The sequence below is a fragment of the Clinocottus analis genome, unplaced genomic scaffold, assembly GCF_023055335.1.
Source record: "Clinocottus analis isolate CAN_PGR_092001 unplaced genomic scaffold, fCliAna1.0.p SCAF_3, whole genome shotgun sequence".
In the NCBI taxonomy this organism is placed as follows: Eukaryota; Metazoa; Chordata; class Actinopteri; order Perciformes; family Cottidae; genus Clinocottus; species Clinocottus analis.
Genome location: NW_027176042.1, coordinates 6936858 through 7048987, shown reverse-complemented (window position 1 = coordinate 7048987; position 112130 = coordinate 6936858). Strand labels below are relative to the sequence as shown.

Genomic DNA, 112130 nt, shown 5'->3' with positions numbered 1-112130 from the left:
GCGCCACCTGCAGGTGGAATTGGTAACATGCGCATTGGAAAATTATAAATCATAAAGACTTACTAACACTTTCCTTTTGAACAATGTTCATACAAGTCAGTACAAAACTACAACTGTCAAAAACTACACATCTCTTTCATTTCAATTCACATACATTGTCAATTTTTACAACTTTTTAAAAATATATTTTTGTTTTTCCTAATGATTCATTCAGATACACTGTATTATTTTTATTATTTTGTAATATTATATGGATGTATATTTGATATATATATATAGTATTTATTATATTCATTATTCCTTGTTTCTTGATTATTGTGCTCATTTTTATTTTTTATTATGTTTATGTCATGCACCAATAGATTGGATCCTTGTACGTGAACTACTTGGCAATCAACCGGATTCTGATTTGAGTCAGTAATTACTCGAGAAAAGGGGCTCTCTGGCATTAGTATTGCAGGTTTATAATGAGGCACTCACAAGACACAGGTTTACAAAGTGGAACAATCAGTATAAAACTACTATTACTTGTTCTCTAAATAATTTAAGTGGACAAAATAAACACATGCGCACACCCGCAAGTTATTGTATTGATGTGTGGATAATGAAGGGCCGTAGCCAGGAGATTAGTACTAGGGTCATGAGTCCATAAAAATTATGACCGACCACAATTGTTTTTTGTTATAATGTAAATGTCTTTAAATTGTATTTCATATTAGTGTTTAACTTTTCAGTATTATTTTCTGTAAATTGTATCTCCCTACATTGTATCTCCTCCCCAGGCCTTCCCAGAAACAATATGGAGGACGACGGTAAATGCTATTGAAACCAAAAGAGAAAGGCCTTTATAGACATGATGGATCGATTATGATACAATGAGACAATGAGCCCCTGGGCATCCTTGGTAGAAAGTAAAAGACCCAAGCGGGATGTAATGTTTTGTATTCATATTATCTCTCTTTGTGGTTTGTTTTGTGTCTTTTGTGGTTGCTTTGTCTCTTTGTTGTGTTATGTCTGTGTTGTTGTTTTATGTGTTTTTTGAAGTATGTTGTGTCTCTTTGTGGTTGTTTTGTGTCTTTTTGTGGTCACGTAGTGTCTATTTTAAGTTGTTTTGTGTCATTTAGTAGTCATGTTGTGTATTTTTGTAGTCTTGTTTTTTTGTTTTGTCTTCATATAGAAATCTGATATATACATTTGATCGTGTAAATGTTTTTACATTGTATTTCAAAATAATGGATTTGTTCATTTCACTTTTCCGTTGTATTTTCTGCAAATGGTATTTACTCCCCAGGACTTCCCAGAAACTGTATGGAGGACGATGGTAAACGCCATCGAAACCAAACCACTTTCTTAAATTTATTCCTGCTCTGCTATTATATTGTAATTTACATATTGAGTATTTCCCATACTTAATACGCATGTTTACTATGTAACATGCTTGCTGCTGCCACAAACAAAGTCTCTCTCTCTCTCTCTCTCTCTCTCTCTCTCTCTCTCTCTCTCTCTCTCTCTCTCTCTCTCTCTCTCTCTCTCTCTCTGTCTCCTCCTCCTACAAGGTCAAACGAGGTCTTTAAGGTTCTTGACTATGAACAAGATGTAACTTTTTGAAGTAATTTCGTGTCTCTTTTTGGTTGTTTTGTTTCTTTTTGGAGTGTTATTGTGTCTGCTTGTGATTGTTTTAGTCTTTGTCATGTTGTGTTTCTTTATAGTTGTTTTGTGTCCTTTTATAGTCATGTTGTGTCTCTTTTAGTGACATTTCACAAGTGCAGCCCGGGGGGGATTTTGTTTTCTTTGGTTCTTATAGCCTGTGGCTGGTCGACCCGTTCAGTAATCTATACCCTGCCTATCTTGTTAATTGCTTTTGTATATATAATAACTGTAGTTTTAAGATGTATTCTTTCTTCATTTTTTATTTTGACATAAGTCCTTTTTTAATTACTTTTTTTTTTTTTTTACCAAAAGCACAAGTGTGTTTGCCATGCACATTTCTTTTGTCAACAAATTACAATAATTGTATCAAGAGGATGTGGAGCTACGGATTAATAATGGCACAGGTGACTTCTATGTTAAGGCGTGGGAGGAAAGAAATTACTGAAATAATAATGCTTCTTAGTCACTGTTAATTAAGTCTGCATCATTGTGTTGGGACATGCACGTTAGTCATATCACTACTGCGAGAAGCGGAAGTGTCAACAATGGCCAACTCTGCAAACAACGAGCTGATGGGGGGTTTGGCATCAGTAGCAGAGACGTGTAAAACCGACCAACAAGCGACACATAAATAATACATAAATCAATATCGGCCGGGCTGCTGTAACAGCGCGTGCGTCATACATGCCATTTTAAAACATTGACAAGTGGTTTTTCGTACAAAGCCTTGTCCAATACTTCATTTATTTTATAGCATACACCCCCCCTCCCCCATACACAACAAAAAAAACACGTCGCTGACTCAGCTACGCGTCACTGCAGGTAACGCAATCTACTCGCATGCCTTTCAGGTGTGTAGTTGGATGACTTCCACTGGCGGCAGTTTGGCAACCGCGTGACGCGATGTGTGTTGGGACAGGTCCGGACGCACAGAGACAGTCAGCTAATCCCTCAGCAAGCGCGAACACGACACGGACTCCGATGTGAAGAACTTCACTGCTGGTTTTCGTGCGCGTCTGTCTGCGCGTGCGTCCCCGCGCCTTGACACTTGTGCTGTTGCTCCACCTCCGCAGCTTCGAGTTAAAGTCGCTCGCAAAAAAAGCTGCTGCGAGGCAGTTTCTCGAGAGGAAGCAGAAGAGTGGGAGGAGGACCGCTTTTGAGTGAGGAGGAAGACCGAGAAAGAAGTCCACGATGGCAGAGAACAAGATGGGCCCGAACCTCCAGGCCGGGGCTGGATTCCTCGCCAAACGGGTCCAGAAGTCTTTGAACCGAGCCCAGGAGAAGGTGAGGCCGAGCTATGGAGTTTCGTGAAGTTACAGTGTGACGTTAGAGCTGTCCACGAGAAGAAGAAGAAGAAGAGAAGCACTAATGTGTTGTCAGCCAGCCTCATCCTGCCGCGGTTTCAACGCCCCAGATGGAGCATAGTTAACAGAATCCTCGAGATCAGGCCCCTCAGGGGAAGAGTCCTCAAGTTAACGGAGTGTGAGGCATGTGTGAGGGTTTAGTCCCCATCATAATGGATCTGCAACAAACGGAGACCCGCTGCTCATTCAGAGAGGATTAGGTCAATGCGCGCGGTCGTTATGTACGTGTACAAATAATAGTAATAATAATAATAATAACGTGTGGAACACGTTTCCCTGTCGCTTGTGTCTCTTTCCCGAAGTGTACAGTCCCGTTATCTAGCTCCGCACCGAGCTGTAATTCAAAAGGCAACGCACCCAAACGAGCGGATCAAACTGTGACAAAAAAAAAAAAAGTGGAAGAGAAGAAGAACCCGTCTACTCAGAGGAAGGAGGGGACTTTTTTTTTGTATGATTTTGTTTTGTTTTGGGTGATGCAGTAATACAAAGCAGCAGTGGACGTCTGTGCGTCGCGCAGTGTTGTGTAGCACAAACTGCTGTCACTTCCTGACTGTGCACTTCCTCTCTCTCTCTCTCTCTCTCTCTCTCTCTCTCTCTGTCCCTCGCTTGCTGAGACTTTTTCTCATACATTTTGTGGTCGACTCGTTTGAATTTCCCCCAAAACAGCAGCGATGGTTTGCGTGCACTGCGGAGTCTGCAGGACCGGAGCCCAGCTGTTCAGTGATTTTTACTTTTTGTTGCTTTTGTAATCCTGAAAAATAAATAAGGGAGCAGAAAGATGATGATGTTAGCCTTTTATGTTGTTGCAGAGTTCGAGTTGAAGGTCACGCCATGCCTGGCATGCTGACTTTTAAAACAGCTGCATGCACAGTGGCAGCATGGCTCATCTGTCAAGGGTCACAGTGCTGGACCCCTTAACACTGTGCACCCAGATGGTGACCGTTTCAATATGACTTTTTCATATTTTATATTTGTTCTCTTTATTTATTATAGAGTGTTTTTATTTCCAAAACTGTTGTTGACTCAGAGAGCTCTGCACAACAAATTATAATGTGTCAGGGCTGTTAGTCGAGGCACAAATGGCAAAATAAAAACGTTGAAACTTGAGCCTTGACTCAAAATCCACTTTAACATTTCTGTCCCGTGTCGTCCTTTTTGGCTGACATTTAGACCGACACCAATGTATCTGCAATGGGCCGATACGGATATGGGGATTAAAGGGCACTTATTTTAACCCTGTCATGGAAGAATACAAATAAAGGTAGAAGTATCAAAAACAATGCAGCAAATCCTGAGATGTCATCTTTTAACAGTTCTTTTCTTTAAAGAAGTCCAAGCGTTCATTCTCCCTTGTCAATATCCCTGGTGCCTACATTACCCACAATGATGTTGGAGTGCCAGTATATTGACCAGAGATTCGGGCACGTTATGCTCGTTGCATGCAGAATTTGTTGAACTTAATCATTGCAGCTCCAGTAGTCGTCATTTAGGGTTTGAACTCGCGCCGAATGTTGACACTAACTCTGTCGTCCTCCCTCAGGTCCTTCAAAAACTGGGCAAAACCATGGAGACCAAGGACGAGCAGTTCGAGCTGTGTTTCCAGAGCCTCAACAAACAACAGGTAACCTATTTAGCGCCAGCTCTGCCTGCGTTGTCCCCGCCGCTGTTCACCGCGGGACTCAAATAAAGGTCAATATTTCTAGTTGAACAGCTTCATTTACATTTTTTCTCTTGTCTCAACTAGACATTTGAAGGGTTACCCCGCATCCTCATAAGCTTTTGGTCATTTGAAAAGTGAGACCGTAACATTGGAAAGAGCAATTGACACAAGTGAAAAGTTAAATTTTATAGCAATAAAGTGCAGTATTGTGTGCGAATGTGATAAAACAAAAGACAGATATTACTTTGTAGCGGTACTGCCTCAACTAGTGCACCGACTTTAAGTCTCATTGCTACTGCCGTGGTTCATAACTCACTGTATACAAAGTCACGTAGGTTTACCTTTCTAAGTTGCTCAAAGCTCGTTCAGTGCAACAGCTGTAGTACACGGTGGAGCTAAACTAACAGGAAGGAAGTCTACACCCTGACGAGACGCGCCGCTTTCACGTCACCGCCAACACCACATCAAATAAAGGGGTTGCAATTTGATTTAAACTGGATTATGTGACCAACGGCAGTGTCGCGGCATACGCGCAGCTCTGAATTCGGCGCAGAAGGAGAAGCCAGGCTCGGCGGAAGAGACGATCCACAAATGGGGCGGCTCGTCCACAGAGGACTTGACCTCTTTTGGCTTTCTGCTTTGTGTCCCACACAGATCGATGGAAGCAGACTGTTTAAAGATGTCAAAGCCTACCACGCAGCAGTGAAAGGTAGGACACACACAGAGACGGCGCGTTGTACCGGACGCCATCCTTTTTCCTCTGGAGAGTCTGTGAATAATAGGGAAGTGGATTTCTTCTCAGATCCTGTGTCGACTTTTGCAATCCTTCTTGTACGAGACAGATGGAAATTCCGCGGTGGAAAGCACAAACGCAGCCCCGCATATGTGATTCATGCGCAAAAAAAAGGAGAAAGAAAGTGCTGTGTTTCTGGTGTCAGCTGCATTGTGAGCTCCAGTCCAGGAAACCAGTGTTGTTCTGACCTTCTCTGCGTGGGTGCCACAACCCCTTTTTAAATATAAAAAAACAATACCACCCACAATGCACAGTGCCGCTGATGCTGGAAGATACGTTTGTTATGAAGTCAGGATTATTCCCCTTTTTCTATTTTGTCCTATGATTTCCTGTTCCTTTCCACAGCCGTGCATGAGACGTCCAAGCGTTTGTCGCAGACGTTGCGAGACGTCTACGAACCAGACTGGAACGGCGTGGAGGACCTCTCACTCATTACAGAAGTATGTCCACAATGGGTTTTATTTTTTTTATTTTTGAGAAGGTTTGAATCTGAGAGCTGATGAAATCCCATTTATTTCAGCAGGTCGTGTTCATTTCCAGGATAATTTTGTGTGTGGCATAGATTAAACAAGATGTCAAAAAACGTTCCTCATAAATGTCGGCCCATATTGACGCGACGGCGTCATGCAGTTGCTGCGGATTTGTCCGCTGCACATCAAAAACTCCCATTGATGTACAAATGGAAAAAAACATCATCAAATATTAAAGTTCTTTGTTGCTTTTTTTTCTTTTTTTTTTGCATTATTACTGATACATTGCATAACATATTCGTGTTCTCCTTTGCTGTGATATCCGTCCAGTATTTGGAGACAATTGTTACAGTTGCATTGACGTGATAACTGTCTCTCAGAGTGAAGACTTGCTGTGGAACGATTATGAAGAGAAACTCAGTGACCAGATTGTGCGCACCATGGAGAACTACACAAGCCAGTTCCCCGAAGTCAAGGTAACCTGATGCTTTTATTTATCCCGCCGCAGTTCCCACTAAACTGCATGCGTGTGCTAGAATTTGGACCCTTTCTCACGAGTTGACTACAGGTTCACTTCGAAAGCTCTTCTGCGGGTTATTATTTCAGGAACGCGTAGCCAAACGCGGTCGCAAGCTGGTGGACTACGATTCAGCGCGTCACCACCTCGAAGCGCTCCAGAGTGCCAAGAAAAGGGACGAGGCCAAAACGGCAAAGGTAGCATCAGCATTGCACAAAGAGCAGATAAGAGTGTCGGCTGATGAGTGTTCTCTCTGTTAAGTCCTCTCCTTTCGGCTCCTTATCAACAGGCGGAGGAGGAGTTCAACAAAACCCAGAGTGTCTTTGAGGAATTGAATAATGAGCTGAGGGAGGAGCTACCAGTTCTCTATCAGAGGTATGGCGGAAATGGATGCATCCCCGTAATGTGGATGACACTCGGGGGAACCTCAGACGGGAAGCTTTGGGTCAAGAAGGAAAGTGTAAAAATAAGAAAAAGTGAAGGTAGATTAACAGTATGTGAATAAACAAGTTAGAAGCAGGCGTCTCAGAGTCCTGTTGGGTATTATAGACAGTTCTCGGATATTTGGAAAATGCAATATGTGAAAAGTGTGTGCGTCTGTACGAAGCCATTCATGTTTATTTTAATGAATTTAGATTTGTACTATTTGAGGCGTTCAGACATGAGTCGCTCTGAATGCTCATTCTTTACTATAAAATGTTTTAATTTATGTAAGATTTTATGCTATTGTTAAATGGCTGAGGGCGAAGAGATTACAGGAAATGAGTGGAATGTGAGACGGTAATTAAATGCATAAGTCTGTCAACACTCCACATTGCACAAGACATACTGCATTTTAGGGGATAGTAACTTTTGCAATACGGATATAGCTATTAGTTGCTACTGGGGAAAACAAAAGCGCTGTCATCTGTCTGTTTTGGTTGTGCAACGCTCACCACACTTCCGCTGTGCCGTAAGAGACGCTTTCATTTTTCCAGGATATCAACAGTTGTGTATCGTAAAAGCGAGGCCTATAGGGAACCATTCAACATTTTGTTATTCAACGCTTGTGAAATAAACATTTACTTCATAATGGAAAATTAGAGCAAAAATACTTCTTAATCTAATTACTGTAATCTGAACAAAATGTCCCAAAAACAATATTATTCTAGTATTCTTGACTAGAAGTTTTAAAATATAAATAAACCCTGTGTAAATCTGCCTTTTAGGCCTTTTAAAAATGTAGAGATGGAATTTGTCTAAATGGACGTTTTCCTGGATGTGCTTGCGACAACATAGCCAAGCTGAATTAGTAATCCACTCAAGAATGATATATCAACCAAAAGATAAACTAAGAGCTGCGTTTGTGTTTGTAGTCGGATAGGTTGCTATGTGACGGTGTTCCAAAACATATCAAACCTGAGAGATGTCTTCTACAAGGAAATGAGCGTGGTAAGATATGACACTTCCTCTTATTTCATAACTCTCATACTAATCATTTGAAGTACTGAAGTGTGCATAAAAAAACACCCTGAAAACTCCATTCCAGCTGCCACTTTACATTATATTTAAGGTGGGGACTTTGTGTTGCATACTGGTTTGTGTGCTTATGTTGCAATTGTGTTGCAGCTGAACCGCGAGCTCTACAATGTGATGAAGAAACTGGAGACTCAGCACTCTGGAAAAGCCTTCATAATCAAGGGTCTGAACAGGTACAGCATTGCGTTGCATTTGGTTCTTCATCTGTGGTCTCATCCACTGAGTAAATCACACAAGGCTGTCTGTCCGCCATGTTTCTGTTCAATATCCTGGAGCACTAATACAAACTAGCTGGTCTCTGGCTGTTCAGTTAGCTTATTAAAATGCTGCATGCACCTCTTTGTCTTCCTCAAATAGCAAGACAAAGAAGAGAAAGTCCCTGCTGATCTCGAATCCCATCCCATGCAATACGGCTTTCCCAACCGACCACGTCTCCATCCACTCTTCCACCGAAAATGGAAAAGACGCCGAGCCCTCTTCGCCCGTCCAGCGAACTCAAAGCACCTCGGAAGAAACCGGCTTGCCAGAAGAAAGCGGCGCCTCATCCAAAGACGTCAACTCGTCGGACTCTGATCTCAGCTCCAGCGGCACCCACACACCCCACAGGCAGTCGGTGTCCGACAATGAGACCAGCGACCGGAGCCGAAGTCCGGAGGTGGAAGCCGACCTGGCTACGAACCAGTCCGATGACTCCGGGGTGGGTGTGCCGAAGTTGGAGGCAGCGTGTCAGGGATTGTCCAATGCCTCTGATTCTGCAGATAGCGCCCTGACGAGTCCAGAGGAGGAGACTGCGAGTGATCCTGCGTCAAAGAGTCCAGAGCAGGAGAATGCAAGTGACCCAGATTCAGAGAGTCTGGAGAAGGAGAATGTGAATGACCCAGATTCAGAGAGTCTGGAGAAAGAGCATGTGAATGACCCAGATTCAGAGAGTCTGGAGAAAGAGCATGTGAATGACCCAGCTTCAGAGAGTCTGGAGAAAGAGCATGTGAGTGACACAGCTTCAGAGGAGGCTGAGCCAAAACCTGCACCGGTGCCTGCCCCTCGCCTCTCCTTCCGCTGCACAAATAGACCCGCGCTCTTACCCGCCAGGGTTGAAGAATTGGTCCACCAGGAGACGAATGACTCCAGTTCCCTCAATCCACCGGGCTTCCTTTACAAGGTACATAACTATCATTTACAAGAGTACTTAGACTAATTTAGCATTGCACTTGTATAATGTCTGACTGAGGACCAAATTTAGAGACTTTTTCTTTTTTTATTAAATACATTCTTATTCCTTCTCCAAAGCTGCCTACATTACCCACAACACAACCTGCTCACTTCTTTCTCCAACATCCACAGATTTGTTTTTCCATTTTCAAAGTTGTTGTTTGTCCAAGCTTTTTTCACACATGCAGTACTAGGCTAGTCCCCAAGACCTGTAGACTCAGAGGTAACCAACACAGTGTCCGCGGGCATTTTGTCGTCCGCGAGACATGTTCTAAAAATCGAGAAAAAAAATTGAACTTCGTCAACAAAACAAATCTACGATTTTTTTTTTTCCTTTTTTTTATTTTTATTAACTGACCATGAACATAGTTGTGTTAAAACTCTTCTCTGTATCACGCGTGGCATAGTTCCGCTGCAATGCGCACACACACACACACACACACACACACACACACACACACACACACACACACACACACACACACACACACACACACACACACACACAGACAGTGAACAAAGCGGTGAAAATGGGTTTCGCTGCTTTAAGCCATCAGCTATCAGTTTTAAAGCCTGACAGTTCATGTATATGCGGGTCAAGACAAACGACAGGCTGCAGCCTGGAGCTCCATAAACAGATGTTTCTAACTTTGCATATTGAGAGGCTCCTAAAATATTCTTCTAAAAGCCTGAAAAATGCACTGCAGTAACAAAGCCTGCACACTTTGTGGTTGTCATTCCAATAAATGAACACCATGTTTCCTTGAAGTCAGTATTTATTAAACTAGGGCGATATTATTTACAGATAAGAGGAAATGCTGATTTTAAATGTTCACCATACGTCGTTGCACTGCACATGCTCGACTATTTTTGGCATTTTCCCAAAAGCCGATCTTTATCAGAATTAGATCTCCGTGAGGTCTTTTCTGCTGTTCAGAAAACAGATCTCAGCTCAACGTTGAGCATGCATTGAGTGTCCGTATCAAATCTACAATTCCGTTTTAAAAAGATGTGTGGAGGAAAGCAGCTCACTGAGCCACTAATAGTGGTACAACCTGATGCTCGCATATCTGCACTAATTATGTATGTTTTGCAAAAAAAAATTGCTTATTGTTTTCCACAATAAGCTATTTTAACTAAATATTACGTTGTTTTTTTTGCACGGCTATAACTTTATTTAGTGATAAGTGATAACATTTTTTCTCCTACCATCATTGTTGTGGAACTTGTTCATAATTATTGTGAGGAATAATCAACATTGATACGTGATCAGACAGTCACTTCACATATATTATTATTAAAAGGTGATCTGTGCAACTTTGTTGTCCAGGAAGTTTGTATCAAACAAGTAGCCCTTTGTATTATTTTGTACCCTTAAAGTAGCTTGGTGACTCCTGCTCTAATGTATGAAACTTGTGGAGTTCCCCTTTAAGTGCAGAACTGGAGTTGCTATGTTAGCTTTGTGGGAGGACGGGGTAAACAGCTAGCCTGGCTAAAGTTTAAAATTAAACCCACCAGCGCCTTTTTATAAAGGTCACTAATGAACATATTGTATCTAATTTCTTTGATCCATACACAAACGGAAATGTAAAAAACAAAAAGGAAAGAAAATATGATGGCGCCACCTTTCGGACATAGCCAGGTTTGGCTTGTTCATCTCCAAAGTGACAACTATTATTTACTATTTTAGTTGAACTGACCTTCTTAAAAGTTGACTACCTGTTTGACACCAGGGGGTGGCGGTGGAGAGCCACGCAGCATCCGAAGACGGCCTGCTCCAGTTCGAACAGGGAGACGTCATCCTGGTGTTCGCTGACACTCAAGAGGTTTGTGTGCGTTTTTTGTGTGTTTTGTTCTGTTGCAACTCCAGACATTTCCAGATCACACTTTTGACCGTCAAAGTCTGCTTTGTCCGTTCTTTTTCTTTTCGTGAGATGACTTTAAAAGTTTCCTGCGGGTGGCAGGCAGTGGTGGTGTCACACTGAGGTATACAAATAGTGTTTCAAATGTTTGAAATGAAAACATCAGGAGTCATCTTCACAAAACAATCCAAAATGGAAACTATCCAATAACACGTAAGATGATGGTTTTCACAACTCTGTGTCAACTTAGTTGATGTTGTAAAAATGTCGTTAGCAGACAGATGAGATATTCCAAGCTCACCATCACTGCCGAGTTGTGTTCTGTTAGTTTCACATTAAATTAATACCAAATTAAGTAAATGAATGGAGCTGATTTTATGGCCATCGACCGATTACGTGTAGATGTGCTAAAGAATTTTCCCATCAAAAGAAAATTTGTCAAATAACGCTTAACTTTTAAAACATTTTTTAATTTAAGTAATTATATTACATTTCCTTTCACGTGTTAAGAAAATAAAGTGAATAAAATCTATAATTTCATTGTCAAGCCCCCTAGAAAGCAGGAAATCATAGCAAAAGTGAGCCCTCTCTCTCAATCAGAAGGGTGGTTTTTGTTTCCTCAAGATCTAACATGCGTTTTACCGTCTGTCTCTCAGCAGGAAGGGCTGGTGAAGGGGATCAGGGAGGAGAGCTGGAACCAGCACAGGGATCTAGAAAATCACTCTGGGATCTTCTCGGAAAAACTCCTTCAGCCGGTTCAGGCAGAGTGAGGCAATAGTCACTCCTCAGTCTGTAATACTTTCTTCTTCCCTTCGAGCAGTCGATGACTCAAACATACGCACGCACACACACGCACGCACGCACGCACACACACACACACACACAGAGGGAGTGAACCCATATGTTGTGGGTGCAGAAGCTGCACAAACAGATGAGCGCAAGTCCCATGTGGGGCCTCATGCACTCGGATGTTGCAACGTTTGGAAGGAAAAGATTTTTAACCTTTTGCAAGAGATGTTTAGCATTGGTAAATGTTTCTGTAATTTTGCTCTTATTTGATTTTTTAAAAGGTCTTTCTGTGAAATACTGTGAAACAAAATGCATGTTTTTTTTATAATCCTGATACTGTGATCTTGTGTAACATTTCCTAATAAAGTTCTTTATATAAACGAGAGACGGATGTGGTTCTGGTTTGAAATTCTGCAAATTTGATCTTGACCATTGCTGTTTAATGTGTAAATGACTATCTCAAAAAAACTGGTAAAGGACAGCAAATAGGATTTGCATTTCTGTAAATACAGGAAGTTGTTGCTACAATACTGCAGGTAAACAGCTTAAGAAAAGCCCGCCGTGACTCACCACAATGGAAAGTGTAAAATATTGTCAAGACTCTGGAAACTGAGACACCCTGACTGATTGACTGTGGAGTTTATGGAGGAAAGGTCTGTCTTTTTATTTAAAAAAAAAAAAAGAATAAAAAAAACACTTCTAGTTTGGCAACTCCACGATGTGAAAATGAGAAGAAGTGTGTTCAAGAATCTACACAGCACCAGACTATACAGACGCAACCAGCTGGTTGATGAGAGCGGCTACAGAGGCGGCCCTGAATGATGGGTTTTTTAGACTGCTTGCTGTGATTGACTGGTTGGGTGTAGGCTCGGGTTTAGGTGCGGTTACAGTTACCGGCAAACAGCTGGCACTGTCAACATGGCATCACACGCTTAGTCCAAAAACAAGTCTTAAAAAAAAGATTGCACTTCTATTCCTGTGGTGTTTACAACACCGGCCGTTGGAGTGAACAGCACGCAGGATAGTGGATGGTTGTTGTGGAGAGTTAAAGTGACCGAGCGTTCTGTTATCATCCAAAGAGAAATTACATGAATTCTGCGATTGCAGGTTATTGTAATTCAAAGGAATCTGTTTCAAGCTTTATCAATCAAAACCAAACTTCTGGCCACTAAAAGTTGTTTGTTGCTTTGCTGGTAAAAAAAGGTATTCTCTTAAATACCCATCGTCTACACTACAGCTATGCTAGCAGCTCTGTGAGGCTGTATCGGTACAGCGGAGCTTTGCGCTATATGCTAGTGCCAGCATGTTAATATGCTCACGTAATGGGGGTCTGTCATTATATCCCATTAGGCCAAAACCTGGTAACTGACGTCACACGTTTAAGCTCACGAGTGTCCCTGGCATGTCCCAATTCGGTTTATACGGAAACATTCTCTTACATGGTAGGCTACGCATAAAAATGGTCGCCGCTCTGACCATCCTCTTACGTTGTTTTGAATGGGAATGACTGGTCTAGTCATTCTAACCAGCTGACATCAAGCTGGTATAAAATGCACCATGTTTTAGTATTTTAGAACGCTAACATTTGCCAATTAAGAATGTCATCATCCAAAGTACTGGACAAATACATTTTTTAGTTTGAGGATGATTTTACTCAAAACCACAAATGTGAAAGTCATGGTGGCACTCGAGGAAAATTCAGGGGATCACCAAAGTTGAGAGGGTTCATCCTCTGGGTGTCGTCCCTCGATCTCCTGGTCCATGTTGATGTGTCCTTGGACAAGACGCCTAACCCCAAATTGGTGTGAATGGCATGTAGTGTAAAGTGCTTTGAGTGGTCAGAAGACTAAAATGGAGCGAGACAAGTGTCAATTTAACCAATAACAATCCATGTACTGGTGACAAAAGTCATTGCCATGTGGCTTGCATTTTAAGCATTCTTCTCTGGACCATTCAACAGAGGGATTAGATTGTCCCTTTACATACCTTCAGTATCTATTGTGACAGGAGCATTTAGATTAAGTTTTCACATTGTGTGGCGGATTGGGAGATGTCTATGGGTATTGTACGACCCACAGACAGCTATTTGCTGATTTATACAAACCAGTTTCAACGCAGACAACAGCTCCCTATCATGCGACACGATCTCAGCCAGCAGATTATATTATCATGGAACTGTGTTCCAACTCTGTCAACAGACTTTAAGGACTTTGCATCCTTGTCGACTTCTACGTCCAACGACAAAGTTCATCCAGCTACAAAAAAAACATCCAAAACCCCCCCTAAGATTTCGTAATATGAGTGAAAGCCTCCACACTCTACCAAAAAACCTTGATGCCAGATTGTTTGAACCAACAATCTAAGGCCAAGAATTCACTTTAAACCTCAAGTTGTCATCGTGTTCTCATTCTCAGATGGATATTTCTGCATGGGAAATGTTGAGGAAGCAAGGTTCAGGCAACTGTACCAATGATTTTCTTTGTGACCGATCAAACTTGGAAACAGGTCCTAAAACGTGAGGTAATCACTCATTTTAATGCATTAGCTGGGGTCCACGGCTTAGAGGCAGGAATAATGGTTGGTACAAAAGTGTGCCTGGGGTCTCTTTAATTACAGATGAGAATATACTGCAGCAAGTCTCTCTTATAGGAGTAAACCTTCGTCCTGCACCAATCCTGCTTCATGAAGTCACCACAGTGACACAGGGTCTTGGTGTAATTCTAGCTTTTCTCTTTTTTGGGGGGGAATTCTCTTATGAAATAACATCTGGATAGGAAGTGGTTTACAACTTACAGGACCTCTGATTCACAGCTGTTGTTGTTGCCAATGAAGCAGAGAAAACATTTTTCCTTCCCTGCAACATTTTTTCTGAGCACGAGCTGAACATATTTACATCAACCGATGGCTCTTTTAACTCACAGGAAGCCTTTACAAGTGGACATCTGCATAGTTATCGTTTTATAGCAGCAGCTAAGGCTTTTATATTATTAAAGCAAAAAAAAAAATGAAGCAAATGAAGTATTTACGTTGCATTTCCTTTCTGAGCATATACTCCAACACAAACTTCCTTCTAGTTTCATTCTTTCTGTCGCAGTGAAAATGTGCCAGTAGCTGTGAGGGATTGACGGAGAAACCAGACATCGGTGGAGACGGAATCTCAGTGAAATATTTATATATATTTTTTCTGCAACCAGTGGAAATACTGCGCTGAAAGACCAGGACAGGGACAACCACACACAAGGCTTCCCTTTTTTGTTCGAAGTCCAACAGTAACTAAGTTTGTGTTATTTTTAGAGTTGCTCCATCACCGAGTGGTTCATATTGAAGGATGATAGTCACAGTGGAAGGCTCTGGGCTGTGCTCCAATGTGAATATAGCGCATTGTTACCTTCTCAATGAGGGGCTCAATCTGGGCAAGAACGTCTCAGAGGCCCGTTTCGTCTCGTGCTGCTCTGCTTGTTTGCTGTGTGAGTTTTTCCTCACGGCTTCCTCTGGGGAGCTGGCGCGTAGGTTACACGGGGCTAACTGCTGTATTAGCTCGCGGCGGCGTTAAGAAGTAGTGTTTGAATTGATGTGGTGGACGATAGATAAACTCTGAAGAGCCCTGAAGGGAGTTTCACATTCCTCCCCAGCAGAACGCACGCTGTACGCAAATGCATGTGTTACCAATTCTACTGTGCACACTCACACTGCTATGTATTTGTAAGGATGTTTTTTAGCAAAATGAAAAGTTCACCCAAACCGTCCGCCTTGAGAAAGCTAAAGGATTACAGAAGCTCGGGTATGAATCAAGTGGGGAAACCATGAATGACTGAGAAAGTTACTCCCTACGGAAATCTTTAAACTTAATGTCTTCCTGTAATGATACTATTTTTTTTCTTCCTCTATCCCAAAGGAAGAAAAGAGGTCAGGGAAAGGTCAGAGGTCATGCTTCAGCAACACAAAAAAACTCCACCGTGGAGGTCCAGCCGGGTGACAGGAATTTAATCAAAGGTCCTTCAGTCTAGTAACAGTAATCCAACCTACTGCAAGCAAGGAAATATGTGAGTAAACTACCTGGACTTAAAATACTTTTACAAAAATAGGAACGCCCTTGCATTTGGGTGAGGAACACAAGTTTTATAATCCATTGACACTGATCTCTTACTGGCTTTAGCAAACATAATAAAGTCATGATTCTAGATCTGAACCTTTGGAGGCACACATTAGCGGCCGTGTTGTTTTTATTGTGTGTGTGTGTGTGTGTCTGTGTGTGTCGGTGGTATGCGCGTATGTGCGTGGAGGGAAGAGCGCCCTTTCCTCCATCATTCAGTGCTTGAGACAACACACAGACACTCAGAGGAGGTGTGTGTTATGTCTTTTATCACCTATACTCTGACATAGCGCAGACAGTCCTGTGTGTGTGTGTGTGTGTGTGTGTGTGTGTGTGTGTGTGTGTGTGTGTGTGTGCGTGTGTGTCTGGGGGGGTTGGGGTTGGGAGGTAATCTTGGCTGCAAAAAGACATAAATAAAATCCATGCACATGGTCGGCGAGTTGAAAACGAAAACCTTTTATACTTAACAAGACTCCGCGCAGCTAAACTAATGGCAGAAACCTTGAAATAGGTGTTCCGGCGTGCTTCTTTTCTCAGGCTTTTCCAATTAGCCTGCAGATGTAACCACCTCAGCAGCTCTTTGAGCTTTTGCAGCTTCAGCGTGCTTCTTTTTCCACAGTCTTGAGCCAAATCAGTGAAGGTCACCCGCATTCACTTTTTTCCCTCTCTTTTCATTCCGGTCTTGGAAAGTAAAGTATAACAACAACAGTCCAGACTGAGGTAAAGAATCCATTCGTCAGACAATAATCGATTCCTCTCAAAATCTGGTTGATCTTTCTTTATTGTGACAACTGCCTCTGGTTTGCGGGTCAGCGCTCACTGCACAGGCTTCTTGTTTGGCTCCAGCGTTTGACTCTCTGTGAGATTACAGGTGTCGTTCGTACCAGTCAAAGATAAAACTTCCTCTGAGCTCGGTCCCATCAAGCTACAAGGAGAGGGGGAGAGTGGGGGGTGGGGTGGTGGGGGGGGGGGGTCATATTTAATATAACTAAGTGTTTCATTTAGTTATATTTTTGCATGTTGTAGTACATTCACTTTGTACTTTACTTTGTTTTTGTCCACTGGAGACACTAGAACAAAACACTGATATATTAACGCCTTAAAAAGGAGGTGTTAGAGTGCAGTAGGTCCAATGTTCACTCTGTTTTTTAATCTCCGTTTTGTTCTCGATCTACTGCCGATAAAGGATATCTGGACGTTTAGCAGCTAAATGATCTCAGAGTTAGCTAGTGGCCAACTCTGTCTGGCTCAGACTGCCATTTGGTACTGGGCATGTAGCACACAGAGGGTTCGAAGTTTTTTTTCTGCCTGCTGATTTTGGAAACAGAGAGGATGAGAGTGGTGGGAGTGAACCAGTGATCCATTTGTTAATCAGGAGGTCCCGGAACACAAAGGGGGTGCTGTTCAGGTCATGCTGTCATGTGGTTAACGTTGTGATTTGAAGAAACAAACAAAACAGAAATGCAACAGTACTTGTCCATTCTTGGGCAACAAAAGTACTCGGTTAGCTCTGGTCAAGGATCCTGGTTTGGCATAAAACAAGAAGGTTAAAGTAAATGTGCATGTAAATACAAATAACTTAAAGCCGATCTTTGTTTTGTTTCAAACGGGACGCAAACAGCAGTCTCCAGTGTTTGACCCACCTCAGACATTTCCCTGCATGGTGTTCGGCAGACTATGATGAGAAAGTTATTTGTGATACATCAAAAACAAACGTAATCCAGGAGAAAATAATATAAAATGCAATTTACTTGTATGGGAATTTCATTGTGAGACATTTTTCTCTGCTCCAGTATTATTGACACCCCAAATGGCAACTTGCTGTTAGTGTTTTTTAAATTTTTCTCACGAGACGGAGACGGGATTTGTACAAATATTACCAGAACACAGGTCTTACAGGATCCAGGATAATTGAAGCCCCAAAGCGAATAAAAAGGGCAAAGATGTGGTCCGTAAAACCAAAAGAATGAGAAAAGAATATGTTAAAACACTCTGGGAAACTGGGTGATGGGTTTGTAACTATGAGTATCACCGTTTACATTACATATAGTCATTTGAACTATTAATATACAAAATGATTAAAGGAGTTTTAAATGTGTACATGGTTGGTAGGAAGAGGGATTGCTGTGGAGGGACATCTTACTTCACCAGGTGACAAGTTTATTTCCAATTAATAAAGCAGTGTTAGTTCTGAATCTTTAAAAAAATGGCAGCATTGAGAACTTGTACAGAACGGTTTAGTGTTGCAGTTCATACTTCATGCCAATAGAGGTCAATGAAGGTCACAGATTGCTTGATTGCTTTGTAATCCAGGGCAACTATATTGCGTATGGTTAATTAATAGTTGTTGTGTCACAACTATGGTGCACAAAGCTTTTCGATCAGTTGACGCTGATGGAGGTAGAACACAGCCAACTCAACTGAGCTGAATTCGTTCATTCAATGAATGCAAGTTGAACGAGTTGAACGCTTAGCGTGCAGCACATTACTACATCAAATGGAATTTGTTAATTTACGAGGGAAACCAATCGGTGCATTATCAGTCATTACGAAGTTTGCTGCCGTGTGGAAATCAGCTTTTTTTTTTTCACAGAAAGAAAACTCTTTGTTCAAGTTCTTGTTGTCTTTGGCAGGTAACACATCGTGACTCACCGCTCTTCTAATCTGGGGCCCCCCCTTTTTTTTTTTACAAACTACACACACACACGAGGAGACCTACATCACGTACTGTATGCTCAGCCTGCCTGTCAGTCTGCCATGTCTGCAAGTTCAGCACCAGCAAAGTGACGAGAGACACAGCTGGGGATGGATGTCTGTGGGCTCTCCAGGTTTAGTCACACTGAATTCTGTCCTGACATATAGAGTATGTTAGCACATCACAGCAACTTTCTGACAGCAAGCAGCCTACTGAAATGATCCAAATGAATCGTTCCCAATTCTCACTGCACTGCTTCCACAGTTAAGTCCTTCTTATTCTTTTCAAGCTGGAGGGACTGAGCATGTTAACGATGCCCTTAAAGGGCCAGTATGTATGCGGAGTGGTTGACGATTGCAAACCAACTGAACACTCTACTGTGACCTGTGGAGAACTAGGGTGCCCTTTGGGTAACATAGAGCAACATATCCTCATACAACAATTTGTACGATGTCTACTGCTTCTCGTTCCACATGGGGAATGAACTGCTGTCCCTCGGATGAAGGTTCGGTGTTTGTTGGACGCATCCACCTTCCCCTCCTGCACACTCCCGCTGGCCCTTTGCGGTCTGGTTCATAATTACGCGGATAACATACAAAATTACTTTGTGGGATACCTACGAGTTATGGCATGTCATTTTTTGTAGGTGTGGTTACAATTGTGGATGCGACCAGCCTGCATAAAAGCATGAAAGACTTGCTAGAACCATTGATTGGTTTGTCCCTTCTGAGCCACTGTCGAAGTTTCAGGTGAATACACATAAATAAAAACATAGTTATGAATATTATATTCCCTTTTTGTCTGTCGGTCACCTATAAATCCGACTCTTTTAATGTCAATTTCTAGTTTAATCACAGTTGTATAATCTGAATCTACCTTGAAAGCTATGCACAATGTTTGTCAGAGACAAAGTTAGAGTCAAGACCAAATCAAGTCCTAAAAGCTGTGTTTTGAGTCTGACCAAAGTCATCAATAATGTTCACCCCCATAGCCATTGGAGAGAATGTAAGTTTAAAGGCACGTCCGCATTGGCTCCACTTTTCAGAACTGGAGGTTCGACACCTGGATTTGATCCAATGAACAAGCAATCAAAATGTACACGGACTGCATAGCCCTCCGGGTAACGTAGTAAACATAACATAGGCCGACGCCACATGTGAAGGTTATACGTGTTATTTTGAACGACTCTCAGAGTTTCCCCAGTATGGCATTGGCACGGTGCTGTTAGTTAGTTGGCTTTTTTCTAATATATGACGGCTGTAAATGTAGACTGTATGGACCCAGTACAGGTGCGCCCTATTTGTTTGGAACAATGTATTTTTTTATAATGCAGCTAATGCCAATTTGAAAACTAGACCTAATGGGGGAGGAGAATCCCAGGGAGTGAGCAGCACTGTTTGGTTTTCAAAGTTTGTTGCTTTTTTGTGGCCTTTTTTGGCTTTGAGACACCACTTTGATTCACTGCGTCCCACTAAATAACAAAGCACCTGAACGGACCACCATCTTTTACCTTTGGCTGTGAATGAAAAATGAAATCAAAGTGGTGAGCCCATAATAATTTACAATGTGTTTGTTATTTTTTTCAATTTGTGTCTAATAAAAGACTGAAGTTGTGTCTTGTTTTGTGTGTGTCTTTTTGCAGTTTCTTCGGTGACCAGACTGCCTTGTAATATTTAAAGCTCCACCCCAAATGAGGTTGCAATCACTTCCCTCCTCTCCCTCCTCCTCCCTTTCTCCCTCGCCCTCCTTTACGTTTCACTTATGCGCTCTGGATCAACACACTGGACCTGTCCTTTGGAGCTGAAGGAGTGTGTGTGGCGGGGGGGGGGAGAGATCTAATATTCAGGGCACCGGTTCATGATCACTACATTGAAGGAGCAGCACGGATGACGCGTTTTGCGCTTCGGCCGTTCGATGAAAGAGGAGACGCGCAAAAGAAGAGATGGGCACCGCTGCTGCGCTTTCACCTTCCCGCTGTGGTCGCGCCGCGTCGGTCGGACCCGTAGTGGCGGCGGCGGTGCTGCTTCTTGCGCAGCTGTGCGCCGCTTTTAACCTGGACACGGAGGGACGCGTCGTTTTCAGCGGACCGCGCGGCAGTTACTTCGGCTACTCGGTGGAGTTCTTCGGCAACTCATCCAGGTGAAAGTCGTCGACGCAGACCGCGGGAGAAAGTATACAGCGCTGCCTTCCAGTTGAAAATCACTGGTTTATTATAGCCTGTATATTATGACTGATTACCTGGACTCTTTGTGGTCTCTCATATCGCCATATTACGTAAATTAGTTGTGCGTCTGTGCTATAAAGAGTCAGCTCTGCAGACATGAGTATTCTTAGAATAGCCCATGTCTATAAAAGTTTTTTTTTATGTTGTATATAAACTTATCCTAACATGTATTCAGCAGCCTAAATTGTTTTATAAATGTAACCTACAACACGTTAACGAGTTACTACATTTTAAAGTTAAACATTAGTCTGTTGAATTTTTTTTTTAATGGTGGAATGGAAAGGAAAATGCATCTCATATAGCAGCTATACATCTCTCTCTCTCTCTCTCTCTCTCTCTCTCTCTCTCTCTCTCTCTCTCTCTCTCTCTCTCTCTCTCTCTCTCACACACACACACACACACGCACACGCACACGCACACTCTGGATTCCAGGCCACTTATGTGATTGGAAACAGACGTACAAGTCTGTGTTTGAATCAGAGTGGAGAGGGTTAACCCACAGCAAAGTAAGACATATGCTAATCGTCCTCTGAATATGTACTAAAGGGACACTAGCTGTTTTTTTTTAAATTATTTGTATTTCTGTTGACAGATGAGGAGCAGCCTAGTGAGCTGAAGTCAAAGAGCAGACATGCTCTTCTTCCTTTACGCACAGCATGCAGGCTGTACATCAGCTGTTTTGGCTCATTGAGAAAACTCTCCTGTGCGCTCTGGTGTGGAACACGCACACACGCGCGCGCGCGCGCACACACACACACACACACACACACACACACACACACACTCACACACACACACACACACACACACACACACACACACACACACACACACACACACACACATACACACACACAGGTCTTAATCCAAAAGTGACTTGGGTATGGATGAAGTGGGAAGTCGCTCATCACCCCTTTATGGTTTATGGTTCTTTGTCAGCTGCTATGGCTGCACATTTGAGTCAGAGCATGCATCTGAATTTACAACAAAGGTTTGGAAAATGTTGTGTTTTACATTTTAACACAAAGTAACACCTTTATATTTTGCTTTTGTTTCAAGAAATGACGTTAAAACGTCGCAATCTGGATAGTCATGCCCGCGACATTGGCTAAAATAAGCTGACGAAGGCTTTTACGGCCTTCGTCAGATAAGCTTATTTTAGCCAATGTTAGCCAACTTTAAATAGATATTTCTCCGAGACTGTTACTTTGCTCCAGTTAAGAGAGAAGATTATAGCATATTTTATTCTGCTGTAGCAGAAGGTAACGTCAGCCATTAATGCTCGTGTAATGAAGTGGTTATGCGCAGATTCACCTGGAATTAAAACAATAATTTTACTTCTTAATTTTTAATAATTGTTAATATCAACTCTTTTCTTTCTGGTCTTGAAGACATAGCTGACCACATAGCCTTACAGTAGCCCTCAGACTGATCACTTTCAGTGTATTTACGCCTGTTAAGACATTTGTTAAGACATGTTATTACATTTTTGTCTCGTCCACCCAGAACACAATCTCAACCAGTTGTTCACATCTGCTGTTGCTAAAGAGCTAAAAGCCCTTCATAGATGATGACATGAGTCTATAGCGTATCAGCTATTAATCTGCTTATGATAACATGCAGGGGAGCAGCTCCTGTAAAAGATGTCAGATCTTTTCCATATAACCTCTGGTTATATTTGATCAGCTTTATCACAAACCAAATGTTATACTTTGTACTCCACTAATCTCACTTGATAACTTTAGTTAATAACTTTACAGAATGGTAAAATAAAAAGCTGAGCAGCATAGAAAGTAAAGTAAAATTAGCCTCACACAGAACTGTGTCAACCAAGTGTAATTCACTAACATACTTTTCCTGCATATTTAGTACTTTAATTTAATAACTGAAATATATTTTGATGCCCATGTTTTTGTACTATAAGTACATTTTTATTTTTCACTTTTATTTCTTCATTGCGCTATTGCTACTTTTACGTCGGTACCTCTTCCACCACTCTCCCTCACTATCATCCTCGAGGGCGCACACAGTGACATCAGTGTTGGTTTTTAGTGCATGTAGATATTTTCCTGCGAGGAAATTGGTTAAGATTCTCTCAATTTGCTTAACTAAGCTTCTGGCAGTTAAAGGGCATGTTGTTGAGTCATTACTGAGAAGTTAAGACCAATTTGTTTCGACAAAGCCCCATGTTGCCTCCCAACAGTTGTCCTCAAACTGAACAATACAACATTTTGTTTCTGACCGAAGTCATGTATTTTGACAGTTTACAACTGTGGTTGAAGATCCACATGCGTATCTTGTGGTTCTTGTATTGTGGTGGGTCGAAAAAGGATTCCTTCCTGAATTAGTTAAATGTTGTTTTTTTTTTTCTGCTGATGGGATGGTTTCTGCTGGTTGTCATGCACTAGGGACAATTACTACACTGTTTGGCTGGAGGGAGCCTTGTTAAGAGTTGCTCCTGTTGCTCACCACGCCATCTCGGTTTTTGCTGTCTCAGCACATAGGTCCAATCCATGTGTCTGGTTTATGAGGCAGGCATCGAGTGAGTTGGAAGAGATGGTTCATGTTGTAACAGTGAACTCGCTTGATGGCTCTTTGGCAATGTCTTTTTGTCTGAATCCACCGCTTTGGTCCAGGTGGAAGTATTTATGTCTTAACTCAGGTTAAATCCTACTCACTTTGGTGACTTTTCCTCCTGCACCACCATGAGGTAAGAAGTTGCTGTCTGTCCAATACTTTGGTTTATGAACAAAAACCCAAAGTAATGACACTTCTACCTGTGCTTAGTGCCAATGGAGAACATATACCTGCTAAACACGTGTATGTATAAAGAGCACTGGATATGGCAAAAAAAGACAAACCTTATGGGTATAAAATTACCTACTGGACTTCTGCATCTAAGAGCCCAATCGTTTCCTTGTATCCCAATAACTCTGATGTGGCTATTTGTCTCTTCACCAACTTTGAGGACCTGATGATTTTAATAACGGCTATGCAAGTGTTTGTTCTGGAAAGTTGACTAACTTACAAAAAAATGTGTACGCTGAGTAGCAGACGTCTCTTTCCAAAGTATTTTTGGGCCCAATGGTATCACATAAAGTTGTAATTGAACAGTTTGGCCACTATGGACCCACGTTGTCATAGTGGGCATGTTAGCATACTGATGTGACCACTTAGCTGAGCTTATGCACAGCCTCTCTGCTAGCTAGTAGCATGTCTGTAAACTCGTAGTCTTCTTTGAGTGTACTTCATTTTGTCACTTCATTCCTTTCAAACACACCAATGACCCACAACATACATCCATAGAATTAGTCTCCAGCATGAAAATTGGACGCAGATGTTGAAATCCTGCGACCTGATGTGAGTGAACCTCTTTATGTTTACCAACCTGTCTGTGAGCTCTACATTAAAGGCCACCAAAGAGGTAATGTTACCTGCGTGACTGTCAATGCAGGTGTCAGGTTTTACTCTTGAATTTCGTGTTAGTAACGGAACCAGATTTCCATTGGTCAATTAAGCAAATGTATGCGTCTAAAACAGTGGATATTTGTCTGTGGCCTATATTGTAGCGCGGCTTTTATGGAGGTGAAGCCAACATTGCACACTTGACTAAAATACTATCACAAAATCCCATTCATTGAGTGTTGGGTCAGATCATTCTGGGCCACCCACATACATATGAGTGTAATGAATGTATTTACATGCAAACCAAACCAAACAGATATTTGGGTTGGGATTTCTGGCTCATACAAGCATTATATCCTGTTTATTATAACGAGGCAGATAACATCTTGAGAAACATGAACTGGGTTAGGTTGGATACAGAGGCTCCGATTCATTACTGAACGTAATGGAAAGTCATATCAGTATCATGTGCCTCTCAGACTGAAGCAATATGCATCATATAAGTTGTGAGAAAGTCCACTTTTACCATTATCCTTCCTTATTGTACTTGAGAGAAAGTTTCATCCCAAAAATATTTTTTGTGTAGATGAAATGTAATTCATAGTCAGTTGAAGGACAGTACGATCTGCCATTTGGATACAACTTGTTTCAGAATAACAAGGCTATGGAAATGCATGCACTGGAGGTCATAAATCCGTTCGTAAAAAAACGACATGTTGCATCTTAGACCTGGCTATGCCTCTAAGCCATTCCTCTATTTGCAGATGTTCCCCTCGAACGTGAGATAGAAGAAAGGAATCCTTATTTCAGGTCTCGACAGAAGCATCCATCGTCCCGATCCATTTCAGGAAGAGGCTATTGTTGTTCTTGTTCCAACTGCTTTTAATTGATTCTGACAACTCAACACATGCAGAGAGAGGGTAGAGCAGGCCACTGAACGCCGGCGCCCTGGTCGGCTAAGTGGCTGTGGAGTGAGCGGTTTATAAGGAAAGCTTATCCAGCCATGTAAATATTCCTCTTGTGCTCTCCAGAAAAGAAAAAAAAATGAGGGGAGGCGGGGAGTACAGTCTGTCTGATCTCTGCTCATGTCATCAGTCACCAAAGTCTTAAGTTGTGCCAGTCGCTCTGGGAAAGGACTTTTATTTTAGCAGGGCTGTCTGAAAGCCAATTTTTGTACACATATACACACGCACACACCGTAAATTGTATAAAATTATTATATATATATATATATATATATATATATATATACATATATATATATATATATATATATATATATATATATATATATATATATATATATATATATATTATAAAATCATCACATCTTTGTTCGGACAACGGTGTCAACTAAACAAAAACTAGCCAAAGAAGAACTTCCAATGAATGGTTGTAATTCAGTACGCATTAAAAAGAGCTGTAATAACTTATCAAGTTAACTTATCAAGTTGTCCCACTATGACTCGTAATCATTAAGCCAACTGTTGTTACTGTTCCAATACAGCAAAGTCGTAGCAAGCTAACTTTAATGGGATAATTTGGATGTTTTGAAGCAGAGTTGTATGAGTTACTTATCAATAGTCAGTGAGTTACTTGTACAGTGGATGATGCCCCCAGTTTGGAGAAACTAGACTCCTGTATCTATCAACCTCACAGTGAACGGATGTTGCTGCTTCACAATGGGCGTGATTGGTTATTTGTGTTATTTTTTTTACCTTAGTTTATCAAAACTGTAACCGCTTTTAAACTCCAACCAATGGAGGCAGCGGTAGACCAGCAACTCCTCTTGTTGTACACCGTGAAAATACAGTTTTCAGCCTGGTGGCTGTGAAGAGAACATAGACAGCGGCTTCAGTTCTGATGAGTTAAAGTGGTGAAAATATTTAAATTACAGCGTGCACTTGAACTGACATTGATTCCTTTAAGCCTTTCCATTGGTGTCTAGGTTGTACTGCTTTACTCGATATTAAACAATTAATTAGATAATGACCCATGATATAAAAGGAGTTGAAAGTGAAAAATCCTCATTAGCTGGACCTGCAGTTCCCGTTTCTTTTGCGTCTTTTAGCTCATTTATTTGGTTTTATGGCCCACAAATCCCCTCTTTTGGGTTACACTTACAGCTCTTGTCAATATTGTTTCCAAGCAGCAGCAGACAGCTGGTTGTAAACAAGCCCCGATAAACCCACTGTACACTACCTGCTCGCCACCAAAAAGCAGACAGTCGAAGACTCGCTAGTGAACATCTGCTCCATAAACTTAATGAGGTGAAACTAAGTCAGTTTTGTATTTACAACTCGTTGCTCTAATGAACGCAGGATTCAAATCTGCGGCGGCTCCAAATGTCATCTCATGGTGCAAGTCGATTCCAGACCTTCTTTTCTGCATAGATTTTGATCTATATTGAAAAATGGCTTGGCGACTGATGAACTCTTTCTTCGGCTTCACGCAAAAAAAAAGGAATGCATGCAGTGCAGATTTTGACCTCATTTTGAGGTTGCAGAGGTTTGGCTTAACTTGATGTGACACTATGGGAACTCTAAGCATTGTTGATCATCGACAGATGTTCAAACTCCCCGGCAGCAATGCTGGATATTGTGTTTATCTTATATCTAACATAAAAAGGCAGTCATAACTACAGGGATCTTTAGAAATGCAGCCACTGAGTAATACTGTAGCTGTAAACTGACATTTGGACGTATATGAAACAGTAGCGCTCTAGCGATATTGTACAGTTGACCATTTGTATTTTTACAAAACGTGACACAATAAGATTTTAGATCAACAAAGATTATTCATTTGGATAAGCTAACAAAGTGGGCAAATAATAGAATAGCTAAAGTTGTATCACTTTACTGTAACACAGCCATGAAAAGCAGGAAGAGACCCATGATGGAAAATAGAAAAGTGGATGGAAAAATAGTTAGACATTTTGGGAAATATTGATATTGTCTGCGCTCTAAACATCAAGCAATTTCTTGTACAAAAAAATGAATGTGCAGATTCATATTATTTCCATCAGCTGTGTGTATGACAACTTCATTTCACAAGAACAGTTATATGCCTATGACTGTATATCAAAACAGATGTTTCTTGGCGTAACCCACAGACTTTTCCTGGACACAATCCGTCACCACAATGTAAGATTCTGTTTTTCCCTCCGCTCTCTAGTATCAGTGTTTTGATCGGCGCCCCGAAAGCCAACACCAGCCAACCTGACGTCACTGAAGGAGGAGCTGTGTTCTTGTGCCCCTGGAGCCAGGCTAACTGCAGCATGATCGACTTTGACAAGCAAGGTAGGGGGTCTTGTTAAATCGAAATTGACGGCCAGCCTCTTTGCAGATAAAAATGTGACCTGTGAAAAATTACGCTCAATATATCAACTCCAAAGGAGAGAAATTTTCTCCACATCGTCAACAGTAGTTGGTAACTCGCATTGTTTCCAGGATATAAAAATGTCACTTTCCCCAATGGCACTGTTGAACAGACAGACAGGACTCAGTAGTGAACTCTCAGCTGTCTCTAACCAGCCATAAAAGTGGCTGAGAGAAGGCATAGGTTGCATCCCGTTGTGCGTGACCTTGAGGTCAAAGGTTTGGCTCCCTGCCATCTTCCGGCTTTTCTGTTTTCGTTGAAAACAGGCTTCAATGTCTCTCCTGTGTTTTAATGGTGACTAAGGCTGTCCTTCATGCCGACCCTCTCTATAAGGTCTCCATTCTGGGACTTGAACTGTGTTTTGCAGTGTTTTCACAGAGCTTTGATTTCCTGCTGGACTGGGGCCCAGTGTTGTGAGCGCTCTTTAATTATAGCAGAGTCGTCACGGGGACAAGGACCCCAGAGGACCGAGGCTGCCCCCAGCTCTGCCAGAAAAATAATCACCTCCATCAGAAATGCAGGAAGCGATAAGGACCACCGTTTGAGGATCACAGGGTCTGACTTATCGTACGCTCTCGAATGCTGATATCGAAGGGCGGTTTACATAGGCTCAGCCTACATAAATACACACCTATAACTGTTAAGCAACGGGCTCCACGTGCAGCTTCTGAAACATGATAAAGCGTAGAAAAAACATACAAAACCACACTTATGTTCACACACACACACAAATATATCTGTACACACGTGTTCTTGCATGTACATTCAGTAGTCATGGGTGGATTAAGAGACAATGGGCTCTTGGGCAGAGATGTGCTAGGACCTACAACCTCTCCTACTGTAAAACACTTGAGAAACAGACTTAATAGCTGTTAAGCCTCTTTTTGTTGTGTGTCTCTCAGTGGTGGGCCGTCAGGGCTAGCTCGACCTTCTTTGCTGGCCTAGACAGAATCACAAAGTTAGAAATATTGTCTAATATAATTTCAATTTTAAAAAAAAAGGACTTACTGGTGACCCCTTTCCCACAGAGGTTTATGTGCGTCTTGTGAGTGAAATGCTGATTATGTTCTTATTATTATTTTTTTTACATTTGCAGTGGTATTTTATCATAAACAAGCCACAGCGCTGTTGTTACTGCTGCACCTGGGGGCGCTGGTGCTTCTACCCGCGGCCTCTCCTCGGCACGAGAAGAGGTTGCTGCCGGTGCAGCTGTGCTGCAACGTCATGTATGTGCAGTGTCAGTGTGACGGTTTTGTTGATAGATTTCGACAACAGGCATTTTTGTTGACCTGACGGGTTGCGCTCTCCCCCTTGTCGGTGCATTTCCTCCACTGTAATGCGCCGTGCTTTAGAGCGCCCGTGCCCGGACCTCACCGCTTTCCGGGGCCAAGGATTATGTGCTTGCTGTGACTTCTCTCCACGCCGGGTAGGGACGTGGTCCCCTGCTCCCAGCACTGTTGACTGTCCTTAGTGCTATGTCGCGTCGCCAGGGCGTGGATCGGCCTACGTAAAGGGTGTCAGGGGCCTGCGGCGATGTCGGCAACCCACCCGACCCGTCTTGAAACACGGACCAAGGAGTCTAATGCATACGCGAGTCAGAGGGTCTCTGAAACCCCGTTGCGCAATAAAAGTGAGGGGCGGCGCGCGTGGCACGCACCTCGCAGGTCCGCAGGTCCGCAGGTCAGTCCCTTCGCCCCGTATGCTCGTGATGGAGCCGTGTGGCGGAGCGGACTCTATGAGTGTGTCGGTCTGTGACACTCCCCCCCCCCCTCCCCTCCGGTCCGCCCGTGACGTGGACTATACGGCACTCATTGAAGGACTTCCTGGAAAATCACGGTCCGCCACTGGTGTCTCTGTTGTTGTTTTGTGTCTCTTTGAAGTTGTTTTATGTTTCTTTGTGTTCATTTTCTGTCTCTGTAGTTGTTTGTGTCTCTTTGAAGGATTTCAATGTTTCTTAATGTTAATTTTGTGTCTCTGCTGTTTTATGTTTATTTGAGTTCATTTTGTGATTCTTTGAAGTAGTTTTATTTTTGTTTGTGTTCATTTTATGTCTCTTTCTAGATGTTTTAAATCTATTTGTGGTCTTTTTGTGCTCATTTTGTGTCTGTTTACACTTGTTTTGTATCTATTTGTTGTTTTTTTGACTCTGTGGTTTTGTCATTTTGTGCATGCTGACAGTTGTTTTAGCTCTTTGTAGTTGTTTGGTGGTCATTTTGTGTCTCTATTTTGTTGTTTTGCTCATTTTTTGCTTTCTGTCTTTTTGTTTGAAGTTGTTTTACATTTCCTTGTGGTCATTTTGAGTCTCTGCAGGTGAAAGCCAAGAGGGCATTGGCACTTTGGGCCCCGGGCCTGTGCTTGGTAGGCCCGTTACAGTAATCCATCTATGTTAGTAGTCTTGCATTTCCCATTACAGGCCTCAGGATTCATGGTGTGTTTGAGGACACATCACAGACTCTGTGAATAAATAGGCACTGAGTTGCAGCCAGGAGAGTTTAATGTCACCACTCTGCTACAGACAGCAGGCACATACATCAAAATATATACCACAGTGAAGCTTACACAGTTACAGGCATATTTAAGAAGAAGTTAAGGTGTCAGGTTTTTATATATTACTTTTCAAGCATGCTGAATGGCAAGTTTTTCCTTTGAAGGTGTGACAAAATCCTGCATGTAGAAGAAATGACCATCTGACAGCAAACCCCAATATCACAGACTTTTATTTTTTACTTGAACAAGGAACTTCTTTTTACATTGCTCCATGGGCCATAGAAGCAAACCTGGCTCTCCTCAAGTTTTGTGAACCAGTCCAAGAAGAAATATTAGTGTAATGTTTCCAAATAAAATATTTAATTAATGTTGAAAGCAACAAAAAAAAAATTATGGAGATATAATGCTGCTAAAGATTCAAAGTCAAACTTTTGGCAGGTAACCAAACTCACACACACACACACACACACACACACACACACACACACACACACACACCAAACACACACACCTCTAACAGTCCACGCCGTCCCTCATCACTGCTCCTTGCCTTCTGGCTGCCCGGGCCTCTTCTTAAAACACATCCTGACAATGAAGTACAGCCGTTTGGGTTACAGTAACAACAAGGTCCAAGTCCCTTTGAGCTGTTTGATGTCTGCCATAGCATGGAGGATGGATTAAGACTGCAGACCCCGGGAGGAAGGCCATAAAATATCCATGTGAAAAGCCAAAAACATGTGAGGCAGCGCTCTCAAACGAACCGCCGACGGCACAGAAATCAAACACTGATGACAGGGGGATCTTTGACTTAGTTCAAACACTAACTCCTGACATCTCTGAAGTGTAGCAGCAATACGTTATTCACTCTGCATGCAACTCTGTGTAAATACACTCTAAAATATGTCTTTCTTCTCTTATGTTCTTCTAGGTGATCGATATTTTTACATAAATGGTGTGAACACTCAGGTTGAGTTCAAGTCCCATCAGTGGCTTGGAGCTACCGTGCGTTCCCATGGCAACAGCATCCTGGTAAGAGTGGGTCGGGGTTGGTTGTTCTGTTTGGATACTGTGTGATGAAGTTGTTTGTTTAATGAATCATCTTTTATTGTTAGTCCAGTAGCAGGGATTCTTTTAGCAGCTTTAGGACTTTTTGTGCGAGGTTGCTTGATGTCCAGGTTCCCGAACCTTTCTAACATTGACTCCCTCTGCGCTTCGAAAACACAGAACAAAAGTAAACTCACACAACAATCTTGACAACTACTTCACCATAAGCTTCGGTATTCAAAAATCTATCTGCATACGAATGCAGAATCTGTAGGCATCGGATCGAGAAGTACGTATCTGAAGCGTTCTGGTTTCCATCTGTCGTCCAAGTAGAGTTGAGCAATCACATTTGAGTAAGCTTTCATTGCATGCTGAGTAAAAGTTTGTGTGAAGAGCAAAAGAGGTGGTACGCATTGGCAAAAATACAATCTCAGAACCCACTAGCTATCGTTTGACAATCTTACCGTGGGGAATTGGCCAATTGTGAAACAATCTGGTGGTTGCCTTCATCTCTCACCTCAGGCGTTGTGTGTTCGCATTTTTGATTAACAGAATGACCTTAAAGAAAAAAATAAAGTAATAATAAACTCTGTATTGAACATATTTTTGAAAAATATTAAAGTGTCATAATCAAACAGATGTGCTAGTCCCCTTTTCTGCATGATATCTGTCATATTTGCTTTAGCAAGCCTCCCAGTTGGAAATCATTAAAGGAAAGCCAACTAGTAATAACTGCTGTAACTAAATGGCCCATGCTAGCGCCATGCTTGATTCTCGCGGGTCAATTCGCTAATCCGATTGTAAACAATTACCGGCACAAGAGGAAATCTTAGCCGGGATAGCCGTTATCTGGATATTTGCTGGTTTTGCCAAAACCACAGAAATATTGGCCATTGCCGCCAAGGGCGAGCTAACTCGCCGTCAAACGGATAGCCAATGGGTTTCGATATTGGAGGACGCTGAATGCTAACAGTAACGCTAACATAGCTAGATGCTAGCGAGGCAGAAACCTTAAAGGGGCCAAGGCACAATGTAGAAGACATTGAGATAAAGGAGCAGTATTGTTATTGTACGGTAGACTACTTGGTGCTAGTACCATAATCTTGTCTTGGATGCTGACATAGTTTGAGGGGTTATTGCAAGTATTTTCAAACAATATGCTTCACTTTTACAAAAAGGGTTTTGTCATTGAGCCGTGTCGTTGTGCTCGCCAGGCTTGTGCTCCCAGGTATTACTGGAGGACCGAACATGACATACCCTTCTCCGACGTCACAGGAACCTGCTACCTCTCTGTAGATGGTCTCAAAACGTTTGTGGAGTACGCGCCCTGCCGGACAGGTGAGCAGCTGCCGCTGGTGTTTAAGTGATGGATGCTCGATTCATTTCACCAGCTAGCTGATAACTTTGTGGGATTCTCAGACCTTTGTTTCCTGAAAATAGCTCCCTAGAACGGTAGCACAAAATAGAAACATGCTTGGCTTGTGTTCAGAAAACAATGAGAAGTTAGTTACTGTAGGTCAATCCTTTGATTTAACATAAAAGTTATAGTTCAGAATTAGTCTTGCTTAGTTAAAAACAATATTGTTTTCTTCTATTTTTACAGTTGGTAAATACAAATCTCTCTGCATTGAATATTTAGAATAAAAGCTTCCTGCTTATCTTCTGAAGGGTGCTGTGAACTCATTAAATGTTACCAGATGAACTTTAAGCCACAAATGTACTGGAAATGGAACTTTATCTTGTTTGGTGCTTTCATCTGTTATTATTTTAATAAGTGTCTGGAATTCAGTTTTGGGTCAATCTTCAATTAAAATGTTGCAAACAATTGCACAGGATAATTATGCCCTCAACAGAACAGAATGTTATTTTAGTTTTCATGAAACAGAAATCCCATGGTTGGTGCTGTTCATTGCAGAAAGACATGGACCTGTTGGACAGGGCTATTGCCAGGGGGGATTTAGTGCAGACTTCACCAAGGTAAGAGAAATATTTGATGGTTTCAACATAATCACATACTTGTCGTTTCTCTGTTTTGGTTGATGTAAGCAGTGCGGATTTCACTCAGTACAGTCCATCAGATTTGCAGAGTTTGTTTGTTGAAACTCACGGTGACACGCAGACTCCTCAGCTTTGGCAACTATTGTGTGTTACAGGACGGCAGGGTTGTGCTTGGAGGACCGGGCAGCTTTTTCTGGCAAGGTGAGCTCGCAAGAATGTGGACCGGCATGGATCTTTAAATAGACAGCTTCCAATAGATTCTACCTCTGAACGCCTGATAGAATCAATCCGTCATCTTTGTACGTGGACAAACTTCAACGGACCAACTCAGGAGCCGGAGTTAAAAAAGTCACATGTCTTATTTCAACCTCTGACCTTTGACCTTTTTTTATTGCGTCCATCCCGTAGGCCAGCTGATCTCAGCCACCACAGAGGAGATTGTGAAGGCCTACTACCCCTCCTACTTTCTGCTGTCCGTCGCCGGGCAGATTCAGACACGACAGGTGCAGGGGAGCTATGATGACAGTTACCTGGGTGAGGAACTACCCTTGAGTCAATTAGGTTAATTAAAAGTAGATGTAGTATTAATGCTATGTACCAAACTTAAACTTAGATTCTTTCTACTGACCAGCATGGGGCGACTCCTTTGGTTTAAAAAAGAAGTCTGGTTGTATAGAAGTCTATGAGAAAATAACTCTACTCCTCACTTGATCTATTACCTCAGTAAACATTGTAAACATAAGTGTATGCTCTCAACCTCTAGTTTGAAGTCTTCTTCAAGACAGCATAATGTTCAAAATCTAAAATCAATAAATAAGTGCGCGCCATAATTGCATACGCGGTTACACAGCCTCACCGACAGGCAGACTTTTCTGCCTCCAAACTAAAAATAAATCGTGCGTGCACAAAGCCGCCGTTGATCTCACCTCAACCCTGGCTTACAGTGCGGGATGTAAATGTTTTTTCGTCACACTAAAATATATCACGTCATTTACTTATTTACCTCGTCCACTGTGTGTGTGCTTCTGAAAGGAAATCAAAATGCTAAGCTATGCTAAGCTATTCTAAACTATGCAAAGCTATGCTAAGCTATGCTACATCAGGTAAACGTTGCCACTTTGCCTGTTACGTTACGTTAATTACGCTACGTTAAGTTAAGTCACGTCATGCTCTTAGTTCTCTTTGGATCTACACATGTGAACACACACTAATCACACACAAATCTAAATACAGATCACCGCTCACTGATGATCACCTGTCAGCTGTTCTTTGCATCTCAGACTTCAGTGCACTTGTTCAAGCCCAACACAGGCTGGACTTTTCTCACTGAGTAAGAAAAACTGAACTGAACTAGAAAACATTATAAGGACTTATTGCTTTTGTATAAAGTTAATAGATTGCTAGTCTTAAACATTTTGTGAAGGTTTAAGGTATGTTAAAAAATTTGACATTTTTGACATATTTTCATAGCCTTATTGTAACATGTATTCTTACCATTAGAAGCTCAAAACAATATAATTTACAGTGTTTTATGTAATAAAAGGAGTATTGATTAGAATTAAGTTCAGCCTATTGGTTCAGCCATCCACAACGGTGTCAATTCCTCATGTGGCCCTTTGGGAAACAGAATTGCCCACCCCTGCTATCGAGCTTGTGAATGACAAGTTGCTTCCACTAACAGAGTCGTATGCAACTTCACTACGCCACTCTTTCACAGTCCAAATAGGGTCTCTTCCATTCCCTGGTTGCAAAAAAACAAAAAAAAACAAAAGAACAAGATAAGCGATGGCCAACATGCCAAACTCAAGGCTTCAAAACAACAAACCTCATGATTCAAGGATTTCTTTTCATGACCTTCTGTCTGAACAAATTGGTCGAGAGCAACATATCTTACTAGCCTTAACATTTTATATAGATATTGATAGTTCCCAGAAGTTAATATCTGAGGTGCAAGTGACCCCCTAACCGTTGTTCTCGCCCTATCATGAACATTTTGACCATTTTCTCCAAGGGAACAATACAAGTAGTCATTGGTATTTAATTCAAGTTGGCACAATTTAGAACATCCTGAATATACTGGCATGAAGTGACATCATCAGGTCCACATCAAAAATAAAAGGCCAATCTTCCTCAAATTCTCTCATCATATTCATGAAACCCAGAGAAAGAATTCTTTCCAGTTTGGAAACTTTATGACTTCCACTAAACACCACCCTCACATTGAATTGTCAACTGTGTACACAGACTACTGAAAAAAAAAACAATTAGGCAATGAAATGTCTGGCGACCTTTCCTCTTTTTTTTCCACTATCAGGCCAAAATAGTCAACACGAACACGAGACTGAAGACATGACTCAAGACTCTGTGTGTCACAATCTAATTGGCAGATTGCCATCATATAGACAGCACATTCATGCACAAGCAGGACATATAAATATGTATTATTATGGCAACTTGATGACCCTTTCTGGATGACCCCTAAGGACATATGTTTCTCTTTTTGTAACAAAATCAACTTGAAGTTCTTTCAAATGCTCATACTGCGGGGCCTGAGGTTTAAGGGCCACACTAAAGGAAAGTGTCTGAGAAATATCTGTACATGCTGGTATTATTACTTCTAATAATTATTATTATCAGGTAAATTCTCAGCTGTTTTCTCTTACTCACTCTCTTCATCGCCCCTGCAGGTTACTCCGTGGCTGGCGGCGAGTTCAGTGGGGATGACGATGAAGGTGAGGGTCATATTTACAGTACAGAGAGCCAAAATGCATGGCTGAGTACAGGGTTTGCTGACCATCAACACAGGCTCCGTCTAATGTTTAACCGCTCAGGTTTTCAGGAAGTGGGAACATTTAGAAGCCCAAAGATAAAAATGAAATAAGATATTGTTTTTGTTGGTTGGTTTCTAGTCATCGGTGTTGAAATGAGTCCTCCCAACCTTTTCCCTCTTGCTTTCCCTGATGCAGATTTCGTCACAGGAGTTCCAAAAGGACTCATGCTGTATGGAGTAGTAAGGAAACAATTTCACAGTGCAAATAGTTGATTAAACATAAAAGCATTGACGTGCAGGATGCTCAGATAACGACTTTTTCCCATCTCCATATAGGTGTCAATACTAAATGGAAGGGATCTGAAGTTTCTGCTGAACTTAACAGGGGAGCAGGTATGTGCACATCTTGATGGTTTATTTTTGGTAATAGCCTAGCTATCCTTATTTCCCTTCATGTGGGTACATATTTATAGTGGCATGTGTAAAGGAGGGCTGGAGGTGAAGGAATTTGCCCCATGGAAAGGAGGTCTATATCAGGGTCAGAGGTCTAGCTTACAGTATGCACAGCTCATGGTTTCTAAAAGCTGCAAATCAAACCCAGAAAACAGCAGACCGGCACAGCGTTCATGTTGTCACTGTTTTGATTCAGCATGTGCTTTTCAAATGAGAACTACTGAGGAGTGGCAGCTTTTGTCAAAACACCAGCTGAGTATTTAGTCATATTTAGACAAGACTCAATTGGTCTGAGTTTCTTAAATTAAGTGGCTATCTTTCAAAGTTGGACGTCTTCGCAGCTGGTGTGATCCAATCGCAAGATGGTCTCTGTAGTTTAAGTATGAAGTTCCGTCTTTGTTCCTTCATAGACAGTAGTCATTGTTTCCATCTGAAACAGAATTTCTCAAAAGTTTGCAAAACCAATGGCAAACTAGAGACCATCTTGTGATCACACCAAATTGGGCCAGGGCATTAAGTGGGGTGGCCAATGGCCCGTTACCCACTTCCTCCTCCTATACTTTCGGCCCACGGCCAGACAAAAATATTAACACTTGGCAAAGCACTCAAAACTTCTGCTACAGTGGTTGTCTCCCATTTTGCTATGATGACCCTCCTCCCTCTACCAAACGTCCCTGGTCCCGATGTGCCGTCGCGGCTATATAGTCTCATGTTAATGTGCGGTTAGCATTTAAACCTGTGGGAAGCTTTGGAAAACCACGTAGAAGACATGATGGAAATATGTACTTCTTGGTTTCATGTATTCATTTGAGGAAGTGAATTGTCGCCTCCTTTTCAAGTCTGATACAACCTGATGGCTCGCATATCTGCGCTCAGTGTGTTTTGTTTAGCAATTTGCTTAAAATTTCCAAAATGAGCAATTTAGTAGTAACTATATATTATTATTTTTTTGCACAGATAGAACTTTATTTTCATTGTTCTAAGTGATAGCATTTTTTTTTTTTTTGGGCTGATGGGGCAATCTGGTTTAATTGAAAGTTATTGCATTTTTTTATTCTGTTATTCATAAAAGCACAGATAGAGTCACAAAATTATGCTATTTACAGAAAAAGCAATGCTTTTGGTGTTTGTGTCATTGTCGGTGTCGTCGAGGCCCCCCCCCCCCCACTTCTTCAATGTACATATGAGCATTTGAAAAGATGGTTTTGAGACAAACTTTACAAAATGTGAACCTAACCTTTAAGTTGGGACATGCCAACTACAATATGGGGAAACTGATTTATTAGTTAGTTTCTTGTGTAATCTACCAAGGCTTCATTGTGTAGGAGGTATTGCAAGATGTAAGAGCATGTGACCATGCACACACAGGAAAGCGTATGTGTGTGTGTGTGTCTTCAGTATAGGAGGTCATCAGCGACTGCTCAGAGGTGTCAGTCTCAGGGCGCAGGGCGCTGAGTAAACTGATAAGTCACAGTGAGAGTGATCTGAGGTAAACTCCTGGCTGATGGACTCTCTGCTCTCTGTGGGAGAATGCTGGTTCCCTCTTGGACCGTGTAGTCTGAGTCAGCTGCGAAAACACACCAGAGGGGATTTGTGCAAGAGGCCTGTTTGTTTATTGAACGAAACCTCAAATTTTGTCATTTGTCAAGACCAGTCACTATTTCTCCCTGGCCATGTTTCATTTGCAACCCATGTTGTGTCCGATGTGCAGACTTTATACTTCGGTTGCTCGACATGACGATTTATATGAGAGAATAGAAATGTGTCAGGGCTCAAGGATTTTGCCATACTGGGGCTATCAGAACATTATGGGAGAAGTAGCAAGTCAATGAGCCGGACTCCTCTGGTTCTGTTGGATCTCTGGCTCTTTAGCTGATCATGTTAATGTTAGATATGTGACTGGTTAGCTTTCAGATGCTAACTTTGGCAGCCTTTTCTGCTTAACACTCTTAGTTCGGTCTGCTGTTCAGCAGGAAAGGTATTATTTTAGTTTATTTTTGTCTGCCTTTGTCTGCTAAACTCTATTCCAAAACGGACAAGTTGGCTTACTTGTGGATATGTCGCAGGCCATTGTTAGTATGACAAATAAAGGTCTGTACAGGTTGTCTGCGCAAACAGCTCTCCTACAATCCACATGAACGTTTTTTTATTAGGCTGCCTTAGTAATTGTGACAGGAACATTATATTAAGGTACGTACATAACAAAATTAGTACGCCATGTACGTAACTTCTAACTTCTAAACACAATCTTTTCCTAAACTTAACCAAATTGTCAGGGCGAACGGAGGAAAGGCCCAGATGCCAAAAACAGTTCAAATAATATTTAATGCACAAAGAAAAAGGGTTCTCAACCCAAAAACAAACTAGATTCAAACCGAAGACAAAACCAGGAACAGAGACGGGACACAGGACCACACAGGTTACACAGATACGAAGTTACACAGGACGAACCGACAAAGAGACAGGAGACAAATGGGGTTTAAATACAAGACGGAGGTAACGAACAACAGATGGACACAATGAGGGCAGCATAGATGCAGGGAATCCACAATCAGGAACCAGGTAGACAGAGAATCACCAGATCAGGAAGTGCAGAGACGCAGGGGACACAAGACTACAAAATAAAACAGGGAACAAAACTCCACATATGACACAAATAGTTCCATTTCACAACATTAAATAGAGCGGTGATTTTGGAAGTTATTGGCAAATGTAGGTTTGAGGACGTGTCATATCTAATCCTGAAGTCCTCCACATTAAGCGACTATCTTTCTTTTTTCTTGACTTGTTGTCACTGCACCCAAGTGGGTGTTTCCGGATCATAACTGTGAAATCTGACCCGCGGGAAACTTTCCTAATCTTGCTGTTTTCATCTCACCTCAGATTAACATTAGTGGTGGTTTAGCTCCACAGGAAGTTGTGATCAAATTTCTAAGTGTGAATGGATCTGGCAAAGCAATGCTCCTACAGGGTATCACAGTGAATTTGAACTTTGTCCTGAGCCTCGGTTTGACTTGTATCGATATGAGCGGTTTTGCATGTGTGATGCAGGAAGACAACAGTCTTGCTTTTCACAAGGGTCTCCAAACTCATACCTGCGTATCGCTAACAATCACTTTGAAGAGAGGGTCACACCAAGAAGTGTTACTTGACCCTAATTTATCATACGTGGTACGAAATTAAACCGGAAAAACTCAAGGCCCGCGAGTGAGTTTTAAAGGAGTTTGAGGCCCCAATCCTCCGGACCCCCTACCCCATAAGCTCGAACACTGAGCTCCATGAAAAGGGTGAAGAGGAGACCCCAGGGGACCGTGGGATTGAGAGATCGAGGAGGGAAGCCTGTGGAGGGGTGGCTGTGGTGGAGGGTACAAAGGAGGAAAAAAAAGGACGCGGAGAGAGAAAATGAAAGAAAAAAGAGGGATCTGTACACCGTGGTGTGATTACAGGCTAACTGGGTCTTGTTTGTAATGCGTTCCAGATGGGGTCCTACTTTGGCTACGCGGTGGCAGCCACCGACGTCAACAACGATGGGTGAGTGGACGGAGTGACGGTGGGACATGTGATGGCAAGAAAACAAGTTGGTGGAGACAGAATAGGTGAAATGACAGAGGAGGTAGAGAAATGTAAAATAAAACATGAGACTAAAAGAGAAGGATGAGGTCACTGAAACAGCGAGTTTGACCTTTTGGAAGTTCCCAACGCTTTAGTTCTGTCATACTCTCACTTTAAGAATGTGTCATGAAAAGATCTAAAAAAGGTTTTTATTCTGTTGGTTGTTCCTCTCCGTCCAAAGTTAATTTTCACTTCCCTAAACATGGCCAAAGCACACAATTGAAACTGATATTTTTAAGGTTTCAGTGTATTTTTTTTTTATAAAGGACTTCTTACTGATTCTAAATGTGGCATATACAGTTCAGCCATTTAAAGTATATTTGATTCAAACATGTTTTGATAGCTGGACTGTATCTGCTTTAAATATAATGCTGTAAAAGATGAAGAATATTAAAACGGAAAACCAAATGTTAATCACTGCTAAATACTTTGACCCTAAAATGAGATACAAATATCCCTCTTTATCTTTTTTTTTCGATACACAACTAGTTCCTCTTCTCCTTGGACTTCATCCCTGTTATGTGTCTCCTTCCTTTGCTTCCTTCTCCAGTTTGGATGACCTGGTCGTGGGAGCTCCGATGTTTATGCGTCGAGGGCTCAATGGGCGTCTGGAGGAGCTGGGTAAGGTGTACGTGTACCTCCAGAGGGGCCCTCTGCTGCTGGAGCCAAGCCAGTCCCACCTCCTGGGTCAACAGGCCTTCAGCCGGTTCGGCACGTCGCTGGCTCCGCTGGGCGACCTCAACCAGGATGGCTTCAACGGTAGGTTTTTATTGTAGTTCATCATATATTTCACATTATATTTATCAAGCTAAAATTCATGTGAACGTCTATGGATTTGGCTTATATATACGGTCGTTCAAGAGGAAGAATTTTCCCAATTGTTTGACATTGTATTGACAAAATGGATAACTGGTTTATCAAGAAGATAGTCAGCGGATTAATTGATCATTCCATAACAAAGTCATGGTTACGCAATGGGAAAATAAGAGTGAAAAACAAAAAGATATTCAATTTATATTCATCAATTTATCAAATATTACCAGGAAAAATCCATTTCTGACTCTTCCAACATCTATGTCAGATGTCCATCTTTTTCTAAAATTTGGAGGCTCTTCGTTTTATTCAATAGGGATTCAGTGAAAGTCTTGGTAAGTGAATCACCATAAAGCAAAGCGAAACACAACAAAATAATCAGTGACTTTGTTTTACTGGACCACAAAACCATTTAAATGTTAGCTGGTCTGCATGCAAGCTTCAGATATAATATATATATATATATATATATATATATATATATATATATAGACACACACACACACACACACACACACACACACACACACACAAAACATGAGATTATTCACACCATGTGTTGTGGCTGTTTACAATCAGACATGGCCGTCGGCTGTCCCTACGGAGGAGAAGAGCAGCATGGACTGGTCCTCATTTATAATGGTTACGCTGGGGGACTGATGGACACGCCCACTCAGACTCTCTCTGGCCAATGGGCTTCCAGCTCTTTCCCAGCCAGCTTTGGCTTCGCCCTGCGAGGCGACAGAGATCTGGACCAAAACGGCTATCCAGGTAGCGTACACCGGGGCGTCTTCCAACACACTACCCTCTTCTTCGATGTCCCCGCTGAACTCTCTTTCCATTCCTGCAGATCTGGTTGTTGGTGCCTTTGGGATTGATAAAGCGGTGCTGTACAGGTGCGTTGAGGCATGCAGGAGCGTGGTGACAGATATAGACACCTTTGCTTTTATTCTTACCCTTTTTGTCGTCCGTTTCTCCAATCAGGGCCCGGCCGATAGTGAGCGCCAGTGCTTCTCTGACGGTGCAGCCAACCATGTTCAACCAGGAAGAGAAGACTTGTGAGCTGGTCACGGAGAATGAAACAGTTACTGTGTCTTGGTACGGATGTAGTCTATTCTCCTTAAAAAACAACAACATTCCCTTCACTTATATGTTATTAGGAAGATCATACACTGTTTGACCCATCATAGAGTCGCTGTCACCATCGCGGAGATGTCTTTTGAGTTGTTTCACAAAAAGCTGAAGAGTTTTGGGAGTGGTTAAAAAGCTTTCTGAAAATAACAGAACATGGAAAGTCTTGCAGATCCGCTTCCAGTCCGCTTTCAGCTTTCTAAACTTTACCTCACGAGAATGTCAAGTGACCTCATGTTTGCCAGTTTCCTTTCCAAGCTGCTTTTAACTGCAGTATTCTTAGACCCAGAAGAGAGAAAAAAAAGAAGGGAAAATTCACCCTTTCAATCGCAATGAAGCTCTTTCCACAAGATCACTTAACCGTCGTTTTAAACCTGGAACATTTTTACATTTTTAGATCGTCGTAAGAGGCGGACGCCAAACCCGGCTGGCCTTTTAGTTTTTTTAATAATCTGATACAAGTAAGCCTTGTTTTCATGTTCATGGGTGGAAGAAGATGAGCGGGGTGGAGGAGAGGAAGTGGAAGAAAGGTGGAGCGGCCCTCTGGGTTACCTTGGTGAACCAACAGCTCACTGTGCCAAAAATGACTTTTTCATGTTTAAAACATGGGGAAGTGACGTCTGCTTGTGTCTGAGAAGTAAAGAATGCTTATTTCTAGTAGTCTTCTTCTTGCCGTCATGGGGTCGCCATCTTGTTTTCTAGTGTGTGTGTGGCGTTCGCAGATGTCCCCCGTGTGCACAGAAATATGACCGCAACTTTAGAGAGCTTAGAGACAGTAGACACCGAGGCTGACCACAGGGAGATAAAGATGACTCAACATTAACGCTGGATTACATGCCCCATTGCTTTCCTGTAAATCCCTCGTGCTTACACGGGCAATCTGAATCCAGCATGGCGATGGTGACCCCGACACCACCAATAAAAAACACGACATAGAGAGGTAATTAATGAGTTTTTTTAACTGGTTGTTGCTGAAGAAAAAGTCGACCTCACAGGGTATCAAATTTAATCTTGTGAACATATAAAAGAGTATAACTTTAAAAAAAAAAAAAAGAAGTCTGTACAGAAGTACCTCAAATCAGTGTAAACACATCTGTAAAAGCTCAGCGCTCAAGTTTTCCCCCCATATTTTTTGTTTGTGTTCAACCTCCAGTGTCAGCATCGGATTCTGCCTGCTGGCTAATGGGAAGCACCTCCCCTCTCCTCTAGGTGAGGCACGCACGCACACACACAGACACACAGACACACAGACACACACATGGTCCCTATTACCTTGCTTTCTTTGTGTTGCCACAAGTATGCCGGACCTCACTGTGGTCAATTTGGCAGTAAAGATCAAGATAAAAGAACAATCGTGTAAACGCAGGGTAACTCGGTGGGCTCTAGTAGTTGAGAAGAAGTGTGTGATGTGTGCTAACTTTGACGGTGTGTGTTGTCTGTGTTCTCTGCATAGTTGTCGTCACGTGGGCCACAGCAAATTCCTCTGTAAACTGCACAGAGGGCAGAAAATCGAACACGGACGAGCTTTACCATAATTCTTTTTTTTCTACGTGTGCGCATTTGCACGTTGCGTTTGTTGGTTTCATCCAGCCATGTATGGAGACGTAAGTTTTCCTCCTTTGCGTGTGTATCTTTCCAAGGCTTTGTGGTGGAGGTTCAGCTGGACAGTGTGAAACAGCACCAGAAGGACTCCATCAGGAGGATCCTGTTCCTGGACAGCCAGCGGCCCAGTCTGCGCAAGACCCTCCACCCCAATAACGGCGAGCGCCTGTGCCACGATGCCAGGATCTACCTGCGGGTCAGTCGCACCGACCGTGTTTCAAACCAAAATGTGTTTCTTTCATAATTTCCCTCCTACGTTTTTTCCGTCGCCGCACAAAAGAGCTTAAGAGTTGAACTCTCGGAACAAACGTTGTTGGCCATAGAGCGCCCGCTTTGTTTTCCTCCAAACCATCTAATCAGAGGCGGTGTTGCACCTGCAGCACCAGGTGAATGTTATTAACTCGCTGGTAGGGCGGAGGGTAAAAGTCATTCCCTAATAGACGGGGCTTGAAAGTCGCTGTTTGAAGTGCTATTCGAGGCGAAACCAGTACAGTGCCCAATCTTCTCGTCACTCAGCGGTGACCTGATCAAAGTGAACGGCTGCCAAAAGCACTTGAGTCATATGCGTTGATGCTCATTGTCAGGGCATCATTTCAGAGCACTTTGCACTTTGACCGCATTAAGACATGGATTGAGCAGAAACTGACAGTCAACACTTGTCTGTTTCTTTCTTTTTCTGTCTCCTTGAAGGGGCCACATCGCTGTGGCTGGTGAAACAGAGCTTATGTCACATTTTAGAGAAACCAAAAACAAACCTAATCCTACATTTAGTCTAATAGTTTCTGTTTAAACATCTGCTTCTGATTTTCAACTGTGACAACTTTGTTTCTTGCACATTTACTTGGAAGAGGGTTTCCCAAAAATCAGCAGTAAAAGGAATGGAATATTTTTTGCTCATCATCATTAGTGTCCGCTTCTTTCAGATCACAGAGAGCAGGCTTTAATACACCAGACAGTGTATTCAACTCTTGGAGACAGTGGACGACAAATGTCATTCACATTAGTCCCTTACGTGGTTGGGTCTCTCTCTGTTGCAGAGCGAAGAGGAGTTTCGGGACAAACTCTCCCCCATTTTCATCAGCCTTAACTTCAGTCTGGATCCTCATGCCTCAGTGGACCGGCATGGCCTCAGACCAATCCTGAATTACGAGACAGAACAGCGTATAGAGCAGAAGGTATGTGTATTTACCCATCATGCTTCTTGCATTCAAATGTGTTTTGGGTGATTTAGATAGTGCTTAACCATGTGAAAGTACAGGTGTCAACCCCGATAAGTCAAACCATCTGCAGAGTGGTCAGGGACTCATTGGGATCAGACCAGACACAATTGTGTTTTTAATCCACACACAACAACTACGTGGGCAGAAAATACGTAATCAGGCGCAACTGTTCCAAACCGGCTGTTAGCAAGCTAAGCTACTCGTAAGGAAGCTTGTTAAAATGGAAATTCAAGATACTCGTCAAGCGCAACTTGGCAGTTCATATCGCAACGAATCCATTCATGAAACAGCAGAGAAGCAAATGATGGAGAACGGCTACAACTGATCTTGTCTGCGACGCTAAAGAGAGGAGGATGTGACGTTCGAGAAAATAGAAGTTTATGAGGAAATGACTCTACTTCTCACTTGATTTATTCCCTCAGTAAACATTGTGAACATGAGTCTCTAGTTTAAAGTCTCCTGCAATACAACGTGATGTTTGTTTAATACATTTTTGTATCATTTAGAGTCAAATAAAGTTGTCTCGCTGCTTAATGTCTTAAAATCTGGAAATCTATGGAGCGCTGTTCTGTTTTTCGATACTTCATGGGAGTTTCAAAACTGTGTATCTCGGCGTTGGGTTGTCAACTGCATCTATACACAACATTCACCGCACTGAACATCTCCACCACACCACTTATATGGCCACACGCCTCGAACTAAGCTGATAGTCACCGCGGTGCTTCCCAGTGTAGAGAGCGGGCATGACAGACGGCATGATGAATACTTTTACTAAACGCAACCAAGCAATCTAAAATCTGGGGCGAATGGCGTTTACATGCACAGTGGGTTTCTGCAGGCCTGCTATGCAGGTTCAACTCCACTCTACAAACCACTCCACAAATCTCCCAACGTTTACTTTGTGCACACTGGGAATTTATTTGAATGACGCAGATGGAGGTTACAGGCCCGCAATTTTGACATTGACATCAAAAGTAAGGGTCCTCTGCCAAAACCCCCGTAATGGTTCGAGGTCCAGGGTCAGCCCTGGCAGAGCGTGAGCATATTAATGGCACTTTAGTCTCCATTGGTAATGTTTCCTATATGACGAGTACCTAGGACTGGCGAGTCATGGCTCTGCAAAAAACAGAGGAGAGGGGGGGGGCTGACAGCTTCGTTTTTGGGCTGGGGCGGCGCTCCGCTTGCAGACATCTGGATACAGTTTGTTTGTGTATGTTGTCCCGTCCACCATGCAAGAGCCAGAGCCTAAAAAACGCGTGCATGTTTATGCGAATGATATAAGGTGATGTGAGTGCAATGTGGGCTGCGTGAGCGTGTTCATTTTGTACTTGTGTTTTTTTTGACAGCATACATCAGCTTTGTTTCCCTTCTAGAAGCCTTAAAGGCAACTCTGTCTCCCTATGTGAAAATAATTAGTTAGCTTGAGCGGGGGTTCTTTGTAGACTGTTCGCCCCAGTGCTTCATACTAACACATTAGTTTGCATTGTTTGGAGTGACACTAAGCTCCAAAGTGACAATATTATTAGCTCTCTCTCCTTGCGCATTTAAATAGAGTGAATCTGACTATTTCGAGCCCATCCAGAGGTCATCAGTTCAGTAAAAAAAAAAGGATTGTAGGAAATGAATCATTGCTGAAAATCACGGTTTACAAGCTAATATTTCTGGATCGAACAATTCAATTCAGTTTATTTTGTATCGCCCAGAATCACAGCCACAACCTGTACACAAACGTCATCCCTGTCATGGGACCTCACATCGCATCACTGTAGTTCTGTGGAGAAAAGGCTACCTTTGCAAAGACTAAAGTCCCTCTGTGTGTTTAGTAAGCCAAGCTCTTCTGTGCTTTGTTTACACACCAGCCACCCGTCCGTTTTGTGCGAGCGATTCTCTCTGCTGTGCCCTCCTGACTAGCTAATTGCTGCTAGTAGCTGTAGCTCTGTTGCCATCGTTAGCACCGTTAGCTGCCGTCCGCACCGTTAGCTGCCGTCAGCACTGCTGCCATAGTTAGCACGGTCAGCGGCTAGCCTTATGGAGCCAATATATATGCTCTGAATTGTGTATCAGAATCAGAAACCGTTTATTTGCCAGGAATGTTTTCACAAAGAAGGAATTTCCCTTGGCACAAGGTAGGTGCAACATTAGACATGAGACGCTAGATGGGACAAACAACAATCAACAGTCCACGACAACAGTGCAATGTGTATTAAATTAATTAATATTAGTATTGAGCACTTAAAAATCATTGCTGGGTTTGTCCACTACACTATACTGACCGCACCTACGGTTTAGATTTTTGTGATATCAAACTCCCAATATTCAGACTATAAATGTTTTTTTTTTCACTCATAGCGATTGTATGTTTCTACATCCCATAATCACCTCTCTCTGTACGGTTGGTCTTATTGATGCTGGCAGAGTCCATCTTTCGGCACAGAATTCAAATTGTACACCCACTTTTTTGAAGGTTTTTCCAGTGATTTGAAATTACGATGTCTCAGGAATAGATCCCTCTTTTCCCAGAAGTCCTTGGATTTCGCTGCATGAATGTAGTCAAACATAGTCTAATGTTATTCTGTCACATTTTTCTTACAACAACAATTCTCATAGACTATTCATTATTAGACACGTTATTTCACTAGTGGTGGGCCGTCAGGGCCTTTTAAGCCGCCACAAAGTTATAGCTATTTTATAATATACCTTGCACCTTGCACTCACCTCGTCTCTTTTTTTTTTTTTCTCGTCATGTGGAGCGGCTCCGCAGGTCCTGGCCCCATACGCTCGCGGTGGAGCCGTGTGGCGGAGCGGGTGGACTGTATGAACGCGCCGTGTATTGAGTGTGTTGGTCTGTGACAGTAACTCCAGGGACACTTTTTCCTCCCGTTCTGTCCCGTCATTGAAGGCCTAGGTCTGAAACGCACGGCCCGCCACAAAGAACAGTATACAGGCTTTATTGAGTTAATGATACTTTTTGTTACAAATGTTTAAGCAGATACTGTTTGATGAAAACAATTCCAACCTGTTGTAAAAAATCAAACTGTTACGATTCTTAATTCAAGTTCTTAATTTGGCTGTGGTTGAACATTTATTACGGTTTAGGATGCACCCCATAGCCAGTGGTCTGCCAGGTCTGATTTTGAGGCCCGTGTTTTCATCAATTCACATCTTGAAGTTGACCAACAGGCCAACTAGAGGTGGTATTGCTTTAAAGCTGCAGGGAAAACATGGATCGCATGGATCAAACATATGGGAAGATGAAAAGATGAAAGTGAAAAAGAGATGAGAAGTGGTCGGAGGGGAGGGAAGATAAGTCGGGAGTCATCACTTGATCTTAAGTCTATTACAGCGCGCGTGTGATCCTGTCTGTTTGGTGTTAAATGAGTGATAGATAGCCGCTTGAGACCTGAGTGGATGTAAAACCAGGGACTTGAATGAGGAATCTCCACTGAGACATTGTTAACCATTGCCAGGCTGATTCTTTGCTCTCTGTAGCATTCTTTGGGAATCATAATGTTTCCCATATGGTAAAGAGATGAGGGTATGGCAACAATGACACTGTGAAGCTACTTGGGAGGAATAGTGGAGAGACAGAAAAGAAGCAAAGATCTGAAGGGCGGCACTGCAGAAAAAAAAACAATGCCTCCAAATCAAATTGCATTAATCTTTTACTGTGGCTTTTACCAAGTCATTTGTCACGAAAGACTCAGATTAAGCCCAACTCTCTTTTAAATGTGAGGTTTTCAATTCCTTGTGATCGAGGCTGTTCCGCAAAAATGCAACCCTTGCTTTGGAATACATCGTCCTTTCATTCTCCTAAAAACCTTCACCACGTTTTATCTATTCGTCCTTTTCTTTGTTTCCCCACATGGAAAGCACACATTACTTTCGTCCCACAAACATGAAGGGATGCTGCGCTCACACACGTCCTCTGCATTTGGTTGTCGCGAATATTGTTACAGTTTTGTGCATGTATGGAGGAGATGTATACTGTATTGCCTCTCTTATCCTTTCATTAAATCATGAGCAGTGTGCGAGCTTCTGTAAACATCCACTTCCTCGAGAGCTTTTCTCTCTCTCTATACCGTTGGACCCCGCTCCCTGGATACCCCTCTTTCTTTTTCACTCATCATAACCATCCCTTGATCCCCCTCCCCTCTTCCCTCCATTTATCTCTATCCTTCTTCCTTCCGTAGGCGCAGATTCAACTCGATTGCGGAGAGGACAACATCTGCGTCCCTGACCTTGAGCTGGCTGTTTATGGGTGAGAGGAAGTTACCCCTCTATTACTTTACCTGATTCAACAAACACAACTAAAACCCTCCAGTCGGGCTTTGCAAAACAGTTTATTTCCCCCCCCCCTGTACGTGACTGAATTCAAGCTATTCCGAGGCAAGTTGTCTCTCTCATTTGTCATGAGAAACACACACTGCCGGGTTTCTCCTCTGCTGCTCTTTAAGTGATGCATTTTATGTTTCTGGTTAGCGGGGAATGAACTTCAAGAAGAAGTGCATAGTTAGCGAGAAGAAGTTCCAGACTGGTCGGAATAGACAACACTTGTGTAACTGGGAGAGTTTGTGGAAGTCCTTTAACTGTGTGTCACAATAACATTGTCTACGGGGAAAAATTCATGGGGCTTTAACTTCTTTAATGAGGGACGCCTGAATGGGGGCCCTTGTATTTATGACATGATTGATGCGTTGGACTTTTTTTTTTGTTATTACATTTTTTTATAGCCTTTATTTGACAGTCACTGTGTAGAGAGACATGGGGAGAAACAGGGGTATGACAAGATCCAAGGGTGTAGGTTTCATTTCAACGTCGTGTTTGAGGGTGGGGGTTCAACATACACAAATATTTGAGTGTCCAACACTGACTCATTATACTCCAGTTTATGGTGGAAATATCTTTATGTATTTTCAGAAATGTATGAAGATCAGGCAGCAGTTGACATTTTGCTGACATTTGGAATATAAAATATGAACTCCTATGTGTTTCAGCAAGACTTCTGCTCATGTTCAAAACTGCACCTTCCAAACATATCCCACATATTCATGTTCTTATAACATTTCAAGAAAGAAACCAACTTACCCTAAAGTCTGCTTTGCATTTCATTATTGCTCTGCTGATATGGAAGTATCCCCTTCAGACTCTGGTCTTTGAAATGCTTTGGAAGGTTTTGGGAAGCTGCTGTGCGCCGCCGCTCATCTGAGGTGGCAAAGCGAAACTAACTGGAAACACTTTTGATCAGGTGTAGATCTCAGTATCGTGGGGCTCATTGTCCGAATGTTAACAACACCACCTCCAATAAAGTTCAGCTCACAGCTGTTCCCGCAAACTTTTTTTAGGAAGAACACATCTGTATTCTGGAGACTTGGAAGAGACAGCAACACAGAGCTGCCGTTCTCATCACATGTTAACTTTATGAATTCATTCTCTAAATCTCTGATTATTTTTAGTGGCTTATTCGTAGTTTTGCTAATTTGTATCCGCATTAGATCAGCTCTTTTAAACAAAATGGGACAACTCTGTAGTTGCTGGATGTTGCTAGGAACACATCACTACTGTCTCTACTAAATTCGAAGCACTTGCAAAGATCCCCCAGCCAGAGTCCAACCATGGATCTTGCAGTTTTATGTCGTGCGCTTCGCCCAAAAGGCGACTAGGTCCTTCCAGTTGTCCATCGATTCAAAAGGTATCAGAAGTAAATAACTGTGCACTGTGCACGATAAAAAAACATCGCAACCCAATTCAGCTTCACATGGTGGTGTTTCCTCCTCAAGAGTTTGTTATTTTTCAGTGTTAGGAGACTGAGGTTGAGTGCATTATCACACTTACAACATGGCCCTTACCAGAGGATGACAGGCTGAATCTTTAAATCGTTGAAAAGAAAATGTTTGTTGGTAGTCAGTTAAAGGCACGCTGTGGAGTTTTTGACCTGTAGACAACTGTCTCTGCTGATGCTTCCATGTTATCCCGATGATAAATATATATGCAGGCTTAAGAATATTGAAAAGTCAACTTTTTACAAGTTTTATGAGAAAGTGAATTCCTTTAAACCAGTTTTTTTTTTTAAAACCTCAAGAAAACATATCATATTATTTGATGGGGGAAAAGGCAAGCAATGGAGCTGTGGTTGTGTTCCTTATGCAGTTTGGTGAAAGACGATCAAATACAAAGAGCGTGGTAATGATGTGCAGACGAACAAACAGGACTCTCGCAGTAGTTTAAGACACAAATGATAGAAGGGTGTTTACAGATCATAACATGCCAACACTGGAGCAAAGATGTAGGAAAGATTTAATATGTCATGATTAATCATTTATCCTCGTTTGTTAGTGGACGCCAGCCAAATATTTGGCTGGCGTCCCCGTCCATTCACAAAGCGAACAAACACACACACACACACACACACACCAGGCAGCTCTGCTACGAGGAGTGTTTTGCATTACGTGGCCATGTGATTTCTCTCAGCTGCAGAAATACAATCGGTGCAAAAAGTCTCTCACGAAAACTCAAAAGATTGGCATTTGGTCGTCACAGGACCGAACCTCCAATGGTTCAGCATTTTTCACGAATCAGAACAGCGCTTTTTTTTGTCTTGCTAGCCGTAGTATTCACTTTGAGATGGGACCTCTTGCCTTCAATAATGCTTTTATGAGCTTCATGATCCACTGTTCTATTTTTCCTCAGAGATAAAAAAAAAAGTCTGCGTTGTTAACATCCTCAACCGTGCGCGTGTCTGTCCTCGGCATCGGCCGAGTGTTGTTGTTCGGGCCGCTTCCTCTGCATTTTCTAAACTTGTCCGGGCATAATTAAAATCATCTGGTTGTTGTCTTACCTAGCGAGGGGGTCACTGCGTCCAGACGGGTGGGGTTGGGGGTGGGGAAACAGGGGAATGAAAGAGGAACCCTGATTCTGACCCTCATGCAGACTCCCTTCTGCTCAACAGAAACATTTCGCCACCACAAAGCGCTTGGCGGGCCGGGGAGGGAGGGGCTGGACTCGGGAGAGTGTCGAGAGGATTTATCACTCTCACTGGAAGTGTGTTTGCACACAGGGGCGTCACTGTGAATGCGCTGTGGGGTGGGGGTTCGGTTTCCTGAGACAAATCACAGTGATCAGATTTGGGTCATTTCCCCGGGTCAGTCACGGACAGATACGCCAGGAGAAAATGGCCTTCGGGGACCGTCTGAAACAGAGGTGCATTGTCTGGACGGACTTCATGTCCCTGCTTTTCATTAAGTTTTACAATTGCTTCTCTGGCATTTTGGTCATGCCCTGCACAGAGTCACTTCAAATGAGCACAGCAGCAGAGGTAGCGCTAACGAAACTCCGTCTGCAGACGGAGGCTGTAAATAGGGGCCGCTATTTTCAGTCATTTTGATTGCAGTAGATAAAAATGGCCTTTGTGTAATAGATACTCTTGGGAAATACTACTTAAAAAAAAAAAAAAGAGTTTACAGCCATGCAGCAGAGGCTCCATGCGACTTTAGTAAACCGTGTTGCTTTGAGCTAAACCCTAATGTCAGCATGCTATCACACAGCATGTTGATATAACACATCATTCTGATGTTTAGCAGGTATTTAGCTCATGTCAACTTTTCAAAAAACCTTGGAGTGAGATTTTGTCGATGGGGGCGGGGGAGAATTGGTTGTGTGGCGTGTAAAACGTGCAAAAGCGTGTGTCACACGGCGAAACCGTGAGAGTTGGTTGCTCTGTGTTCACCTCCTTAGTTTATCATGCTGTCAAACTTACAATACAGTTTTACCTGAAGTTCAGGGATTACTTTATTACAATTCAAGCTACGGGGGATGCGGATGTGTGTATCCAATTTCATGACAGTGCATCTCAAAGTTGTTAGGAAATCAGCTTCCTAGTGGCTCTCGAGGAAAAGTTGAGGATCACAGGAGGTTCATAACCCCCCGAATATCTGTACAAACCCTGTGGTAGATGTTGTGATGTTTCACGGAATAATAGAAAAGTTGGACATGCTGATGGCAGATGGTCCTCTGAGGACCGCGAATTTCTCCTCAGAACTTCAGGATGAGCTGTCTAATAGATGTTGAGATGTTTCTTTGTGGACCAAAGCGGTGGAGCAACAGACCAACGTTGCCTCTCTGAGAGCCGTGGCTGAAACCTTCATTTATCCTCATACTGTATAGTTGTATTTTATTTTAGGGATTTTTCTTCAGGGAGTTTGTTAGGAAATATGTAATTGGAACCCAAAAGTGGGCAGACGTCCTTTGTGCCCTGCAATAAACCAAACCTCACCATCAGAATTATTTGTAAGATGCATAAAATGGTGCTCATTAAGGCTTTACATGTTTACATGAATGGAAACAACAGAATTGTGGAAGCTAAAATGTGTGACTCCCCAATTGTTGCTGCAACGAAGGAGTTTTTTTTAATCTTCGCGTTGAAACATTTTTATTTTCTCAAGTAACTTATCAAATAATGGAGGCAGTTCAAGAGGAATACTGAAAAGCCGAATATACGTTGATGTACGTTGATGAAGTGCTGAACTGTGATTTCTGGTTTCGAAATTCACTTTCTCTCTTGTGTCTGGAACAAAACATCCACACCAGCGTTTCAAGACACGTTTAAACCTCACTTGTTCATTTTTGGAGCATCTAGCATCATTAAGCTCATTGTATGTTTTTATGTCGCGTCCCTCTGGGGTCTGAGGTAATTTTCTCGATTTTACATAATTTCTTAAATTCACCTTTGTAGGGCACTTTTATATGATACATACTTATGTGTTGTATATCAAAATTTGGAGAACAATCTCAGCTCTCTATATATGGCACCACTGTTTTAAAGCAAAAGTGTAAATAGATAATATAGCCGTAAAGCTGAAAAATGGAAGCTTGATATTTTTAATTCTTCATATCTCTTGTGAATACATACCTTTACTCATGTGGACAAACTGTTTTGGTGCGTAACATTTGTTTACTAAGGTCTTAGGTTCACAAAAGCATTTCAATTGTTGATTGTTTTTCAGTGAAAAAAAAAAAAGAAGTTATTTCTTGAAAAAAAAGTGCAATGTTGAATAAAATGCTAGATACATGTAAATAGATGTCTCATACCAAAGTTTGTGTGCTCTCTCACTACAAAAAAAGCGTTTTTTGCAGTGTAAGGTGGGTTGGTCCTTTGGGATTTCCTGAGTGTTCATTGGTTAGTTTCGCACAAAATGTTGACATAAAAAGACGGAGCTCGACTCAAACTCCACAGTCTGAAAGTTACTGTGAGAGTCACCCAGGAGCTCGCGAAGCAAGGGGCGGGAACTCCAGAGCTGGCGCATCCAGGAACAACTCATTCATATTTCTGTGCCGTTTTTTTCGCAGCGCTATTAATAATAACATCCCGTAAACATAATATTCCGAGATCCCAGAGGGTTAAAGAAGTAGAAACTACGCCTGTAGAACATGGTCATAGATGTACATTTTGGAGTCATTGACAAATTACCTGTTCTGTCGTTCAGGTATGAGGACATACTGTCTGACACACTTCCATACATCTACTTTGTTTGCGTAACTTATGACTTAATTAATAATTACATTCATTCTGCAGATGTTACTGCAATTTGCATACTTGTATGCATGGATGTGAGTAAAAGAAGTACTTGGGAATACTTTTATACATTTTTTTTGTGTCATCAACCTTTTTGTGGTTCTCCTCGCCCAGTGACAGAGCAGAAGTTTATCTGGGTGATGAAAACTCCTTGAGCCTGACATTCAATGCCAGGAATGAGGGAGAGGGAGGGGCGTACGAGGCCGAGCTCTACGTGGCGCTTCCCCCGGAGGCCGACTACAGCGGGATAGCGCGCAACAACGTGGTGAGTTTACCGGTAATAAGTGTTAGTTATTTGTTACTTAATGAAGTATTATATTAGCCAAGGTAAGCACAAATAACACGTCACAGCATGTTTTGTTTATCATTTGGTAGAAGAACCGGCAACGATTAAAACAGCACAAAGTTTTAAATTGCGCAATGTCGAAAACAGCGCAATGTTGAAAAAAAAGTGCAATGTTGAAAAAAAAGTGCAATGTTGAAAACAGGACAATGTTTAAAACAGAGCAATGTTGATAACAGAGCAATCTTGAAAAATTAACAATGAAAACTAAACAATGTTGAAAACTGTGTATAAAGAAAAAAACCCTCCTGGCACGCTATTTTAGTTCTCCAGTAATCTCGGTATCAGAGTTGACAGTATTTGATGTTTTGGTGTCCTCTCCAGAGCTTGACTCAGCTGACGTGCAGCTATGAGGCAGAAAACCAGACCCGCTATCTCCTGTGTGATCTGGGAAACCCCATGAAGTCTGGTACCAGTGTAAGAGCCAACAGCCATGCATGTTGTCTTTGGCATTTTTCACTTTTTCTGTCTCCGTACAATTAAGTCGAGTCAAATTGCTCCAGCATGCAGTAATTCATCCACAAACTCAACATGTTTTCGTATTGGCATGATAAAACATGCAGAGATAGAATCTCCGCTGTTTCCAAAAGCAGACGGATATCTGAGACCAGCTTCAGTTTGATTATTTAAACGGCTTGTCAACTTTTTATCACCACCAATAGCATCAGCTGGACAGTGTGTTAATACAGGGGAGGAGGTCTTTTCAAAGCTTTGAAGTGTGTGTAGAAAAGTATTGAGTATGTGGAGACAAAAAAACACAAAAATAATCCACTAAATCAATTGTAAGACATCTCTCTTATGGTTTTTTTTATATTATTCATTTCTCATGTTCGTTGAAATGAATTGTGAACGTTTCCTGTGGGTCATTAGGTATGGGCCGGCCTCCGGTTCACGGTGCCCAGACTGAAGGACACTCACAATACTGTACAGTTTGAGCTTCAAATACGAAGGTAGGTCACTTTCTTCCAGACAGTGAGATGCGTTCATGTGCGGTCTCTGCAAGTCCTCTGATCTCCAAACATAACGGGACAAATTGCGCTGTCTAATATTTTAATAAGGTTTGTTTTTTTTTCTGTGGTTAACCAAATTGAAAGTACTATTCTCAACGGAAATGTGTGGTCACTTTCGCAAATTAAATGCTACGTAGAATACGAGATGAAGATTCTTACGGATGATCCTCACAAAACGAGCAGTCAGCACAGTCAGCTGGGCGGGTTCATTTCACCTTTTTAGTTTGAGTTTCATGATTCTATACCTGAGAATCAACGGCTTCGCTACCTGATACCTCACATTTCTGATCATGTTAAATTAATTTGTGGTTACACTTTCAGGAATTTATTACAGCAGTGCAACAAGCAGCTCCAGCATTTTGAAATCCTGTTTCCTTTTATTCAGTTGTTACATTGTGTACATATTAGATGTATATCTGTGATGCCATAGGAATCAATATTTGTACATTTTAGTTTTAAGAATTGTTCCTGACTTCATGATATCTTCACAGATTTGTGTTTAGGAAACCGTTTCGCCAGGTGATTGAAAAATGTGGCTTCTGAAAGAACTTTTTTCTCTTTCTGTCGTAGTAAAAATGCAAACAACTCAGAGAGTGAGGTGGTGCTATTTGAGCTGGCGGTGGCTGCCATGGCTGACGTGATTTTGCAAGGGTGAGGCTTCCATGTCAACTCCTCCACTACATCACTGCATTAACATTCTTTAATCGTTCTTATCACGGTGGACCCTGCCAAGTGAACGGCCCCAAATGAAACAAAAACGCTCTGTGTTTTTCTGTTGCAGTGTTTCTCGCCCAGACAAAGTCATCTTTCCCCCTCCAAACTGGAGCATCACTCAGAGTCTGAGGGCAGAGCGGGACATCGGCCCTGAGCTTCAGCAGGTCTACGAGGTGCGCCGACACAGCTCTTACTCGCATTTCTGTTTTAGGTTTAAAATGTAAACATCTACGTCAAATGTTTATTTAGGGTCGGCATGGAAATTATAATCATTATTAATGTTATTTTCATTTTTGCTGAAGGGAGGGAACAGTAACAGGTCTTTTGTTTATTTTTTTCTAAACCCATGTTTACATTTTTTTGGGGCTTTCCCTTGAGGAATTTATGTTGGAGAAAAAGAGATCAGGTAGTTACATAAGCAGAAAGGATTACATGTATTTTGTCATGTGCAGAGGTCAACACACCTGTCCCTGTAGAAGGGATTTATAATTCCTCACTACAATCAAACAAGTATTTCCCAGGACTAAAATGTCCACACCGAGAAACACGATGCACGTGGAGCTGATTAGTGACGATTGATTGAACATTATCTCGGACAAAAGTGTGAATCATGAATCATGAAATGTGACATTATGAATTCCTAGTATTTAAATAAAATACTAATGTGTATTAGTGTGTGTGTGTGTATATATATATATATATATATATATATATATATATATATATATATATATATATATATATATATATATATATATAAAATGTATTTACTTTATTATTCAAGAAAATAAAACAAAAAACATATTTCATAATGGTATGAGTTTGTTTAAATTCAATATTTTATTAATTCGTGGTTATTTTGATATTTTAGGAACTTTTGCCAATAACCATGTGTTTCTTAATCACTTATTTATTCATGTAATATTTAACACAGAAGGGCTCCATCATAAATATATTGCTTTGGGATATTGGTACGATGTTGCCAAGTCAAGTGTATGGTCTTAATAATTATAATAATGATAATTAAATAGTCTTGCTTTTTTTTATAAACCAATCCTCACCCCCAATAATGTCATTAAGGCAAAATCAAATCAATTATATTGCAAGAAAATGGGTCTATCTTTATATACCCTGCATCAGGACGTGCTCTCAAAGCTCTTTGTCTTTGTCTCAACCCGACCTCTCTCTTTCAGTTGGTGAATAACGGCCCCAGCGTGGTCAGCCAGTCCACTTTAGAGGTGCGCTGTCCTCTGAAGGCTCACGGACACGAGCTGCTCTACCCCGTGGAGGTGGTCACCGAGGGCCCGCTCAGCTGCTCCTCCAAACACACCTTCAATGCACTGAAACTCAAGGTGAGGACACACCGGCGAAAAAACAACAACAACAACAACACACATCTCGGGTGGTATGATGAAGCCATTGCTTTTGACCTACTCTTAGCCTTGAATGTTTGATCGTTGGCTAATGACTGCGTCGATGTGCTCATGCGTGCAGCTCCAGCCTCCGGCGGCAGAGCTGAAATCCAGCGCTGAGCACCACATCCAAAGGAGGGAGGTGCACCGAGATCTTCTGGCTGAACAAGGAAACCTGGTGAGACATAATGGAAAAGAAACTGAACTCCTTTGTAAATCTGAACGGGAATAAGTGTTCTGCCGAGCTGCTGTGTGTGTGTGTGTCCATGGACACGGTTCATTTACAGACGCACACACATGTACATTGTATATTCCTATAGACTACACTAAAGGAGTGTAAAGGACTTTACCTGATTTGGCGTTGCACATTTCTGATGGACAACTTTAAAAAAAAGGATAAAAAGTTATGCTGCAGAACCAAAGCTATCGTCTTTTTTTCTCTCTCCATGCAATCGACAGTCCAGACGGAGATACGGTTGTTATGCTAAAACTTTGTTTTGCCAAATTGAGAAACTTTTTATTGAATTCCCCGAATGATTTTCTTATGCGATGCTTCAAAATTGGCATAACAAAAGGAAGTGTTGATGGAAACACAGCCGATGTGTTTTTCAGTAAAGTAAAAACTGCATCTATATATATATATTTTTATTCATTTAATTATTTTTCTTTTGTCACTTCCTGGCAGACCAAGCTAATTTAGAATGGTCAAGTGACAAAACCCATTTTGGAAACTCCCTGAGAACAGGTGTTCCTCATCAGGATAGACAAGTTGACTCCACGTGTCCCGTGAAGAAACCCAGGAGGTGTTTGTTTTCCTCCTCCGCTCAGCATGTGGAGGGAATCATGGTGACGCTGTCCTCTCCAAACAGAACCACAACAGAGGCTCTTTAAATCGAGTCAATGGCTGGTTGGGTGTTCAGTCCCACATGGGAGTGTGAGCGTCTTTACCGAGGCGTTATGCAACTTTCTTCTTAAAATGTATTATTGTTCCTGTGCGGGCTCCGCACATTCGCGTAGTTTATTTAGACCAAAATAGTCCAGTCAGATTGTAGGAGGAGGTAGCACCGGCCTCTAAACTGGAATTATAATGATATTATTTCTTTCAACAGAGGAAATGGGGATAGCTATAATGAGCTCTGGTCAACATCTGCTGCTTGCTGGGATCGTTTGCGAGATGAAGTTAATTGGGTTCCCTTTCATACGGCTTGCGTCACTGACTGTTATGTTGGACAGCTCATATCTTATGGCATTCAAATCCATCTTTAAGATGCTTCCAAGCAGCCATGATCCATTGAAATTACTTTTGAAACTGTTAAAAATAGATAGAGACACATGTCACTTGGCATTGCTTGCACGAAAAACAACTGTGAAGAGCGCAAACGAACAAAAGCCCCTCTAGACACTGCCAGCGGTGATGAAAAACAACACAAAAAAAACCGGCGATGACACTAATCGAGGAAAAAAAAAGCATCTCCGGAAGGAGACGATGAGAGGGACATAAGCTGAGATAACTACGTTACAGGGCCGTGGCATGGTGGGGGAAGTGTTGATCACTTTCTTGGAAGTATTCAGATCCTCAAAGCAACAACACTGCAATGTAAAAACTACAGAATAAAGCTGTGCATTGAAAATGTCAAAAAAATGTCTTAATTTACTGTTCAAGTAGACCCCTTTTGATTAGGTTGTAGCCACAGTTTATCCCTACCACCTATCTACTTTCTCCCCTTGAACTCTTTAATAAATGAGCACCCACCCAGCTCTGTTTTTAGGATGTACATTGCTCATTATTTTTTAAAGTATCAGTATGCAAAGTATATGTATATATAAAAATATATACTTGTGTTTGATGGTGGCTCTGTCCCTCTATACAGACATGCTCGGCGGTGGAGTGCTGGCTGCTGCAGTGTCAGGTTGGGCTGCTGGAGAGAGGCGCTGACGTCATCCTGACTATACGCTCCAGACTGTGGGCCGAGACCTTCATTGAGGTGAGGCGACGGGACACATTTGGTCACATGTAATCTGTTAGTGCAGGAAACTCTGGTCAAGAGGGAAACAGAGGCCAGGCCGTGGTCTTGTACTGCCCTCTGTCGGCTAGATCATCAAACTACAATTACAGACGTGCATCCTAATTCTATACATACAGTATTTACCACACTATTCACAGCAGCCTGTGGATAAGATAAGATAATCCTTTATTTGTCCCACAGTGAGGAATTGTACAAGATACAAGCAGTTATAATAGCAGCAAACAGCACATTACTGATATCAAAAATGTATTTTTTCATCTTGGAGTGAACTGTGCTTTAAGATACTGCCAGTGTTCAAGCCTTTTAAGTCTCATAAAGCCTCATAAAATGTGTGTTTGCTCGTCCACAGAGGGCCTATAAGCAGTATGTTCTCGAGTGCTCTGTCGAGTACAAGGTGGACAAGATGCCTTACTCTATTCCCCCCAAATTCAAGCCATCAGGATCCAAAAAGGTAACTTCCTTTGAATTCAAACATAGTGAAAGAGGGTTACAAATCTGCAGAGGCTCATCTGATCGCTGTGGTTTCTTGTCGTTCAGGTGGTGACGACTGTGCTGTGGAACAAGTCGGACAGTATGTTCCCCGTTCCAGTGTGGATCATCATCCTGGCTATTCTAGCTGGGTTGTTATTACTCGCCCTGCTCATATATTTGCTATACAAGGTAACACGGCGATAATGATACGTTTCTGACTGGGTGGCATTTGTGAAAAAACAAATCACGACACTTTAGGTACAGTTAAAAAAAAGATTGGTTGGTGTTTCTACAGGGACAAAAAAAAGACCATCACATAGTGGTGCACAAAGGAGACATGCAAAATTACTATAAAAAGACACAAAACCACTACAGACACATGCAAACCCCAACTAAAATGAAACGGACGACTGCAGATGACAAATAGAATGACCACAGAGACACAAAATCACAATTGAGTCACCTAAGTGACCACAAATAGATACGATAACAAAGACATGTATAACTACACAAAGAGATGCAAAATGATTGCAGAGAGACAAAACACTCAGATGCAAAACCACTAAAAAGAGACAAATACTGTCCACAAAGAGACGTATAATCACTACACAGAGATGTATTCCCACTACAAAGAAACAAATACTCTCCTCAAAGAGATATATACCCACTACAAAGACACAAATACTCTCCTCAAAGAGATATATACGCACTACAAAGGAAACAAATACACTCCTCAAAGAGACGTGTAACCACTACAAAGAGAAACATACTCTCCACAAAGAGATGTATAACCACTACAAAGACATAAATACTCCCCACAAAGAGATGTATAACCACTACAAAGACACACATACTCTCCACAAAGAGATGTATAACCACTACAAAGACACAAATACTCTCCACAAAGAGATGTATAACCACTACAAAGACATAAATACTCTCCACAAAGAGATGTATAACCACTACAAAGACATAAATACTCTCCACAAAGAGATGTATAACCACTACAAAGACATAAATACTCTCCACAAAGAGATGTATAACCACTACAAAGACATAAATACTCTCCACAAAGAGATGTATAACCACTACAAAGACATAAATACTCTCCACAAAGAGATGTATAACCACTACAAAGACATAAATACTCTCCACAAAGAGATGTATAACCACTACAAAGACATAAATACTCTCCACAAAGAGATGTATAGCCTCCGTAAAAAAGTTGTTGCTAGTAAATCCACCACCAAGTCTACTCCTTCAGTCATAGCGTATACACAAAGCAAAACTAAAAAAAGGTAATTGCTTCTCTAAAAATGTTTCAACAACTTACTCCTTCCTTCCAACTGAGTTCAGACAGCTAGTTTTCTGGTAGACAGAAGTCAAGGTGCCCCACTGACCAATCACAGCGCATGTTAATGGTCACGCGGGCCCTGTGACCAATCACACGTCTCGGGTCTCCAGAAGGCTCTTCTTTGTATTTTAACCAGGCAACTCTTACATATAGGAAGACAGGTGAAATGTGATTGGATAAAAACTGCTGTTGAACAGATCTCAAGATCTGTCAAGAGGCCTGAAGGAGCAGAGGAACAGATGAAGGCAGCTGTGCAATGAGAGAATAAGCTAATAGGGACAAAATATTATAGTTCTGTAGTGTATTTGTGAAAAACAATGACATTATTAAAAAAAAGCTATAACTTTGAATTATAAAAATAAAAATATATTTTGTATATATATATATATATATATATATATATATATATATATATATATATATATATATATATATAGGTGTAGGCTCGAAAAGAGTTGAGTTTGATAGAAACAAACTCAGCCACGGTGGACCACCATCACAAATGCTTTTTTTCTATGAAGTACAGTTTTTTGCAAAACAGTACCTTGCACAATGTGTTCTGTAAATTAAAGTGTAAAAGCCGTGTAAGAGATTGGGGATTGTTAATTTCTACACATATCTCCTCACAATGGATCCGATTGAGGCGTATCTGATCTTCCTCTCTCCATGTTTTCCCCCAGATGGGCTTCTTTAAAAGGTCGGATCCGTATGGCACCACCATGGAGAAGGCCCAGCTCAAACCTCAGGCGTCCTCTGAAGCCTAGAGCCAACCCCTGCAGCGGCTCCAGAGACCTGGAATCATTGTCTCTCTTTTCAACAAATAAGGAATAAGGCTAATGGGGGAAAAAAGCTACGGGCGCCGCATCACTGGACCGGCGCTAGAACGCCGAAGCAGGAAAAGACCACGAGAGTCGTGCGGTCGAATATGCACTGCTGTTTCGGACACAACGGCAACGAGGGTTCGCCCCGCAAGAAGCTCATCTCTGCGGGGAAAACAAATTCTTTGTTTGGAATTTACTCCTCAAATTTTGTTGACCCGGAAAGGATTAGGACGGGCCCATATCAGTAAAGTAAAGAAATGCACTTCCAACAAAAGGCACTAGCGCTCCAGTATTTCTCCATTCCTAAAAGATGCATTCAAGCCGTGTTTGCAATCCCGGCGTTCAATATGTCGTCGTATGATTTACCCACGGTTCTCTTTATTTATGGCTCTGTGTTTTTCCTATTGGTTGTTGAATGTTGTACTGTGCCGTCTGCAGGACAATCCTGATGAAACTGCAACGCTTAACTTGAACTAACCCTCTCCCATATTGGGAGTTTTTTTTTTTTGTGTATGTCGTGTTGTATGTAGTGTGTTCATTGTGTTGTGACCCATTGGTGTTGTGGCTCAGAATAAAAGCTGAATTTTCTATACTCACCAACAAAGTTATCTATGTGCTACTTGTGAAAAATGTAAACTAAGATGTTTCTTTTCTTTCTATAAAACTTGATATTTAATCACATAAACAGCAGTATCATAGTCTTTGTAGTCTGGGATGCACAACCCAGATTTTTTTTTAATCTCAGGTTTTCTGGTGAAAGATATATATATTTTTTGCATTTATATAGAACTGTGTTCATAAAAAAAAGAGTGTTATACTTTACTGAGTACTCTACTACATTTCCTTTCTCTGCAGTTGATATATGTTACTACAAGTATACCTCTGATGCCTTTAAGTGCTATCAAAAAATGTGTATATTTCATTCATTTCACAATTTATAACATCACATATTTTCTGAATCTTTGGCTGAACATACAACACATAAGCTGGCAAATCTTAGTATCCATGACTTAATACTAGAGTATATAAAGGTGCCTAATTTAAAGATATGTAGTAATAAAATGAGCCTTTTAATAAATCAGATTAGATTATCTTCTTTGGTCGTGGAAGGAGCCCTCAGATCCTTAAAAAAGAAAAAAAAAAACTGGAAATATTCCAGTAAAAGTCCTCAGATCCTTACTTTAGTAAAAGCGGGCCCGCTAAGCCTTCTGAGCCTTCAGAATCACAAAATTATAACTATTTTATAATTTTTTTATTTTTAATATTTAAAAGTTGTAACTATTTTAAAATGTATTTTTTCCACTTATATACTACATGTATTATAATCGCTGTGATGCGCCGCAATCAGCTGTTATACTAAACAACAGCACACACACACACACACACACACACACACACAAGATTCCTTAAAACTTACAGTTATTACAACTTTAACTAACCTTTCCGCGAAGTACTAAAAATAAAATCATCTCATCTTACAAGAAACCAGTTAGCTTAACGCAGGTAGAACACCAACACGGTGCTTTTTTAATGCTGTCTGTGAACCTCTGGACAAGTCCTTCAATGAAGACAGGTTGATGTTCCTCTTCTGCAGCCTGTTGAATTGTATGTCCTTTACGTTGTGACATGTTGATACATATTAGTAAAAAAGATAGATACTCTCTCTCTCTCTCTCTAAAGAGAGAGAGAGAGAGAGTATCCACGGGAGAGAGACAGCGGTGTCACTGTGCTTGGCCTGGCCGGGTCTCCTCCATCTCTCTCTCTCTCTCTCTCTCTCTCTCTCTCTCTCTCTCTCTCTCTCTCTCTCTCTCAGTTTGAAGCAGGAGTTTGGTCCAACTGTGGTGTGGCCTGATAGACCTGTGCTGGTCTGCAATAAGCATGTCCAGCTGAAACCCTGTATCGTCGCAGATGTAGACCTGACGGGTCGTCCTCCTCAACCTGTGCTCCTCGAGGGTGGTGGCATGGAGGCTGTAATCCCTCAACTGGCCCCATTGGCTGTAATCCCTCAACTGGCCCCATTCTTGGCACAGAATGGCCTCCTACGGTCAACGATGTCCGGGGTCCCGGCAGTAAAGCGATGGCTGCCGGAGATTCATCCACCACGTCGGGCCAAGCACGGTTTTCAGAGTTAGAAATGATCAAGTGTGTAGAAGTCATTAAGTCACTGGTTCTCAAACTGTGGGGAGATGCAGATTCTTAAGAATCCTTTATTAATCCCACAGTGGGGGGATTATTCTATGCATTTTACTCATCATTAGTAATTAGGAGCGTTGTGCTGCTGTGAAGCACTGGGGCTTCAGTGTCTTGCTCAAGGACACTTCAACATGAAACTATGGGGAGAAAACGAGGATCCAACCGGCTTCCTTTGAAATCTTCTTGCCAAATATTAGTTATTTTTTTGCACATGTATCACTTTATTTGCATTGATTTAACAAAGGTGATTTCACATGTTGTTAGTTTTTGTCTGATGGAGCAATCTGGTTTACTTGGGATTTCAATTTTTCTTTAATTCATTAATTAAAAAAGCACGGATGGAGGAGTTTCAAAAAGTTGGACCATTTTGTTCCAATGTTGTTGTGGCCCGAACATTTTGCTTGCTCCAAAGTGAAGCGTGACAGAACAAGTTTGAGAACCACTGCATTACGTGACAACAAGGATGATGTGAGTGATATAAACTATTGTTTTATAAAAGCATATAGCTAAATGAACATGGCACAGACCTGGGGGCCCAGAGTGGCTTCGACCTACATGGAGTCACTCAAAGAGACGCCTGACATCCAGGAAGAGAATCAAAAGGACCACAGGAAACATACTAAAACAAAGAGACACAACATGACCACAGAGACAGAAAACTACCAAGACACCCCAAATGGACTCTGACATTTCAATATATATTTTTTAAATATTGTAAAGTACATTTTTGGGGCTTTTTAAAAAAATATACTATGACTTTTTCATGACAAAGTATACTTAAGTTTTTCGTTAACTTTTTTGAACCATTATGTTATTTGTTTTCATTACATACTATACTTTTTTTTTTAGATTAGATATCATCACGTTTTAAAATATATTTTTCACATTTTTGGACGTACTACACAAGTATTTTTGATGAGTTTTCCCTTCGACATACTATGACATTTCGAAGACTTTTCATGACATACTGTACACGTTTTTTTTTTTTTTTTAACTTACTACTAACCTACTACATTTTATTGTATAGTAACAGCTCTGTTAACATGTGCAACATAAACATTACAAAAGTGGCAGTAATGCACCAAATGTATGGTTGCCAACCGCCGTTAAACCTGAAGAAGAAGAAGAAGAAGAAGAAGAAGAAGAAGAAGATTAAAGAAGAGCATGTCTTCTTCCACTGTTGGTGCTGATGAGTTTGCTCTCACTGACATTTGTGCTGAGTGTGTGCATGTGTGGTTCTGCTGAGTTCCGCTGGATGGATGCTTTCGGGTGTTTTGTGTCTCTCCTCGTCCTCTGCCTCCCACCCTCCCTCCCACTCTCTCTCTCTCTCACGCCCTCCCTCTCCCTCTCTCTCTCTCCCTCGCTGCATGTGTGTGTGTGTGTGCTCTCCCCCGGCTATAAAAGCTACACCGTCACAAGGCCGCTATCCTGCAGAGGAGCTCAAGTGTAACACAGAACAGGAGACGGACGAAACAGAAGACTGCACTCGGCTTCCCCTCGGCTGTGAGTAATTCGTTTGCCCCGTTTTGTATGTAGATGTAGCCGAGTGTGTCATTTAAAGCAGGGCAGGACATTAACGTGCATACACTGCCCCTTTGATGCCTCGGACTTTGAGTCTGCAGGGGCAGATGACTCAGCTTTATATGTGCAGAGCCTTGAAACGCAGGACAAATATGCAACTAAGTCGTTTTTGAAACGGTCCAGAATCCTGATCCATGGGACTCAGATAAACATCTTCATGGGCCCGTTGTTTGTGTTCGACTTCTTTAAACATACTTAAACTATTCTGTACACAAAAGTTGGGCACAAAGTGAAATGGAAAAAAAAAGAAAATTAAGAAGAAATTGGGAACATTTTAGGGCTTTGGATTTGCTATGTACAAGTTCAAAGATGTATTATCGTCATATCTTTTTTTAGTTCTGATGTTAAATACTTTTTAAGGCAATTGCAGCGCAGTGTCACTGAGGACACCCTCAAAATGGGCCCTCGACCCACTGGTTTCCACGGCAACGTGCTATCCCGAGTTGTTTTCCTGCTGATTGATGACAAGTTGATCCGCTGTGATGGCTCCTATTCAGCATGTTCCTCTGTTGTGCTGTGAGTCAGCAGGCGGGGTATTAGTGTTGTGGTGTGGGGCTCAGGGTCCGCCTTCCCATGGACCGCTTTTTCTGACCTTTTTTCATCTCAGAATTTTATTGAAGGCCTTAAATATTTCAAACTCGGCCTTCATTTTGAAGTTTCGTCACTGCATCTTACACGATTGTGACGCAGCTCTATCCAGTGGCAGAAATACAAGACCCTCGTAAAGTCCTCTGACACACACACCGACTCGCAAGGTGAAAACAATGCCAGTGGTGCGGCTGGTGAAGAACCGACGCCCGACTGGAGCCGGGTGGATGGGATCCAGACTGCACAATAAAAACTGCAGCATAGACAATTTATCGATCTGACTTGCTGTTTCTTCTTTCTGCAGGCTCGGCCTAAACAAGTGACCATGGGCAAAAACCTGCTGAAGAATCCCAGTGGGGAAGGTAAGAGGCCGTTTTCTTCATAGAGGATCTGTGACGAGATGACTGGATCAGAGGGGGATCTTCCTGGGGCCTGCCACGTGGGAGGAAAAGGAATATATGTGACTGAAAATGTTTTCCAGATAAATAAAGCTATATGTGGGTGTGGGTGTGTCCAAAGTATGAAATAGGCATAAAACAGGTGAAAATCAAATCAGATGGTTCAACTAAATCTAAGTTTCTTGGCGGTCTTCTTCGCCTCCTTGTGGTGGCCGGGAAACACCCACTGGTACTTGACAGTTGGCGAGAAGGGGCAACAATGAGCATTGAGCCCATTTAAAAACCCAATTTACTATATTTTTTATCTGAATTGAACAGTATTTCTCACAAATGAAGACCTAAGTGATGAAGGCTCACTGGTTGGTTTTAAAAAAGGTGCGTCAGACCCATGTATCCCCCCTCGATATAACGCTGTTCTATAGAAAGCTTAGCAAGTGGCCAAACGTCCATCTGCTAATGGGAGCCCTTGAGTGTGCACACAGACAGCATCCAAGACTGGAAATAGCTTCGCTTCGATCTAAATAGAAACCACTCACTGTTAAGTGGTTCCACTTTGTAGTTCAACATTTTTGGAACTACGCTCATTTAAGTTTTTGGATGACAAGATGGCTACCAGCACAAAGGCTGCAAACAGTGGGAAAGGTAGCATGATGCACCTGCCAGTACCTGTAAAGCCTGCTGTAGCCTAACTTTAGTGGATTTGAACTTGATTAATTAAAAATGTGACACTGTGCATGGTAGAAAGCACAAAATACTGCCATTGGCAGCCTGAGATGGTGCATTTCCATCGCAGAGCAGCTGGAATTCTGGGACCTGACGGAGAATGGTGGGAGTCAGTGGAAGGTGGAGGACATGCCGGGAGACTGCGGCTATGACTCCTGCATGGACGGAGTGACCACGTACTTTGCCACCTCCTTCGAGTGAGTGTTTCTTACCGCATGTGTCTCGTCACGGGACTATTTTTGAATACAAATAATACAACGCGCTGCTCGTCACAGCGGCACTTAGTATCTACGGGCCCTCTGTACATGTTGATAAGCCATATACCTGATTCTCCTGGGTACAAACTGCTTGAAGAGATAGCCATACATTGAAAAGAAATCTAGAAAAAAATACTGAAAGTGGAACTATAACCCCAAAGAATTTGAATCTCTCATATTTATGAAAAATAATTGATTGTAGATATTATTCTGCAGCTTAAATTCAAATGATGTTGGTATGGATCAATCAACAGTCCCTCACACGGTGAGGATGAGTGAAGCGACGAGAAAACAGCTTGATAAAGACAGTTAGATCTTCCACTCAGATTAATAGAGGATTGAAAAAAAGATACTCAATGTGGAAAGTAGTAAAGTCATTTTGGGAGAATTAAGTAAAGACTCACTTTATACTCCAAAGTTAGCCAAGAGAAACTGTGTTGAAGACTGATACATACATACATACATACATACATACATACATACATACATACATACATACATACATACATACATACATACATACATACATACATACATACATCTCAGTATGTATAATTCTTTCTCACCAACCTAGAAATATTTTCTTTTCAATGTGAGTTGGCATATTTGATCAATGCCTTGCATAATCCTCCTGCTTTCTTAAAAACCAACAACAAAAATGCGTTTTCCTAGGCTGTGTCTGAAGAGTCAGGTGATCGACCTGTTAGCGGAGGATTACTCCAATGAACAGCTGGATGCTCAGCCGGCCGTCACTGTGGAAGACTGGTGAGATGAGGGCGACTCCCGTGCACGAGCGCACCTTCTGTAAGCGGTACCCGTCACTGGTTGACGCACGCCTTGTCGCGCAGGTACTGCGGGAGGACGGATTGTGGCTGCGTCTACCAAATGACCGTGAGACTGCTGGATGAGAATCAAGAGATCATGCAGGAGTTCAAGCCTGAGCCGGTGACTCTCGACCCCGACTCCGATGACTGCTCGTGGAAGCAGGTATGGTGGGGAGGAGTGGGCGCTCATCCAGGAGAACAGGGACATGCGTGACAGGCAGGGCGAGTCGACATCAAAAGGTCACAGAGGTTCATTGCTACCTCTTTGCTGTTTGATGAGCAAACACACGGTCAATGGGAATGTCCGTTCTGTGAATTTGAATTCAGTGGTTTGCTGCTATATTAATGCTCTGAATAAAAAAAAGAGAGACTTGAAACACTAGATTTAGGCACAAAGATTACTTAATTAGGTTCAGGGAAAGATCATGGTTTGGGTTGAGACCAAAAACAGCCCGAGGTATACAGTGCTGGGACTAAATCCAATACAGAAAGTATACAGTTTCAGGCATTTAAAGGCTCATGAGACACCGCAACGCAACACATTTCGCAACCCTAGATAGTTATCACGGCGGCGATTTATTTGAAATTTCCTGGCGAAAGATCAAAGTTAACAACACAAAGTAAACTCCACAGGAATCCCTACAGGAGAGCTCGCCACAACTCTCCCTGCAACGCTCTTCTCAAATTGTACTTTAGCCCTGTTTTTCCACCAAAACTGTTTTCGGAGCACCCCGACTAAAACCTCACGCTGGAGGCCAAACTGCATCGGCTCGGCTGCTCAAGCGTTATGTTTGACCTGAGGGGATGCTGCTTGGTTGCGGTCTCTCATTTGGCTCGGGCTTCAACGTAACGGCCGTTTATTTAGATGTAAAAGTCCCACATTGCAGCCATAGAATCAGAGAAACATCATGGTCTGGATTAGCAGGACGACGACCTTAAGGTTCAGTAAGGTCATGGTTGACGCCGTCGTTCTTCTAAACCCACAACTGACTGTACAGATGACAGATCATGGTGGTTCTCTCTCTTTCTCTCTCTCTCTCTCTCTCTCTCTCTCTCTCTCTCTCTGTGAACTCCAGGTCAGCCATACATTTACCGACTACGGCCCTGGAATGCGTTTCATCACCTTTGAACACGGAGGACAAGACACCAAGTTCTGGGACGGTTGGTTCGGCGTCCGAGTCACCGGGAGCTCCGTTACGGTTGAGGTCTGAACGAGAGGAAGACGGGGGCCAAAAGGAGACGGGACACCACGTAGTTATAACCACTGAAAGGCAGATCTGAGGGGGGGCGCGTCTCCGGGTTTTAAGAAGACCAGCTTTGCCTTGCGCGCATAGAGCATACCTGCGTATATCGTGCATAGCGCTGTGGAAACTTACTGCTACTATGAAGACTGTACTGACAAAAGAATAAATAAAAAATGGTGGCACAGCAGCTTTACTAACTTAAAAATACTAAAATTACTGCAACGCAGTCATTAATAGTTGGTTGAGTGGAGGTGTTGTAACACTCGAATTGGAATTAAACTGAGGAAATAAATGTTAATTGACGTCGTTGCCTGTTTTTTCAAGTTGGAGCTTTCTTTTTTGTTGTTTTGTTACTTCCTTGCGAGCAGTGTCGGAAAGTGTCCATGTACATTCAAAGTACTTGTAGTTCACTTGAGTATTAGCCATTTCAAAAGCAACGTAAATCTTACGCCCCAGTGCATGCTGGGAGGGTTCCAAACACTCCTACCTCTGAAATGACATGGTCAGCCTTCTGATAATGGTTTCAACTCTTTTTATTCCACTTTCTTTTATTTTTCAAATAAGAGCATAGTGTTACTTAAGATGACTTTTGTCCAAAGAGCCCATTTGTCTGGATGTGAATTACAGACAATTCTAGTCTGATGCTAGCATGTTAGCCTGAATTAATGACACCACATTTGAAGAACAGGGCCTGGAAGTTATGTCGTTTTACTTCAGAATGGAGACAGGATGCAGAAACTGTCGAACAAAAACACACATTTCTTTTCTTTTTTAAATAACTTTTTTATTTAATTAAATCAAAATTGGATAGCTTAAGTGCAGGCGGATGACATACTTACGTTTATATCAATATCTTACAGTGAAAACAGGGTTCGAGGTGAGCACCATTAACACGGGAATATTATTCATGACAACAACCTACGACAGCATGTTCCTCCAGGACGCTTACAGTACATCTCTGATTTAAGAAAACCTACGAGCGATGGACGGATGACACCGGAGCTTTCTCATGGGTGCTTTTAAAAAACTGGTAGGTATTTTACAACTTTTGCTCATCTAACCTGTACTAACATTGCTGCCTATTATGCATGTTAACCTGTGTTAACCTGGTCAACTTCAACATATTAATTAGAATTGAGACAGTATTTGGAGGGGTAGCATCCAAGTTCAGTTAAACCATGACATAATTGGTACAAAGGCTGATATATAGGCAAAGTATATATCGCTGACCTGATGTGTCTGCGGGAAACACAAGACTCTACTCCCAGTTGTTCTCGTCTAAAAATCGGGGTGGTTTATGAAAACAATACTCTCTGGTATGTTTGGGGCCTGTTTCATGAAGTGGGATTAGTGAAAACTGAGAGTTAGTTAACCCCGAGATAAGGAAAACTTTGGTTTTCAGTTCCAGAACTAGAGATTACTGGCAGGCTTTCTGAAAGAAACCCTGAGTTTCTCTCCGTCCAGGCCTCCTACAGAGCCAGACACGCCGTTTTCTTTCCACTGTATGAGCAATATATTGTAAGTCAGTTTATAAATCCTGTTTGGATATTAGTTTGTTACTGAGGACTTTCTTAAACAATCCCTTGTATGCCCTGTCTCATCATTTCTTTGAAAAGCTTTTTTTTTTTACATCACATTCAAATATTATCCAAATATAAATACTAGACAGCTGTCCGTTCGTACTTGAACATTTACTATGTGTAGCTCTGTTTAAATGATAGAAGTCGTAGACACATAGGATCAATGAATAATAACCTCAGTCACTCCTGATGTGATTGGTCTCACTGATGGAACGTACTGGAGATCATGTGTAAATATTTCTTTAGTAGAAAGTTGTACTTTTATAGTATTTTGTATCGTCTGAACATGTTTAAGCAACATTGCAGTGAGTGTGTTTAAATTTGGTACATTAGTTGAAGGGTCTGATATTAATGATCCAATGAATGCTGATAAGCCAAGATCCAAAAAGATTTCTCCAATATAAAATATACACAAATTGTGAACTTACAATTATGTATTTTTGTCTTCAATCTATACACTTTTCCTAAAAATCAATATTTTGCATCTTCAGTTTTCCATGTCAGAATTAACCAACTCAAGAGTTCGGGGCTCAGGCTCAGAGTTGGTTGAAGCTGCTATCTGAAACAGGCCCTCCAGTTGGTGTCAGGAATTTAAAACGGTAAACCACCAAGAGCATTAATTGTCTTGCTGAATGACAGCCTAAGTAGAAACGTCTGACTGCATGGAGGCAATAGTGTGCCTACATGGGCCTTCTGCAGGGTCCTGGTCCAGATGGCAAAGGAAGGCGGGTCTCATCATTCTCCTTGTGACTGCATCTGTTTACAAAATGATTCAAACTGCTGCTGCTCCAACTCAGTCATCACCTTGTTCAGGGCATAAATCTGGAAATCAAGAAGGGAAGACAGCAGACACAGTTGATTACATGGAAGTGAGAAGTAACGTGGCATATGTGAAATGTACTACTGGAAGCCTGTGCCAGCTGTATCAAGCGGTGGCGTCGATTCACCTCTGCCCTCTGTCGCTGTTTGTGCTCTTGCTGTGCAGACTTCTGCCTGGATCTGTCTCCTCTGGTCGGGGTGGAGTTCAGCTTTGGCTTGTCTTTACGGCAGGCTGGCTCCATGGCAACAGTCCTCTAATTAACCTGGGAAGTTTAAACAAGTCAATCCACTTGTTAAACTTATTCACACTTAAAGAGTCTTGGTTTTCTGTAAACATACAACCATACAACCCAAAGCGACATTAGTTCTGAGGTGAACTCGACACACGAGTCGTCGTCCAAGCCTTTTTATTTGTTTAATTTGAATAACATAACTTGCATATCGCTAACATACAGAAACGGTTAATCATCAGAATGTGTAGATTATAAAAGGTCTTACTTATTTGTTTTATTTGCAGAGCATTTTTGGCTGACGGACAACAATGTTACGCTTTAGCTAAATTAAGAAACTCGCATAACGTTAGCCAGTTAGCCAGCTAGCTAACACCGATATTATTTCCCAAATCCGAACCGACAGAACCGAGTTTATTCAAGTTAATGGTGCACCTACCCGTGAAATTTAAAACGGCAGGAAGGGATATAATTTCATTAACGTTTAGTTAGCCAGAAGGGAGGCTGTAGTTAGTCCCTAGCCGACAGCTGTTCCCTACGGTGTCACTAATAAACAAATCCGACTTTCGCAGCAGTTTACCTCAAAGGTTCCGGCCGTTTTTTTTGCCGCCTCGTTCATGTTGTTAATAAAGTAATACAATGAACCAGGTTGTTTTGGTAATAAGGTAATACTATAAACAAGGTTGTTTATGTCAATAAAGTAATACTATGAACCAGGTTGTTTTTGGTAATAAAGTAGTACTATAAACAAGGTTGTTTATGTTAATAAAGTAATACTATGAACCAGGTTGTTTATGGTAATAAAGTAACACTATGAACCAGGTTGTTTAAATCATCTGCATGACGCAACACTGTAAGAAGACCTACAAATTATTTAAGATGATTTTCTTTGCAGTCTATCTCCTGAACATTGTAGTTTTACCGCTGTAGACTGACATCACTAACATAACTACGTTGTTTAGTGTAAGTGGAGTCTGATCCTCTAACACTGCAGTTGTCTTACCCTACCTCCTCATGAATTCTCCTTTCCATCTTTCCTTGATCCCGTGACGTTTTCCACAGAGTTAAAGAATAAGTGGTTAGGGTTAGGTGTTAGGTTATGTTTTGACTATTGGAGTACAGGTTGAAGTACTTCAGTACTACAAGACTTCGTACTTCCAACTGCTGCTGACCGAAAAAAAAATCACTCGAAGACTTAAATGAAATCAACTGAGGCAACTCTATGCAACAGGGAAACAAGTGACTTCCCGTTTTAACATGCAGTCTGCTGTTTTCAGCTTCACGCAGAGACAACATGGCTTTCAGATTAGAGGACAATTTCTGCTGTCCGGTCTGTCAGGAAATCTTTAAAGATCCTGTTGTTCTGTCAAGTAGCCACAGCGTCTATAAAGACTGTCTGAAGACGTGGTGGAGAGAGAAACACACTCAGGAGTGACCAGTTTGTAGGACAATATATTCATGGAAACAATCACCTTGTAACCTGACGTTAGAGAACCTGTGTGAGTCCTTCTTACTGGAAAGAGACCAGAGAGCTCCAGAAACTCTGCAGTCTGCACTCTGAGAAACTCAGACTCTTATGTCTGGACCATCAGCAGCCAGTGACTGGGACTCACAGCTGAAATGTCATATGCTTCTATGAAGATAAATACTTTGCATGGTCACCATCAACTCCAGTCATTGATCTCGTCGTGCAGAAGAAGCCTCAGAGAATCAAACAAATTCAGACAAATTGTTCGTGCTGTATATCTTTACAAAATTATCAACCGATGTCTCAGCTTTCTCTTTATTAGTTGCCGCAACTTCTTTTCCAGTTTCATCTTTCAGGATAAATACTCTACTGTCTGACTGTATACCCACCAAGGTAGAGGGAGGCTCCCGGATGTTTTCCCAACAAAAGCAGCAGCAGGAAAGAGTGACATGGTATCATTCATCTACGACTACGTTCCAACTGCGTCTGACCACAAGGTGTCGCCGTTGTCTAATAGTCTAGCTATACTCATAGGAGTGGGCATAGGTTTACCTTAGCATAGATATTTCAGGCATTGTGACGTCATTCAACACTTACCTGACTGAGATGGCACATTTGGAAAGAATAATTTGACATGAGAATACTTAATATTAAACTGTTTTCTCACTGTCTTTCCCCTATTTCCACTTTTGATTTAGACTCAGATCACACACACACACACACACACACACACACACACACACACACACACACACACACACACACACACACACACACACACACGCACACAAACTGTACAGACTCCCCTCGGGGCACCTCCTCAGTGCATAAATCAGCTGAGTGAGGAGTGAGCTGTCCACCAGCTGAGGGGTGGTCCAGAAGACATTTATCACCTCAGAACCAAAAACAGTCCTTACAAAGGGACAGAATCACTAAACACTCACATATGAACCGAGCTAAACCGTACCTCTCAGACCAAACTCCCTGACAACTTTGATAGTCTGATAGTTGTGAACTTAAGTCTGAATTTCTGCACGTGTGCCCTCTGGCAGTGCTGCGCCATAGAGATTTATCGTGCGGCATACCAACGGTTTACCTGGATTTATCCTCCCAACTACAGGAGAGTGCTCTCCCTCGAAATAATATCCTGCCAAGAACAACTTCTGCTGAACGCTGCAGACAACAGCCAGGCCTGCTGCAGCATATGCACAACAGCATGAAGGTAAAACACACTTTTATAAAGTAGCAGAAGTTTAATGTGGTCCATCAACTGCTTTTTGCTAAAAAAAAAACTAAAAAAAACAAACAATTGAGGAGTGTATTTAAATGTCTGCTTTGCTGCTCTCTGTCAGCATTTAAAGGGGACATGTCATGCTCATTTTCAGGTTCATACTTGTCTTTTGGTTTTCTGCTAGAACATGTTTACTTGCTTTAATGGTCAAAAAACACATTATTTTTCTCATATTGTCTTTCTGTATATTCAGAAATGCATTTTTTTAAACTATTTATACCTGAATATACTCAGTCTGAAACACGTTGTCTTTTGTCTCTTTAAGTCACCCTTATGAAAAAACAATTATACACACCCATTATATGCTCTGAAAAGTCCCCAAAATATTCTTAAACTTCAATTACAAGAAAACTTTGATAGCTATCAAAAAATAGCCAATTGGGCAAATAAACTTCAGACATTTGTTAACATTTCAAACTTAAACTATGGGCACAAAGATGAGTGTTTCTTTTCGGCAAAACCCCATTCAAGTGAATGGAACAATTTCTCGCCGTTTTTGGTGTTTTTCGAAAAAGAAAACAGCCAATTGAATCTCTTAGAAAAATGGAGCAAAGGATTCCCGACGCAAGCCGCACATTTTGTTGTATTTTGATGCACGTGCTGGCAACGCCGCGGGAGGAGATACTCGCCAAAGTTTTGTGGGACTATGATTACTTTTTGGCAGGAGAACATGCAGTGTGCATCGCCACGCCGAATGAGTCTGCATGTGAATTCGGGAAGAGGAATCTGATTGGCTTGTTGAATCACATGTTTTCTGATCCAGGCAGCCCATAACAAAACTGAATGAGTTGACTTATCTTGTTTGTGGGTTTGTCAACACAGCCCAAATGTATGTGAGCATGGGTTGAAAAAGTCATTTTTTTTACAATATGTCCCATTTAAAGCAACACACAGTAGTTATGTCATCTTAACAAAGTTCATCAAATCTGCTGACACAAACGGCCCCAAAATAAATCTTCAGGATGTAATTCCTCCCACGTACAGAGTTAGGATGTCACCATGCAAAGCACACCACCCAGAAAAAGTCCTCCAAGGGGAAAGACGTCACAGTACTGACCACGATGTTTGATTGACAGGCTGTTTCTGGGTAAGTCAAAGCACAGACACCCGCCCACTAATGACTGAACCAAACTTAGCAACAACTCACAGGAAAAAAGATGGTGCAGGTGAAATGAGCGACTGCGTGGCGCCTTAATAAACCTGCTGAGATGTCCTTAATATTGGACGGATGATGTTACATGTGAAACGATGAATAATGTCTGACTAAAGAAAAAGTTATACAATTTAGTTCAGACACTTTTGCTCTACTATTGCTCCATATCATGCTTTTTTATTACTTTATTATTTTTAGTTTATTTTACACATTACACATAATGTCTTTACTTTTGGATTTAATCTTTGTTGTCATTGACTTGCTCTACATAAGTAAATGTATTTGATTCATTATTTAGCTTTAGCATTGCTATTCTATTAAGTAATTTTGAATTATACATTGTTATTCTATTGTTCATCTATGTTTATATTTGTATGTTGTTTATTTGTATGTTTTTTTGTTATTCTTCTGTTGTAATCGGGCACAAGAACATGTTGCGGGATCAATAAAGTTCTATCTTATCTTATCAAATGTTTTCAATCAGCGCAGACTGGAATTCTTCCGTCGGGGGTCTTAAAGAGACACGCGCTTCAGACCCAGAGCAAATACAGGTATATTCAGAAAGAGGAAAAATAACACAATAACATTTTTTAACATTAAAGCATGTACACATGTTCTAGTGGAAACGCACAATCCAAGTAGGGACATGAAAATGAGCGTGACGTGTCGCCTTTAACTGTTATTTGTTTCAGAGGGAATTAGGAGGAAAAGAGATGCAAAGGTTAAGATGTGAGGGAAGAGTCGATGGAGAGATGGTTAAAGTTTTATAGAGTGGCAGAGAGGGAGGGGAGGGACGAGGTGCGGAGAGACGGGCCAAGGAGACGGCAGCGGTGCAAGTGTGTGTTAGGGCCCTTGTTCTTCTAAATTAAACTCTCTCTCCGGGGGGAAGCGCAGCTCTGACTGCTCTTTCACACCAGCGGCCCTGAGCACACAAACTCACCACAACCTCCGAACCCTCGCTCGCCAGTCCACTGCCAAAAAACACACATGCATACACTAGTGCGCGCGCACACACACACACACACACACACACACACACACACACACACACACACACACACAAGCCTGGTGTGCACAAATCCCCATAGACATGTAGATATACACACACACATACACACACACACACACACTCACACACACACACACACACACACACACACACAGTCTTTCAGAACTAAAAATAAACAACCATGATGACTGTGCCTAAAATAACTGGACATACACACACTCTCACACACACACACACATGCTTACTGTACATGCACACACACAAAAGCCTCCGCGAATGCGCATGCACACTCTGTCGCTCTCTTCGCACCTGAACCCCGATAGACCTGCTGCAGCCAAAGCAAACAGCGAGCAGCAACTAGCACAAAAAAAAAGAAAGAAAAAAAAATAGAGAGTGAAAGATATGGACAGGATATGACCTGACAAGTAGGGGTCAGTGTGTGTGATGCACCACACACACACACACACACACACACACACACACACTCCTGTCAGCTTGTATTTGAGGTTTTCTTTTTTGATGCCGGGAAATGTTTTGAGATTTTATGCTGTCTCGACACCCCTCTGCTACACTTTTACAGTTACAGGCAGCTGCCTGGTACAACGGAGGACCTGCAGTTTCTGCTATGGTGTAAAAAGAGGATGTTAATGATGTGGTTATCCTGAGAGCAAACATCCAAGGCATTTAATGGCTGGTCATATGCATACGTTTTACATTTAAAGTCTAATGGAATCTCAAAAATCTCAATCCCAAATTACATCTTCTTAGGACAAGTCAAGTCTCAAGATTGTGAGATTCAGCCTCATGTCAAGCCTGAGTCAAGTCTAAAGCCCACAAGTTTTTTTAAAGTAAAATACAAATTGAGTTGCAAATCTTTCGGACCAAAATAAGAAAAAACAGTTTAACGTCGCGATTTCAAAGTCCTTTAAATGTATAGGCCTAAAAAGGAAGTTGTGAGGCTTTGCCTGACAATTAAACTTTGGGCAAAAAGTTGCCCCAAAAACACCACATATATATATATATATATATATATATATATATATATATATATATATATATATATATATATATATATATATATATATATATATATATATTGATGCAATGCATCCAACAATGCAGTGCTCCATAAGCCATTGGCAATCTCCCTAATAGATGCGAGAACAATCTTATGCTGTAATGGCAGTGGGATAAAGAAAATTGTGGTTTTGAAGAGTTCTTAATGTCCCGAGTGTCTTTATTTTGGCGACTCAGTTAAGTACCATACAAGTTTTTTGAGGTTTTAGTTTTGTCTGTGAAGAAGAAGTGGGTGCAGCATGCCCTGGCACATTGATACATTGAGTGATCTATCTCGGAGTTAATAGCAAGTCTTTGCAAACAACTTGCTAATGTCTTATCCTAAATTCCAACACATCTGTATTCAACAACTGAATGTGGCCGGCCCCCCTCTCAGCATCAGGATCCTCCTGGAGTCTGAGGGACTTTGGACCTTAATCCTCTGTCTCCTCTTCCAGCCTCTCACATAACAAAACAGACTCACCCCTTCTTGTTGTTACTGCTCTCATGTACACGCAGTGTTTTTGTATTAAAAAACTCTTGTTCTACTCTGTTCTTAAAGTTGATGTGATGAGACCTATTTATAAAAAAATTAGGTCAGTTTCAAAGTAGTGGAACAAGAAAACAAAAACGTTCAGGAAGAGAAAAAAAACAATTATATAGGAGAGAAAAAACTTGAGTAAGCAAATTTGGCATGGCGGTCTGAAATGACAGCTTTATGGTGAGGCTCTGATACCAGGGAGAAGTAGTAGAAGACAGACATGCTATTGAAAAGGTGTCAACATGGCACCAGTGATGGATTAGTGCACAGGTGTATCGGACACAGCCCTGGGGGGTCCACATTATCAGCTTACCTATTAAATGGCTAAGAGACATGTAGCAACCAGGTAGAGGCTCAAAATAACGACAAAGAAACATAAAACAAATACAAAAAGGCACAAAACAACTGCAAAGAGACTTAAAGTGACTACAAAGAGACACGACACTACAAAGAGACACAAAACAACCACAAAGACACCCAGAACGCACTCATATCTATAACAGCCAAGAGTTTAATTTGGCCAAGTTATAGTGAACAAAACTGAACATTAATCTAATTCATTGTTGAACGCTATTTCTAGACAAAATGACCACTAACTAAACTATTTATCTACGAGGAGGAAAGCCGTGTGAGTCATGGCAATGGAACAATGACACTGTGACACACTCAGCGACTTGAGGAGTGGAGTCAGTCAACGGGATGCATCAATTAGTTTTTCTGCAGTTCATATCTTTTGAACCAGAAATGATCTTTCGGGTCCACAAGCTCCTGTAATGTGTGCAACTGGCGTCACAAAAGTACTTGGTTAGGTTTGGGTTCAAATAAGTATGTTTGTTATAGCTGTATATATCTTTTATCCTTGTTATGTTGTTGAATAAACATATCCATCCATAACTGCGCTTGCTTCATAGCTGCTTTAGTTAAGTACGGAGGTTATGTTACAAAGTAAGGTAAAAAAAACAACAAGACAATCACTTTATTTTGTTTATTTGTTGTTCTAATTATTACATAATGTTTTTGACATAATGACGCTACATTTGAATGGTACTTTGGATTGTTGCTGAACATGAAGTATTTAAAAAAAAGTAGCCTGTAGGGCTAACTGCACAGCAGCAGGTGAAGATGAAGAGCCTCCACTTATGGGAAATACAAAATAATAACTACAAGTAATGGTCCTTGATGGAGCTGTAGTACTACTTCAGAGTCAGGCCCTGTTGAGAATCACAAGATAAATCTGAGGGGGCCATCAGGCGAAAGAAGGCAAACAAAATTGTATGCATCAACTTCGTATCGCCAGCCCCTGAATATGAAATATGGGTCCTTAAAAAAAAGGGTGTAAGACAAAGTGACTACCTTTTTCAAGTTGTACATCAGACATTCCCTCCACATTTCTTACCGGTTCAGCCGAAGAGCCATCGTGTTTTCCCACACACGGTTACAAATGCCATCACTCACTCCCTACTCCTCCCTCCTCCCCCTTTATCGCCTCCCCGCTCCTCTCACCCTCACACCCCAGCAGGCAGTGAGTAGAGAGAGGGGTGAGAGTCAGGCGGAGAGGAAGGAGTGTGGAGGAGTGAGAGGGCGGGTCGGGGCTGATGAAGGTGATGGTCATGCTGTAAGAGGGGGACGGAGGGGAACAGTGTGTCCTTTAAGTCCACGGGAGAGAGACAGCGGTGTCACTGTGCTTGGCCTGGCCGGGTCTCCTCCATCTCTCTCTCTCTCTCTCTCTCTCTCTCTCTCTCAAACTCACTTTCTCGCTCTCTGTCCCAAGAGCTGCTTCTCATTAAGCCTGTTTGTGTTGGCCAACACACGACGGCACTTAGCAGCAACACACTCACCCACGTGTGTGCACGCAGACGCACATGCGTCTCACACACGTACCCACCCACCCCCACACACACACACACACACACACACACACACACACACACACACACACACACACACACACACACACACACACACACACAGGGTTTTGTTTGTTTTGGCAGTGACCAGGTGCCACTTAGTAAAGCCTCTAAACGCCAGCGATCAGCCGAACACACCACCATGTTTACTTTTGCCGAGCGTGCCCCCCCCCCACCCTCCCTCCCATCACACTCACGTCTTTCCAGACAGAATGTGTGATGATGATTATAAAAGTGTATACCAGAAATGAATATTCTACACGTTTTCACCCCCTCCATAGGTATAACCTTACTCTCCCAGTAACCCCTTTGTTACATAAATATAAGGTGGGGGGGGATTCAAGCAGCGAGCAGACTTTCTGTGAACAAGACATTGTTTGTCACCTTCTTTATTTTTATTGCAGCACAATTACACTGTCAGCACGTCTGTTAGAGAACACTGATGCGTTCACTATTCAGACCACGTTACTGACTCTCTGCACACCATTTTTACATCATGGGGCCTCTAACTGAGATCATTTGCATTACTTTATTATTCTGTTGACTCATAAATAAGTTGTTTAATAAGTCGCATGCTTTTTTTTTTTGACTGACTCGACCAAATGATTGACATGAACATTCATCGCCTCGGATGACTTTCGACCGCCAGCTGAGCGGACCACACGGTTCACGATGGTCAGGTGGATTTAGTGGTAATTCAGCTTTTCAAAATCACACAGCGACTGACACAAAGTGATTGTAAGTGATCCGTTTGCTGTCACTCCACAAACCAAGTGAAGTCTGCTCGAAAGCGCAGCGAGGCGCTCCTGTTACAACAGTATCGCGCGGTTGCTCAAACAACAGCCACTGTGATCTCTCACTCCGAAGAGGGAGGATGTGTTGTGACGCTCATCGCTACATGTTTGTCTCACAAGGAAGTAAATTAAGTTGTTATAGTCACTCAGACATTGAGATCACAAACTTCAATTTTGTAGAGTCGGAGATGCGTCGCCCATCTATATCACACACACGCACACGCACACACACACACACACACACACACACACACACACACACACACACACACACACACACACACACTGGTAGTGTCTCCTGTGTTTATGTTCCGACATCCGGAAAGATAGAATCGATAATGTCGCCAAGGCCAGAGAAAAACACATGCCACACGGCCAACACACACTCCCGTCACTGCACACACACACACACACACTCACTAAACACGCAAAGCAGAAAACAAACACAGCGTTCTCTTCTCTCACCGAGTGTAATTTGGACCTCAACCCTTCCAATTTTCTGTCTGGTACACCCCGTGGACGGTCTGCAGAGAGCAGTGAGCGAACGGCCCCCGTTCGGTTTAGGTTTCCCTGCCTGTTTCCCTACACACATCAGGAATGTCATAAACAATACATGCATTCTTAGGATCTGGCGGCACACACACACACACACAGGTATATGCGCACGTGGACAAACATACACACACACACACACACACACACAAACACACAGATCTGGCTGTGCCCTCCAGCGGTTATACAATCTATTGTGCATTGGTTAAAAAACCCACACAGTCTCTTTTGCACACGTACACATACACACACACAGCAGGACTGTGAACACACACTTGATTCAGTGAAATTTCTCCAGACCAGAGTGTTTTCCCAACAGGGTCCAGGCACACTGCAGCCCTGTGGTCAAAATGTTACAGGATGATGTTGGATTATAACCAACAGTCACTCTTTTCTTTGGAAAATGGGGATCCCTTATGCAACGTTAAAGCCCGAAAAAAATTAAAAATACTCCATTGGCAAAAAAAAAAATCGGGCACAGGGGAACATTTACAACTTGACATCGATATGAATCATGTAACAATATCAGGTGTGTGAAAAAGAATAATTGAACCTTCCCTCGCTGCACTGTTTGCTCAGAGACCCTTTGAGCAAAAGTGCTTGACTTTGAGATAAGACTATAACACACGAGGGTGGCAAAAAGGCCTCACAGGTTTATCCTTCTCCATTTACATTACATGGTGCAAATGTAAATTGCAAATTGTAAAATGTAAAGTGCAAATTGTGCAAAATGTATTTGAAGATGGAGTCGTCTCAGTGTAATGAGTTCATATTTTTTCTAATATCATGCAAAGTCCAAAGTCCTTGGCTCTCACCTTGCTAGATGCTCCAATTAGCTTGTGTTGCACATTTGCAGTCTCCTTCAAGTTTCCTTCACATGCCTTTTTTAAAATAATTGAGAAAAAAAGCTGAAAAAAAGCTTCAGTATGGAAATGTTGATCGCTTTTGAAGCCATTCCCAAAATGAAGAATTCTACTATTTGGTGTATTTTGGTCATTAAAACTTCTGAGAGGCACGTTTTCTTCTACTTACAGGAACTCATTTAAATAGCCAAGTTAAATGGCCAAGTTCCAGTTGAAGCTTCTCCTCCTTTGCTATTCTATGACATCTTTATAATCAATGCTACTCAGTATTGTACTATTTATATGTAGCTTCTCTCTCTCATACCATGTTGTGTCAGCTTGACGGTATAATGGGACAGTTTGAATGTCATGGTGACCGAGTGCAGTGCCCGTTCAAACCTGGCCAATGGATGTTCGGCACACTCTCATTGAATCCAGCTACGGTTTTCCTGTTATCTTTGAATGACTTAAGTTGCCTGAAGGGGAGTCTGGCCCACGAGTGAACATCAGTTGAATTGCGCTTCAGAGCTTCAGGTGTGTAGTTGGTAGCGATTGAGGTGGCAGGTCAAAGGGTTAAGGTTTCTGCGGGACGTCTGAGGACACCGTGCAGCCTGGTTAGACCCAGCTGTCAAAACAAACACACGCGCACAGACACAGACACACACACACACACACACACACACACACACACACACAGCAACACACATAGGAACACACACTCTTAGACAACCAGGTGTCTCTCTATGAATGAGTGTAGTGTATACCACCTGTATATACACGCACACACACACACACACACACACACACACACACACACACACACACACACACACACACACACTAATTCAGAATGGAAGTGCATTTCAGACTACTAAGGCTGATGAGCTGGGCTGTGTATCGGCACTCTGTGTGTGTGTGTGTGTGTGTGTGTGTGTGCTTGGAAAGGCCTCCAGAGGGGGCGCTGTCTCTGTTGAAATAGCAAACTCGCAGACCGATTACAGTTGGTAGCAAATTGTGTGTAAGATAAGTGTGCGTATGTGTGTGTCTGAGTCATTTCGTGGGGCGGTCCGGGTACTGTATGTACGCATGTGTTGACTCAGGGAGATTGGCGGCTTGGTCTCGAGGGAGCCGTGGCTTAGCCGATGCCGGCGCACTGTTAAAGCTAAACACTCCTAATTGAGGAGGACGCTTACAGGCCCTCCTCTGTGTGTGTCTGGGTGTGTGTGTGTGTGTGTGTGTGTGTGTGTCGAAGAGAGAGGGAGAAAGTGTGAGTTAGACAAGGAGGTATATAACGAGACAAACACAGCAGTCTTGCTGTGGTAAATAACACAGGGGCAAATGGCTCTGTGGCCCTTTTCTGGCCTTTTTGGTGGCAATTTGCTGATGTCTAGATCTAAATGAAGTGTGTGTATTCACTGTTTGCTATGCCTCAAGTATTTCACTAATCCACACGATGCATGTTGCGCTGTAACTCATAATGAAAGCCAGGGATGAACTCATTGTATACGTACTGCATGTGAGTGTGCCCATCGTTGCAGTTTCCCTCCGTGTCAGACCATCGTTTAATCCCGTCAGATATTTGTGTGAAGTTATCATGATTAGCGTAACATGCGTAGCATAATAGCATACGTTTTGGACAAAAACCTTCTCTGTGATGTCAATTTGAAGAAATTCCCTGCAGACGTTCCTGAGATATTGTGTGAGACGACACAAAAAACACAACGTTTTCCCGCCACAGCCGTTGTTGGCACAGAGGAATGAAAACATGGTCTAGCGAACAAGTTTTGAGTAAGGTCCACTAACAATACCCTTCCCAGAGCTTTTAATAACATCTCATGGGCTTCAACTCCAAAAAGTAGAACTTTTGATTAAAAATCTCTTTTTCCCCCAAGGTCAAGAAAACAACGTCCAGGCTCGATGCCTGGACGTTGTTTCCCAAACAATAATTTCTTGATAAAACGGGTAAAACTTACTGCTTTAGAAAAAGTCCCAAAAACTGTTGACAGCTAAGTAACAACGTCTATTAAAGTGTTCTCATATTGAAAGTCTTGAAAAGTTAGTTATACATATGTTAATGGATTCATACCAAGCAGAGCGTTCTGGTGGGATGCAAGGTCAAAGAAATCTTATCACCGGACAAACTGAAAAAGTCAACCAATGAGTGGTGAACAGGCTCTGGTGGGTCCAGTTAACCTTCGAGCCTGCATGTTTTTAATGGACCTCGCACTTCTCTCTAGGAACGAGAGCTTACTTGTTTTGTCACAAACAAAAAATGATGTAACTGTGTTGACGTATAGCAACATGAATACACTGCGCATTGTAACTTTAAACAAATAGCTGTCCATCTTCAAACGTCATTTCAGGTCAGAATTTGTAAAATCATAGAGGCCTGGGCCCACTGCCAAACCCAACTTGTTATAGTTACCTCCATCCAAGTTCCTCTGACGTGAACGGCTTCTCCAGGCAGGAATGTCATATCAAATCCCACATGACGTGAACGCTGCTTTGGACGGGGCAGGTGTTGCAGGCGCGGCAAACCCTCCTCGCTCGCTAAGCTGCGTTCAATGCGGGCACTGTTAAGTGTGTGCGTGATTTCGGCGTTTCAGCAACTCTTCTGGCTGCTTACCGCGGACAATTACGCCAGCAGGGTTTACTTAAGGCTGGGAGCGTGACAGCTGCTGGAATGCCTCGACTCTGCCCACGGAGAACAGGACATGGGTCACACCAACAATACAGTTACACAGGCCCGGGCAGCGCGGTTCCACCAGGCAGCGCAAATGGGCCGTGGATCGGAGGGGGCTGCTTTCCAACTTGGCTACAGATGCTGCCATGGATTGTATATTGTAAAAGTCCAGCATAATGTTATACATCTGTCTTTAACTTTTACGCATTTCTGTTGGTTTTTATAAATATACAGCTTTTCTATAATTATTCTCACAACTTTTTTCCTGATGAAGAAGAGGTGATGGGATGGTGTCTTGAACTGGGTTTTGTAAGCCCTGTTAGAAACAACCTTACTATAGTGTTAAACCATTTCAGTTGTATTTGAGTGCAAAGAGTATTTATTTATACGGGAAGACTGACCGGCCACATGAAAGCCGATCAAAAAAGCTCAAAGGCCAAAAATTGCAATTCGTAAGAAGTCGCCCAAAATTGATATTGCCGTTGAAAACAGATTCCTGTGCGGCTAGCGTTTGTGTGTGTGTGTTTGTTTGTTTTCATTAGTTTCAGGTTTGACAGGCGCTCTTTTAATTACGTTATCTCTAGCTTCTCTTTTGCTTGAATGGCACCTGACTGGTTTACCTCTTTATTTGATGATTTCCCATTTTCTTTTTTCGATTTTCTGGAAATTCTGTTCAAGTTGGCAAAAGAATGTACTGAACAAATGTGCAGAAATGTTGGTTTATATTGAATTATTTAACAATGACTAGTGCGGTGCCCTTTGGGGGGAGTGGCCGTTCAAAGGACCCGCTCAGATTGGGAAAATTACTTGACCCGACCCCCGGTATTTTTTTTTCAAACGGTCTCCAATGGCATCTTCTCAGATGGGTCTGTGGAGAAACCATCTGGCAGATCAGGTACATGCAGCGTCCAGCAGAAGTGAACCGCAGTCAATGAGCCGCAGCCTGCAGGTCCGCTGCAGAGCCCTCAAGCATCGCCCCATTGCCTCCTCCTCCTCAGATCTTCATCAATACTCCCGCCAATTGGAAGTAGATCGGATGAATGAGATATGTGAAGGACCCAAATACAGACAGAATATTTTTTATTTTTGTACATAAGACAATTTTTTTTTTATTGTCATATGTGTTTCTGTGGAGGCTGAAAAATCATAATACCTGAAATGGTGGATGCTACAATTTCCATAACTCAATAGTGCTTCCTTGGACTCTCTAAATGCCAACGTCTTTGAACTCCACGACCCCTTTCTCTATAACGGAGGAATTCTGTTAGAAATATGTAGTCTTCAGGCCGAGGTGACCCCAATGACAGCATATACAACAGTCATAGTTCAGATGGTGTAAATTGGACTTGATGAATCAAATTGCTGGTGCGTTTTACAGAGCTCAGTTCTGTTGCGTCAGAAGCTGTTGGACTGATTACACGTGTCTGCAGTTCCAATGTTCCATAACATCATCTAAAATCCTGTCTGAAGTCCGTGCTGCTGATCTACGAGTTCCCCGCTGCGCGGAGGTTCACCTGGGACCAGGCATTACTGCAAAGCGTGCTGGTCCACGGTCTGGTCCAGCTGTATTTATTTCCTGGCTGGCAGCTCAGTGATAGTGACGGTGGTTCAAGTTAGTCATGGCCCTGCTCCCACGGAGCAGCCGTGGTGAGAGTTGCTCTTGGCCCCAGATTCAGACCGGCCCAGGGACCTGATTGGACATCTGGGACACCCTGCCGGATATCAAGTCTTTAGACATGCATTCACAAAGACAGGTTATTTGTCTGTCTATCTGCGTATTCGATTGTACCAACTGTGGAGGAATAGCACGGTATGGGTATTAATTCATGTTGCGCAAAAGGTTTTATTGACATGAGCGGCTGCTGATTTTCACTACCTTGCGGAATGACATGATTGCGAATACAGATGTGACATGGAAGCTCATTTCTTGCAGTACCCAGAGCTTTGCTAAGCAATTGATATGCAGGGTTTTCTGCTCACCGTCTGTTTCTCTGGGGCCATGTAAGAACAGAGTTGGATGGCCCAGGGCCAGATAAACAACTCAACATGAAAGGCGAGGCGGTCCATTAAGCAAATTGACTGACAAAGCGAATTGATATCGGAACGGGCTTTGCCGTGAAAACGGGCACTCCGGGGTCCTTCGTGCGAGACAGGCATGCCACTCAGTCAATCCCAAATTCATAAACACACACATACACATGGAGGTGGGAAAAGAGAGAGCGACTTGGCGTGGATCTGTTGCCCTTAGCCCCTAGTGTCGTATAGCTGCAAGAGATAAGAACGATCCAAACTAAAAAAAAACTGACAGCAACATGGAAGCGCGGCTGCTCGGCTGGCAGTAAGGCATGCTGGTCACGTACTCGACAAGCATACAGTACTACGAAAAGGAAACACACAAAATTGTCAGGCATGAATATCCTTCTCACCTTTTTCACCCCTGACCTGTTTTCATGCCTGATTGTGCAGCAGAAAAAGATTTACACAAACTTCCCAAACAAGCTGGTCTTCAACAACAATGGTCCGATATTGGGTTTGTTTCATTGGAGGATAATGGCACAAAAAAAAACTGAAAAGGTTTTGAAAGACGCATCATTCCATTTCCTGGTAACGTTTTCTCGAACCTCACGACCTGTGATATCCACTAACTTCTGAGAAGAATTTTGTTTTTTTTTGCAATTTGTTGTTGGTTGTCACTACAGGCGACCCCATTTGCATTGTTTTTACGATACATTGTTATGATGATAATGTAACCAGGGGTTAAAGGTGGAGCCTATTAGTTTTTGGCATTATTTTTAGGGAAACCAAATCAGTAATACCTTCACTTTAAATGTTCACAGCTTGATTTTTTTTTTTTTTACCTTTTCCAAATATTTCCAGATATATCTGCAGAGATAGACAGTTATTTGAATCACAGCAATATCCCGCTGTATGTGTGTATTATTTGTTAAGTGATATATCTTGGTGGAATCCGATGGATGAAAACAAAACATACCAAACATAAAATAAACAACATCCCCACGATTTGTACATGCAGTCAGACATTATATTATTGTTCATTCGATGCTCTGTCCGTCATTTTCGCGGCTTCCTCTCTGACGCCTGCTGGCGATCCGGCACCTGGTCGCTAACGTTTTTAATCCAGGCTGACGGCCAATCTTGAGAACAATCCAACTCATTCTTATATTATCGAGAGTGACAGTGCAGTGATACGGCTGTTTGTCCTGCAGGGTGTGGTGATCTGATGGATGGACAGAAAGCGTCTCGAGAGATAGAAAAAAGGCTGACAGACAGTCATGGCGGGTCTTCGGGAGAAAGTGTGTGTGTGTGTGTGTGTTGGCGGGAGCACGCTACCTCAGCTGCTCGTCATTTGGGCTGTAGCACGCATGGCCACCTGGTCTGAATAAAGTGGTGAGCCCCCCCCTTCCCGCCTGCTCTCCCGTGCCTTTATCATGTAGTTTACAGTAAGCTGATATTCAACATGAGGGCCACGTACCCCCGTGTGCTGCCCCATTACAAATCACAGAGCGTCTGACGAGTGTGATAATGCGCAGAGCTGCGGGGGCTTTACGCCTCTCCTTTCAGCAGTCATCAGCAGTCATTTCCTTACTGAGCAGGTGAAGAGCTGCCTTTCAGGTGAGACGCTACACAATCTGAATCGAAACCCCAACACGGCCGATTGTGAGCAGGAGTTGTTTGTTGTATTTGAAATCAAAGTAACTCACACCGCTACAGTAGCTGTTCAATGAATGTACAAAAAGTAGTAGAAGTACAAACTATCATAAATCGGAGAAACTCGAGGAAAGTAAAGAACCTTAAAACTGTTTTGGGCTACAGTATGATTAATGGACACACTCCCTCACTCACATACCTGGGTTCCTCACCACCTGTGTGTCAGTGCCGGTCCTGCTGCTGGCAGAGAGAAAGCACATCGCCATCAGATAGCAGAGGTGCTGGAGCGTGCCCGGTTATGCACAGGTGAGCCGTGTGTGGATGTGTGCACAGTAGATGACCCAGATAAAAGGATCATCCGTTTATATATATTTTTGAAAACACACCCTGCCAACACAGCTGGGACGGGCAGCTCATCTTCTCCTGCACTTTGTTTATCGCCATATCTCCTCTTGTTATACACACACACTACCTCGGCCTCACTGTGCCCGACTGTCAGAAAGGTGAACGGTAGTTCTAAAATAGAAAACTGATAAGTGGTCTTGTGCTCGGCTTGCAGAGGAACATTTTCTGGGAAATAGAAATGCAGCCATTAGCCCCTTCATGACAGAAACTTAAATACCAAGTTTCTCACGTCAAATCAAGCAACAAAAAGAAAATGTCGCACTCTGCCGAGGCGGAAACGCTTGAGCATCGATGACAGCGGATTACGACGGAGCGACTGGAGCATATGAATTCAACAGCCACCTAAAGGTTAGTAAATTACACACTAATGCACCAAACAAAACAGAAATGTCATAATTCCATCTGTTTTTTCTATGTTGCTTTTCACCGTTGGTGCTCTTTTTTTTTATCAAGTCAACTTGTTGCATCTTCTTCTGTAATGATTTTGATGTGTTTCTGCCATCGACTTCTTATCTCACGAACCCAGTGATCCCTTCCAGGACTCTACACCCTCCTCCACTAAAATAATACAATGTTAGCAAAACATTTCTTTCTCTGCTATCTCTGGTTCTCTGGCCCACATAGTCGTCTGGTCGTTAGTTTAAAATCAGCAATGCATAACTTGTACTAGCACAAGAAGCTAATCAGGGATCTCACCTCTCTGACTGTTTTTAGATTCCTGTTTTTCAATGCAGCCTCTACCTCTGTCGGATTCATTTGGTATCCCTCCTCTGAAATAACACGTCCCACATAGCAAACTTCCTTTTTTATAGAATTCACATTTCTTTGGTTTCACTCCACCGTCTTTTTGCCTTTGCATCACCTTCCACACATTCACCACATGGAGGTCAAAGTTCTTACAAGACACCAAGACACAATCAAGTTAAGCCACGCATACCTCATCTCTCAGGTCTCCGAGGCAACCCTTCATATACCTCTGGAAAGCCGCAGGAACGTCTGTCAGTCCAAAGGGGATCCTGAGCCATCCGTATAATCCCCAGGGCGCGATGAAGGCATTGCGTGTGTGTGGTTCTCTTCACTGATGAAGCCCTGATGGTAGGCTTTACCTTGATCAATGCTCTGAACCATGAGTTTCCTCCAAGATTTCCTGGATTCTTGGGATAGGGTATTGATCAGGGAAAGTCTTTCCATTTAGCCGCCTGTAGTCCACAGAACAGAGTTTGCTTCTCCGTTGCTGTTCCACACTGTAAGCAGTGCTCATATCTCAAGTAGCCCTTCATCTGGTACAGATGGATCCTTGCAGGTAAGACTTCATATCGGTACGTACAGCATTGACATTGGTACATACAGCAAAGTCAGCTCCTCCCTTACTGCAGTAAGATCACTTTGTGATAAAGTGACAAACTTCTCCTCCACCTTAGCCAGCAGCAATTCCCACTCACTCTCCATATTTACTCGGTCTTTGGATAAACTCACAGTTTAAACAAAATGCTTCAGTCACTTTCCCTCTGTGTGTCTTTGCTGCTGCGTCATGAACTGGTTGCTGCTGCTAGCCACCATTACAAGCTAGCGGTTAGCTCGGCTCAACTCCTCGTCCATTTGCTCCAAAAACGCACTTTTTCGGCTGAAAACTTGCTTAGACCAGGTGGAAACACCAAAATGATGTTGCACCCTTGATACAAATTCTCTAGCTAAATGGCCTTCTTTGGTTTTGCAACTTTTATTCATCAAAGTCCCAGTGCATATGTTTTACTTTTCCAGCCGTAAAATGCACATCTTCCCTGTTTTCTTTAAAGAGACTGCGCTCTTTTCTAAAGGGCCAATGCAATACTGTCTGCCCAGTTGGAACAACAACATATGATAACATATTTCAGGGCATTACACTAGTCTGAGTGTGTGGCCCTGATGAGTTGGCACATTTCTCATGCAAGTGCACACACACACACACACCCACACACGCACGCACTCCTCCAGGTAACAAATGGGTTATACAACTCTTCATTTTTAGTTTTGGATCTGCACAGTAGTTTGTTTTTTAACATCTGGCTCCGTTGCTTCACAGTCTAAACCGAAGCCAACGTTCGGTCTCCCTGCTGGGTTGAATTCTCCACGCTTTGGGATGCGACACGCAGCGCCTTTCATCATACTGTCCAATGTCCATCCCTTTCTCTTTTATTTGTCTTTTATTCCATCTCATTTGGTTAAAATTCTCCCTTCTTTGCATCTTCTTCTCCGTGCCTGGAGCACATACTGGCGCAGTGATATGGTTTCCCTGGATCCGAAAGCTGTAAGCCAAAAGTCCTGGACTATATTGTTTGTCATGTTGACAATAAAGCAGATTGATAGCATTACATGTTTGCTTTGGTTTTGTTTATTTCCTTCATTCATGAACGGTCAGCTGGAACAGCATTGTCTACTGTTCCTGAGTCAAAATCTATCTGCAGGATCTCCGCACGGCGCAGTTGACCCTCCGCTAAGACCCGCCTCCCACTGCTACTCCGTCAAGCGCTCCCTGAATGAATATTGTAAAAGATTTTGGGAAAGACATACGTATCTCCATGATACGTGAACTTGCGTTGTAAAAAAAAGAAGAAAAAAGTATTATTAATTATATGTTATGTGCCGTGAAGTCGGGGGCACGTGCAGGGTCTCTCCACAGCTGCAACATCGCAGAGGTGGTTCGGAGGGAAAATCTGATGTCTGCGCGCTGATTATTCACCGTCGAGCAGATACTGTTCGCTTTTGTAATTTTTTTTTAACCAGAATAGCTGAATATTTCTGCATAATACCGTCAGGAAGCTACATTTTCATTAGCGTGCAGCCCGATCTCCTGAACCCCTCCTGCTCTGCAGCCTGGCACGTCTTATCTGCTTCACACGGGGCTAATAAAATATACTCTGTCTGTGTGTGTGTGTGTGTGTGTGTGTGTGTGTTTGTGTTTGTGTGTGGCATAGTGTCCATCACCTCTTTAGGGCAGCATATTAGGAGGTCTGAAACACCTCAGCGTGTATCAGCACAGCAGGACGACTGGAGGCTGCAGTGATGGTGTTAGTTTAAACGGTCTGAGAGTCTCTCCTCGGCCTCCCCCCTATTTTCTCTCTCTCTCTCTCTCTCTCTATATATATATATATATAATATAAAAAATGTATAAGTAATAATAATATGTATTTTTTTACTTATTATTTATTAAGTACCGCTTTCTTTACCCAATCACCTGGATGACAGTATGTCCTCTCTCTCTCGTCTGCCTGTCTCCATCAGGCGAGCATCCTCTTTGACGTGGACGGCGTCCTCTCCTTTCCCCTTCCTTCCTGTCTTTTCTTCTCTTAACCAATTTGAATTTATGTTTTCACCTTCCCACCCACCATCTTCTTATCTTCTTATATTTCTTCTTCTTTCATCTCCTCCTCCCCCATCTTTTTTTTTATCTCCTCCTCACTCATCTCCCTATCTTATTTTTTCTTCTTTCTCTTCCTCACCAATCTTCTTTCATCTTGTCTTGTCACTCCTCTTTTTTCTTCTTTCCTTTCCTATAACCAATGTTCTTTTATCTTCTCCCATATTTTTTCCTTTCTTTTCCTGTCATTCTGTCCTGTTTTACTTATTCTCATCCTGCTTCATCCTTTTGTCTTCTCCCTGTTCCTTCCTTATCTCCTGTCCAATTCTTTTGCATCCTATCATTTTGTCCTCTTCTCTTGTTCATTTTCCTCCCTTCTCCACAATTCTCCTCTTTTCTTCATTTCACATCGTATCATATTTCTCACGCTCCTGTCTCCTTTCCTTCCCAATCCTCTTGTTCTTTTCTTTTGTCTTCTTTTTTCATCATCTTTCTCTCGGTTTTACTTTCTTTTTCTCTTCTACCCCGTTTTCCCTCACCACCTCTCCTGAGTCCTCTCCTTTCCTTCCTTGCCGTCTCTCTTCTTTTTCATTTTCTTTCCTTCACATTAATCTTCTCTCTTTACCCTTTTTCCTCCAATTCATCTACTCCCTATTTATTTCATCTACTTCTTATTTCCCTGTTCTCCTTTTCTTCTCTTATTTCCCCCCTCTTCTCCACCTCTGTCTTACTTCTGTCCATGTCTTTCCTCTACATTTTTCCCCTCTCCTCTTCTTTTCCCCATCTGTTCCTCTCATTTCCTTTTCGCTTTCCTCCAATTTCCTGTCTTCTTCTTTCATCTCTCTTCCCCCATTATTTTGTCTCTGACCTTTTATCTCCTCTTCCTCTCTCCCCTTAACGTTCCCCTCTCTTTTCCTTTCCTGTCATTTTCTCTACGTCCCTCTTCTTTTTGCTCGTCTACTTTCCGCTCATCCCCGCTCCTTTCCTCTCCTTTCCTCTCCCATAGTTCTGTTGTTTCCTCCCCTCTCCTCATCTTATGTCCTCCCCCTTTATCTGTTCTCATCTCCTTCTTTACTACCCTCTTTTCGTCTGTGTTGGTGTTGTTGTTTTGACCTGTTCTTCAGTGTGATGGACGGTCATCAGCCACCTCCCTCAGTCTCCGCTCTTCTCCGGTTGCTTCATCACTGCCAGTCATCTTCAACCTGGCCGCTCTCATTTGCTTCAAAACCCCCCCAGAGACATTTCATTTTGCAGGATATCCACTGTGCCGAGTGGGCTCATATTTCTTTGCAAACAAACTCGATAGATGTAAAGGATGATTCAAACACTGCGGATACTCAGCCTTTTGTCCGTGGTGCTTATATCAGTTCAACGTTTGGCATGTATGTAACATTAAAACCCCTTTCCAGCGGCGCATGAAATGCTGAAACCGTCTTTAGTAGCCAACATTACTTCAGCTTGAGTTCTCAGATGTATAGTCATGTTAATAGATGGGAGGAGAGTTTGGCTGTACGTTGTCTTCTTTGTTGGGCATCCGAGTCCAGTAACCCATCAGAGTCAAGAAGAGTGTGTTTTGGACAGAATGTTTTTCCAAACAGGACATGAAGTACTGGTAGATTTATGTTGTGACAATCCCACCCAGAGGCTACGACCTCCGCGATAGCTTGGCCGTGAGGGTAAAAAAAAAAGATGCAAAGAAAATAATCAGATGTGTTTGTGGGAAAGAGAACGGATATGTAACTGTTAATCCTCCTCTTCCACAGTAAGAGGCTCTGAGACACTCACATTTAATGAATGCAAATAATATAGCTCATGAGAGCAGCTGTCTGGTCAACCAAGTGATATTTCTTACACACTCATGAGATGAGGTGGAAATATACGGAGACAACAACTTTGTGATTAGTTAAGTCAGGTGTCATCATCTGGTCATCATTTTGATTTGGTAAAATGTTTGGGTTCTCGGCCAAATACCTGCAAACCTGCATCAGCTACTAAACTAGAGCCGCTAGCATAGCTAGCCTTTCTGGCTCTTGTTATCGGCGACACTTTCCTATCCCAACGGCAGAAACAATGTTGACGCGTGCACGTCTCTGCAAACCTATAGTCAACGTTTCTGAACCTTGAATATGTTTCATAAATATGTTTCATATCGAACTTGCATAAACGCACAATGCCACATGGTTAATGTTGTGACTCGATTGGTTAGGCAACAAAACTTTAAGATAACGGTTTGTGTTGAAATAGTAACGCAACAAGCGCGGTTTCACGCGGGACATGAACAGCGGTCTCCCAGGACAAAGTCCTATGTTTGTTAACCCAATTACCACGCCTCCTTAGTGAAGTCATTACTCGTTATTATATCATGGAATCTCCATGTACTAAGTACCGAATACCAAAAACCTCAACACTCTAACCCTATGTTTATGATTAGCTCTTTTCTGGTTTACTGAGCGACTCTTTTGTCTCTGTTTGGGTTCGAATATGAGTTCTTGGACACTGCACACATCAAAGACAGCAATCAATCATTCGCCATTTTTGTTGTATGCTGATTTGCAGCCATTTTGTGCATTCAGGAATATCGCTGAACAAACCCTGGTTGTTGTGGACACGTCACTGCTCACTGTGTTCTGTGTGTTATGGTGGAGTGTTCCATGCGCATGTAGGTCATAAGTCATGAATTGTTGAGGGAGTCTGTGTGAACAATAAATATGAGAATACATGTATTATCGACATTATTGAAGTTACTGCTGGGAACCTTCCTTTTGTGTTGACTTTGGCGGCCTCTGTGGTCAAAGGTTTGCAGCTGCCTGACTCGTTTTATTGCAGCGAGCTCTGACAGTCGGCCCCGCTCCGTTCCTGGATCTCCTGTGCCTCCCTTCCCTGATGTTGACTTTGGCTCCCAGGAAGCCAGCGGTGAGCTTCAGGTCCTGCAGCCGCAGAGTGAGACCGCTGCCTTGCGCTGACCGAACACACGCCCAAGTCAAAGACCCACTGGAGCTGAACCTGAACCTGCGTGCCCAAAGCCATTTCGTTCGGGATTTGAATAAACTATTTTTGAAATATTCCAATATTCTCGCTAAGAATACAATTTTGCCTTTTTCATACGCAAAAGTTCCTTGTACTAATTGTAATATTTACTTTAAAAAGAAGGCTATGCAAAGACCACACATGTTCAAGTATGCAATTTAATTGCATACATAAAAAAAAGCAATACTTGCAACCTTATTCAAGACAAATAATAACGTAAATCCATTTATTAGTCATGTGTGAAACATTCTTGGACGCTGTGGATCTGCAGAAAGAGTGCGTGCATTGTTAGGTGGCCCTGTGCATGTTTCGCGTGTGAATACATGTGCATTATTACTGTTTGTACAGAGAATGTGCGTGTGTGACAGCGCAGAGGCCATTTGTGTTTAATTTACTTTGGGAGGGAAGGGGACCCAGACTGAGAGGCCTGTCATCACTGGGAGAGGACCGCTCCGCTCTGCTCAGCAACCTCATCTCCATAATGGCTTCCAGTTGCTCGTAAAAACACTAAACCCTGGGAAACCAGGACAGGCCAGCGGCCATCACAAGCCCTTCAGATCGCCGGCTGGCAAAAGCTGCAAGAGCTGGAGTGTGTGTGCATGTGCGTTCATGTGTGTGTGTGTGTGTGTGTGTCTGTGTTTGTGAGTGTGTCGTGATCTCCAGTCAAGATCAGGCGGGTACACTTCATGGGGACCACTAGCTATGAAAGGGACCACTTCCTCTGAAATGGATTGGCATTGTGTTGCAAATATGGTAATGATAGTTCTAACACAATTATGTTTTGATAAAGACTTATATATCTATATATATTTTCCAAGTGACAAACTGACAGTATATTTTACTTGAAATGTCAAATTTAGTAAAGTATGAAGAGTGACATGAGAAAATAAAAAGTGTCGTGAAAATGTGTTGACATTTCAAAATACAAATTCCAATGATGAAATTAAAATGAGTTTCTAATCAAAACAATTTTCATCATGAAAAGGTTAGTCATTATTTCACAAATCATTGTTCTGAATATTAATTGTACACTGTTTATTGATTCAAGCTATGTTTATTAACAGGTTCATTAATTCATCATATCCAGAAAATCTAAAATTAAACAACACAATAAATATCTCAATAATTTGAAATGCATGTGCATTTCAGTGCATCATTGTAGGAGGAATACTGCAATTAAACACAGGGGGCCGGTCTAATGACTGCTACTGGACCATATCCAACCAAAAACACACAGCATGACTCTTGCAAGCCCGTCATTTATCTCTCATACATCTACCATCACGTCACACGCACACTCACCCATCATTCACTTGCTGTCATTTTTCGGGGCTGTCAATCATGACACCAGCTGTGTCGATCAGCTGGTCTCCTCTCTCCAAGAAACACAACGAAACAATTACACTGCCATTCATCTTGCTGCTGTGTCTTTTTAAAAAAAAAATATTTTACACCCCTCCACCTCCACACAGTCTTTGCAGATCCATCAGCTTCATCAATCTACCATCCTCATCAGTCATCATCATCACTACCACCACGGGGGGATTCATCTTGTGACTGATCGGGGCAGACGACCCTCAATTACAAATCCTGTAGAGTCCAAGCGCCAAAGAATCTGAGACTGTATCATCACATGTCATCTAACAATAAACAATTATCCTTTCTTCGTTTGGCTGGTCTCTTCTCATTGAAATTATATCTGGAGGGTGGTGGATGAAATGAGGAGTCTCACAGCCAGAGAACTGTTTTGAAGTCTTGTGGTCCGGCAGCTGATACTTCTGTATCTCTTTCCAGACAGATAATTGGATAATTTCCACATGGATAATTGCAATCAGACACAAAAAAAACCTGCTGCTCAGTGCTGTGATGTTTCCACACTGCTCCCACAGCTCACCTGTCAATCAAACATTGTGGCATCTCTTTCTTTGGATTTTGTGGATTTTAAGTTCCAGTTGGAAGTAGATTAATGCTGCTCAAGCTACCTGATCAAGCTACCTGATCAAGCTACCTGCGCAAGCTACCTGCCTCCTGTGTTCAAACTAACCAACATGAACAACATAAACCTTTATTTTGTGACAACGTTTTTTCCATAGAAACACCGACCAAACACTAAAACATCGAAATGTGTCGAGGATCCATTAGTAGAATAGAATATTGAACGGAAAGGAAAATCAACTTTAGTAGGCATTAATATGTTACCTATTATTACTTAAACCAAAAACATAATTGTTACGAACCTTACTCAAGTTATTATTGTCAGCTGAACCATTGTTGTCTTTTGAACGGTAGTGTATATATATATATATCTATATATATATATATATATATATATATATATATATATATATATATATATATATATATATATATATATATGTATATCTATATATATATATATATATATATAAATATATATAGATATATATATATATATATATATATATATATATATATATATATACATATATATATATATAGTTCCCTGCATATATATATTTTTTTAAACGGTGATGTTCTGTCAATATTGGCTTCAGATCCACAGCATGTTTGTTGTTAAACTTGAAAGACTTGCTGCAGTTCCCTATATACCACCAATCATTCTAGTATTGTTCACTTTGTAGTGGAACTGGCTTTAAAAACACACTTAGCAACTGTCCCATTAGAGAAATTGTTCACATTAAACGCTTAAACAACATAATTATTGAGAGCAATAACGTCATCTGAGAATTGTAAAAAGGACATTTTACTTTGTTTACATGGAGGTGCTACTTAGCAATATCATTGTTTTTGAATTTTTTTTGGGAGGATTGTTTTTGCTTCTTTAGCATTTCATAACTTGTTTTTTAAAAGCCAATTATGGTCTATCTAATCTTATCCAATGGCGTTGCATCAGCAGAGAGAAACACATTACCTTGTTGCGCAATCAGACACCGTCACACACTCCAGAATACACACACATCTTCGCACATGCGTGCGTAATCATGCACACACAGATACAAGCATTCAGCCCGAGAAAATTGCTTGTTCACGTCAGAGGTGTTTATGCTGGCGGCATGATTGGTGCCCGCAGAGCCGCAGGCCCTTACTGCTGTTTCTCCACCCAATAAAACACAAATCCATTGACATGGATCAGGACATAAGCGTGTACAGACATACTACATGCATGCATGCATATATATAGACACACACACACACACACACACACACACACACACACACACACACAGATGAAGACTATAGTAGTTTCTGGTTAGGTACATTCTACATTGCCTGTGTATAATTTCGACAAGCCAACAGTCTGGGTGCAATAGCATATTTTATAATGTTTTGAATGTTAGTTGTTGAAGAGACAGATGTAATAAATCTTTACATTGCTTTGTTTCCCCTTAGAAAGATGAAACAGGGGAACAGTCAAAGGATTTCAAATTAGAAAAGAAAGATATTAGCCAGTATTTATTATTTCATTCAAAGACAGTGCTTCAAACAGGAGGGTTAACAAGTGTTGGTCGCTGGCTACGTGTTTCAGGCCTAAATGTATTTCCCTGGGATATTGTCACATTCCTCCCAGTCTCCGGCCAATAGAATCTGCGGTCAGCCGCACATACAGTTTTATTGTGGGAGAGTATGCTACAGTGTAAGAATGCCAATGAAGTGATTGATATCATCTCTGCTTCGGACTGCGGTATGTCCGTGTGAGTGTGTGAGAGAGAGAGAGAGAGAGAGGTGCCGTCTTCTTTGCTGTGGACACATGTTTGATACATTACTTAATTTGGACCGCAGTCGCTTGCGTGTGGCAGACACAGATCAGAACTCTGTCAAATAACATCATTCAGTACCTACGCCAACAGCACATTTATATGTGTGGGTGTGGGTGGGTGGAACAGGACAAAAGAGGGTTGATGCGTGACAGAATGATAGTGTGATTTAGCGACAGAGTTATGAGGAATTCCTAATCATGTGCCTTTTTGTGTGTTTGTATGTGTGTGTGTGTGTGTGTGTGTGTGTGTGCACATTCTTCAGGAGTCTCATCATTGATAGCAAAAGGACAGAGCTTCTATGTATCGAAACATCGTGTCTGTGCTGCTTTCGGGTTATCTAATTGGCTCCAGGCGGAACAGGGAACACTGATGCTGGAAATAGATCCGCGGGGCTTCCACCAAGCGCACAGACGGACACGCACGCATGCAAGATCACCTATGCAAGATCACATGGGTCCACACATCAATCACTTGCACACGTGAAGGTAGACATCATTATCATTTGGAGAAAGCCATTCATCATATCAGTTCTGTACTTGAAATCAGTCACTGGTGTTATGAATATATGAGCTAAGGAAGAAGAAAGGATGCAAGTCCAAGTCAAACTGAAATGAAATTGCATTTTTTTGGAGTTTCTGAACGAGCCACAAAAAAACTATTTTGCAACAAAAAGGTGACCTGCTAGTTCGGTGCACTTCAGTGTGTAGGAGAGATAACTATGTAGCTGATAAGCTTCAGTCCATTAAACATATGTAAACATACATGCAACTGTATACGTGGGCCTGGTCACCGGCTGGTGTGCTCCATATTCTTCAATACCACGAACAACACGCCGTCTGCTCATGACATGTAGCGACAGAGCTAGTTTGTTTACTTCCGGCCCTCGTTGGCCCGCCGATGATCAGGCTACCGGCTCCTCCTCCGCTCCAGACGGTGACCCATGACCCTTCATGAGTCCAGCAGAGGGTGCTCCAGCCGCCTCAGAGTTGGACGGGAGACAAATATCATCATATCAGGACAACCTGAACAGGTGCCAGAGCACAAAGAAGTGGACAATGTCAACAACAGACTCAGGTGTTGGCACAGCAGAGGAGCAGTTTTGAAAGAAAGTAACTCGGACAGATTACATAACGGGCGGATGTGTCGGGGTCATCAATCGTGTCCAATCAAATAAGCTCCTCTCCTTTCTTTTAAAAGCTGTGAGCTCACAGCCATACCGCACGGACAAGAGAGCCGAGACGAGACCGGCTTCTCAAATTCATTATTGTCTTTATTCAAGTGTTTCTGGAGCTTCATTTTTGCTCACTGGAACTGTGTGCGTCTTCCTGTTCGTTTTAGGCAGTAAAACACAAACTGAATAATGTGTTTTTAGGGGGGGAGTGCTTTTCCAGTCCTTTGGAAACATTGATGTACCTGGGGCTCAAAGACTGCCCTGCCAGCTACAGTGTAGAGCTGTCAGTGTATTGTGAAGGATGCCCACTCAGAGAGCAACACTTTCAGACGTGACTTAACCACTAATTTAATGTTATTATTACCAAAGGTTGTCAACTGTGTATCCATTATGTAATATTAGCGTTACACTGTCCAAAAATATGTCACTTTTGATCATTTTTATTGTGGCTCTAGTTCTAACAATGTCGGTTGACTTTGATTCAGAATCTCAAAAGCTACTGGATGTATGACTTTGGGCAATTATTCTGTCATATATCTACTGGATTTGCATGAAATGTGCCACAGATATTCAGAGTAGCTAGTCAGACAACTATTGGATGCCAATTTTGTACACACTTTCATGCTCTCAATTATATGAATTGTATTAACTATGTTTTTTTTTCCTCCAACATGTCACTAATATAGTAATAATGATAATGTATGACTAAATGAGGGCTACGCTTTTATTTATTTTAAGGAAACAAGCTTTACTTTGGCTAAATCTGGCTAAATCTAGTCAGAAAATCTTCAACACTGACAGCCCATCCAGCCAGGCCTTCTCCAAAGCCACTTCCCTCAAATTATCATCATAAACGTACACATTGAACATGGTTATTGGTATTACTCACAACTGTGGAAGTCTCAGCGAGCAATGAGGGCAGAATGACTGCAGGAAGACAGGGAGGTGGACAGTTTAGAAACCCGTCCAATCATTTCATTCATTTCATTCAATTAAATGGTTGAACCAGATTATTACAGTCCTTTTGTCAGAGCATTACATTGATTGATTGATGTCACGACGTAATGAGAATTTCAAGATTACCAATCCTACTTTAAACGATACGTACCCGCATGAGTTAAACATTTTTTAAAAACATGCATTTGAGGTCAGCTTGTTACAAACGTGTCTCAACCGCACTGCAGTTTAAACTTTTGAAAATCATTCGGCCCTGGTGGTTTCTGGCTTCTGATCACAGCAGCCTGTCATATTGATGAGGCCCAATGGACATCTGATCGTAGACGATCAATTTTTAAGACATACATGCACAGTGGGAGGGGCTCCCAGTCTCTTGATGGGAGGGGTAACCGGTTCCAGCTTTCAAATGACTCCAGTCTCCTCCCTCCATTGGACACCATTGGGAAACTCCTAATGAATTTCCAAAACCAGGGACCCTATATCACTTACATAACACACACACACACACACACACACACACACACACACACACACGCACACACACACACACACACGCACACACATGCCTACACACACGACAGTCTGTAAAGTAAGCGAGTGAATGGGATTTATTGTTATTGTGATAACCTGGGAGTCCAGCAGTGGTCGAATGTGGTTGAAATGAGGCGGTTTTAGCAAGGCCTGATTTAAAGTGGGACTCCTGGTGAAGTAGAGAACGCACGCACACATGACACACACACGCACACACACACACACACACACACACACACACACACACACACACACGCACGGCTGTCTTTCTCTCCAGCTCTCTCTGTCTTTCCCCCACACTTTCAATAAGTTTCACCTTGTCGAGCTCTCTCTCTCTCTCTCTGTGTGTGTGTGCGTGTGTGTGTGTGTGTGTGTGTGTGTGTGTGTGTGTGTGTGTGTGTGTGTGTGTGTGTGTGTGAAGGGACGGGTTTGGAGGAATTCATGAGGATCGGGGCAAACCTACGCCACCTCTGCTGAGATACGACTGTGTGCCAGCATGTGTGTGTGCCTGTGTGTTGCTTAACTGCTGCGTCCCAGAGGGGTTCAGGTCTCCGTAAGTCTGAACTAAGCAGGCAGCCATGACAAACATTAGGCTATTGAATTATGAGCTGCCTGCTCGGGTGTGTATCTGCAGTGTGTGTGCATGTAAGCGGGTCTGTGTGTGGTTGTGCTCAAATGTTATTGCAGGTAAAGTCTATCCAGGGGTTTGATAGACGGTGCCTCGTGCAGTGTAATGACACCAGATATAAGTATTGAGTTTCATATCAAGAATCTTAAAGTAATGCTGTTCATGGCAATACCGGCAGAGAGCTTTACTTTTCTAAAACACTTCCACACGTTCAGAAAAAAAACGAGACAGGCCTTCATTGTGTGCATGTTTTTTGTTTAGCTTTTTCAAATTGATGGAATAAGCGGAAATCAACGAGTTCATCTCTGTTATGAAAGCACAGCACCAGGGGCAAACTTGTTAGGTATTCAGGGAACTGCACAAAATCGGAATAAGGCTCTGTTCTTTCAAAGTAACAATTTTAGAAACTATCTCGGCGGAAAAAGTGAAGAAAAAAGAAATCACACCATTTACCTACCTGTACCTAACTGTTGATCTTGCTTTGACAAAACCCAAGTTAATGCACAGAGACAATAATCATGGGACAGATGTTACAGGGAGGTGAATAATCTCTACAAACACACATTTTGAAGAGATTTCGATTTATTCATTTTATTTCGTCCTCCAATTTTTAATTGTCTTTTGGGAATGAGTCAGTGCGTTTCTCTCAAGCTCCTCCCTTCACTCCCACGCCGTAATTTAGAAGAAGCGCGATATGATTAGTGTCTTACAGCCTTGTAAATGTTGATAAACTGACATATTACAGCGCTGACCTCATCCGGAGTTATAAAAGAATCACCGTTATCGCCTCTAATGGCTGAAACTATACACAGAGTCTGGTTAGCGAGCTCATCGACCTTGGTGACTCCTGTAGAAGTAATTAAAGTCTGTGTGAGTCAGACGGTAAGTCATTGTGTTTGTGTGAAGTGATTGGAGTGATCCAAAGCTGTGCCTGGCAAAGACACAGAGTATAAAATGTAAGTGTGTGTTTGTGTGTGTGTGAGGGGAGGTGGGGGGGGCACATAGAGAGAATGCACTGGAGTAGATAAAGGAAAGGTCTTAATGATTGGCACTCATTTTATTACCTTCTTAAATCAAGGCTGCTCAGCTAGGGATGGACCGGGCCTGGTAATGAACATGTCATCAGGAAACATGGCCTGATTTCAACTTTCCCCATATTTTAATCAAAGCGATAGTGTTGCAATGTAAAAGAAAATACACAGCGTTTTCTAGTCTCAGAATATGCCCTCAATACTCCTCTGACATCACTGAGCTTGCATCTCCAGGTCTGAGGCCATCAGATAATACTCTGCCTCAAGACATTGGAATGGCCCCTTTGGGTTGGAAGGGATTGGCTTGCCCCCAGTAAAGGTGTTTCTCTCGTGTGAGGACGAGATGCTGCAACGAATCGGCAGTTAGATTGGTGCTGCATCTCTAGTAATGTGAGCAGAGTACGGAGAAAAATGACCAACACAGAAGATAAAGGCCTTGGGTTGCCAATTGACCAAACATTCCAGCCCTCATCATTTAATTACCATGTTATAGTGACCATGAGAATGACATTGCGTGTACAAAAGAATAATAAGATTTCTTCCCAGGGTGTCGGTTTGAAAAGATTTGAAAGGATCTTGGAGTTTGACAGCCAAGGAGAAGAGCTGAAAAAGTTAAAAGGGAACTGTAAACCGAGCGCAGATTACCCTCAGGCGCAATAAAAATGTCCATGTGCTGTGAGCCGAGTCGATCGCATGCTGAGGACCAAACAACAGAATCAATGCAGATGAGAGAATCCCTGAGCAGATACACATATTAATATGCTCATCCAGTGGTCGAATGAGAAGTTGTTCTCTTAAATTCACATCGTGTCTAATATTTCCGTGACTTGTAATACTGTGTTAGTCATGTTCTAATTGAAAGATTTGCAACAGATTTTGTATTAATATTACATTTTATTTGCACACCAAGAAGCTTCGGAACAATGGGTCTGGAATAATAACAGATTAATACACAAAGTATTATGAGGGTGCCGCATCAGACGAGCTTTACGTACCCTTGTCCACTTCCTCTCTGTCTCTCTCCAACAAGACTAAAGGAGCAGAAAAGAAAACTGCATGTTGGATTTGATGAGACTGGACAACGCGTACTGCTGCTAATGCACCGGTGGAAAAGTAGGAAACGTATAAGCTACCTCTGAAGTCGAAGAAAAAGACTGCATTTTGGGGAGAACAAAATAAAATAATTTCCATATTTGTATTTACAATTAATATTGTTGAAAGAAGATGCGAGAATTGAACATCAATCAAAGATGTAGCTGTTAAACAGACAATGTTCTTCTTGCTAACGATACAAATGCAACAGTATACGTCATAACATATATCTTTATTTAGGGAACTTAACCTCAATAACGTTAAACTTAATTGTATGCTGCCACTCCTAAAACCAATTTTGGACACTTGTAAAAGTATATTTACTAATATTCCAATTTTTGGTCCCTCTTCTTAAAAAGTAAATATTCCTGCTAAGCTTATGCTTATGGCTAAAAGTGAAAATGATTCCACTGATATTATCGTATGCATGCAGCCGTATAAACTTTGATTAACGTCCAAAGCCCAGTTGAGACATATTCTTCACGTCCAAAGAATGCTCCTGAAACCCGAATAATAACGGCCAACATGTCTAAATCGGACAATGCTACTCTCAGACTACTGTCATATTCAGTATAATAGTGGAATATTAGTGTGGATGTAGGCGTAACATGAATAAAAGCTGAACTGATAACTTTTAACATTAAGTTTTCGCAGCGTTGTGAGAGTCTGATACCCTCGAATAAATCAAAATCCTAATCACAGGTCGTCCCCCTGCATTGCTTAATTGAAGTGTCTCAGTCGGGTTCAATAACAAGCCAGCTCTCTCTCTTTTCCCCCTGTGGCGTTATGTTTAGAGCTCTGATGGATGGGTGGTATGTATGAATGACCGTCTCTATTTATTGAAGGCGGAGGACACAGACGCTGTGTTGTCGGGACAGGCCTCAGACCGTGACCCCGTGACTCCCTGCATCTCACACACACAATTTCAGGTGGTTCCATAATGAGCGCGTCCCGGTCACAGCGGCCCCTTTCACCTGGCGGCTCACACACCGATGGAGACACAAACGCTCGCTGATCAGTCATCGTGTCTCTGCTTGCTGTAATGAGTCCGACTGACTTTGATAAGTAAGCTGTAATGAGTGCAGACTGAGGTGGACTAGTGTTCAACTCCTTTCTCATTAGAGAACCAATCACTAAGGATGTTAGAGGCTTTCTTTGTTTGGCTTTCTGATTTTTTTTTTTGGCACATAACCAAATGGTCAGTTTTGACACATTGATGAAGATCGGACTGAGAAATCGAGATAGATATTATGGGGCTAACCAGGTGGAAATCCTTCTGGTTTCAGCAGCGAAGGCAATTAAGAAGTGTATTTAACTTGCATTCTCTCTAACGGCCACCAGGGGGCGACTTCTCTGGTTGCAAAAATAAGTCTGATTCTATAGAAGTCTATGAGAATATTCTCACTTGATTACCACAGTTGACACATTGTAAAAACGAGTGTATGGTCTCAGATGCTTGTTTTTAAGTATGAGTATGGTCTTCGAGCATTGAGAACATACAATCTGTATTGTTTATGTGGTTGCTTTTCAGAATATAGAACTCATTACATTGAAATAATGATCAAATTAACAGTGCATGCATTACGTCGACTAATCGACTGAGGTCATGAGTCACAATATCAGGCAGCTACAGCTAAAAGGGTTATTACTCATAGTAGAAAGTCATGGCTGAAGAGTTCCAGTTCTCTCTGGATCAATTATAAAAGTTGTTGCAGAACATTTGGCAGACACGAAGCTGGCAGTAGCAACACAAACAAGAAGTCGGCCCCCTCTACGCAGAGCATTCAATCATGATCAGCATTGCTCACCGGCTAGACAAGACCTCATTGTATCTATGTGTAATGTACTCAGCTTGATGCACTTGCCTAAAATTGTTGTGCTACTTTAATTATTGCTTCTTTGCTGCAGAGATTTGTTAGATCATTCTGTCACTCAATCTGTCTGAAAATTGAAATTAGTCTGTTTGGAGGGAAGGATGCAAAATGTGTTTCAATGTTTTATGATGGTGTTTGGCTGAAAAACGGTAAATATGAAGTGAAAAATGTTGACAGAGAAAGGTGAACTATTAGAATATTTCACTTCTTAATCCACAAAATGTTCTCTTGACAGACGTCTGAGCAAATCTATTGCCTCCACATGGCTCTCAACATGGCAACGGCTGAGCTGACAACTAGCAGCTAACGGTGCAGGCAACAGCAACAGCGCCGATAGAGCTAACGGTCCTTTCCTGAGGCAGAAGCGAAGGTTGCCGACTAATAATGCTGACCTATGGCATTTTTTCTAACAAAGACCACACCAATAGCGATATGAGTTAACAGTTTGTTTATTGTGCGATGGAAAGAGAGGGTCAGGTCAAGGAACAAGACCGGGGTCAAGGTAGCAAGAACTGGAAGGGTTGAGGCGATGGTGAAAAGAGGGTCGGAGTGGTGCGGAGAAAGGCTGCCGGAGTCCGGTGGCTCGAGGGAACGGTGGAGGTGGAGACTTGTGAGTGAGGGTTATCTCTTCTAGAGCTCTGGCTGTGCAGAGTCCCCCAATGGTCCTTTAGTCTTGTCGGAGAGAGACAGAGAGGAAGTGGACGAGGTAAAGTACGTAAGGCTCGTCTGATTGGCCGAGTTCGGGGCTTGGTCTTTGCTCCTGAACTATGTTTCACAAAACACCATATTGTACAGTACAAGAGCTTTGCATAGTGGCGGCCATTAGTTAGTTAATTAGGCACAATAGAGAGTGACAAATGCACAAAAATGCATTGGGCCAGTGTCTCTCGCGTATAGAACCTTTAAACTAGTACTAAAATAGATTAAATTGATAGTTATTGTAATTATATTATACAATAAGATATAATACTCTTTTTTTTCTCGACAGTGTTCTTAAAAACAACATGTACAGTTGTGTTTTTTGTGCCTGTTAGAACTAAACATGGAGAAGCAGCGTTCACCTTCTCTGCTCCACATATCTGGAACAAGGTCCCTTAAAGTTGTAGGTCTGCTCAGACCCTCAGCTCCTTTAAATTCAGGGTGAAGACTTTTCTGTTTGCTGTTGCTTTTAATTGAACCAGATTAAAGATATTAATCAATTTCTGCATCTCACTACTGCATGTTATTTCTTAATCTGCACTGCAACTTGTATTATATATTTTTAAATTTTGACTGTTTTGAAATTAATGTTCCTAATTATTTTTAAATCTTGTTTTCTTCTTTATTATCTTTTGATGCTTTTAATGGTTTTATGTGTAGAACTTTGAATGGCCTTGTTGTTGATATGTGCTATACATATAAACTTACTTTGCCTTGCCTGATATTAAGAGTTGGGGTACAGAGATAGACACAACATGTAAGACAAGCCATGTGGCGGCCAGAGAGAGTGAGCCAGGCTGCAGGTCACTCTATAAACCCTCCTTTATAAGAAAGCGGGGCACAACCTATCTCCCCCAGGACCTCCTCATGAATGAACCACTCAGCTTTCCCCTCAGCCTGGCCTGGTTCGGTGTGTGTGTGTGTGTGTGTGTGTGTGTGTTGAGTGATATCGCACTCAGTTCCTAGATATAATCAGAAGAGTTCATGTTTGTTATGTTCCAGCAAATATCTAATTTGACATCCTTGATATAACACATTGTATTAAGAGTCTCTTTGCATTCAGTGTGTATCTCCTCTGCACACATACACAAACGCTCGTCGCCCTGCCAAACAAACAACTTTGGTCAACCGTGGAATGCTAAGGTATTTACGCTAAACGGTGCGAATGAGATTCCATCGTACGTCCTCATGTTCAGCAACACATTCCACTGAGACCCTCAGCCTGCGTGCCTTCAGCTCTGCTTTGGTAAAATGGATCTGGTTCCCTCGTATGAACTGCTCAGGCAATTTTATTTCTATCGTGCATTTTATTTGAATTCAAGGGAACAAACCCCAGTTATATGGTAGCCTATGTGTCTACCAGGTGTCCTTTTCAGACACTTCCAGCATCTTTCTATCCTTCAGACATTTTTTCAGAGAATCACTGCATCAGACATAGCCAAGCATACCTATTTTTTTTACATATATTTGTTTATTAGACTCCACTTTAACAAGGAAAATCCTTTTTTAAAAAAACACTACAACCAACTTGTATTTACTGTTTCTTGTTAGCTAGAAAAATAGACACAAGAACATCTAAGAGTCAGTTCTGTTACAGTTAAAACACTGTGCAAAGTGATTGTGTTGCATGCATGTGGCCGTGCAGTAGCTATGGAGTGCTGCAAGTACGAGTCCTAAAACCAGCAAATGAGTCAGCATTTTTGCACTTGTCTTGGAGTCAATGTTTGTTTTTTTTGTATTGGTTTTGGTAAGATGCCTAAAATAAGATATGTTGTCAACAGCATCCAAAGATTAAAGTGTTTTTTTTTTTTTCACAGTATAAAGTATGCCCATTAATATTACCGCCTTGACATTTACATGTCTTAACACAAGTGGCTAAATGAGACTACTAAATGTCATGTGACCGTGGTGAGGTTTGGTAAAAGCTTGATCTTAGCTTTTTAATCCTGGTGAATACATTCACATTTTGAAAATCTTTAAAGTGGTTTGATAAGACTATCTTGCTGAACAGAACTTGTAAAACATTAGAAATGTTCCTTACCTGCAATAACCCCCAAAACGTTGGGACCAGATCAATGCTTCTGGTTTGTCCTACAAAAATATATCATCCCTGCAGCACTCTATATGGGTAGGCGCTATCTTTAGGCTTAGTTTAGGTCCTACTAAACCATAATGTCTTGTTTTTTGTTTGTACATGGGTCTAGCACACTAGATACAATGTGGAAATACAAGGCTTTTAATTTGATGGAGCAAGGTTAGCTTTGTATTTTGTTTATCTAAGCTTGGCTAAACATGCTAACATTTGTTAATAGAGCAAAATGCTAAATGTCATTATTTAGAATTTGGCCAAACATTTTGTCGTGATGATGACACTAATTAAAAGTTGAAGGATCACCCACAACACCCTGGGCCGGCAATGATGGAGAGAGATAACATTGTGGGGCAGAGACTAAATACACAATGCTGCCACAGACACAATGAAGCACCTGCTAGAAAATGTGTGGGTTTCAGTGGCTTCGGAGTGCAAGAAACTTTTTTTTTTAAACACCGAAGGCGCTTGGGAATTGACGGGATTGGGAAGGAACCCGCTGCGGCTCCTTCCCAATTCTGTCAAATCACTTTATTTGAGAAAGACAAGAATATCAGATTTTCTATATTCAACAACATTACACATAACACATAACACTGTGAGAAATAACATCTTCTCATATAGTGGAGTCTCGATTTTCACCTTGCGGGAGATGAACAAGAACCAGACTAGAAGACAATCCTCAGAGCCCTGGGCTCACGTCAGTGCCATTTGTATCAAGTAAGTCGGGAAATAAGAAAAGCCCGGTTCAAGATGCACACTTGTACGCAGACGTGGACACAGAGCCAACAGCAATACCAAAATGAGATGAATAAATCACCCCTAACTGTCATTTGTACTAGCAAGGGACCGTCCATTCATCATGAGCCAGGGACAGGAAGTGTGCTGAGCAGCCAACATGATACAATACATCCATAAGGTAATAACGGCTAACGGAATGAAACAAAGTGTAATATAGACGCAGCAGTTGGCTGTCTGGGATCTTTTCTCATGGACTTCTGTACAACCAGAGGAGCCTCCCTCTGATGTCCAATAGAAATAATGCAAATTGAAGACACGTCGGCATTGTTTTCATTGTTTAGTTTTTTACGAAAATTGGAAGCAAAAAAACTAATGCCATTTAAAATGTGTCATTACTTTACGAGCTATCAGGGTTGAGCTCAAGATGTTTGTATGGTCAAGAATCATAGCAGATTTTAGTACAGCACTGTTTTAAATAATTACCAAATGCCTCGGGCACTTATAATGCGCTAGGTCCAGGTTTTACTGCATGTCATGGACGTTGGTGGTCAACCAGAAATCCATCGCAGACACAAGGTCAGTGAAATCTTTTACTGCTTTAAGAAATGGTGCTGTTTACTACCTCAAACACACACACACACACACACACACACACACACACACACACACACACACACACACACAGATGGTGATTACTGACTGAACTATGTGCTGACTTTATGTGTTTCCAGTCAAAAATTATTCAGGAATGAAGATTGACACCCCAGGATTAAAACCGACATGAAATTACAGTTAACCAGCGGTAGAGCACATATGGTTACACACACACACTCACACACATGCACGTGCGTAGGTGCTTTGAAACTAGAGGGCCAGATTCTGACAGCGACAGCACATTAACAGGATACTGG

At 42.0% G+C, this 112130-nt stretch overlaps 4 protein-coding genes across 5 annotated transcripts; 3 read left to right on the top strand and 1 right to left on the bottom strand.

The window, feature by feature from the left end:
* Positions 1 to 2582: 2582 nt before the first annotated feature.
* bin2b (bridging integrator 2b) lies at positions 2583 to 12167 on the top strand. Of its 2 annotated transcripts, none has more exons than XM_068594514.1 (12): positions 2583 to 2934; positions 4555 to 4635; positions 5329 to 5383; positions 5813 to 5907; positions 6318 to 6413; positions 6544 to 6651; positions 6744 to 6829; positions 7810 to 7885; positions 8063 to 8145; positions 8330 to 9131; positions 10915 to 11007; positions 11703 to 12167. In XM_068594514.1, the coding sequence occupies exons 1-12, from the start codon at positions 2842 to 2844 to the stop codon at positions 11811 to 11813; spliced, it is 1779 nt and encodes a 592-aa protein (XP_068450615.1). In that variant the 5' UTR covers positions 2583 to 2841; the 3' UTR covers positions 11814 to 12167. The 2 variants fall into 2 exon arrangements, with proteins under 2 accessions (XP_068450615.1, XP_068450614.1); XM_068594513.1 differs by having other exon boundaries at positions 11700 to 12167.
* An 8358-nt stretch (positions 12168 to 20525) lies between these two features.
* LOC137796162 (integrin alpha-5-like) lies at positions 20526 to 63083 on the top strand. Its single transcript, XM_068593893.1, has 30 exons — positions 20526 to 20759; positions 27424 to 27548; positions 31043 to 31143; positions 32373 to 32496; positions 33074 to 33135; positions 33312 to 33357; positions 33565 to 33690; positions 35844 to 35888; positions 36123 to 36166; positions 36263 to 36319; positions 39858 to 39910; positions 40542 to 40750; positions 41384 to 41575; positions 41655 to 41700; positions 41789 to 41902; positions 43089 to 43144; positions 43576 to 43733; positions 44575 to 44712; positions 48948 to 49015; positions 54440 to 54590; positions 54993 to 55085; positions 55539 to 55618; positions 56249 to 56329; positions 56460 to 56565; positions 57586 to 57744; positions 57887 to 57982; positions 59676 to 59789; positions 60181 to 60282; positions 60369 to 60491; positions 62337 to 63083. Exons 1-30 carry the CDS (start codon positions 20563 to 20565, stop codon positions 62418 to 62420), a joined length of 3150 nt encoding a protein of 1049 aa, XP_068449994.1. The 5' UTR covers positions 20526 to 20562; the 3' UTR covers positions 62421 to 63083.
* A 2965-nt stretch (positions 63084 to 66048) lies between these two features.
* On the top strand, positions 66049 to 70583 carry fbxo2 (F-box protein 2). Its single transcript, XM_068594584.1, has 6 exons — positions 66049 to 66173; positions 67144 to 67201; positions 68031 to 68157; positions 68890 to 68982; positions 69066 to 69204; positions 70118 to 70583. The coding sequence occupies exons 2-6, from the start codon at positions 67165 to 67167 to the stop codon at positions 70250 to 70252; spliced, it is 531 nt and encodes a 176-aa protein (XP_068450685.1). The 5' UTR covers positions 66049 to 66173; positions 67144 to 67164; the 3' UTR covers positions 70253 to 70583.
* Positions 70584 to 71061: 478 nt separating this feature from the next.
* svbp (small vasohibin binding protein) lies at positions 71062 to 73473 on the bottom strand. Its single transcript, XM_068594351.1, has 3 exons — positions 73354 to 73473; positions 72813 to 72947; positions 71062 to 72687 (listed from the first exon to the last, which is right to left on the bottom strand). Exons 2-3 carry the CDS (start codon positions 72924 to 72926, stop codon positions 72601 to 72603), a joined length of 201 nt encoding a protein of 66 aa, XP_068450452.1. The 5' UTR covers positions 72927 to 72947; positions 73354 to 73473; the 3' UTR covers positions 71062 to 72600.
* Positions 73474 to 112130: the final 38657 nt, after the last annotated feature.

Excerpts from the sequence above, each read along its gene's own strand:
- bin2b (XM_068594513.1), top strand. The coding sequence starts at position 2,842 with ATGGCAGAGAACAAGATGGGCCCGAACCTCCAGGCCGGGGCTGGATTC. Across the intron at positions 6,652-6,743 it reads ACGAGGCCAAAACGGCAAAG|GCGGAGGAGGAGTTCAACAA; the intron begins GTAGCATCAGCA and ends CCTTATCAACAG. Across the intron at positions 9,132-10,914 it reads CACCGGGCTTCCTTTACAAG|GGGGTGGCGGTGGAGAGCCA; the intron begins GTACATAACTAT and ends GTTTGACACCAG.
- LOC137796162 (XM_068593893.1), top strand. The coding sequence starts at position 20,563 with ATGGGCACCGCTGCTGCGCTTTCACCTTCCCGCTGTGGTCGCGCCGCG. Across the intron at positions 57,745-57,886 it reads TCAATGCACTGAAACTCAAG|CTCCAGCCTCCGGCGGCAGA; the intron begins GTGAGGACACAC and ends TCATGCGTGCAG. Across the intron at positions 60,283-60,368 it reads AGCCATCAGGATCCAAAAAG|GTGGTGACGACTGTGCTGTG; the intron begins GTAACTTCCTTT and ends CTTGTCGTTCAG.
- fbxo2 (XM_068594584.1), top strand. The coding sequence starts at position 67,165 with ATGGGCAAAAACCTGCTGAAGAATCCCAGTGGGGAAG. Across the intron at positions 67,202-68,030 it reads GAAGAATCCCAGTGGGGAAG|AGCAGCTGGAATTCTGGGAC; the intron begins GTAAGAGGCCGT and ends TTTCCATCGCAG. Across the intron at positions 68,983-69,065 it reads GCCGTCACTGTGGAAGACTG|GTACTGCGGGAGGACGGATT; the intron begins GTGAGATGAGGG and ends CTTGTCGCGCAG.
- svbp (XM_068594351.1), bottom strand. The coding sequence starts at position 72,926 with ATGGAGCCAGCCTGCCGTAAAGACAAGCCAAAGCTGAACTCCACCCCG. Across the intron at positions 72,688-72,812 it reads AACAGCGACAGAGGGCAGAG|ATTTATGCCCTGAACAAGGT; the intron begins GTGAATCGACGC and ends CTTGATTTCCAG.